Source organism: Colossoma macropomum, unplaced genomic scaffold (assembly GCF_904425465.1).
Source record: "Colossoma macropomum unplaced genomic scaffold, Colossoma_macropomum, whole genome shotgun sequence".
Classification (NCBI taxonomy): Eukaryota; Metazoa; Chordata; class Actinopteri; order Characiformes; family Serrasalmidae; genus Colossoma; species Colossoma macropomum.
The window spans coordinates 12429023-12570443 of NW_023494799.1; the positions used below are offsets into that span (position 1 = coordinate 12429023).

Sequence of the window (141421 nt, forward strand, 5' to 3'; positions counted from 1 at the left end):
CAAATTATGTCAAAAACTGCAAAACGACAAAAATGGAGATACGAGGTCCTCTTCCGACCGCAGCAATATACAGTCATATTGTAACTGCAATGTTATCCATTGACACTCCAAACCATTTCTCCAAACCACTGTTCACAGACCTGCCCGCAGATCTCAATTTTGCTTTGATTTCTATTTATATAGGCTTTTATAAGGCTTAGGATGTAGACGTCCTTGAAGTTGAAAGGAATACCCCAGTAGTTTCCAACCTAATCTCTATCTGTATCTGTACCATATTGTCAGTCTCCATAGACGATAATTTCTCTGTGCTTAGAAAAGAACAGAAAACCTGTTTACTCAAACTACACTTATAATAGAAGCCAATGGGCAGGTGCTCCATCATCTTCCTATTGGCTTCTGGTTCGTTTACTAAGCAGAGGGAATGGTGTCCAAATTTATTGTCTTTGTATATCAACCATACAATACAGAAAAAGCAGATAGAACTGAAGCTGAAAAACGCTAGAATATTCCTTTGCGAGGTTAAAGAACAGAGCCATGTTTGTATGAAGGTGTGCTGGCCTCACAGTTATTTTCCCTTTGGCCTTTGTCCGCCACCAGTGGTTCAGAAAGCCTGAGCATCTGTCCTCTGTAGTTGGGATTGGGAAAGGAACTGGCGAAATGGTCATCTCCTTCATCCTCTTCGTCCTCCTCTTCATAGACGCTGAGCTGGCAGTCTTGCAGTATAGTGCTTTGTTCCATGCTTGCTTTGTTTTGTTTATCCAGATCATCACGGTACAGAAGAATCACCTCATGTACCTCTTCCGTTGCTGCACTCAAATTCTACAAGAGAGATCGGACGTTAGCACGGGCATTCACCAATTTATGCCCACAAGCACATACTCACCCACTCACAAAGATACACATAACCACAACATGCTGAATACGCATGCAGCTTTTTGAAGTTCAGCATTTGTGAAACCTTTATGCTGCACTCTGTATTTGTGCAGTTTGCTGACTCTATATAAATTCTTTCATTTTTTACCTGACCACATGGGGAAACCCTTATTCAGGTCACAAAATAAACAGGACATTGCACTTCCTGCTTATGATGTCAAAAGCGTAAACCCCAACCAGAAACACACAGCAATGCCATGTAACCCCTTTAACTGCAGCCGCATTATTCTGTTTTTAGACTTCATATTTAGCAAGTCTTATTAATTATACAGTACCTATTGTAAATTATTGTTTAACTACTATGAATTATTCATTTCCTGCTGTGAATTTATAATACAGTCAGATGCAAAAGTTTAAATAGCCCTGGTCAAATTGCATGTTTTGCTGATTTCTAAGTTTCTACCTTAGAACCTTACCTAGGGAGCAAACTTCAGCATTTTTCTGCAATTTTTTGCTGAGTTTAACCTACTGGGGGAAAAAACATGTGCCATAACTTTTACGTGCCCAAAATAATTATGTGCCCTTTTGCACACACCACATTTTATATATTTTTTGTGTGTTAAATTCAGCAAATAAACAGTAATTGTGCATTAAAATGTGCAGATGTGTGTTCTCTGTAGAGGATGTGTTCACTTACTTTTCACCTAGAAAATCAATAAAATGTGTAATTTGACCAAGGGCACCTATTGTGTATGATTGTAAGTTTTAAAAATGTATTCAATAACTGCTATGAATTCATTCTGCAACAACTGCTATAAATGATTCAGTAACTCCTACAAACAATTAATTAGCTACCAGGAATTATTAATTAACCACTATGAATTATTAATTAACTACTATGAATCATTCATTAACTACTATAAATTATGTAGTAAATACTATGAATTATTCAGCAACTACTGTGAATTATTTAGTAAATGCTGTTAATTATTCAACAATCACTATGATTATTTAGTAATTACTATGAATTATTCAGTAACTACAATGAATTTTACAGTAGCTACTAAGAATTATTCTGCAACTATTATGGATTATTTTGTCACTACTATGAATTATTCAATACCTACTGTATATTATTTGGCAACTACTATAAATTATTCAATAACTACTGTATATTATTTGGCAGCGACTATGAATTATTCTGTAAATATTATTAATTATTCTGTTATGACTATGTATTTTTCTGTTCTGACTTTAATTCAATCAAAAACTATTTGGCAACTACTACAAATTTTTCAATAACTACTTTATATTATTTGGCAATTACTTTGAATTATTCTGTAACTACTTAGGACCTAATATATGTGTACTTATTTGAGAAGGGGTTAATGGTCCTTTAAAAGCATGAGTGGTTCCAACCTGGTGATGTAGACCTTCGGAAGCTGTAGCAGTAATCACAGGGCTTGGGACCATGGGTAAGATCTTCCTCTTTAACCTGGAATGTGAGTCACACACATAAATACATCACACCAAAGATTGCATTGGTGATCATTTTACAGTATTTACAGAACAAACTACTGAAACGAAAAAGTAGGCCTATCATGTTGAATATGAGCATGATGCTGTAATAAACTAGATTCATGAAGCAGATAATACTTCTGAATACTTCAGCATTTTTCAACCTAATCTCTTTATCAATATGACACAGCGAGTAACCACAGACTATAGTTTTAACACAGTTCACTGTGTTAAAACAGACACCTACTCAGTCAAAATACACTTATAATAGAAGCCAGCAAGCAATTGCTTCAGTAGCAGATTTCCCTGTCATATTTTGCACAGGGAAATGCATGAAAATTATTGTTAATGAAAAGTAACCTTTTTGATATGCTACAGATGCTGGAGTGCACCTTAACAGATGTTCCCCTCCTTACCTTCTGAGAGCAATGGAGAAGAAAACTGAGAGCACAAGCACAACTCCGCCGACGCTTAGGATAACCTTTGATAACACTGATGAAAGAAAGAAACGTTGCTGATGAGCTGCATAGACTGGTTATGTGAACATACACAGATCATACTCATAAAAGAACATTCGTAATGACTGAAAAATTTACCATTACTGGGTGCAGCAAATGATGTCGGGATCAAGAAGTTTGCAGTGGCTTTAGGCCCCTCTCCTACTTTAGTCCGCCCAGCGATATAGACAGTGTAAGAGGACCCTGTAGTGAGGTTTCTGAGATGGAAACTAGTTTGATGCTCTGGCACCTCATGGTAATCTGTGAAATTGAGAGATGAAGAGTGAGAGTTGTTTTCAAAATAAGGCTGTCATTATAATAAGAATGAAATTATTGCAAGAGTAACAGTCATTAATGTTGTTGTAGAAAAAGCGCCGTGGCCTCTCCAAAACTAGTTCTGACTTACCGAACTAAGAGCAAGCACACTTAATGTAAATTGCATTGCTGTTTCGTAGGCTGCCTTTGTATAGTGAAACTTTCATGCAACTAATTGCATGTTGTGAGTTGGCTGCAACATAATTTCAGTGCAACTTGACGGTTACATGAAGCAATTAAAAAACAAAGTTGCATGCAACGCATTTGGATTACTCCACTACTCATATTTCTGATGCCCTATACAAGAAAAAATTTAGAAAAGATCGAAGACGAACATCGATTTGAGGATGAATGGACTTTTATTACCGCTCCAAGTGGTTTCCTTATATGAATAATCTGCAACAAAAAACTGTCAAACACAAAGTCACAAAGCTGAAGTCATCTTGTTCGAATTCTCCCGTTCCACCTTAAATCATTTAGCAGTTACATTTTGGCACCTCAGGCACCATTTAAGGTGGAACAGAAAAATTCTAACAAGAAGCTGGTGAATGAGAATCTGACTTCAGTCTCTTAAAAAGTCAAACGTTGAGTGACATTTTACGAGAAACTATTCTACTTTTGCGGAAAAGTTTCCTGCCGGAGAGCTAAAACTTAAAGTAGAGCAAAATAAGTCTGCATTTTCTATTTTATATTTTTTAGCCCATACTAGTACATTAGCATATACTGAGACATATGTACAGCCAAAATAGTAAAATGGACATGAAATGTTGCGGCTCCCAAGGTGGTTTGATTTTTGTTGAAAGAACAAATTGGCTCTTCTTAACATTTGGGTTACCGACCCCTGGCCTATACTATTCTCTCTATGAAGTCATCTTTTGAGCGTTATTTTACATATTTGCAGCATATTTGGCAGCATATTGTCTTCGTATCATTTTTCCAGCTGTCACTGCCATTTTTCCTATATCTATATATCTGTCTTTTATCTATCTGCCTTTCTTTATATTTTTAAGCTGATCTGGGTATGTAAAGCCTTCGAAAATTGCTCAACAAACCATCTTCTGTTTTAGTATCGACTAATGCTGTGAAATGAATTGTTTGAAATTGTCATCAACATGATCATTTGATGCGCATCTTCATTGCTTTACTTCATGAAACTTGATTCACTAAGTTGAGATGCTTGCTCAACTGTTGCAGTTGAGTTTCAAATGAGTTGCATGAAGGTTTACATTATGCAACTCAAGTGCAATTTAGTTTAACGTAGGTTTCCAGCAACTAAAGTTGTACGTCAGTTTTACTGTGTAAAATTGCAGTAATTTTAGACCGGCGCTTTAAGGAAAACATGCAAATATTCCCAATGACATATATTCATATTGTTTCACTGCTTTAGACTGAAAATCCTTCAGTGTAGCAAAATACCTCACCTGTTTCACCATCTTGTCTCAAGACCCAGATTGCGTAGTGCAAAAGGAACCCGTGCTGGTCCTGGACTGGAATCGGTCTCCACAACAGCAAAGCGGAATCATGAGTCACATTTACTGTGACATTCTGTGGACTTGCAACAGGTGCTGTCAAAAAAATAATTATTTTCTGTTATTACTTTATTTTATAATCTTATTTGAAGTATTTCTATTTTTTTCCCTCAGCAGTAACAGGTACATTAAGCATGTTAATACTTATTCTGAACTTACCTCCTTCTGAGGAATAAATGGGACACATGATTTTGGTGTGCCATTGTTGTTTGCTTTTTTTGACGTGAACAAAGTAGTAATAACGGGCAAATTTCTCCATATCTGAAATCATAAAAGTCATATGTGAAGGCAAATGTGATATGTAACCATGTTGTTGTGGTCAGATCACAACCTTGTAAAACTGGAATTTTTAAAGTGGTCCAAAATTATTTGAAATAAAATCTTCTCCTGAAAAAGAGATATAAGGTATCTCAGATATATACAGATATACACAGTGCCATGCAACAGTTACCACAAAATATTGTGACACATTTATTTCATTGACCACATTTATTTCATTTCCAGTCATAACAGCCATTAAGTACAAGTTATTCCTTTCTCATGGTAACAGAAAAAACAGAAAACATGTATTATATAGCAAGTGTTATATCATATATTTCAGTATTTAGAGTGTCCACCATTTGTCCTTTTGGGAAACTTTTCAAAGAAATCTGCTGTAATATTTTTCCTGGCAAAGTTCAGTTTTAGAAGTTGGTTGCATTTCCAGCTTCTTACTATCCTGATAATTTTATTGTAATAAAGTATTTTGTGATAAATTACATTATGGTATGTCACAATATGCTTTTCTGAGTATATCATTGTTGCCAGCAACACTTCCCAACTGCATGTTTCATTCAAAAGACAGCAGGAATTATTCCATTTATTGCATTCAGTGCAGCTTAGCACGTGAAATGCTGAACACAAATCACTGCATTCATAGTTTATGATGGTATTTTTAAATGAAGCACTACTTTGTGTTTTCCAACTTATCAGATGTCAAAAAAAATATATCATGACAAATTGTGTATCATGAAAACCTCTTGAAGTATCATGATATTGAAATATTGTAATATTGCCAAGCGCTACTTTAAGTACTGTTTTTCTGATGGTGACAGTTTTGGTGGTCTGCCAGGTCTTGCACAGATGTTAGGAGCGCCATGTATGGTCACTTTGACTGGAGGGTGGTCTCTGAAACTGTATATAGCATATTTCTTTTATTATGACTCATGGTTCTTACCTTTCTTAATGGACTCGACTGTAGCGTTGCTCGCGGTGTTTACATGTATCGGCCGGGTTTCACCATCTAAGAGCTTATACCACTCCAAGCAGAAGCGCTTCTTCTGTGGCAGTGTTCCTGAATCTGTGCGGCAGTCTTTGAGAGACACAAACAGAAGTACAACTGGCAGATGAGACCTCATATTTGCTTTCAGTTACTGTCACTCTCTGTCACATTCATTTCCAAAATAACACTTACTTTTTAAATGTTGGACGTGCGGTATGGTAATCTCTCGAGAGGCTGACTCCGACACATTGTTAATAGCTATGATAGAAACTCTGGCTTCAGAATTAGTTACATTCATGTTATAAGATGTTTTCTTAGTGGTTTTGGTTTTAGTTTCACAAGGTAGCCTCAGAGTCAGGTTGTAAGTGACACCTCCACAGGAGGCTTCAGGAGGTGGCGCCTGAAAAAAATAACCAAAACAGAAGTGTAAAATTCAGACATGTTGAGACAAGTAATGCTTTAGACTAACCTGATTCTACAATGTACATCATTTCTATGTGAAAAAAAATGTACAACAAAATTAATGTGGAAATGATGTACACTACACACTCTCTCTTTGTATTTGACCAGAAACTTACATCCCAATTGAGCACAACTCTCCTCATCCTTTTAGTCTTTTCTTCTTTCCAGTGGACAACAGGCATTTGAATTTCTACAAAACAACCAGTGACGTTCAATTATTAATTACATTTTCATGTTACATACGATTTACAGTCTGAGGTCAATATTTAATTAGATTTTTGCATTAAAATGTCTTGATTCTACACAGACCTAATCATATACTACACAGACTGAAAAATTAGGAAAAATATTTTTTATTATAGAAAATCCCAAAAGATTGCAAAGTAGTATATCCTTGTGGAGAATAGTGATTTTATTAAAAAAAAAAAACTAAAACTGAGCCATAAACAATACAGGAACCTAAACTATCTAAAATAAAATTCTCATAGCATGTCTCCACTTTCATTTTTCATTTATCCATAATATAAACCCCCTCCCTTTTTGTTTTGATCACTGGTTTACAAACCAAACAAGTGCTATCCTGTGCTGGACTTGACCCTTGCTCTCCTGGACAATAACTGTTAGCGTTGCTCAATTTATGCACCTATTCTCAAAGCTGTACTATGTAAGACTTGAGGATTTGGAGGCCTCTCTGGTGGAAATGTGTAATTGCATGTAATGTACAAAAGAGCACTGTGTAATGTGGGTTGTGCTTCAGACTCCTTCCCTCAGTGGATGAATCTGATGACTGCGAGCGCGTTAAAAGAGCATACAAAGAGAACACAGTCAAAACTTGGTGAAGGATGTGTCTTCTGAGGATGTGTATATATTATCTACTATTATCATCATACCTTCATCAGTATAATGTTGATTTTGCATTTGAGACATAAACATCGAGCCAGACCTTCTTTTTGAGCCTTTGAGTGTGAATATGTAAAGACATATAGCGTGACTAAAAAACTGACATCCGACCCACCATATTTTAGCACATTTTCTTTTCTCAGTAATGATACCTCTTTCGATTTTAATAGAAAAATCTTATAGTGCTGCTGAAACTGCGTGTAGCAATAATGGCTACTGTCACAGCAAACCTGCATCACCATAATGAGCATTTAAATTAAAAATATTTTTATAGGCCTACACATAGAACAAACTGTACAGGTAATGCTGACATCTTTTCTAACACACTTCCAATCCACAAAACGTGCCTTCTGATGTAAGTAGTTATAAGTATTTCAGAGAACTACTCAGTCAGAGAACAATATTTTAATCATAGGTTTTTAATGTGATATCCAACTGTTTTATTTAACACTGTATTTTCTGCCCGTATTGTGCAGACCTAATAGCAAATGAGAGATGGAAGAGGCAGAGTGGCATATCAGTAATAAAGTCTTAAACTTTGTTCTCCTGACTCAGACTGTGTCTCGATTCTCTTACTAGTTATGTGTGTAGTTAATCAGTACATAGTAAATATGAATTCAGGCACTGGCTGTGTGACACGGGTGCGAAAAACAGTGTGCAACGACAAAATACCAGTAATGTTGAGTGGGAAGCTCATCCGCTGTGCTTAGCCAAACTGTCATTTTTAGGAATGTTCCAGTCATTTCATGAACGCTCTCATTTTGTTTTCTTTGAAACCCAGAAACAACAGTGTCAAAGTCACACGCCTTTCTTCAGGCAATTAACACTGCTAGCATAACTCTAATTTCCATTAGCATCACTTTCGTCAAGCTAACCTAATTCACCTAAACAATTCATAGCACTTGTAGCTAAAACTCAGTCAACTGATGACTGAATAGAAATGAAATGTGATCCTTTCAGTAAAGATTTAAATTTGAAGTCTGTAGCTGAATACTTCTGAAGGGGCTTATTAGCCTGTTAGCAGGTCAGGCTACTTAATGTCATGCTTTCATAAAATGAATGACTAAAATGCAATACTTGTGAAAATATAGCATGTTCTATTGTGTTATTATGCTAAATACATTATGTAATATTATTTTGAAGGTAGTTAGTGGCAAACATTAACATTAAAGGGGATACGTAAAGTGAAATAAGGGACAAATGCAACTGGTTAGCTAATTAGCTAACAGGTTGCTATGAACATTCTGATAATGAATGATAAACTGCAACAAAGAGTTTTGCTACACCAAAACCCTCATTACTGATACACAGTTTTGTTCAAAAGTGTGAAAATACACATTTAATACTTTGTTTCCAGGTGAAGAGGTAAGTGAGATACAGCTTTCATTTCATTTTAATATTTTTTGAAAGTTGAGATGGAGATGTGATGTTAGTTCCAGTCAGGGAGCATAACAAACAGTTGATGCTCTATGGTATTTACAGTGCATTGTGGGAGCTTTTCAGGGAACGAATGTTTCAACACAGGAATTATTCGTACAATCAGACAGCTTAGAAAATGGCTGATTTCCTGGGCAGAACCCTGACTACAGACACGCCGTCGGACTTTATGGGATTTGGGTTGAAAGATTCGGTCACGTTGGCCAACTCCGCACTCACCAACAGGAACACCAACGATACGGCTCCAGTCACTCCAGAGATTGTATCCAATGGCCCTGCGTCTAACTTGGACCTGGTACACTAAATGGTTCTCCAAGTGCAGAGTGGTGGAGTCCCAGTCAGCTGCAGAATATGGAAAAACATTAAGTTCTACAAAAGTCTCATGGACTCCAGACTCATTCTCTAAGTTTTGTTGATAAAACACAAATTATTTGTAATTTATATCTCATACTATTAGCATATCTGCAACTTCAACAGTGCTGTATGATGTGTGCCTTATTGATTTCTGGCCTTGCTATTTCTGTGAGATTGTAAAGCAGCTCTATTATCTTACAAGCAGGTCAGCACAGTTACTATGTACAGAATACCTTAATGTATAATATACTCCAGACTGTTGATTTTGCTGTACTTTGCTCTCGATGCAAAAGTTTGTGGGCTCTTAGTCAACATGTTCTGTTTAACCTCTTAGTGAAAATCAATACACATCATCTACAAAGAACACATTTTTTATTCATATTAATGTTTATTTGGTGAATTTTACATTTTAAGGAAAAAAAAGTGCTCTGAGGAAAAGGTATTGCTTTATATTGTATTTATTTACCAATATGTAAAACTCTTGTAATATGTAAAATTGCACTACAATAACAATTTGCATAAAATACCATGTTTTAGTGTGTTCCCTGTGCAGAATGTGTTAACTTTTTTCATATCAAAAATAAACAAAATGTAATTTGACCAAAGGTTCCTTTCATAACCTTCAATGGCTTCTTTCTGCTGACTTCAAAGGTGCTCCTCAAGAGCTGATGGGGTCATTTCATGCTCAAGGATGACCCACCAAACACTTATTATTACTATTATTATTATTATCAATTATTTTAGATCAACATTCAAGTCAACCATGCACTTGTAAAATGAATAGAGGAAGAGAAAGCTTTTCCCCAAATACCAATACATTTTTACTTTCTTATCCTAATATCTTTGGAAGAAACTGACCATCTGTTTACAGATATCAAACTGGCTGGCGAATATTTAAATTCTGGTCAAAATAATATGAAGAGAAACAAACCTTTGTCTTCTTTGTCCTTAGTCCGAAAAAGTGTCCTGTGATTTGATAATACATCAGATTAATAAATCACTACAAACTTTAGAAGGTCAGTAAATGATCTGATGGCATGAGACACACACACACACACACACACACACACATATATATATATATATATATATATATATATACACATAGAGAGAGAGAGAAAAGAGAGAGAGAAATAGAGAGAGAGAGAGATAAAAACATGCACTTACATTCTGCCATGAACCATAAAGGTCCTTCCATCTGATCTCGTGAAAAGCGCCTTTATTATCCTTCGGTCCAGGCCAGCTTAGCGTGAAAATTCCAGCTGACCTCACGTTTTTCTGTATATTAGGGGCACTGTATTTGACTGTTGACAACATAAGAAAAATGCAAGTAAAAAAGCTACCACACTACAAGCTTGAAATGTTCACAGTCAGCAAAAGCAAAACTACTGTCAGAACTTCTGACAGCATTTTCTTTTTGAAAAAAAGAAAGCTGATGTAACAGCAGCTTGACAAATCCTCAGAAATGGTAATTTTAAGCAAAAAGGTAGGGATGTATGATAATAAGCATGAAATAAGCATAAAATAAGCATGTCGGCATCCATGGCCAGATCAACCATATGGGCAACATAGGCAACTGCCTGAGGATACCCAGGTGGCCCTGGGCCCTACACGCATAGTTACACACAGTGTCCAAAAACTCCAAACCTTTGTTTTTAATGAAGGTGCACTCATATGTGCTTGCTGCACTCCATCAGGTATATTGCGCCACCCTTGACAACAACAGTATACTGATTTGTTTGAATTTGTCTCTTAGAGTGAAGACAGGAGAGTCCTACCTAAATGATTAAGAATCACAGAGGTATTGGATGAGATGCAAGTCATGTTCTCTGTTTGCTTCTGTACCCATATGTCTGACTGAACTGTAGTAAGCACAGATTCCAGAGGCACCTGTACGCACTGTTTATTGCCAGTTTGGAAATCAGCAGGGTATGGAGAACCAGCAGAGGATGGGCTCCTGAACACACAAATGAGAATTATTCAGGGGCAGAAAGTTTATACATTTACTGCACATTTCCTATAATTTTCATTGATTCTCAAAGTTCTTGACAGCACCACTAAAGCAGCACCATTCACAACAGTTTGCGGGAATCATAGATGCTTAGTAACCAGGCCAGACAGTATCGTAACTAGGATCTTATAGTTTGTGTTTACATTAGACTATAAAAATCAGTCGTATTTTGCTGTATGACAAGGGTTTTGCTGTATGACGGGTCTTGGCAACTGGCCAAATGAGAATAAATACAGAGATCTCTTGCTGTGCAACATACATATTTCGATAAAACAAATATTTTGGTATATATTTTTTTAATGGAATCATTACGATCTTTTAAGATTTTAAAATGACAAATAATGAACGCATCAGTTTGTGAAAGATCTGTTTGTTACCACAGATGTGATGTATTGAAAGATGTAATAAGTGATGTCAGTAACTGGGGAGGAATGTTGTTAAGAAATTGAATCTCTCTGTGAGTCATGGATGTATTATGTCAGAATCTATATGAGGGGCCCAGTAAAGATTTTAGTCACTGCAACCCCCCTTTCAAGGCCCCAGTGCAATTCCCTGCCCCCCAAAAATCGTAACAGTAAAATCGTAGATCATCAGTATGAGCTGGTATTTGTGCAGTCATAGGAGAAGGCAAAATTTTAAATGACGAAGGTCTACTTACTGTATATAAAGGGTGTAAACAGCATTCTGAGACCTGTCTGGGTCCTCCCATTCACAATAGAAATCTTCGTCACTTTGAGTACTTTCCTTATAACACCGTGGACTCGGGAATGGGCAAGTTGAACCTGTTGGAGCATAAATTTAGCTCACACCTGCATTTGCAATTAAAGAGGGGTAGAAAGTAGCAGAACACTTCTACTGTTATCCTGGCCTACAACTCAGTCATTGTATTAGAGGGGTATTACTACTTTAAGCCCTCAAACTCTAAGGTTTGTTACATTCTAAGGATTTTTAGTCAGTAATTACATAGAGAACAGTTGAAACAATGGGGAAAACAATGGAGTTTTTCTGATGTTACAAGTCTGGAATCATTGGTAGTTCCATGGCGTTTTAGAGATTAGCTTTAAAGATGTTTAATTAATTATATAATAGATATTATTTTACCTTACTGAGCAGAAAGTATGGCAGACATGTTCATTTGTAACTGGGTAATTCTCCTTTAAAGGCCAGTTCCTGCCGATTGGCCTAGAATTTTACTACACACTTCTATAACCTAAGAATAACTGAATAATAAGTCTTAGCATGTTATAGCCCTGGGATTTTAATGGGCTAAATGGCTTCAGTACTTCTTCCACCACTATGAAGGCTATTTGATGCATAAAAAAATAATGCTTGGAATTTACATGATTCAGATGTTAATGAGTTGAACATCAACACAACTGCTATCTTTCAGTTCACTTCTTTTGGCAAGAATTGACGTTATTCATGTGGAACCAGTTGCCACATCTGAATCACTCGAAGCACCAATATATTTTAAAGTGGACAGCCAATGTATTCAACTGTGTTATGCAGAAAATACTTCTGAAAAAAAAAAAATTGTGAGTGAATATGCTAAACATGCTAAAATACCAAACATGTTCTTGAGACTAACATAGTTCACCAAGCGATTCTATACATTTTCACATTGTTTACTATGTGGTGTCATTTCACAGATAGAATCTTTATCTATGTCCAGATCTTTATTTCTACTTCCGTACTGCAGAGAACATATCAGTAACATCTGCCTTTTGTGGTGTTGATACTGATCAGCATGAGCTTCTAAAGATCGGGAGTGAGAGACAGACATACCTTCAGCACCGAACGCGGTAAAAAGAAGCAAAAGCCCAACAGTCTCCATTGCCTCCGGCATTTGGGCAGGTTCCTACGAGAAGCACCTCAAGCATCTGTGACAGTCAGCCGTGAGCCTCTACCTGCCATGGTAAGCAGAAGCAAGGCACTTTAGAGTTCAGTGGCATCTGTCTTTTTGTCTCAAACTGAAACCGTAGGGGACTCGTGTCAGCATGTTGAAGCTTTTTCTTGTGTACAGACAGCTACACTGCATGACCACAAACCACAAAAGATGTCGGGGAGGGGACTTTTGTGATGGCTCAGAGGTGAACTGTCAAAGGTGTCACGGTAGTAAACGTCTAGCTGCTCGCATGTTTCGGCAAAGGAAGGACACATGCATGTCAGAAAGTGAAGACTGAAACTGCCTTATTAGTGCAAAGCCTATTGTCAAACCTTTTCATTGAATTGACTGGATTAAATGGGAATTCTGTCTTTTTTCCAAAAACTCAATTATTAAGATCTAAACAAAGTCATTCAGAGTGGTATGATGTGAAATGCTCCATTCTGAAGAAATCTACAGTCAAATCTAAAGTGGTAGTGATAGGAACCAGACATCTGAAGACTCTGAAAGCTCCCTCACAGTTAGTTATTACCAACAGGGCAACAGGCATTTTCAAATAACATCAAAAACTGAAGAACTGACAAAAATAGAGATACAAGGTTTTATTCTGACAGCAGCGATATGAAAACTCAGAAGACACATGTGGGTTCACTAACCATTAGTAAAAAAATGGTTATATTTGCATTGTAGATATCACAGCACCTGGTTCCTGTAAAGAAACTCAGGTCTGTAAGTTTCTTGACACTGAACTGTTTCACACCAAACCACTCTGAATTACACTGTTTACAATGACTATGTGAACTAAGCAGAAAAATTCCTCTTTAACTGTGCATCATTTGCACATAATAAAATATTACATGAACACAGTTTTGCCTTTGGGTCTTTTGGTAAGATAGATGTATATGTTACATATTTTCTTAAAAATAAAGGTGCTCAATATATTCTTTGAAGTGATGACATAGAATAAAACACTTTTGGATCCTTCAAGAATCTTTACAGAAGAATTTTGTGAAGTTGTGTGAAGAACCTGTAAAGTTTAAAGAATCTCCACATAATGTAAAAGTTCTATATAAATTAAAGCTTTTTCCTTCCTTCCAAGCCAAGACCCATTTAAGAATCATTATATTTTTAAGCATACACATTTAAATCAAGTCAGTTCAATGTATCTCCTTTTTCATTACAGTAAAGGCTATGGGCAGATGCTGGTAAATCAGGACTTCAGAATAAATAGGATTTGACTCCTGAAACCACTGTTTTTACATCCTCATTCTATTCTAAATCCTCTTCCGTTTCCCTAAAAGCCACAATCTCTTCAGTACAACCAACAGTCTTGGTAAAACCCAGTGTACTCCACCCACAACAGAATGCTGGCTCTAAAACAAAGTTAGCTCAATCAAAATCAGTGCAAACAGGTGGCTGTGAAATAAATTGCAGGAAATAAAGTGTACTCATTCCCAGACCACGTAAAAATAAAGAGTAAAATCTATTCCCTGATGAAGCACATACTCTCCATCCTGCTATGGTATCCAATCAATGGCATGATTGCATTGTTAGTTAAAGAAAGAATATGAAAGCTCTGAACGCTGTGCTATTCAGATTTGAACCAGCAAAACAAGCATTAAAACACAAAATCCAACCTATCCACACCACCAGCAAACCTGGCATAGCGTCATTGCTAAATCAAAACCTCAACATTTGTTTCAGTTTTCATTTGCTGTACAGCTGAACATTTCCTCATAAAGGGAACAATAAAACAGTCCAAAAAGTTCTTAAAATTAAACTGTATTATTTTAAATTTTGTTCCTTTTCCTACAAAGTTAGTATTAACAAACCATTTAGTAAGGTTTGGCAAGATTCTTTTGAATGTCATGCCATCTGAGCTGTTTTAACCCCATTTTCAGCCCAAATGCTTACCAACGGAAACTCATCTGCAGAATACAGTCTTTCAGTGTGTCTCACTGAAGCATACTGACAGTCTTTGGCCTGTGCTCTAAAAAAGGTTTCAACAGGTTTCTTATTAACCTATGTTCTTCCATTCTAATTAATAAAGGGACAGTAAAGGGGAATTCCACTGATTGCTCGAAATTTCTGTATCTATTATTACGAAATAAATAAAGTCATTCAGAGCAGTTTGATATGATGCAATCCATTCAAGACAAGCTAACCAAGTCAGAAAACTCTCCTCTGAAGTGTTTAACACTTCCAAAATCTACCTCACAGAAAGTCATGATATGAAATAGTTACAAATAGATTGTTAGAATAGTTTGGAGATCCAGTAGGGGTCAGCAATATGACAATATTTTATAGTTATCATGATAAATTGTCACAATATACAGTACAATACACTTTTCTGAGCATATCATTGATATCGTCAGCACTTAAAGAACTCTGTCCACCTGCGTGTTTCAGTACAAGGTGAGCATAATTAGGTCTGTTGAACTGGATTTAGTGCAGCACAGTTTGTAAAACACTGAATAAAAATCATTGTAGTTTGTTATTATTATAGCATTTTTATATGTGGCACTACATGTTCTGGTTTGTCTGTTCAAACTTATTAAATCTTAAAAAAAACTAAATATAGTGATGCATATTGTGCATCATGAAAATGCCTTGAAGTATCATGATATAATTTGGCCTAAAATGCATTTTTCTAGCATACTGGAGAGGAAAATGCTGGGCACTATAAGGCAAAATAATCCACAAAGAAAATGCTCAACAAACACTCAACATTACATATAAAAACTTGACACGTGTAGAGTCACTGGTCATTTTGGATAGTAAATTGATGGCTATATTTTCATTTATGACATTGTGACCCCTAGTTCTTATCATCACCACTGTATAGAAATCTCTGTAGTTTCTCTACAATGCATCATTTCACGTCAAATTACACTGAGTGAGTTTGCTTATAGCTCAACAAATTGAATAATGAAGAAATTGGTTGAACTCCTCTTTAAAAGGTTAGTAGTGTTTCTGTCCAGAAATATTTAGGCAACACCTTATTTGGAGTGGTCCTTTGTGGACGATTAATAAACTCTTAACAGATTATCAGTAACACAAAAACATATTAGTGAAGTAGCAGTAATGAAGCATCTCAATACATGTGCTGTTAATATTTTACTTCCATTACGCAAAACCTAACCTTACACAACCTTATCCAAACCCTAACCCTAACCTTGGCGCTAATCCTAACATTAACCTTAACCTCAAGCCAGTACCTGATCCTAACCCTCATATGTTACTGAGTCTGTTGAGTGTTTGTTTCATATAAAAGGACCACTCAAAATAAAGTGTCACCAAAAGGACTTTACCTGGCTCAGGTCATCTGGATAGGCAGCTTGGAGGAAACAGAGTGGGAGTCCAAGGTAGGTGCACTTTACAAACCGGATATTCAGCCTGTGTAAGCTATGTATACGTATGTGCACAGATGATGAATGACTTCAATGTAAACATTATATGGCATGATTCCCATGTAAAATATCAGTGACTGAATCTGGCCCACTAACTTCTAAAACAGCTCTCTACCTTCACTTTCTGTTATAGCCACGCCTTTCCATTTCTTTGAAATCACACATGGACCACAGTCCCCTCCCCGTGTTAAGGTCTTCTCTGTGCTTTGGTGTGTTTCTCTGCATTCTAACAGGGAGATTTCATCATATCAAACAAGCTTTACATGTAACGGCTCACACTGCAGTGTCGCTCTTTCAAACACCATTAATAAATCAGAACTGTCTTCCATTAGAGGCAAGAAATGTCCTTAACCCCTTAAATGGCCACGGCCCACCTGCAGGCCTGAAGTTTTATCACACACTTCTATAACCTAAGAACAGCTCAGCCAGTTTGCACTGAAGCCCCTGAATTACTGAATAATAGTCTTAGTACATAATAAGCCTGAGATTTTAAGGGGTCCGAACACTGATGGCCCAGTGTTGCACATAATACACTCCTTTGCACACATGTTGTCTTGTGATTGACTGGCCACGATCAAGGCTCATCTAAGTCTCAATTCCTGTGGTTGTGGGTGAGATGATAAGGAAAAATATGCTAACCGCGTGGCTGTGGTTGAAAATACGCTTCAATGTGTTATAGTCTCTAAATTAGTGCAGAGGAAATAGCCTTCTAAAATCATTTAACACAGTCTAAACACTTCTTCAAACATCCTAAACAAAGCAGCTCATTTTGATAACAGCCAATAACTCCTAAAATGAGAAGTATTCCATTTTTTTCCATGTATGACACCAGATAAAGGGGTGAGGATTCATTTAACAAAACATTTCATTTCGTAAAGGTTTTAATGTGAGAAAAAAGTCACATGAAACAACCTCTAACATCTGCTTTTTTGATGTGTGAAATGTTCGAAAGTGGGTCAGCATAGGTTACTGGAAGTGGTTTCTGACTTTAATGTAAACAAAGACTTTCCTACGTGTAAAAATCCCTTTAAGTTACAAAAGTAGTCAAAAATTTTGTATTTTTAGTCAACCTCAAAGGGATCATGACATAAACAGCAGTTTTGACTCATTTCATGACATCTCATGGTTCAGAGCTGAGCTTTAATGTTCACAGTATTCTCAGATGGGAGTCGCTAAAACCATACGCAAGTGAAAGTGTTGCTTCAGTGAGATCATGACTAAAGCAGCCTAGCAAGAAACTCAGGTAAAAAAGCATCAGGCTCTTCAAGCACTGATTAGAAAAAGAGTAATGTGTCGTGTCTGAAATGGTCCCCTAATCACTATACCCTGCATTACACTATGCACTATCTAGAACAGTATTATAGGAACCAGAATTTGTGATGTAGTAAACAATTTTGGACACTAATGTTAAATGGGTTTGCTCATTATAATCTAGTGTATTATGGGTATATCCTATCCGCTAGGGTACATTGATTGTACACTACTTATTGGGGTGCGCTGTGGGACTATTTGAGTGCACTGGATCTTCTGCACTGTTATCTGACCCCACGATAAAATGGCAGAGCCCCTAAACTACTGCACTATATGGTGAATATGCACAGTTTCGGACACTGCTATGGACTTTTTACATGCGGCGTCCCATATATGTGCGCTCTACTGTTGCTTAGCAACTGGCCAGTAATCTCTCCAAAGTGGGGCACATGATGCAAATTTCCAATTATTTTGACGCCATTTCCTTTTTAACATAGTGTAAATCACAAACGGCTCCCTACTCCCTAGATAGTGCACTGCACAGGTCACAAAACTATGGCTTCTGCACAGAAGTGCTCTAAGTGTTAGATAGGGAGTCATGCAGCTAATGGCTAAATATTTATGGTTTTGACATATAATGCATATTTTGGTGCAGAAGCTATTATTTTATTACCTACATAGTGCACTACATAAGGAATAGGATGCCATTTGAGATTGAGCCATGGAGTCCCTTTCAGTTTGTGCACATGAGCAGAAATAATTCAAAGTAAAAAAAACAATTAATGAGCAAAAATCCAGGCCCCTTCATCAGATTTACTGACATCTGCTGGGAAATTCACATGGTCACTTGAATAATCTGATAACTGCCAACATGATTGAATGATTGGTGTGCATGTAAACATATTCAAACAACATGTGCAATTCACTTGAATCAGCTGATCTCTGCAGTGATTCTAATATGGCAACTGGTGAACTCTAGTCACGTTCACTGAAAGAACCACACAAAATGAATTAAGTTTAAATATTTGTTATAAGATGCTCCTTTCCAGAAGAATGAGTTCCAAATGGGAGAGGAACCTAAGGTTCCTGATGAAGCACAAACACAGTTATTTGTTAAGAAGATTTTAAACATGCTTACATCAGGATATTTCTGTGGTTGAAAAAAACACCTTTCTGTGTTTCCCCGGGGGAAGAATCAGATTGTTGTTGTGTAAAGTTGAGGCTAGATAAAACCAACTTGTTGTGATTCATATCTTACAACATGGCCACCTTGTTGACATTTATGGCTAGAACTTGCAGTGGTGTTATTGTGCTACGTGCAAGCTTAAGGGAGTAAAAGCAAAAGAAATAAATGAATAAAGGTATGTATAGGTTTCAAATTTAATTTGAAGTCCATGTAAATATATACATTCAGAAAACCTGTATAGAGAAATATATAAATTTGGAAATAGAACCAACTTTATCTGTGTAAAAATATGTAGAAATTTGAAAATAAAACCTACTTTATCTGGGTAGGAAGATGTAGGAATTTGAAAATACAGCCTACTTTAGCTGTATAGACAACTGTAAATATGTTTATTCCCACCCACATAAAACGAATTACTTAATAAATAAATAAAAGATTAAGAAACTGCTTGGCAGATATGAAAAGGGCGCCATCTTGTGTTTTACTGTTATTTTTTCTCTCTCTAATGGTTAAATCATCATTACCCTGATAGCTTCTTGTGGCAGCTTGTAATTTTTTTTCACTTTTTGACATAATTTGAAAATGTCCGTTGCTCTTTACATTTCATGATGAAGGGACCAAAAAAAACGACCCAAAATTACTTGGAAAACTTTCTGGTTCCATTGACTTACATTAAAAGTAAAGTTTGTTTTTTCCTTCGTCTGTAAAGTTACCATTTTGGAGATAGGAGGTTTTGTTCTGACAGCAGCAATATGCAGAATCCCACTGGTATGGGTTCATGCAGGGGTTTCGCTTATTGTGATGGACACAATACTACTTGAGTGCTAATAGCTGTGGAGAATCTGAATTATTGTGGAGAAAATTAGATTTGTATATTTCAGTTAAAATGACAATTTTGTCCACTTACTGGGATTCATAATTCTTAGAAGTATTATTATGTAGTTTTAAATGTGGTGCTACAATATTTTAATTTGTGCTATAACACTTTCACCCTCCCCAGCACCAGCACTACATGCTCAAAACGTCAACATACAGCCCTGTTATGTAATACAAATAGATTTTAGCTGGCATAGACGTCTGTCACGTTGGCCTCATAGCTTCAGAAGTGAGCTGCAGACACCAAACATGTCTTGGCTGATTGACAACATGGAGGATAAGAAGGGAAATTAGACTTTTTGTTGAACTGCTCCTTTAAGAGGAACACATTCTTCTTAAGGTATACTAGACTGTGTTACTCATGGTCAGAAAAGTGTTATTTAGTGTGCTTTATAATCCAGTTAAGCTATGTGACCTTAACATTTGATCCGACCATAAAATTTGTCAGGTCACTTTCTTGTTACCTTTGACTGCCACATGATGCCTGATTGAGTCACAAACCATCCACGTGTTTAATGCGTGGAGGTGTGCGTGTGTGTGTGTATGTGTGTGTGGGGGATAGCTTGTTGTGTGTATGGATGTGTGTGGGTGTGTATATAACCTTAATGTTGGGCATCACATTCTTTCTTCTCCCTCAAGGCAACAGTGAACACAGATAGTCGTGGTATAGGTAATCCTCATCACCATGGTAACTGCAAGAACCTCATCCTTCCTCTCCTCTTCCTCTCTTTCTCTCTGTCTATTATTTTGCAGCTCTAAGCATTTTGCTGTTGTTGAGATAAAGAGAGAGGAAAGCCCCAAAATAGTTAGGAGCCGTGTTTTGTTTTGCACAGCGCTTCATTGTGATGCTACCCTTTATCTGCCTATTGTGCTGGAATCTATAAACACACTAATCATAGGCTATCGTGTTCGAGCTTCCTTCTACACAAAAAGTGAAATGACAGCTTCTGCAGGATACTGCGCATTGTGTTTCTCAGCCTATACTAGCATTTATCAATCCTGGCCTGGACTTACTCTGCACCGCTCAGTGCATTGAACTAATCAGTTAATTAATAAACACTTCCTGAGTTAGACTGGGTGTGTTAGAGCAGGGCAAACAATAAAATATGCAGGGCAGGGGTCAACAGTGCAGCTAGGATCTTATGGTTAAGAGCCCCAGTGCAATAAATATTAATTGCCCCACCATACAAAAATTACCATAAAAATAACTGACAATTAATTTGCTTGTCTACTCACTATTGATGTTGTTTACTTGCTATGAGTTGGCGTGGCTTTTGCATTATGATATGATGATATCTTACATCTTTCTTGAATTTTATTTTTCCCCTGCTTTTAAGACTAATATATCGCTGTTGTCTGAACAAAACATTGTATCTCCAAAATGGTAACTTTATAGGAGAAGGAAAAAACAAACTTTATGTTTAATGTAAGTCAATGGAACCAGACTTTTTTCAAGTAATTTCGGTTCATTCATCATGAAATTCACACACAATGTAAAGGGAAACAGGCATTTCCAAGTTACGTCAAAAACTGAAAAATTACAAAAATGGAGATGCGAGGTTTTGTTCCAACAGCAGCGATATGTAAATTAAATCTCTTCTGATTGGCCCTGTATTGTGCCTCACTCAAAAAGCAATCTAGGCTGGAACACTCCTTATAACTTCAGTGTGAAAGGGTGGAGCTAAACGGCTAAGGGCTGCATAGGTTGGTATATTTAAATTGAAAAACTAGGATATAATTTTAGGAGAAAACCCACATCTACTGCTCTGCTAGCGCCCCATAACACACAAGCATTATTTTGGCCGTGGTAGATTAAACAGACATATTTTATCTTGTAGCGCAGGGGTGCACAACTTGGGTCCTGGAGGGCCAGAATCCAGCACAATTTGGTGATTTAACTGCTCAAACACACCTGATTCAACTGATCCATTAATTGTCAGGTTTAATGGGTGTGTTTGACTAGAGAAACTACCAAACTATGTTGGACACTGGCCCTCCAGGACCAGAGTTGTGCACCCCTGTTGTAGCAGTTTCACAGTGACTCAGTAGTGACTTAGTAGAGTCACTGTGAAACTCCATTTCCATTTCCGACAACCCGCTGATTTGGCTGCTGCTTGTGTTTACAGTCAGAGATGCATCTAGAACTTCCAGGAGGCCCAGAGTGACGTTCTTTCTTATGAAATCGGCCCCACACATTTTAAATTAAAATATGATTGGTTGCTTCCTCTGTCGCTTCCTATTTATACTAGTGGTTAATCTAATCCGTTAAGGCTTCTCTTCAGCTCTTGAAGTCCTAACCAATAGGATACCTCACTTGGCTGTGTCCACCTGGATACAACAGAGAAAAACAGTTCCTTCATCTAAACAGGGTTTAAAGTATGATGAAGTATGACAAGCATGATTCTATTGATTAAAATGAACCAAAAATTACAGACACATATTTTTTAGTTACCCAGAAATCACCTGGCCTTCTCTGAGGGCTTAGAAGGCCTTGAGGGTCCCCCTCTGGTTTACATTAAAATATTTTTATTTTGAAAAAAGCAGATTTTCCATGATATGGGCCCTGTAAGTTACACTCATAAGTCAAGGGTAAGTGGCAGTGGGGTCTAATAAGGACATTAAAGGGTCTGGGCCTCACTGCGACTGCCCGACCTGCACTACTTGTAGTTACACTGCTGGCCGGGGCATCACAGGACCAAGACTGAGCAACCTTAACTACAACTCTATCCTGTAGACTAGCAGAACTTAAAAGAGAGCTGAGCTTACAACGACTTGTGGATATGGTTGAGCATGAGCTCACCAACATTATTTCCACAGAACAAAACATGACAAGACGGTGCACGCGCTTAGACTGACCTATGCTGACACCTACAGATTAACTGAACGTGAATTCACACGCGCACTTTCGTATTACTTCAGCTTCTTACTGGTGTCGTTTGCTTCTCCAATATTATAAGCCTTTGAACTGCCTGTCAGCCTCTCATCAACTCCACCCACTTCCCCAAGCCCCTCAGCCAGTCACGGGGGAGATGCGACCGCAACAATTCAATCAGAATAGGTGACGGGCTGTTCGATTCAGTTCACTGAACCGATTCCTTCGAGCTATCCGAGGAATTGAATTCAAGTCAACTTTGTTCTCATCCTTCATAATGACGCTTGATTTAGTGAGTCTGCTGTTCTGGACACTTAACACGTAACAGAACGAGGAAGGCAGATATCTGTAGAGAATAATGTTAAGCAGCCTAGTTCTTAACGTTTTACAGATTTTCACGCTACGACTTCACGAAGTTAAAACTGTGAATTCAAAGCCTCCAGCCTCAAACAAAAGAGTTCGATTCATTTGGAGTCGTGGCTCGATTCTACCGAGTTATTGGAAAGAGCCGGTTCAAACGAACGATTCTTTAATGAGTCGTAACGTTACATCGCTAATCAGAAGCATGTTTAGACTCTGAGAGGTGTGGATCGTTGCCACACGACTCACTTTTTGGTTTATTTGAACTAAACGAATCTGACAAATGGCGTTCATACATTTAGCAATGCAGACAACGAGGCACCAGACCGTCCCCGAGCATCTGTTTCTCGACAATGTGTGAACGGTGGGTCGTTCTCGGCTGCACTTGTTGTGCCTTCCTCGAGGTTTGAGAAAGCTTTCGCGCCGGCTCTTCCTGCTTCTTTCCGTCCGAGGGATGAAGAGGAGAGACAAGCTGAAAATCCCCTCCCTCACTTTGGAGTAAGTTCGCCCTTTTATTCTTCACCATTGATGAATAATTTAGGAGCAGCAACTGGAAGACGCGGGGAAATCCCTCAGTGCTGGTGAGTAGAGGCTACAGAGATGAGGCAAACTGAGAAGCTGCAAGTGTAACATCACATTTTGGGCTTTTATTATATATGTGTGTGTGTATTTCATATATATGAAATCAATAAATACACACACAGACAACATAAATGCATATATATGTATGTATATGTATATGTATATATATATGTATATATATATATTTATATATATATATATATATATATATACATATATATATTATATACATGCATATATATATATATATATATATATATATATATATATATATATATATAATGTTGTGTAAGTGTGTTTCTTGATTTATTGACTTCATACAAACAAAAAAGTAGACTGCACTAACATTCAGGCTGCACATCAGATAAAAGCAGTGATCTTTGAAAGAACAAATTGTAGTTGGAGAGCTCCCCATTTCAGTTAAACTGGAAGAAATGCAGGTCTGCCTGTGTCTTATAGATACAACGGTTCATGCTGAGATGCTGTTAGCAATGCTGAATGTCTTTGCATGGATGTTCTTGCATCCCTTTTATTTCATTCGCAGCATGCATTTTCTGACAGGAGCTGCACTGTAAGACCGATCTGAGGGGGTTTACATATTCTTACATATGAGAATGCAAACTGAGAATAGACCTCCCCTGTTTACTCACTCCTCCTACAGTTAAAAACTGAGTAGGCTATATGATAATCCAGACCTACAGTGGAACACATGGCCTTTAACCTCTTTAATGCTTTTAATCCTTCTTGAATATAGTTGAGAACTCGTATATGAAACCCTTGTGAATTCAGTACTTCTGTGGCCACATTGAATAAACACTGATTTCACAATGGAAAGTCTATATGCTGCAGGGCATTTAAAAGTGAATGCCAGCCTGTTTGCAGAATTGCAGAAGTGGAATTGACTTCTCAAAGCTCATCTTTGTATATGGCCACGCAGCCCTTTCATTCTCAGTGGAAGTTTTGAGCATCACTGCAGACACTTGCCCAAGGCGCGGCCTCCGGTGCATTCATGCGTACCAAAGTGACCGGGCTTTGCTGATTGTAAGTAGGGCTGTGCTGATGTGGGAATTGTGAACTGATGCCAATATCTGATTGTTTGTCTTTCAATGGCAAAACTGGTGCTGAAACATAAACACTCATAAACTTTAGAAACTGGGAGTCAATCCACCAGGATTAGTATTACAGAGAGATGTAAGCTTGTGTAAACGACTAAAACATTTGTAGCATAGCATCACCTAAACATTCTGCTCTTCTGAAGTGTAATAAATATGTCATCAAATATCGCTTTGAAATGTCACTCAACATTAAACATCTGGCAAATATTTGTGCAAGCATATATCTGCTGATACCTATATAATTGTGCATCCCTACTTATAATAATCTTATAATAGTGGTGTAATGCTTCACAAAATTCATAATTGGATTCAATGTGATATAGTGGTGTCTTGAATTTAATACATTTTTGCAATACAGCAAAAATAGAGTGGCTTACTGCTCTAAAACAAGCTAATGTGTTAAGCCCTGTGTTTAAGACACATGCCAACATGCTAGTTATGATACAGCGATATAAAACAGTGCGATACAGTTCGATACAGTACTGTATGTTGTATAGGAACTTGTACTTGTAGTGGAAGATCTATAATGACCTGTATTTTAAACAGACTGTATGAAAAGTGTTGTAAATAATGCTCAAAACTGTACAATGGACAAAATACCGTTTTGTGATATGTCAGCATATTTAGAGTGTAATGCGGATCAGTACTTAATTACTGTTTTGTTTAATCAGAGTAATGATAAAACATCTGATGTGTGAAGTATATTCCTATTCATATGTTTGCTTGTTCAGAAAATTTCTTTTTCGACACAAGCGAAATAAAAATCTTTGAATTTTCAGCCTTGTTAGATCACATTCCTTTAGGGCTGGGCAATATGACAATGTTTATTGTTATTGTGATTAATTACTTTTCTGAGCATATTGTGGATTTTGTCAGAACTGCAAGATTCATTACAAAGAATGAATCTTGCAGTCCTGGTTAACTGGATTTAGTGCAGTGCAGTATGGGAATATCTTCAACATATGTTGAAAAAATGTTGAATCATTTGTACTCATAGGCTTTTCATGTCTGTTCCAACTTATCATATGTCAGAAAAAATATTGTGATATTTCTTGTAGCAGTTATTAAAGTATTTGTTGAAGTGATATAATATTTTTTCCTATGGTCCACCCCTACATTCTTTACATATCAAATAAAAGTAAGCAGTAGGGATGCACCGATATGGGAACTATGGGTTGATGCTGATATCCGATATTTTTTTGTGTACAATATCTTTTTTGTGTACATAATTGAGGCTAAATCCAAATCTGCATTGGCATTGGTAAATATAACATTTATTTGTTACAAACGTAACAAATGTAGTACAACAAATAAAATGCAGATGTTTTTGCATTGTAGCCCCAGTGTAACCTAAGCATTCTTCTCTGCCAAAGTACAATAATACGTCATCAAATACAGTTGAAAATATCAGTCAAAACTAAACATCTGACTGATGTCAGTCAGTTTTTTGAAACAGTTACCTGCCTATACTGATATGTTTTCGATATTATCGTGCATCCCTAAACAACAGCATTGACAAATTACGTTATTAACAGCGGAGAGCAGACAAAACAGCAGATATAGCCACTTTTTTGTGTTGGCCCTAAAGGGTTAATATGAAAGATAGCAAAAATAATGGCCTTCAGCTTGAATTTCCATGCTACATTTTTCCTTATTACCCATAAAGATGTTTGCAGACATGAGGAGTAATACACCAGGCCTGAAATCTGCCTGCATCCACACGTGAGCACATCATGTAATTGGCAGAGCAGAGAACAAAGGCTGACACGCTCTATTCCTCTCACACTCATAAGGAATGTTTGCCTGCCTTAAAAGATAATCCCTGCAGCACTCGCATTCTGTCCTCCCACTCCGAGCACTTAGTAAATATAGCCGCCCTCCTCTGCCCACTAGATGCAGATCTATTATACAGGCTTATATCTGCAGCTTGCCGTCAGTTTGCTCTGTTATTAAGGTATCCGAAATATGTGATCATTGCTACGCCTTTTCTTTTTTTTCTTACTTAAGCAACAGCAAAGCAGCACATGTGTGACAAGATTGTTCATAATTATGATGCATATCTGTTGGGACACTGACAAACCAGCTACTCCTGACAAGCATACCGAATGATTAAGCAAACCAAATGATGGGATCGTGAAAGCACTGAGGGTTGTCTGCACAGTTGGTTCTTCTCCAGTTCTCTCGCATCACTATGACAACACCCTCATCTCACTGCAGCACATGTTGCTATCCATTGCACTCTTAGATGCTACACGCTGCCAGACTGAGGCCTCACCATTTGTACATTTTGTGCAGGCCTAATGTTCAAGCCAGGTTTTTTTGTTTGTTTGTTTTTCATCAAGTCAAAGTCAAGTCAAGTTTAAAATGCATGTTATGAAACCCTTCTGTGGTAATGGAGGGCAGAGGCTGTTACCGTCAGTGTCAAAGTGGGACAGTGCCCTTAGTGACGCACACTAATCAATTGATTCCTCAATCCGTTATCCCCAGTCCCATCGCTTTGATTCACTGTCCTTTGGTTGGACAGTGGACATTAATGAGAGCTAAAACAGTTGTATTGCATTACATTGAACATTATAGGCTGTTACTGTCTATATAATAACCAGAGATGGGCAGAATACTTTGAAAAAGTAGTGATGCCTGAATACTGAATACACTGTCCTAGGGCTGAAAGATGAAACATTTTTACATTGAAATAGCAACTTGACAGAGTGCAGTTTTCAAATCACAAGAGCTACATTTTTTTATTATAGCCTACATTATCAACAGTGTTGTCTTAACAAATGTTAAGTGGGGAAATTACACGTGAATTACATGAGCCTGTGAACCGCCTGTAGATGGTTCCAACCAATCAGAAGCAACCAAACACAATTGACTCATAATTAACTGTCAGTCTGGCATGTTAACTATTCTGGCTATATTTAAGTGCCAAGCCAGAAAATGGGAATACCCTGGTCCTGGACCTGAATTTATTAAAAAATAAGCACAATATTTGTCAGAAAACCTCAAATTAGCCTAGCTGTTTTGCCCAAATCATTCAACCCTGCACAGTCCTAAATGTATTCAGTAGCATATTCAGTTACGGTATATAAAACGGTAATGTACGCTGAGTATGTTTAGAATACATCATGATAAGGCACATAGAAAGAACTTTGCTGTTGTAACTAATCAATAGAACATGAGAGGGAGAGTGATATCGCGAAATAACATCACGGCTGTGATTTGGTCGCCGTAGATCATCATGCGATAACACACAACCTCGAGTGTTCTATTGCTTAGTTACAAAAGTTAAATAAATAAAGTAAGAAATTAATAAACTGGGTCGTGAACGCGGCGTTTAATATGTTTTAATGTTAGCAATTCCTTCCGCCAAGTTATAGTTCCTTAACAAGCAAGTTTGCTGTTCACTAAATGTTTAGCTAGCTAATAGGAGCTATCCAAATCACAAAAACCTTTGTAGCTTGCTGACATGTCCTGTGAAATTTGCCCAACCTACCTGGTTTGGTTGTTTGATGAGCCTGTCTGTCCTCTCCTTATTTAACAATATCAGGAACATAGTGGTACCGTTAGTATCGCTAAGCTAGCTAAGTAAACAGACAATTTAGTTGGCCCGTTAGTTAAGACCTACTACACAAACTGAATATTATTTAGTTTTAGTGTTATTTATTATACAATAATTAAATTAATAATATACAATATTATTTAGTATTTAGTATTATTTATTATTTAGCTATCACTGATATGAATCACATACAATGCTAACTTACTCATTACCTAACTAGCTAATATTAGCAAACAGAAACGTACCAGTGTTCTGACGACTTGTGCAACCTTTTCAAAATGTCCTACCGTAGCACATATTTATAGGTAGAGCTCTACATAAACTGTAGGTAGGATATTTTGATATCCTAAATCACACAAAGCTGAAGTCAGCTCCTTATTTGCCAGCTTGTGGTTCGAATTTTCCCATTCCACCTTAAGTGCTGCAGTTACATTCCAGTGCCTCCGACCACTGCCCACCCAGGCACCATTTAAGGTGGAATGAGAAAATTCGATCAAGAATCTGACGAATAAGAAGCTGACTTCAGCCTTGTCTAAATCACAGTGTTAGAAAATGCTGCCAGTATCAATAAAACACTACATTTGGATATGAATGTAGTGTTTTTGGGACACCAAATCACCTATTTGATGGCCTGGATCCATAATCTCCTGCAGTTTTGGCAAAGGGTTATAGTGCAGTTTACTGCACAGCAACTCCTTGTCATTGTTACTTTATCTTGTGAACAATACTGCATACATTGGAGTAGCAAAACATAGGAATGGCTTGGGACTTGATAGTTCTGCAGAAAATGATTTTGTAGTGACTACTATAGTGAATCTTGTTATGACTGAATGGCTTTTCTGGATATTTGAGAAAATAAAAATAAAATAACATTTATTTATTCGTTTTTAGCAGCACAAGACGCAATAGAAGAAAAGGCGGAGTAGAACCAACAGAAACTGAACAGAAATATTTTTACAATTTTATTTTTAAAAAATTCACGCAAAAAATGATCCTTTTAAACCTTGTGCATCACAAGCAAGTGTCCAAAAATACAAGAATCCATTCATTATTTCCTTCATTCGTCATTCATTCATTATTCATTTATTCACTGAATCAGTCTTTCAGCCTGTCAATAATGAATGCACCCATTGACATCTGACTTTTGAAAGCCCTGACCAAGTGAAAAAAGATGTTGTACAAACATACCATGGAACAGTCTGTGGAATCGCAGATTTGATAGCAGTGCCCAGATTTCACACTGCAAACTGATTTGTACCTAATGTTATTTATAATTCATTCAGTTAATGTAATTGCAAAGTTTAGTGGTTTTCTATTGGCATCTAACAAAAAAATAGACAGTGGGGAAAGACGGAGGCAGATACACTTAGTCAGAGCACTAATGCATGTGAACGTGTCTTGACTTTCAGTTTGTCACCCAACCAGAGCCCAATCACCCCGAGCCCCTGCAGCCCATGCAGTCCTTGCAGCCCTTTACAAACACTTCATCCGTGGAGGTAAGACAGCTGCTTTACATGCTAAAAGAATACATCAGTTAAAATGGGAGTCAAGCTTGGGTCGTGATAATGGCAAGACAGAAGAAATGTTCCCTTTTTTGTCAGAAGATTTTTCTGAGTTATTTAATATGGGGTGCTAAGCTCACACACTCTTAAAAAATATGGTTCTTTAAGGGCTCTTAGTAAAGGGAATGGTTCTATTTAAAACCATGAGTCCTATATAGAACCACCCATACTTAAATGGTTCTTTGCATGGTTAAATGGTTCTTCAGATTGGTGGAAAATGTGTTGTATATGGTTCTGTTTAGAACCTTTTTGAAACTGTTTCTACACCAAAAAGGTTCTTCAAGGGTTCTTTAGAAAAGACAATGGTTCTATATAGAACCATGAACACTCAAAGGACCCTTTGCATGCTTAAAGGGTTTCTTGCATCATGGAACGGTTCTTCAGATTGATGCAGGATGTGCTGTATATGGTTCTATATAGAACCTTTTTGATCATTCTTCTATTTTTACTAGGTTGATATTGTAACAACAGAAGAACCCTTTTGGTGCTATATAGAACCCTTTTCAAAAAGGTTCTGTATAGAACCATGTACAACACATTCTCCATCAATATGAAGAACCATTTCACCGTTCAAAACATGCAAAGGTTCTGTATAAAACTTATGGTTTTGTTTTTAACCATTTACTTTACTAAAGAACCCATGAAGAACATTTTTAAGAGTGCAGATCATGGAAGGGAATGAGTCATATAGCCCAAATTATTACAAAATAACTAATGTCATCACAAAAATTGTAGGCTATAAGTAGTCCGTTATAGTGATATCATAATATGACAATAAAGAGGAAAGCACTTCTCTGACCCTTCAATATTAATACAGCTCTACAGTAATTTGGTTGTGATTACATTACTCACTGCTCTATTCCGACTAGTTACGTTTACACGTGTGGAGCGCTCCGCCGATCGCTACCACTGACCTTGTCGTTAATAGAAGGGAACTTTTCAACATGTATGTGGACACACATAGTCCAAGTAGCAGACCCAAAGTAACAGTGGAGTTTTGTTCAACTGTGGTGGCAATTCAACAACACAAAGAGCCTTTGATAAGAAACGCGGGTCTGGATCATCTGCCGTTTCCCCCTGTTTTTTAGAGAGAGATGGTACGTTCCAACGTCATCGCCCGGCAATCAACACAACAGAGCGCTGCCACCCAGCGCACACAAAAGCAGAAAACAGCAGCGAAGTTTAGGATAGTGTGTACAGTGAGACATTGATGGCTCACATAACGAAGACAGCGCGAGGTCTCTTTTAAAAAACTAAATGATTGACGCTCTGCCTGTGCGAGACGATAATGGATCATGACTCGGATAAGATGAAAAGTTTGAAGTCGGTCTCACTCGCTGTGCCAGTCGTCCAGCTAGCTAGCTCAGGCTAGCTAACGTTAGCCAGTCAGCTAAGTAAAACAAAGCGAGCTAATGAGAGGCGTTTATGTCCACGTACACCTCCTTGGTGCTCTTTAGCAGCTTCTGTGGTTCATATGCAGTTGAGAGCCAAAGTCGAGAGGGGGCCTTGCTCTTCTGAGAGCAACTTCGTTATCTAACACCGAGACGACAAACTTGACTCCAAGACGCTAGCTGGCTCATTAAGTAACCAGCACCATGTCTGACCCAAGTTGCTGGAGTGGAGTAGGGAGCAGCAAATCTCACTTCGTGACTGGTGCGATGCTTAAGCGGTCCAAAAGGTAAGCAATGCAGCTGAAGCCTTGTTGCTAAACATAAGGTCAAGAGGTGTTCGGAATATGTCTAATTTCTCTGTACAAATTGACCCATTTTATGTGAGACTGCTTTATTGTTTTGAGCGCTGTATGTGTGACTTGTGCTGCATGAAGACATGCCAGCATTGCTCACTGTCTTCTTTGACCTTACCTAGACCTTAGCTTAGGAAATCTATTTAATCTCATTAATGACTACAGTTGCTAAATGAGTGATGGAATAAAGGCCCAGGCTCCTTACATCGTAAGCCTTGGTCAAGACATCAATTTTTACAAAATCCTATCCTTGGTTGAACTTACTAGTTACATGATACAAACAGTGATCTAGCATTCAGGACAAGTAATGGCGCAAGTCTTAAGCAGTAATATCTCTTGCACCATGTTGCCAGTGCACTGCCTTTACTTGCTTACTGCGTCAGACTCATCCTATAGTGATGCCAGTAGTTGCATATTCTCCTGCAGAGGTTGAGGTAGTCCTGCACATGTGTGCTTTACTTGCAATGCAGTTTCATTTAATTGTCCTATATTGTTGGTGTCTTTTTGTCACAGTTGCCGCAGCAGTAACAGGAAAAGTCTCGGTGTTGGGACGCCGTCACCAACACGTCCTCTGTCTCCTCTCTCCGTCCACACAGGTGAGAATCACTGTTAAGATGGCTTTTTAGTTTTTGTTCGGAAGTCTTCATGCCACAGACGTTAAGGTCAAGATCTTTTATTTAATGGGCTTTAGAAATTGGAATGTTGGTGGCAGTTTGTAAAGCGTAAGCCCTGGCTGGGCTCCAGTGTTCATGTCCTTGGTGGCTATTTTATCCCTTACATTAGCAAACAGCAATGTAATGTTACTAAGAATTAACTCTGTTGGACAGTCAATGTAGATGCACCTCACTATATGTTATGAGAGAATGAAAAGAATGTTTGAGATCAGTTTTTGACTTAAGGTGCTTTAGAAACCTCTCACCTGTTGTGAGTTCAGTTTAGAACTGTCTCATCTAACATTGATTTCCTGGTCAGGGATTAAGATTTGTCCTTAACTACATTTTCCTTCCAGTGAAGAATTTCCTGTCAGTATGCTGTGTAGCCCAAGACTAGGCTTAATTCCTAGTCCTGAAATTTGACCCATAGAAAAGTAACACAGGGCACAAGTTGTTTAAAAGTCTGAGGGACGCATTGAGTTGAAACACTGGCCAGTTCCTAATGGATACGCTGGTCATCAGCAGACAAATGAGTGCTTCTTTCCTAACCAGATTCCTTTAGCAGTTAATGTCACAGTTACTCATTTTGTTTCATTCATATGTTGAATTGTTTTCTATGCAGCTGCCAGCAGCCCTTTAGACAGCCCAAGAAATGTGTCTGCTATTGCCTCTCTCAACTTCCCTTTTGCCCGCAGGTAAGTAATCATTTAACATCATATTTGTGGACTTGTTTATGTACTAGCTGCCTGACTGTTTCACTGAGTCGATGCGTAGGTCTCCTTGGAAACGTTTTCCATATGGCCGTTTAGTAAGTTTTGTGTGCTGTGCGTCATGTTAAATTCTGATGATGTCTTTCTTCACCTCTCTCTGTGTCCTCTCAGCCACCTGGCTCGAGCTGACAGGTAGCAAATCTCTCCTTCACTCTGTTGTTTTGCATGAGATTTGTGAAAACATTCCATAATGATGTGCTTTCCTCAAAGCCTAGATGTCATGGACATGGGCCTTACCAGACCTAATTCAAACTGTGCAAAGCACCTAAATCTCTCAAGCTATCTCAGTTTTCTTGAGTAGAATTGAATGGTCTCTTAATTACAGTTAATACATTCTCATTCCTATGGGGAACCATTCACTTAATTAGTATGAGAAGCATTTAGTGTACCCTGGGACTTCAAACGTTGGTCATGTGTAACATCATGTTGCAGTATTGTCAGGAGAGTGATACTATTGCACAGGCTTAATATTATTGTACACGATGGTAAAAGTAACACAACACTTTGCTGAAATGCTTTGGCCCTGTCAGTTATGATCATTTTGCATACTGTAATATGTATGTATGCCAATAATATGTGTGCATAATTTTTTTCAGAGCGGAAGGTAGAAGGTGGTCACTGGCCTCTCTTCCATCATCTGGCTATGGCACCAATCCTCCCAGCTCCACTGTCTCTGTAAGTACCACTTCTTTATATTGTGCTTCTTTATATTGTGCTTAATTAATTTCCAGTTGCTCCTTAAAGCTGCATTTTTTTTTTGTTAAAATTAAAAAAGTCAGAGGGGGGGAAATATGATAAAATATGGTGTCCAAGCACTGATTCAAGTCACCCTGTAAAGCGTAAGATATTATTTAAAATGTTAGTCATTAGTCTGACTTCACAAGAGTTTTCACAGGAGTTTTTCTGACAGTGTTTTTCTGCATTAACTGTATTTAGTCAAAATGCTGTCAAACTTCTACAACAAGCAACACACAGACTATAAAAATGCAGAGGTTAAGGAAAGTATATGGCAGACCATAGCTGGATGCCTCGGGAATGACGCTGAGTACATTACACCAGCTGTTTAACATGTTGTTTTAGTTTATCTAGGTGGATCCTGGTCTGTTCATGTGCACGAAGAACCACAAACTGTTAGCTTTCCTCGCTAATGAATGCTCCTCTTTAATGAGAGGAGCATCAAGCAGAAACAGCCTCAAATTCCCCCCGACATACGAAAACACTTTTGGAATCACTCATTAATCAGATTCAGCTCTTGTATGAGGAGGTGACACTCTCCATGTTGTCTTTTCTGTAGAATGGGGTAAAGCCTGTGTGTGCATTCTTTAGTTGCACTCCTTAAAAAAAAGGATTAATTCATCGCTTCCACTCAAAGATTAAATTTCTTCTTCCTCTTTTATCTTCTTTTTGTGTTATCAGGGTGTTTAGACAAAAAAACACTCAGACTTGGTGTGAAAGTCCTGCTACATAAAAAATCACTTCCATACTTTGTGTGAATAGACCTTTATATTGATGAAGATATGGTGACAGTAGTAAATCTTTGACTTACATCTTCAGAAGACAAGTCCTTCACAGAGTTTTGACTAAGTTCTCTTTGAATCTTGCAATCATCATATTCATCCTCTCAGGGAAGGGGTCTGGCGTTGCGACCTGCTTCCCCTCTCTCCCTTTCATACAGTTTGCAGTTTTTCTGGTTAACAAGTAGGACCTGGCCCAAACAGTGTTTTTTGCAGACTTTGAATACTGTTCTTAGTGTTTTAGTCGTCTGTCTGATGGAACAGATATGCTTTCGTTATAAGTAATGTCTACACTAACTGCTCTAGACACGCATCTTGCATCCTTCAAAACGCAAAGCAATTGTTTTTACTCATAGGCAAGTGAAGCATAAAGTTCAGAGACCCAGTCAAATCACATACTTCTGCTTTCAGTTAATGTAATATTGTGATGATGATGTTGTTTTAGTAGTTTCAGAGCAGCTCCGAAGTTGTGCTAAGTGTGTGGAGGAAACGCTTTTCTGATACAGTGGGGGAAAAAACAGACTACTGGTTGTGCTGTCAAGTTTTCAACCCACTGTAATACTGCTTAGTTAGAAAAGAAATGGAGAAAAATCTAAAATTCCCCCTTGAAGCTGTTACATGATGGGTTGAAGGCAGTGCAATGTTTCATCAAACGTGTTGCGTCTCCAGGGTATACCAACGTTTTATCACAAATTGTGCAATTAATCTTTTTGCGTGTACTTAATTATTGTAAAATAATAACTGTAAAGTGTTTCAACATGTGATATCTTGGCCATCTTCACTAACCGTTCTATTTAAAGGCCTTTCTTGATTTATTTTGGGCTACAATTTTTGTGGCTTAAAAAAAGATGAAGCCTCAAAATATTCAATAGATAAACATATTCAAATTATTCAGGCCAATACTATTATTAAGCAACGTGTTTTCGATTAGTCTTGTGAATCTCTGTCTAAGGATATAATGGCTCTTGTTGCAGTCCTCCTCCTCTTCCCAAGAACGCTTGCACCAGCTTCCATACCAGCCAACACAGGATGAGCTCCACTTCCTGTTTAAACACTTCCGTAGCTCTGAGAGCATGACTGATGAGGATGGCCGACCTTCATCGTTCATACGCCCACGGTCCCGTAGTCTTAGGTAATCCCTTTAACCATATACACACACACATTGATTTTACATTCAATGTGTGTCCTCTCTTAGGTAGAGTTTCACGCAGCCTTAGACGTCAGTACTTCTGATGTTTACAAAGGTGTGAATTTGTAAATTCAAGATGTAAATAAGTGCATCAGAATGATGGAGTGAAAGCTTGACATCCACAAAGTACGCTTGGGTTTAAATGCGTGTAGAAGCCCTGCTCGAACACTGGGGTTTTAATTATGGTCTCTTCAACTGGTGCTTTTGTTTTGCTTGTGTTTTAAAAGAGCCTGCAGTAGGTAGAGACTGTTGGCTTGCCTAGCCCACAGTGTAGCCCCACGCTTTTAAGGATTCAGCAGGTCTCTGTAGATTAGATTCTCTCCCACGCACAGCTTACCACACAGATATACACACTCCCAACGCTACCTACAATTAGGTCATTAAAGTGAGTTCTGTTCAGCGTTTATATTAAATGTTTTAATAAACTCTTAAGTGTTCATAGAATATTTACATCAAGCAGTTATAGTTTATCATATGAGATAATATACCACTTCTTCTAAATTTTAGAGAGCTGAAAGGAAAAAGTTGATCAAATAATTTTTTTTTTTTCGTTCTTACAGTCCTGGAAGAACAAGTGGCTCATTTGACAACGAAACTGTGATGATGAACCATGTTTACAAAGAGAGATTTCCTAAGGTATGTTGTTATCAAAGTAGTTCTGACTTTATTACAGACACATTCTATTAAATGTTTTAGTACAAATCCCTTGGTGGTTTTGTCTCCTGAAAATTGTTCTAATATGTTCAATATGTGCCTTAAACATTTCATAAATATGTCTATGCAAGCATGTACTGTTCATTTGAAACAGATTATTATTATTATTATTATTATTATTATTATTATTATGGTAGGCTAGTGATAAGTTCTTGTGTGCAGGCCATCGCTCAGATGGAGGAGCGCTTGTTGGACATCATCACGCATTGCTCTCCAGACAGCACTTTGCCTTTGGGAGATGGAGTGCTGGGCTTCATCCAGCACCAGCTGGTGGAGCTGGCCAGAGACTGCCTGGACAAATCTCAGAAAGGCCTGGTTACCTCCCTCTACTTTCTAGAGCTGCAAGAGAAATTGGAGAAGCTGCTGCACGAGGTGAGACACATTGCTTCCACTGACAATGTGAACTACCTTCTTTTATTTATATGCTTTACTTCTCCTGAGTGAAGCCTGCTTTTTTCCATTTGCCATCTTTTTCCATTTTTTTCAGAAGTTGTTTCTTAAACTACCCGGAGGCCGCCTTTTACGTACATTTTAGATGGACCACCAATATAATTTTAAATTCACTGTTAAAAATAAAGGTGCCAACCTTGCCAAACACTTCTTTCCAGCTGTAGAATAATGTAAATGAGATGTAGGAGTCTAAAGAGCTTTTTTAAAGTTTAAGAATCTCCCCATAACGTAATGGTGCTATTCTATCATTTCAGAAGTTTTATATTTTAATTTTCATTAACTTTATTCTTGAAACAAGAGAGGTGCTACAAAGCGTTCTTTAAGCAGTGCCATAGAAGAACCACTTTTGGTTCCGTGAAAAACCTTGTCTGTAAAAGAGATTTGTTAGTGTGTAGAACTTTTATAAAGGTTTAAAGAATTTTCACAGTATGTAAAAGTACTCTACCAATGTAAGGGTTCTTCTTAGAGCATGTACATTATATGAATGTTCTGTAAACCTTTTTCAAGCTCGCATCTCATTTTGACAAATGCATCTCTAAAGAACCATCTGTTGAAAGTTTTTTTCAAGGAGCCAAAACAGATTTTCCTATGGCATCAAAGAAGCCTTTTTGGCACCTTTTTAAGCATGTGTACGGTTCTTCAAGGGTTCTTTAGTAAAGGCAATTACTATAGGCAATTGTTATATTGAAGGTTCATAGTTAAATGGTTCTTCTCTATGATCGAAAGACTGCTGTATGTGGTTCTTTTAAAGAGCCTTTTAGAAATGATTCAATATTGCACCAGAGTGCCAGACATGGAGGAGAGTTTTAAATGGAGAATCTTTTAGATTTAGGTTTTCTGATTTTATTCTCTGATTTTATTTGATCTGATTAATCTGATTTATCATATCAGCTCATTGTCTTGTTCACTACAAGTTGTTCATTGCTTATTGTGGCACAAGCTGCTTTGACAGTGAGCTGAGGTTCACTGCTGTGCTGTTTGTGGTTGGTTCATGTCAGTACCAGGCGGAAGCAAGCAGAACAAACCCCTGCTGTCACAGAGAGGGGAAGTAACATGGCGCACGTTCTCAGCCACGCTGTGCCTGTCTCCAGCTTGACAAAAGCACAAGTGTCAACTTACCTCATTTTCTTCTCTGATGCTCTACATTAACTGCTTTTTTTCCAGAAAGAGCAACGAGTTCAGTGAACAACAGCTTCTGATAAAGACTTTAATCACTCATAATGAAAACGTTATTTGCAGAGGATCACTGTGGTATTTGGGAGGGAATTTCCCTGTGTGTGTCATCCTAGCCTGTGGCTCTGGGCTTTGGTAGGAAATGCAGAGCTCCTTTTTGGCTGGAGTTTCATCTGTACGACTAGAGAACCTTAGTTTCCATAGCAACCCTTACGCCCACCTCCTGGGTTGTGTGCAGACAACCCCAGGCAGGACTCATCGTTTGCTGTCAGATTGCAGGGCTGGTGTGGACATTATGCACAGAGCTAAGCTTATTAAAGTGTTTCCCACATCCCTGAGTCACTGGCTTCAAGTATGCGGGCACTGGATTTTCTGAACCTCTAATAACTCCTGCCTTTGTACTCTCTCCTACCCCTCCAGCCATACACTGTGTCACCCACTTTGTAAAATAATAGGGTAGTTGTATAAATTCCTATTTGTGTTAGCATGCGATAACATTTGTCCATTAATGAAATTGGCATTTTTTTTTTTCCACACTGATTTGGCATTTTGATTGCAATCAATTGTTTGCCGCACACACAAGTATGAAAAGGAAAACTCTTTTAAGGATGGGGTGTTTCTACAGTGCCCTCTTCAAATGGTGGCTTCCCTTGTACACAAAAGTAAATTGGGTGGTGAAAAACATCCATTATTGCTTATCCTTTTGAACCTAAATTGAAAATATTAACAAAAATATAATCTCTTAAAGTACAGTGATTGAACGAAAAAACCCAAAGCTCATCATGACAAATATTTTTCCTTAAATCGACATGAGCTACAGTTGTTGGCACCCCTAGAAATTTGTGAAATGTGAAGAATATTCCCATCCATCTTTTAAGTTTTAAAGTTCACTGGAGTGTTTTGGAACAATGTCAGCCATGACACTGGGGTATAAATAAGAGGTGACACACAGGCCAAATTCTCTTAGTCATTGTCACTTCTGGATTTGAACCAGAAACCCAATTTAGACTGTATGTGTGAAAATGTACTACATTTCTGCTATCGTTTATGGCTGCTGTCAGATTGCCTGATTTACACAACGCATGCTGACTTGCCTTTGAAGCGCACACACAAATTGGGTTTCTGGTTCAAATCGGGTAGTGACAGTCATCCATCTCTATGAGAAAGACCAGCAATCAGAAGGTGGCTACAAGAAAATAGCTAAGCAGTGGATAATGCCCATTTTCATTATCAGAGCAAGTTAAAAGCACATGGAGATGTTAAGAATCTGCTGAGAAGAGGACGCATGTCTGTACTGGCACAGTGAGAAGGATGGTTTGAGTGGCCAAAGAATCTCCTAAGGATCACAGCTGGGGAATTGCAGACATTACCTAAGGCTTGGGATCAAAATGTCTCCAAAACTGCGTTCAGACATCACCTATGTAAGTTGTTTGGGAAAGTTGCCAGAAGAAAGCCTCAACTTTCAAGGTCCAACAAACTAAGGTGCCTACAGTTTGCCAGACATTACTGCAACTTTCAGTGGGACTGTATTCTGTGTTTAGATGAGACCAAAATAGAGCTTTTTGGCAACGAACACAAGAGGTGGAGTTGGTATACACACAAAGATAGCCATGCAGAAAAGTACCTCATCCCCACTGTGAATTATAGTGAATGATCTGTGATGATGTGAGGCTGTTTTTCTTCCAAAGGCCCTCGGATACATGGTATCAAGTACCAGCAGATATTAATTACAATCTTGGGCCAAGAAACCTTAACTGGGCCATGGTTGGCTCGTCCAGCAAGACAGTGATCCAAAGGCACACCTCAAAATCAACACAAAAATGGTTCACTGACCACAGAAGTCTACAAGTGTGGACCTTGAAATCTAATGGGTCCAGAGAGATTATTTAGGGAGGAATGGTCTCAGATTCATTGCCATGTGTTCTTCAGTCTCATTAAACGTTTTAGGAGAAGACTCAAAGCAGTTATCTTTGCAAAAGGTGTGTGTGCAAAATTTGCAATGAAGGGGTGCCAACAATTGTGGTGTGCACAGATTGAGAAAAATATTTATTTCATGATAGAATTTAATTTTTTTCTTTGTCGTTGTACTTCAGATAAAGGTTAGATTTATGTTAATATTTTGAATGAAAGATGGAAAGGATAAGCAATAAAGAATTTTTTTTTTTACAACCATTTTGCTCATGTTTACCAGGGTTGCCAGTATGTGCAGACGGCACTGTACTTGCTACTAGGAATGATTGAGTTGTTTGTTATATAATCATAGTTGCATATGACGTCATTAATAAGCAACTGTGTGGTGCTCATTGCTTTATATGGAGTCTGTACCTTTCCATTTGTGTAGGACAGATAAAAGGCCAGATATGAATCACCCGTTTAAAAGTGCTTGGAGGAAATTGTTCATTACTTTGATGTAATACTTTCTGTTGATCTTATGTTTTTTTTCCCCCTCAAATCCACATTTTTTGAGCATTCTCCCCATTTGCTCTCTAAGAGATGACAACAGGGGGTAGCTTTTATACTGATTTGATGAGACAGCTCTCTTGCTGCTCTGGACTCACACTGGCCATCTTGCTGTTGCAGTTTAAATGCGATGTGCTTTCTGTTCTTTGCTGTGTCATGTTGTAAGCTTAAATTAAATCAGTCATGGCACAAATGAGAATTTGGCTCCCATATCTCAAAACGTAAGAGAAGCACCACTTAGGACCGCCCACACAGCATAGCAATCACAGCCTCTCCAAAACCTCTCTTACAGAATTGGTTAGGGTTTTTTTATTTATTTTATTTTTTTTTCAAAGTGTGAGACATTTGTAAATTAATCAGTTTTGTACTCTTAGGCACTGGAGCGTTCAGAGAGCGAGGAGGTCACAATAATCACCCAACATGTAAAGAAGATTCTTATCATCATATCCCGCCCCGCAAGGCTATTGGAATGTCTGGTAAGAACTACAAAACAGATGCACTTTCAGGTGAAACCACCTCTTTGACCGCATGGATTGTGAATGTGTTACTGATTCTGATATTTTGAATTGCTCTGCACTGACAGGAGTTTGATCCTGAGGAGTTTTATCATCTGCTGGAGGCAGCAGAGGGTCATGCTAAAGTTGGCCGAGGCATCAAAACGGACATTCCCCGTTACATCATCAGCCAGCTGGGCTTGAATCGAGACCCCTTAGATGGTATAAGATCTTTTATGTAACATGCAGTGATGTCATGCATACCAAACAGCACATGCTATTCTCAGTCATGTTTTTCCTCTTCCTTCTTTTTGCAGAAGTAAATCAGCTAGAGGAACACTTTGATACCGGACCCTCCCTCAATGTGGAAACTGAAGACGCTGAAGTAAGTTATCTTCAGTGGTCCTTTTCCCTGACGCAGAGTGACCTAATCTTGACCTAGTTAGGTAATCATAAATGACAAAATCTCTCTTCCTGCTGCTTTTATTTCCAGCAGAATAAGTCTGTGCTCACCCCACCACGAAGGAAACCACTAGAGAGTGACTTTGAAACCATAAAGCTGATCAGCAATGGAGCTTATGGGTAAGCAGATCAACTCAGAATACCTGGCATGATACTGGCACAGTGGATGCAGCTCATAAGCAAACACTGTTTCCAAACTTACAGTTCATTACACCGATTAGGCTTCACTGTTTGCCACTGTAGCCACAGATGCTGTCTCTTCACCGCATGAGAGAATATATTTTTCACAGATTGTGCATCTGTTAACTTTCAGGGCTGTGTACCTGGTGAGACACAAAGAAACTCGCCAAAGGTTTGCAATGAAAAAAATTAACCGGCAGAACCTGATCCTGAGGAATCAGATCCAGCAGGTGTTTGTTGAGAGAGACATTCTGACATTTGCAGAGAACCCATTCGTTGTCAGTATGTTCTGCTCCTTCGAGACACGCAGACACCTCTGCATGGTCATGGAATATGTGGAAGGTAAAGTTCTAGCAAAAGCAGTAAATTAGAAAATTACATGATCCTAACTTTGTGGAGTTGTATTTAAACACACTACATGGCAGACTGCAGCCCTGGCAGGCCACAGCCCTGCAGACTGCAGCAGTCAGCCTCATTAAACTCTCCTGAGTCAACTCATCAGCTAATAAGCAAGGCCTTCATGAATTGAGTTTTAGATGAATTTTAGAGTTTTAGATGTGGGAAAATCTAAATAGATTTAGACTGGAGGAAACTCAGTTTGTTACACCTGCACCCATTGTTACAAATACTTTTTTTGAGCTGTTTTGTATTTAGTGATGGGTCAGTCACATTTGATATTCAGATTTTTAAGGCATTATTCCAAAAACATTTTAATCAGTGTTCATTAAGTACTGACAATATCCACATATAATATACATATTGTAACATAGTTTTTCACAAAAACGATAAATATTGCCATATTACCCAGCCCTGCAAGCTAGTTAGCATGTCCAAAAGGTAATTTATTATTTGTTTAAAAAAGTGAATGACTATTCAAATGTTTGAACAGTATGACTCATTCATACTTTGTATCTGGTTTGCTGTTGGACTGTAGGAAAATAGTAGTGCTGCAAATTGCACAACTCTAGTTCTTTTTAAGGTATTGAAAATAGCTATTTGGAGTTGCCACTGAATTCCTAATTGTAAAAAGTTTTACATTTTAACAATGTATAATGCTTTTCATTTTGTGACAAACAGGTGGTGACTGTGCCAATCTTCTCAAAAACATGGGCCCACTGCCAGTCGACATGGCCCGAATGTACTTTGCAGAGACTGTTCTGGCTTTGGAGTACCTTCACAGCTATGGCATAGTACACAGAGACCTGAAACCTGACAAGTATGCAAAGAATAATCTTAATTTTGTACATGATTTACTTTGAGATATTAGTTTAATTGACTTAATTAAATGTTTTAATTTAGTGAGGTCTTTTAAAACTGTTTGCAGCCTCTTGATAACCTCAATGGGACACATTAAGCTGACAGACTTTGGCCTGTCCAAGATTGGCCTGATGAATATGACTACTAATCTCTATGAAGGTCATATTGAGAAAGACACCAGGGAGTTCATCGACAAACAGGTTGGAGAGCACTTTTTCCTCTTCTTTGTTTATCTTGCATGAATTATTGGTATTTTCATTGTTGTATTTGAAAATTAGATTCAGAGTCCAAGGCTGGGTTCATTTCTTTATTGCTTCATTCAGTGCTGTGTAATATTTTATTCAGAATGTAGATTCACTCATGCGTTTTTAAGCATATGTCTTTAAGTAGTGTAGGAGTAGATAATCAGTTGGTAAACTATTTAAATAATAACTAATCCCACTGTAGGTGTGTGGCACTCCTGAGTACATTGCACCAGAAGTAATTCTGCGACAGGGTTATGGCAAGCCAGTAGACTGGTGGGCCATGGGAATCATCCTTTATGAGTTTCTGGTGGGCTGTGTACCCTTCTTTGGAGACACACCAGAAGAACTTTTTGGCCAAGTAGTAAGTGGTAAGTCTAGATGCTTGAGTATAAAAGCTTTGTTCATTTTTATAAAGAAAGGTGTTATTTGTATGTGTAAATTGATCTTTGATGTTGGAATTGCAAATACATTTCAGTTACTGAATAACTAAACTGAATGTGCTTGCCTTATCTCCTTTGCAGATGATATTATCTGGCCAGATGGAGATGATGCTTTGCCAGTGGATGCCCAGGACATGATTACACGTTTACTGAGCCAAAGTCCCCTTGAAAGGCTTGGAACAGGTAATGTTGTAATTTGAAGTCTCCACTGATAGGCATTGTGCCCATTTTTTTTCCCTAATAGTCAATGAGTACTTGCACTCTACAAGATCATGCACATTTTGGTGCATTTACGTATTACATTATTTTTTTCTCATATTAATGTTCTGAAATATGTGCAGGAGGAGCAACAGAAGTCAAACACCACACATTTTTTATTGGTCTGGACTGGAATGGGCTGCTGCGCCAAAAAGCCGAATTTATCCCTCAGTTAGAAGGAGAGGATGACACCAGTTATTTTGACAGTGAGTAGCACTGATAGTTTTTCTCTGCATTCACTTTATAGAGATTTGAATTTGTGTTTATTTACTGTAATTTTATAGCACTTTTTAAAATTGTTTTTCATTAACCCAGCTCGATCCGATCGTTACCACCATTTGGGCTCCGATGAAGATGATGAAACCAATGATGATGAGTCTTCCCTTGAAATTCGTCGGTTCTCCTCATGGTCAAATCGTTTCAGCAAGGTCGGTCTTGTTGAGTTGATGGTGTCGTTGAAAATTAAACATGCAAACACTGATTTCAAATCATCCCATGATTACAGAATATAGTTTATGCGCCTCTTATTTTCTTGCATTTCTTTTTTAGGTTTATAGCAGCACAGAATATCTGGCCACACCATCCAACCTGAGTTTCTCCTCAGACCGGAGTCACAGTGAAGAACATGAGGACCGCACAGAAGGCAGAGAGAGCCACTCCCCAGTAGAGATGCGCAGACAGAGCAGCACAGGAGCGCAGGACAACAGGAGACTCACTGGACAGAGAGCATGGTCAGTGGCAGTAGACTCTTTATTATTAAGGATTCCTTATGCTCTGGCAAGAATCTCCTTAAATTTCTTTATGAAGTTCCCCTACTGGTGTAGAGGCATGTTGCACTAATCCCCTCAAATTGCACAGATGTCTTCAGATTTTTTTTTCTTACCTCACTGCAACAATACCATTTGGCGAATGGTATAGAAAGATATAACAAAGATAACCTTACATATACCTACATATGACATATACCTATATATAGTAAAAGGTACATAATCCTTCAAGGGACTATATTTCTATAATGGAAGTTTTCAGATATTTTTGTAACTGTACAATCCAGATGTCTGTTTGTGAAACACCCAAAGAAATTAGGAATTTGCTTTGTAAAGTAATATTGGTTAAAGATCTTTACTATGCTTTTCCTTTTCTTCAAGCATCAGCTCACATTATTTATCTAACCCACTCTAGGCAATCTCAGCCTATTGCTTTCCATTTTGTTATGTAATGTAATTATGAATTTATGTAATTATATATGGAAACTATTTTCTGTGATCCTCAAAGATTCTGTAACATATGTCACTTGGTCATAGCTTACGTCCACGAGCCTCGTCCAGCTCCTCTCAGTCTGACAGATGTGTCAGCCCTCTGGTGGTGAGCAGCACACACAGCCTGGAGGCCATGCCACGCTTTGCGCTGTCCACAGATGATGAAGGTCAGCACTCTATGGCAAATTTTTTTTTGTGCCAGCTATCTTGACAAGATGGCAGTAAAGGGCTTGGGAATGCAGCATAGCATGGGAGAGGTTTTGTTAACAGATTACACTTCATCACTGAATTAAAATAGTTAATGCTATAATTGTGCAAGTTAGTAGTGTCACCTCATACAATGAACTGTAAAACAATTTTTATTCTCATTTGTAGCAGAGGTGGTTGTGTCCAACTTGCGGCGAATCAGACTGCGAAGCAACAGTACAGGAACGAAGCACTCCTCTCCAAGGGAACATGGGAGTCCACGATGCTTTGGCAACCAGCTCGAGACCCCTGACAGGCAGCGTCTCTCTCCAGGGGGCAAAGTGCCGAAATCTGCCTCCATATCAACACTCTCCCTGATTATTACTCCTGGTGCGAAACCACACATACTGTGAATTGAAAATGTAGCTTTAGCCTTGTTATAAATGTGTTAAGTAAGAAGAAAACGAGAGCATTTCCTACAACTGTGAAGTGAAGATTCGTCATTGCTTTTTTCCCTCAGTACTAGTATTAAGCAAAGCAGCAAACTTGATGTTTGAATTTACTGTTAACAATTTTGTATTCCATTTCCTTTTATTTCCAACCTGTCCAGATGATACGAGTGGAGGTCTTCAGCCAAGCCCTATTTCCCCACACTCCATTTCCTCCAATCCTTCCTCCAGAGATTCTTCCCCAAATCGAGACCTGTCCCTTAGCATCAGTTGCCTACGTCCACCCATCTTCATTCACAGCTCAGGCAAAAAGTACGGATTCACTCTTCAGACCATCCGTGTGTACATGGGCAACAGTGACATCTACACCATCCACCACATGGTCTCGGTGAGCAGCTTGTAGCAGTGGTGCAGGGAACTGGCACTTGGCTTGAGTTGAACTCTGCATCACTGAGTACCTGAATCTATGATATTTTTCCATATGATTTCTATATTGATAATGGTTTATACTTACATGCATTTCCTAAAGCCTTATTTTAGATCTGAGTACTGTTTGAACAACAAAGAAACAATTAGCTAATTCTGGTATAACACACAAAAAACTACCTGTAATATTTAAAAGAATATACATTAAATTAGATGGCCAACTAACTCTCATGGCTACTGCCATGCTGGTTTGTACTGTTGTCAGGGACTGGCAACAGTTGTTCTCTCTCTCCCCCATCTAGCAAGTAAAAGGTGTACATCCTTATGCATTACACAATCATAGGGCATTTTTCCACTGTGCATTTGAAAAACAAGTATTGATCCAAATGGGAATCAACAGAATTTGTAGTTCTAGTTTATTTTCCACCTGCTTGAGGCACGACTGGAATGGTTATAGTTATGGCATTAAAAAGGACTGCTAAATGCTAATAATGTTAGCAGTATCTACATAACTAGCTAATGTAACCTAAGCAGCTATTTAAAAAGGTATACTTGTTAAAATAGCAAACATGAATGTAACATTCAAATAAAATGTAAAGAAATTAAATAAAGCCTTTTTAAGTCATGGTTTGCTAATGGAATGGAATCATTTTAAACAGAGTGTGGAGGAAGGCAGCCCTGCTCACGAGGCTGGGCTGAGAGCAGGAGACCTGATTACCCATGTGAATGGAGAGTCAGTGCAGGGCCTGGTGCACACTGAGATGATGGAGCTGCTCCTCAAGGTAAGGCATTGAAACCGTTCAGAATAGCTGGGCTTACACACATACATAAGGCTGATTTTTTTATTTATTTATTTATTTTTTTTTATTCTCCTGGCCCAGTCTGCTCTAAATAAATATTTTAACTGCATAACTTTACTCAGCAAAACATATTGCTTTACAGAGTGGTAACAAAGTGGCCTTGCAGACCACTGCCCTTGAGGATACAACCATAAAGATTGGGCCAGCACGGAAAACAAGTTACAAAGGCAAGATGGCTCGCCGCAGCAAGAAGAGCAAGAGAAAGGACAATCAGGACCGGTAAGAAGAGTTCCATTAAAGTGTTGTTAATCCTAGTTTGGGTTATTAAATAAGTACGAAGATGTATATTTTAGGGACTACTCATGACTAGGTGTATGACATTTGGAGAACTAAGAAAGCTATGGTTTATTGTGCACCTAGACGACGAAGCGTGTTGAAGAAGCTGTCCAAGCAGAGCACTGTGATGCACAGCAGCCGCAGCTTCTCTTCTGGCCTCCATCACTCCGTATCCTCCAGCGAGAGTCTACCTGGCTCCCCCACACATAGCCTGTCCCCAGGCCCCTCCACACCCTGCCGCAGCCCTGTCCCAGACCACTGCTCTGGTAAGCTCCTAACATTACATGCCTTCTTTAATTTGAATTTTTCTTAACTGTTTTTGATTGGATCTCATCTAAAATGAAGACTCCATAACTCCCGTTAAAACATTTGCTGAGAGGAGTATAGTGCCAGGACGCACCACGATGACCTTTAAGATCTAGCGCCAACTGTGTCAACTAACTATGATCGCTTTTCGTCAGCTCACGGTCAACTCATATTGCTCTCGAACAAGACTACAGCTGATGGTCGGCATGCACATACTTATTGCGTTTTAGATCTCTGTAGCAAAAGTTGGCAATAGTATTGGCAATTTTTGTTTATAAAACTGTAAAACTGCAGCGTACAAAGTATATATTGTTTGAATGTATGAGCTTCAAATGTCCATATTTAAGCTAAACCTTGTGTGTGAAAGTAAGAGTAAAGCTCAAACACAGTGTGTTATCTGAGCACCTTCAAAGCTGTCGTGCATCGGTGTTTATTCCTCACCATATTCGTTTTTTTTTTTGTTGAGAATAATCACAATAAGCTCCAGCGCCCCCCCACAACCCAAGAGGATAAGCAGATTAGATGATGACGGAGTGAAAAATCACGTTATTTTTTTAAATATCCGGACATCTGAATAGTATAAACAGTTAAAATGTCCATTTCTAGTGTTACATCTATTTCATTTCTCTCTTCATCGGCCCTCGTTCTCAGCCAGCCACCAAAATCTATTTAACATGCTCAATCAGCCAAAAAGTGCTGATGAGGACCAACTAGAGCCAACTGTGCCATATGCACCATGGGCAACGGTTGGCCACCGACGCTCACCCACTGCTAGAAGCCGGCCAACAGTCAGCTTGGTTTGCCCCAGGCCTAAAAGTGCTTTAGAGGATCAGGGCAGTTACTAGAGGAATTTAACTGCATATGCTATTTTCACATGAAATAAGCTTTTTTTAATCTAAAATGCCCAGAGATTATGCTTTTTTCCTATTTTGATGACTACTATCAGATTCAGAGATTGGAAGTAATTTTTGTTATCTGAATGCTGTTTGTAAATGTGCCCATATAGATGCAAACCTCCCCCAGAGTGCCTCCCCATGCTCCAGCTCTCCAAGTTCCCCAGCTGTCCAGATGCGGCCGAGCTCTCTGCATGGCCTTGGCCCCAAACTGAGCGCACAGCGCTACACTAAAGTGGGCCGGCGGAAGTCCACCAGCAGCATCCCTCCCTCTCCGCTGGCTTGCACGTCTTCACCCCAGGCCCTGTCTCCGCAGCACTCTCCTTCTCAATTGCCCAGCATCACCAAGACCCTTCACTCCTTCCACGGAAAGACACTGTCCCCACCAACCATAGTCCGGCACGGTGTCCGTCCCCGTGGCACCGAGCACCCCGTCTCGCCGCTGCTGAAAAGAGTGCAGTCTGCTGAAAAGCTCTCTGGGGTCTTTCACGGGGAGAAAAAGGCCCATGCCCCACGCAGGCACACTCTGGAGGTCCCTCACTGTGAGGTGGAAGTGGGTGGGGACGTTGGAGAGACGGACATGTCTTACTCGGTTGATCACGGCAGACTGAGTGGACAGAAGCTGCGTGACTGGCCAGGAGAGCGCATGGAGCAGATCGTGGTGATGCGGAAGCTGAATCTGTCGGAGCGCCGTGACTCTTTCAAAAAGCAAGAGGCCGTCCAGGAGGTGAGTTTCGATGAGCCAGACGACCAGAGGGCTGGACAGACCCCTGCCCCGACTGTCATGACTTCCACACCAGCCGCTGGCGCCCGGCCCAAACACAAGGCAGAGTGGGTGGTGGCAGACTCGCAGTCTGGAGAGGAGTGTGTGGTGAAGAGGGTCCCTCTAGTGCCCCAGATTGCTGTGCAAGGGTCAGAGAGTGAAGAGCTGGAGGACTGGCAGCCATGTTCAGATGATGAGGATGAGGGGAAAAGCTCAGAGGTGAATTCAACAGAGGACTCGCAGACAGAGTCCAAAGGAGGGCCAGAAAGTGCATGCTCTTCCAAAAAGGCATCAGACATCTCAGCAGCAGCATCCACAGGCACAGCTCACAGTGCTTATACAGAAGCCTCAAACATGAGTCCAAGGAAGGGGAAACCCAAAGAGAAATGACAAGGCAAAATGTTGATGTCATTTTGAAAACCTTGTCTCTTTTCAGGAGCAGACAAGCAAGTGGTCTGTACTACTTATTGCTCCTGCTGAATGATTTGTCTTCGCAGTGTTCAGAGAGCAGCTGGGTTGGAATGCTAGTTAGCATTTTGTACATTTAATTTGAAAATGAAGCTAGATTTTTACAGGGAATATTTATAACTTTTTTTTTAGTGCGTCTTTGAATTCTAATGATGGTGAAAAAGAAACCTGATGGTAACCAGCCAGTCTTTTAACCTAAAGAGGTAAAGGCTTGACTTTTCTATGAAAATGTATTTTCAGGCAGAATGTTTGTGCTATGAGTGGCTAGCATAGCAAATGATAGCAAACATGGCAACACACCTATTTGATTTGTTAGTTTTCAGCCTAAACTTGTCAGTATTTTTGCTCATATCCAGCTAGTATATGTTCTTATGGCTTAATGCGCCAATTTTACTTAGTTTCAGTGCAGTTCTCACAATATATACTTCATTATGCACCATCTGGCCACACTTTGATTATTTAAGTGTATTTTGGCTCAGGGCTTTTGGCAGTAGGGATTTCACTGTTCACTTGGCATTTGGAAACAATGTTAGACACATTACCAACAGATTTTATGTTATATAGAGTTCCGTTCACTGGATATTGTGGTGCAGCAAGGTAACCTGTAGATGTAGTGACATGTTTTAACCATTTGACCTGAATTAACTCTTGTACATTCATGTGTGTCTTTTGAAAACTATGCCGACTGGAATACTGCAGAGCATTTCCATGGTTGAGCTTGAACACATCCTGTTCCAGGGGTGTCCAAGGTTTTCTGTGTGTCCTGAAGATGAGCTGTTTCATTTTTGCAGTTGTCCGTTCCCTTTAAAGGATTTCAGAAATACTTCATCACAATGCATTTTTATTGTAAACTCCCTTACAATTGCAATTTTTACATGACCTCCCATGTTTTTTTTATGTCACTTGATATGCTTAATTTATGCATGCAATTATAATGTGGTTTCTAAGCCATATTGTCTGCTTTCCATGCGTTATCTAACTACCTTTTGTATAAGGCAATGTTTACATTTTTTTAATCAACTTGAATTTCTATTGTGCAAAAGCTCAGTATGCACCACGTATGTTTAACTTGCCCATACCTACTGAATGTTCAGTATGTGTGAACCACACATAGTGGGAGCAATGCACAAGAAGGAGCCTGAAGTTTACTGTAAAGGTTCGGTGTTGGAAGGAAAGTCGTTCAGCGACACCATCTCACAAACAAGTCTTACCCTAGAACTGGACGTTGCTGTTTGTTTGTCTGTCGGAGAAGTTCTCCAAAGGTTACTAGGTTTATTTTCTGAATTGGGGGAATATGCCTGTTTTTCAAAGAAGAGAAGGGTGTTCTCTTCCACAATTACAAGAAACCCAAAGGATAGTATTTTCATTGCATGGTACTAAAGTTGGTCATTTGATAAAGACGAGAGGAGATGGAACACATGCTATGAAGGGTCAACAGAACAGAACATCTCAACTTTTTTTTGTTGTTTTTGGTTGATATTTCTGATTAAAACCACTTGGGTACTTTGGAGTCTCTGTTGTACTGTTATAGTGCATAACTGCATATTGCTACTATATTTGGTGCTACTTGGATCTGTAATGCATTCCATGTTTGACTGTAGTTAATATCTTTTACACAAGGCTAACTTCGAGACCTTCTGATATTTGCATGCTGCATGTACTTTATAGTGAGCACACAACAAATGCTCGCATGGCATTCTCAGTGCAATATGTGTCTCTTGGTGCGATCTAACTAAGCCTCTGACTTTCCGTAAAACTTGCAGTGGATATAATCGTAAAATCAGTTACATAATCCGACGTGTTTATTTGAATGTTCTTGCTCACTTTATGTTGTGAATATAAAGTGTTTGGTCTTTCCTAACTAGCTGAGTAGCACCTCAACCTCTTTGAAACCACATTCTGAAAAAAGAAATCAGTAGTCCCAGCTTTGTTTTATCCCTTCCATATCTGGTCACAATGAAGTTGAAAGTTATGAAGATGACCAGCAAATCCTGTTTTTGTACCTTTATATGCAACAGTGATGTTCCTCTTCCTCCGTTTCTTGAGAACTATTGGGATTGTTGGTTTGGTCTGTGCTGGTTTGTAAAAAATACTTTTATATATATTTTGTAATGTTGTAATACCTGTTTGCCAGCCTAATCAATGTTTTGTAATAAATCATCATGTGTTGGTTCTAAACACTGAGTACTGTTCTTCCCTAGTTATTAACCAATGTGGGCTAATACATTGGATCTGACCCAACCTGAGACTGATTAAAATGCAAACAAATTGTTGTTTGTGAAATTTATTCTTTCCCAGTGGAGAACTGCTCCAACTGTTTGCTGTTTTCTTCTGCAGCTATTCCATCTGTTCAAGCTGATTTTATAGGGGAGTTCTGAGTCAATGCAGGATTCCTGCATAATTAAATCAGTTAAATCAAGATGTAAACAAAGTCAGTGAGAGTGGTTCCATGTGAAATACTCCATTCTAGAGAAATAGAGTCAGAATTGTTTACAGTGGTGGTGATGGGAACCAGATATCTGGTTTGAAGTGTTTATTGCATCTAAAATCTACTTAATGGAAAGTTGTTACTTGAAATGGTTACAAATATGTTGCCTGGAACATCATTTACGATAGTTAATTTTGAAAAGGTTTTGCCCTTCAAAATCCATGCTACAAAAAGTAGCAGTATAGTACAAAAAAGCAATTTTTCCTGATTTACTAGAATTTTACTATTATAAACCTTACATATAAAAACTCGTGTAGGGTCTCTGGTCTTTTTTGATGGCACAGAGGTCGGCAACATGTGGCTCTTTTACTGCCCTGTTGTGGCTCCACAGCGCAATTAGATTTTTAGGTAAAAATAAAATAATCCTCCTTTATAATAAAATAAAGTTCTGATCGTTCAACACAGTTTTAACAATAAATGTTCTTAAAGGCTGGGGTTAACTTATAACTGCTAATTCAACCTTTAACCCTGAAGGCTGCTGGTAACCACAGCAACATAGACAGCAGTCTCGCCTAGCTAGTAGCTAACGAAAAGGCAAAGATAAAGATTTAACATGAACATCGATAATTTGGGGACGAGTGGAATTATTTGCGTTTATATCAGCTGGTTTCATGATACGTTTCATCTGCAGTGAGAAACTGTCCAACACTGAAAAGTCACAAAGTTAAGGTCAGATTCTCATTTGAAATTTCCCGCCCCACCTTAAATGGTGCAGCACTTATATTCTGACATTCGAACAAGAAGTTTCTCTCCAATGAACCAACAACCATCAAACCATCAAACCGTAAATGACTTTACATCTCAATAAATTTAAATGAAGTGGAATTGGTCATGAAGTTTTCTAGAATTACTCTTGGCAAAAACTTTCATAACGTACTTGAAAGCCGCTTATTTCAGATACATTATTGATGTGCTAGAAGAAAACTACTCAAGCAGTGATTGTACAGAGTTATCAGTTTATTAGGTACATGTGTTTAACAGGGTGCCTTCTGAACTGCATGAGTTTGGCCGTTAATGCAAATTGGGCAGCTGCAGAGTCTTTCTTGTTCTTGTTCTGAGGCATTCTTTTTCTCCGCAGACATCATTGCTCAACTTGGACTTCTTGTTGTAGCCCTCCTCAGACAAAGTGTGTTGTCGTTCTTATCCCTATGTTGTCTGTAGATGCGTGCCAGTGTTAAATTCAGATTTGCCTGGTTGTGGCCTTCTGTCTGCTTGCACAGTTCTCACTATTCTGCCTTGACTCCCCTAAAGCTGTACTCCTTCACGGGTTTTCTGGCCACTGGTAGTTTTTAGCTTTTTGCACCAAACAGAAAAAAAAGTAAAGGACAACAGCTGTTCAGAAGAATGTTTCTCAACCCTGGTCCTGAGGGTCCACTTCCCTGCACATTTTAGTGCTTTCCTTGCTTTAACACACCCACTGTAACTCAATAATGGACTGTTACTGAACTGATTGGTTGGATCAGGGGTGTTGGGAGCAGAAAAAACACTAAAAAGTGCAGGGCAGTGGGCCTCCAGGACCAAGGTTTAGAAAAACTGGTTGAGAAGATCCTAGAAGTATTACACCTAGCACAAACTATCATACCCCAGATAGCAAGAGGATGGGGGGCAACTGTTGGCCCACTGATGGCAAAGCTGGCAGTTCACTGGCTTTTTGCTCAGCATTTCCTGGGAGGTGCACTACTACTACTTTCAAGCACTCATTTTCCACTCACAGTCCAATTTACTTATTTTTCCTTTATATCTTTCATTATAAGAGGCATAGCCAAGGGGTGGGCTGGGGTGGCCAGTGCCACCCTGGGATGAAACATGGCCACAGTCTGACCAGCCTAGTCATGGAAAACAGTCAGCCATCATTTATATACCATCAATTACACTTTATGGTAAAAGACTGCCATCGGGGTAGTTATCAATCAGTCATAACAGTCTGATGGCATTGCAAATAATAATTAGTGCTTTTTGCTGTGATAAGCTAATTTGCTTGGCAAACAGGTGAGTGAATGTGCACTGGGTTTCTTCAGCAGTGCTGGTCTTTGAGCTACATTATGCAGTAGCTATTCGATGGTAAGATGTGTTACCTATCAAAAATTACTCAGCTATAATCATTTATCATTCCCTAATACAGTGGTGAGCTTTCTAATCATAAGACTCATGTATGACCTGTAGAGGGGGCAGTGGCCTATTGCAGTGGCCTTTTAATGCCACTGCAATAAAATTTCTGGGTCTTACCTGGCAACTCCATTCTAAATGTTCTAGCTATTAGCTTAGTGAATAATTTTAACAGCAGTGTCATAAATAACGCAGTTATTCAGCAGTAACCAATCTAGCACAGTGTCAGCAACACAATCATTTTATATTAGGTCTCATTTTTTTTCTTTCAATTGATTATAATATTTGTCTTAGTTTGTTTTCTGAAATAAAGGCTGTGTGCATTTAAAATCAGTTTGAGGAGATTAAAAACTAGGTAGATCTTGTATGCAGGTCATCTGTGATTGAAAGGTGGATATGTTTGCTATCTGGAACCATGAATGAACACTTATTTAAAAGTGCCGGTCAGCCTGATTTATACCACGCGCTTGTTTAATTTAAATGAAGGTGGGGGTGAACCACAAAATAAGCTATCAACTCAATTTACATCAAAAACAGTTGTAGGCAGAGCAGCTGTAGTTAATTTGATCTTTTCCTTTGTTAGAAACCCAAGTGTGGTGGGTTTGGAAAGGACGAAAAATATTTCAAAAGCACCTGTTTCTGTTTCTGTGCATGGACAGGAAAGAGGGGGACATATCATACTGCTGGAAAGCAGTATGATATAGCTAACCTTGATCTAAAGACAATATAAATTATAGTGCGGAGTGTTTATAGTTGAATTTAACCTTACTTCAGTGGTGAACCATGACTTTGTATTAGTTTGGGCCAAAAATGTCAAAACTCTGTGGAAAAAAGAGGCAAAAACACCTTGATAATGCCATTTTCTGCAAGCACCCAAGAAATCTAGTACTACTTTTTGCCATAAGCTAACAGTGACAGGCCCTGCAGGCCCCACTGTCCAGAACATTTTAATGGTTCCCCTGTTCTGAAACAACCCATTGCAACACAGAACAGGCTTGGTAATTAGCCTCAGGTTTGTTGGGAGCGTGGAAAAAACCGCTGGTCTGGATGAAAAATACATCATTCAATAACTCACACAATGGTCAGCTAAGTTAATTTAGCTTGCATTAGCTCTCCAGATTTTCTTGCTAACGTCAAATATGAATTATAAACACTATTTTTGCCAGGTGTTCTTCTCTGTGTTTTTAGAATCAAATAATTGCGTGGAATCTCTCTTGGAATCAACTCCACCGATTCACTTTGAATCGGATTCGACTCCAACACTTCTGGAATCAAAAAGCCCTGCTGGTCAGGCTACCACTTATATTTGCAGTCAGTGACATATCTAGGACTTCAAAAAACTTAGAGTGGTGTTGTTTGTCAAACACCTGGTCCCACCTATTGAAAATCAAAATGTGATTAGTTGAAATATGTCAGTGGTTGGGCTGACATGTTACTCGCTTGATTGTATTTACCAAGATACTACAAGAATAAAATCCTGATAGGATATTCTCCATTGGCCATTTCAAGGATTTAACCTTTTTGGTTCCAAGTTTAAACACAGCAAGCACGATGACTCTCTGAAATAACAATGAGTTGATTAGCTGTGACTAGATATGGAACACCTACTTTTGGTCAAGGGACATGGCCTCTCAACAGGCCTTCAACCCAGCGAACAGATTTAGGCCTATAGATCATTTCCTGTTTTCTCAGGTTACTGACCACTGGTTCTTGCATCAAGAATTCCAATAATTTGACGCCAGTAACATCCAGCTGTCTCATTTGGCCTTGTAGGAAATCAAGCAACCATGTCACCCCTTTGATGCACTAAAATCAGTGTTCCTTTGGTAAGAGTTAATATTTAACTTGCACTTTGTGCTCACTGTTTGATTTTCGGTGGGCTGAACCATGTACTTTGACACACTGCATGCAAACTGGAGCTGTGTCCATTCTGCTCTTTTAAAACCTCTGGTTTCAACTGTACAGAAGATCTTGTCACAGGTGCCTTAAATGGTTTGCACACTGCTGAAACAATAAGGGAGGCAACATCCTAAGCATGGGAAACAATGCTTGTAGTCCATCTCCTGAAACAATAGATAGTATTTTCTGGGCTGGCCAGGCCGGTGGAATCATTCCTGATATCACCCTTGACAGGACACTGTCTAATTACCTCTCTCTGAACTCAAGCTTTGCCCTCAACCTCCAGCATGCTGCCATCCAAAGGCACCTCTCAGGGGACCAGGTTGCTTTGATAAATAACAACCTGACCTCCATTTTTGGACAGAGCACCAAGGTGTCATATGGAGGCGTAGGGGTTGTTGCTCTTGCTCTGTCTTTCCTCTTGGAGACTCTCGTTGCTAGCGTAGTTGGTCAAACCAGCGGTAATCCCCCCGACCCATACCAGAGGATTTTCGGACCTGATAACTCTTCCGAGATCCCTAGTATTGCCCGTGAGTATCTGAGACTAGTACCTTGGACGGTGCATGACAGCGATGGGATGGCGGAAATGACGGAAATCTACGACCAGAAGCTCAAACTTGCACTTATTGAACTTTTTGAGAATATGACCATTGACCATCAGTTGAACACAGCTGCCATCAAGCAATGGATCAATGGGGCAGCCATTCACCTACACATGAGGATCCATGGCATCCGTTTAAAGTCAGTTCCCAAAGGTTCTGCTGAATCTCTGCGCCTCTCCTACAGAACTGGACTAGGACGAATCATCCAGCTTTACACTGGGTACTTACGCCGCAACGTGAAGGAGAGGAGCACCACCCAGAGCCCTCCAGTAAAGGCAGGGTTCTTAATAACAGAGCCCAACAAAAAGGTTAGGCACCGAGTGGTCCACAACCCCTGCCAGTCGCAGGGCATCATCAGTGCAATCATAGCGAGGATCCTAGCTGCCCAGAACATCAGAGCAACTGAAACGTTTTTTGAGGAAGCAGGTAGAAAGATAGACAAGCTAATCCGTCAGCGGGAGCATTTTGAGCTGCCCACAGGAAACATCAGTTATCATAGTTAAGTACAACTGGAATGGGACTAATCTGTATCGTACATAAGCTACTGACCAGTGACACCAGTAATCAGTGATGTAGCTGTGAGTAAAAGGTACTTAAGACAGTTAAAAGTATCTGTGACTACAAATTCAACAGCTAAAATTTAGCTGGAGGTTCTCCAGAGATGTATTCATTTTTATTCCTTTTAAAATGCTTTTTTGTTTCAGTAATAATTGCATGTTTTGTCCTTGTTGTATGTTTATTTCTCCCAGCATGCTTTATTATTTTTCCTTTTTTATTCTTTTGCTCTACATTTTTCTTTTTTGAATTACACAAACATCTGCTGCATTTGAAGGTGCTTGTATACCATGTCATTTTTAAAATAAAAAAGCTAAATTTTAATATCTTTTCTTTGATAAGATACACTAGATTATGGTTGATGCCATAAACTGCTGTTTTAATTTACTAATTTTTTGGATGGATTGCAGTTCAACCTGCTTGTGAATTTAAGTTTATACATGTGCTAACATTTGTTTTTAAAATGCAAATAACAGTAAGATCATAAAACCTTATAAAAGATTATACATTAGTGCCAACCCATCCTCCTGTTTATAGCACGTATGATTTTGTTATATATCTATGTAACATTCCCCGAAACTGTGCTGGTGTCTTTTAAAACTGTTATCCAAATAAAGTATTTTCTTGAATAATTTGTCTTATTTGTCAACCTGCAACCATTCATTCAGATTTCATGCTGTATTTCTTCATGTATTATTATCTTAGCCTCCCTAAGCAGTAATGCCCCTGATCCTTTTTCCTCTAGTAATTTATAAGATATACACTTATATTTGTTGTATGCAAAAGTTTGGGCACTTCTTCTTCTGCACATTTTAATGCACAATTACTATTTATTTGCTATAACAGAAAATGCAGCCTGTGCAAAAATGTATGCTTTGTTTTATTTTTTTCTAAGATGTTAAACTCAAATAAATAAATAAATAAATAAATAAATAAATAAATAGAAATTCTGCACTACAATTTGCAAAAAAAAATGCTCCATGTAAAGGATGTATACTTATTTGCACTTTAAAAAATGAACAAAATATAGTGTTTATATATATATATGCAAAATAGTATCAAGTAACCAGAATTTATTTTAAAAAATGATTGATATTTTAAGGTAGTTTGGTTCCAAATTTCTCCTGAACATTGCATTTGTTAAATTCTATCACCAGCCCACCCGAGTTAACATAATGAAGTATTGATTAGCCAAAGCAGGTACAACTACAGTCAGCAGTGATTGTTTTCCTGTTTAAATATTAAAACTACTTATCATTCCATTAATTATTACTAAGAATATATTAAAACTAACCTGATGAAAACCAAAGTGAAGATATCATTGATTAGTATATGAGCCTCAACATGTATTTTTAGCTGAAATTAAATTAGAAAATTAGAATGTAAAATAAATAAACAGTCCAACTAGAGTTAAAGCAGTTTATGAAAAGTAATAGCAGTTTATGAAAAGTAATAGCAGTTTATGAAGAGTAATAGCAGTTTATTGAACAGTGATAGCAGTTTATGTAACTGTAATAGCAGTTAATCAAGATTTTCAGATGTTTATGAACAGTAATAGCAGTTTATGAAGGGTAATAGCAGTTTATTGAACAGTGATAGCAGTTTATGTAACTGTAATACCAGTTAATCAAGACTTACTGAAGTTTATGAAAAGTAATAGCAGTTTATGAAGGGTAACAGCAGTTTATTGAACAGTTATAGAAGTTTTTAGAACAGTATTTTTTTTAATATTCAACAAAATAAGCATATGTAACAGTGTCACCGCATTAAAGTTTAACTATTTGTAGACACATTTATATTGTTTTACAGTCATATGCAAAAGTATGAACTTGCATGTTTATCTGATTTTCTAAGTAAAATGATCTTGACACATATGGCACCAAACTAAATGTGGCATGCACATTTTAATGCACAGTTCATCAATTTAATTAATGTATTACTTAAATTGAATTTAACATATTAGAAAAAACACAAAATTAAAATGTGTGATGATATGTCCTGTGTAAATAACTTTTACACAGGCCACATCATTTAATTTTTTCCCCAACATGTTAAATTCAGCAAATAAACAGTATAAATAAACAGTGTGTTCTATGTAGAGGATGTGTTAACGTAATTTCACTCAAAAAAAAAACAAAGCATGTAATTTGATTGAGGTGCCCAAACATTTGCATACAACCGTATGTTTAAAACCATACAGATTACTTTACAAGACAGAGAGGGTATACATGTTAAATTAAAAACTAGAACAGCAGACTGTACAATGTGTTATCAAAAACAGCTTTAAGTGAATAATAATTAAGTGAATTTCTAACAGAATTTATACGTTCATTTGCATTAGTATCAGGCAGGTTTTAAGACCAGACATTAGTTTCCTCAATGTTCCAATTTATAATTTACATAAACCATTTGGGTCTCATTAGACACTGGCTGGTTCAGTAGCACTCAGTTAACTGATTGGTGCTCCAGTCGTGACCAGCTTGTAATAAGCTCCCTTCAAAGACATGAGCTGATCGTGTGTGCCTTTCTCTATCACATAACCTCGTGACATCACCGCTATGGTGTCAGAGTTCTGGATGGTGGAGAGGCGGTGGGCGATGACGATGCAGGTTCGGCCTTCCCTCGCTTTATCCAAAGCTTCCTGTACAGTCTGTTCCACAAGAGGCAAAAAAAGACAGAAACACAAAGTGTGAGTTTGTACATTTAGCATATGGTCGTCCTATTTAACTCTCTCTGTTTTGCTCTTCTCTTACTTTCTCACTCTCTGTGTCCAGTGCAGACGTAGCCTCGTCGAGCAGGAGGATTTTGGGGTCCCGTATGATGGCCCTGGCGATAGCGATACGCTGCTTTTGACCACGAGACAGCTGTGAACCTTGGGAGCCCACGTTAGTGTCATACTTCTGCAAGGACAGAAACAATAAGAAAAGAGTGGTCATGCATATTATACTCAGAAAAAGACTACTTATGTTATTATCTTCTAAATATCCACTATTTTTTTTCTACCTTTCAGAACAAGGACCTTCATGAAGGACATACCCACAAAGTCATTTTGGAGATAAATGTGGGATAATTCACACTTTGGCACATGAAAACATAAATGTGGTCAGTATACTTAATATTTCTCATTATGAGATTGTTGTAGGAATATTTCAATATTATTTGACTTATTTCTCAAGTTTTTTTTCGCTTGCTGTAATTAATTTTATCTAGACAAGTCGTCGTATTCTGGTCGAATGTGTGATGAACTTGCTGCTACAGCACTAGAAAACTAATAATATATAGTGTCCACTGTGCTGGACGTTTGGAATAAGAAGGTTAAGACTGGCTGCACCCATAGAACAATTATTAATGTATTATACATTATGTGAGGTTAGTTAATGTGTCTACTGTTACCTGGAAGTGAAATTTAGTTCACTTTTACAGTTAGTTACAACCACAAGTTTTGACTGGTTGAAAAGCACTCCACCTGTATTGTTATGTCTGACAATAGTGCCTGTTTTCATGATACTACATCATTCCTTTGTCACTTGTTGCTTAGCAACGGTAGCTTTACTTTAACTTACTGGAACTACTTTTTTGGGGATGAAAATGCAATGTTAAAAAAAAATGTTAAGGGCTTCTTTTATTTTAATGTGCCAGTTGAAGCTAGAGGGCTTTTAAATTGTCTCTGGCCTGCTCTGTTCGCAATGACAGATAAGGTCAGCATTTCTGATGCCCATGTTCCCTTGAAAGCCCATTGGGCCTTTTTTGGTATAATTATGTACCAGTTTATAAAAGTAAGCCTTGTCACTTTAATAATCCTTTTGTATTGCTTGTATTTAAAATACTTTTAATGTAATCAAATCAAATATTTCAAATACAATTAATAAAAATAATCTTAATGTTGTCGTAAGTGTGAACAAAGTTGTCAAGGCTTGACCAAGGCTTGACCTTGATTAGTCAGTCATTCTATTATAAACAGAAAATGCTTTGCTCGGGCAGATTTGACAAAGAAAAGCTTGCTTGTAAGCTTAACAATAATAAAGACTTTTGTAAAATATTTGCATAGCAAGTGGCTTGCTATGTGCTAAAGGGATATTCCAGCCAAAATAAACAAATATAACAATTACTATATCTATCGTAAACATGTCTACTCACATCCTACAGTGGTTCAGCAGTAGTTTCTAGAGAGAAATTTTCTGTTATTTTCTGGTTTAAACCCCCTTCTGATGATGTGCCTTGAATGTGGGAGGAATAACAACAGGGTGGATTTTTAGGGGCAGGTTGTTTTGATCTTTTTTTTTCGTTGGCTGGTGAATGCAGAGGGAAGCCAGATAGTTCACATAACTGTGAGGAAGCCAAATATTTTAAAGCAGCTATATAACTGTAGAAAATGTCTTTAATTATCACCATTATAATAGATTACTCAAACGACAGATATGTGTTGTCAGATGAAGATGACAACAAGCTGGCTAACAAAGTTTGCTTCTTTTCTTAATAGTAAGATGACCGAGGTAACAGCTTGGTTGTATTTAGCCTATAGATCAGTGGCTAGGCTAGCAGTCAGATTTGGTTGACCCCGCAGGGATCATATGATGTACTTGCCACAATGCATTCTGGGCATTTTAGACAGAGAACATTGATGAATAAGAGCATGAAAACAAAGCACAATCATGAATTCTGCCAAACCGGTGAGGCCGAGGGATACAATGCTGTGCAACAGAATACTGGATAGCACAACAGATTACACAATAAACTCTGGATTTAGGCCAGAATGGCCCTTAAGATTCGACATTGGGAAACGCTTCCAACAGTTAACCTGCGGTACTTTTGAGAAATTAATCCCAGGTGTAGCTCATCAAATAAAATGAGTATTACCTCAGGAAGGGACATGACAAAGTCATGGAGTTGAGCCTTCTTGGCTGCAGAGATGATATCATTCATGCTGAGCTCCCTTTGGTTGTCTCCATAGCGGATGTTCTCAGCGATGCTGCAATCAAAAAGAATTGGCTCTTGGGAAACAATCCCAATCTTGGAGCGCAGGAATGGAACATTGATGCGAGTGGATTCACGTCCATCAATTCGCTAAATAACAACGAAAAAACACAGTATAGTCATTTTTTAATCATATAAAGAGCAAAAGAAGAAATGCACGCACACACACACACACACACACACACACACACACACACACATTGTCTAAACTGGGCAGAAATGCAATAATGCAATAAATAAGTTACATATAATTTAATATATGTGTGTTTGTAGTAGTGTTAATGTTTTCTTACCACTTTTCCAGAATCTGGATCATAAAATCTCTCGAGTAGCTGGACGCTAGTACTCTTGCCACAGCCGCTGCTGCCCACAAAGGCGAGGGTCTGACCAGGCTTCACACTCACAGAAAGCCCATTTAATACCTGGATATCTGGCCGGCTTGGGTAGGTGAACTTGCAGTCCATAAACTCAATATTGCCTTTAAAATCAGGCTAGAAGTATAGATTGATATCAGTATTAGAGCACTGAATATACAGAATACACTTTTTTCCTTTTCAATATATTGTTCTTATGACACATTTTCTGGTTAAGGCTGCTGAGTTTGCTTGTAAAAGTTTGTAATTTAATTCACCCATTTGTCTCCTTTGTCACTGTAGACACAGATTTTAGGAACCCGGTCGAGCAACTGGAAGAACCGAGCTGCAGAGATCTTTGCTTTGGCGTAGTCTGGTGTGTATGAGGAGGCTCTTCCCAGGGCTGTTCCACTGGTCACAATGGCAGAAATGACCCTACCATGAGAGAAAGAGAGCTTTCTACACCTCTGCTAATATAACCCATGTTCAAGAACATGCCTAACCACTAAATACACCACAGGCCTAAAGTTTGGAAGCAACGCACAAACCTGCAGCAATAGTGTACAACTAATTGACTGTTAATTTGTTTTTCTCCAGATGATCGCAATTTTTATCGCAATCATAATCATATGCACCTGATTCTCACATTCAGATGCTCCAGAAGGCGTGATTCACCTCTATTAGGTGTGTTAAATTAGACTTTGTAAATAATTAAAACTGTATAACTGTAAAAGTGAACGGTAAAATGTAAGAGACAGTTAAAATTAAATAACATCACTGCAAACCAAGGGAATATTTAGAAAATATTCATTTAGTTAAACTTGCAGAGATCAATGAAAGTATTGTATTGGTTGTTGCCAGATTGATTAATTGGAAAACAACTGAAACTTAAAGCATCTCTGTTTTCTTCCATACTTTTGGCCTATTGCCTAACTGTTGTCAACGCAACAAGATGCAATAACATTATTGAGCTGATTTTGTAGCCATCCTGAGTAAGATTAATTTGTTTAACCAGTTTTAGATTTGTTTGTACATCCAATGTTAGGCTTCCAATAATTTATTTTATCAGGGGGAATTTCGCCTACATTACATTTATAGAAAACACTCTTATTTTGAGTGACCTACAGTCTTATCAGAGTTAACATAGCATTAGGAGTCTTGCCCAAGGACTCCACTTCAAAATTCAAGTGGAGAATAAAACTCCAGTGCCCCACCAGTTATCTACATCATTTGCTATAGATCAGTGTGCAGCACTGTGCTGTGGCGAGTGTATAATTATCTGACATAATATGTTCACTTTTGTATTTTTACTGTTTATGGCAGGCAAGCTAGCCAGTTTGCTAACGGCTAATGGCAGTCGTGAACTATGCCGGTTATGTGAATTTTAACAAGCTTTCCTGAGCTCAGGAACACTCCAACTCACCTGAAAACCAAACTGAAATGGAGACCCTCATGCTGAACCAAGTATCCACCAAACCGGTAGGATGCAGAGTTTGCCATGAAGACCACACACTGAGCAAACCCATAGCAGGCGCCGTATACATTTGCCTTCTTCATTGCAGCATGATATGGTGCCTCCAGCTGAGCCTCATACATCTCCACAAACCTGCGCTCCTTACCCAGCCCAGCGATAGTGCGAATGTTGCTCAGCGCCTCACCGGAAATCTGCAAGAGAGATATGAAGAGTGACTTAAAATCAATTAGAGAACACATTTGATACCCATCAGTGGAGCTATAAGTCATGCAAACTGCATGACATTCTACAGAATTAGCTCAAACTGCAGTCCCACAGTAAAATTACCATTTAAAAGAACAATCAAGTATTCAGACCTTAGATATTTACAAGGTTTATGTTATGAGCTATTTTAACCCAAGGCATTAACTGAGCTAAATATACACAAATCATCATTTATAGGGTACTTTCTGTTAGGAGGTGTCTGTCTCAAACCCTAGCCCCTAAATTTCAACTTGTGAAAATAATACTTTCGAATTAAAAAAAAAAAATTATTTAATTTCTTTTAAAGTGAAGTTTAACAATTTGACAGGTAATCTCAAACAGATGTGGTTATGTGGTTTCTGATGCTGTACATACTGATACCTATAAAAATGGACAAAAGTACAGACAAAAATTCAGTCTTTAACATGGCTGCTGTTTTAAATTCAGTTTATCCCTTACTTGTTAGCTACATTAGCCTCATAGCTTCAGTGCAAAACTAAAGAAGCAACGCTAATGTTGTCTTGACCGGCGACTGCTGCTTCATCAGACTGTACCTGTCCAGCTGCTTCCATGGCTTGTTTGTCCTGCTTTGCAAAGCCTGTTAGCATCTTGGCCTGGAAGCCCCCGGAAAGAGCGAGGAAGGGCAGGAAGCATATGATGACAAGCGTGAGCTTCCAGCTGAAGTAGAAGGAGATGATGATGGCCACGCCAATGTTAGTCAGAGAGTTCACAATCATTCCGATCTGCGATCCTGTGGCCTGTAAAGAAAAACAGGAAGCCAGTTAGCTCTGGTGAGAGATCCAGTTAATCGTAGTGGGAGATCCAGTTTTGATTAAACTTACTCCCTGGACTTGTGAAGCATCTGTGGCCAGTCTTGTGGCCAGAGCTCCAGGGCTGTTCCTGTGGTCATCAAACCAGCCAACCTCCTGGCCTAACATTGACTGGAAACCTAGGCGCCTCAGTCTACGGGTCAGCAACTCCCCAGACTTAGAAAACGAATAACCCTGAAGAATGTAGAGACAGAGTTAGGAACGTGATGAGTGATTTAATATCAACAGAGAAAGGATAGAGAATAGGAGGGAAAAATACAATAGAATCAGCCTACTGCAGTGCAGCTGGGCTTTTGGAAACTGTACAGCTGGATGCCAGTGGGTGGATTCTCTCTTTTATAAAACATATTCACATGGCCCTGAGTGGCTCATCCATCTGAGCTACTACAGCATCGAGCGCTACTGCTAAAATCCAACACTGAGTCATATATGCTTATCAAACAGTTTGAGTGTACACTACAGGCTAAATGTACAGAACTGCTGGTCAATGCGGTATGATTGGTAGTATGAAAAAACTGGTGGCACGTGCACTAGCGGTTGAGGCTGTGTGGTAACCTTCACCCACTCAGACTGGAGTGGCTGTTACATGATAGAGGAGAGACTGACACAGTGGGAACCGGCAACCACAAAACTGGATGGAAACTGATAAAAACTTAGTGAACTAAGTAGAAATGTTCATAGGTCATTCTCTCAAAACATATCCATAAATATTCAATACCAATTGGAGCTCTATGTGGTACATTACAAAGTTTATAAAGTTTATTTTACTACTTTTACAAGTTGGCATTTTTTACCTAATATTCTTAATTACTACACAGTAAGAAGAAAAACTTTGATGGCTGTCAATGGGTTGTGGTAATGAGATAAAATTGTAAAATACTTTATTTTGCTATATGTAGTGCAAATATATATAGAAAAATAAAGTATTAAATAGTAAAATAGTAATTTTAGTAGATAGTAAATAGTAAATAGTAACAAAATAGTAACTTTACAGAAGTAAGAAAAAACATGTTTTACTTTTAATATTAGTCAATGGAACCAGACTTTTTTCCACAACATTTTGGGCTATTTCTTTTGCTCCATTCATCATGAAATGTACACACAATGTAAAGGATAACAGGGCATTTTATATATATTTAGGTAATTAGTGTATATATATGCTTAGTCCAAGAACAGTATACAAATAGTGAAAAGTAAAAGAAAATGTCATTCAAGTTCATTTTTAATTACTTAAATTATTCCACCAGGCATCATTGTTTCTATTTAAATAAAAAAAGGTTTCAGGTTGGGTCCCAGTATTTGTCATGTTTGTGAGAATAACCCTCGCATTATGGTAATACAACCAAAGCTGTAGGCCACTTGAAGACTCTGTATTAGTGCTTACCTGAAGCATTTGTGTGAAAAAGGTGATCAATCCAACAATGACAAAGAACATGCAAATTCCATTGATCTCTCTTCTCTGGGCAACAGGGTCAGACATGGAGAACGTCTACATGTAGGAAAGAGAGTGAAAATGTTCAAATTCTAACAGCAAAAGGTGCACATTGAAAAGATCTCCTTCACATTTCTGTCTACACACAAGCAGTCTCCCTCACCGCCAGGATCTGGCTGAAAAGTAACGAGTACACCGGATTGACTCCACCGTTCACAGCTGCTCCAATAGAACCGAAAAACATGTAGGGCCATTCGGGAGCGTTGTACTTGAGAATACGAGCGACAGGAGCCGGTTCCACCACTTCTTCCTCTTCTTCAGGAAACTCACTCTACAGATCACATACATTAGCAAACTGCATCACTGGAACTGGGGTGAAAAGGCCTTGCTAGAAATGTTGCTGAGTAATAGTGTTGTTATTAGGGGTGCACAGTATATCAGCGGCTGATGTATTTCCACCAACGACTGTGAAAATTGAATTATTATTATCAGACTGATGACGGAAATACAGCCGATAATTACAATCAATAATTAAGCATCCTATTTTTAGCTTGTGCATGCAGCGACACAAGTGTAGTCACAAGTGGTGGGATTTAAAGTTCTGTTGCTCAGGTAAGGCAGTGTTACTTTCACCTGCTGTTGTGAATGGCTCAGGTAAGAGTGTTTGCTAAATAAAGTAAAATAATTTTAGTAAAAGCACAATTATTGTCATGTCTGATTTAGCTGTGCCATGGCTATGTAAAATTAATAAAAGATCTACCTTTAGTGTTTTACAACTGTCAACAATGTTTTGCTAATTATTCTGTATGTATTTTGACAGTAAAATATGAGCCAGAGAGATGATTCTGGTCATTTCTGACCTTTCCCTTGGTCTCCTGGGAAACGTAGGATTCAGAATATGACCTGGGACCCAGTTCTCCTGCTATTGGTACCGAGGACTCTGGGATAACATTGGACAATTGTGATCGAGATCTTTGACGAATGGAGGCCCTGCAAAGAGACATAGAGGAACACAGAATTTACAGCCCAAAACCACTGTATTCCAGCTAAAGGTAAAAAACGATAAACCCTATTGAACATTTTATTTAGTTTGGCCCGTTTTGAAAGGTGTAAACACTCTACCAAGTCCATACCAAAGAACTAAACCGTGGTTTGCCAAAAAAGGAAGGGTATCTGTTCAAGCAAACCCTGGTTCAGATCGCTGCTGGTGGGAACGCATTTTTACAATAGCCCCCGCAAAGTGAGAGAATTCAACATCAGAGTATATTTTCTCAGTGCACGTCTGCATAATGTGCCTGTTTTGACATTTGACTCTTTACAGACACCAGTCTCGTTCAGGCAGCAGGAGCTTCTGCTAATAATGGCAGATGAGCAAAGGCAAAGCTTTTGATTTTGTCACATGAACCATGGAACATTTTTGAAAGACTGGGCCAGATATTGGCAACCTGGGCCCAGTTTCCAAAACACATCTCAGTGTTAAGATTCTTTTAACTGGTAGAGGGACTTTTAAAGGTTTTATATATATATATATATATATATATGTTTGGGTGACTACTGACTTCCAGTGTTTGTTAGCACCATTAGCCTCACTGCTCCAGTCCTAAAGAAGCAAAATTTGGACACAAAACACGTCCTGGCTGATCGACTGCATTTGGGGTAAGTGGCAAATTATGTAAATTTGCTTTTTTGGAGAACTATTCCTTTAATGTATTTAATGTCAGAGTGTTGCATTCAAAAGACATAATTTATTGTAATCTGCACTGGCTGGAGATGCATGCCTTTGCATAGTTTGAATTTTCTAACCTGAGGCTTGCCCGATAGCTTCCTGCTCGTGAAAGATTCTTCTCTGCGTCAGGATCTCCATCAGCATTCTCTGCCACTAATTACAAACACAAATGGTAATTATTACATGTTAAACATAACTGCATGACCAAAAGTATGTGTGCGCATGGCCTACTCTGTTGGGCTTTCTGGTTGAGGGCTTTGTCCCCCTGGCTCTGCAGGGTCACTAAGGTGAAGTAAACGCCCTTTCTGTCCAGCAGCTCGTCGTGTTTGCCTCTCTCCACGGCTCGGCCGTGCTCAAATCCCACAATAATGTCAGCATTCTTTATCGTGGACAAACGGTGGGCAATGGAAATGGTGGTGCGACCCATTCGGACCTTTAACAGATACACACAATTATATAGTAAGTATTAAATTTTAAGTGTGCCCTTAAATTGCACTCAGTTTCTCACTCTCATCTCATGACACATATATTTGTTTATAGCATTTACTAAATAATTTATAGTAGCTACTGAACAAGTCATACAATTAATAACTGAATTGTAAGTAATTACACTGTTGATGGCCACAGTTGCATGTGCTTGTGTGCATCTCTGACCTTGTCCAGGGCCTCCTGTACAACAGCTTCACTCTCATTGTCCAGTGCAGAGGTAGCCATGTCCAGCAAAAGGATCCTTGGATTCCTCACCAATGCTCGTGCAATTGCAATTCGCTGCTTCTGGCCACCACTCATCTGCCCACCACCCTCACCAACCAGTGTGTCAAATTTCTGAAACACAGAAGAAGAGACATTACGAAAGACAATCTGTTAATCTCCTCATAAAGTACTAACATTTTTTCCTGACACTGAGGATGCACATGACATAAGTGAAGTGTGGGAGGAGGTAAGAGAGATTTGCGGTATAGTACGGCCTACCTGTGGTAAATCCATGATAAAATTGTAGGCGTTTGCCTCTTTGGCAGCTTTGACGATGTCTTCATGAGACACCCCAGGACGTCCGTAGCGAATATTCTCAGCAATGGTGGTGGCGAATAGAACTGGCTCCTGCTCTACAATGCCGATGAGTGAACGGAGCCACTGAATATTCAGACCTCGGATATCATGACCATCCAGAGTGACCTGAAATAAGAGCAGAGAAAGAGCAATGGAATTTTACATTTTATAAATGTTTATGTATCTGCATCGTCATCAGCAGATGATACATGAAAAATATTTGATTTTTTTGCATCAGCCCACAGTTCTCATATCAGTGCAGCCCTAATGTAGTCTACTGTAAACAATATTTTACTCAAAGCTCAATGAAACAAGCATAAAATTTCTGTTGAAAGTGCAGATTATGAAATTTCAATCACTATCACATTTCAAGTTTCCTGTCTTTGCCATATTTTTTTCACTTTTGACCCTAAAGCAAAGTGCTGACTCAATATGCACTGAATGTAAACATAATTTATGTAACTATGTAATTCATTATGTAATGATGTAATTAAATATTATAAAACAGTGGTTGTGTATTGCTATGTGATATGCAGCACTATTGTTTTCTGAGTAATATTCTTCTTTTTATGAAGAAAAAGCAGAAGGAACACTGCAGTAACCACCTAAAACTGCCTAGCACCCACCAAAGGTACCCTACCAACAATCAAAATACACCCTACCAATCATCAGATACCATAGCAACCACTTGGAACATAGCTACTGCCTAGCAACCACCAGGTATACCATAGCAACCACCTAACAACATCCTAGCAATGATCTAAGATACCACAGCAACTGGCAAGCAACCACCAACAATACCATAGCAACCAATTTGCAACACACTAGCAACGGTCTAGGATACCATAACAACCACCTAGCAACCACCTTCAATACTATACCACAGCATCTGCTTAGCAACAACCTAGGAATTACCCAAAATACTACAGAAACCAGCTAGCAACAGCCTTGAACCACCATATCAACAAAATGAGCAACAGCTCAGCAAGATGCACAATCACATCGCACTGTCTACAGTAAATGCATTTTTCTAGTGATGTAATATAAATAGTTTATATATTCTCAGACATGTAAAGATCTATGCTTCTTACCATGCCCTCTTTGGGGTCATAGAAGCGCTGGATAAGCTGTATGGCCGTGCTTTTCCCTGCTCCGCTCGGCCCCACAAACGCTGTGGTCTCCCCAGGCTTCACCTGCAGGCTCAGCTGATCCAGGATCTGTGAGAGAGAATATAACTCAGCTTTAGTAAACTTCATTGTGGGTGAAGGACCACTGGAAATCCAGGCTTTCTTAAATTATTGATCTTAATATTTATTATTTTGCAACTACTCTGATTTATTTGCAACTACTATTACGTTACTCTGTAGTTATTATTCGAGTATCTGAAAGATTTAAGGGTTAATGCAGAACACTGGGTGACAGCCGGGATCTCGCAGTGGCGGAGCTGCTATTACCTTGACTTCAGGTCTCGAAGGGTAGTAGAAGGTCACGTTGTGAAATTCCAAATCGCCCTTCACTCTGTCCAGCTTGTAGCCAGCCTCAGACAGGCAGTCTATCTCAGGCTCCTGGAAATGAACACATCTCTTAATGCTTTCCCATTAGAAATCAGAAAAATCATATCATCCAGTAATTGGCTTTTTAGTGTTTTAAAGTAGTGGCATATTAAATGACTCTTGCAAAGTTTTTTAATGATAGAGGTATACTGCATGGTCCATCATTAATTGGATAGCAGCACAATTATTGTTGTTATGGCTCTGAACTCACACAGACTGGACTCAATCAAAAATCAAAAAATGTAGATGCAACATATTTCCAAGTAAAACACAGTATTTGGAAGGGTCTTTGAGCTAGCTGAGTGTTTTTGTGTGATGACTGATGGAGGTGATGACAGGAGAGACATGACATTATTGGTTAATATTATTTTTACCTGCCTCTTGGTGCATGCTAACATACACTACTGTGCAAACCTCTGAGACCACCTATCACTTATTTACTTTCTAGTCAAAATGGTCATTAGGTACAAGCTATTCACTTTTCTGCAAATCAGTCAGAGAAGCTGTTTTCAGAACAATGGACTGGCCACCCCAGAGTCCAGACCTCAGCATTACAGAATATGTTTAGGATTACTTGGATCATGAGAAGCATTAAATGCAACCAACTTCTAAGACTGAACTTTGGAGTTGTGGAAAAATATTCCTGATTGAAAGCTATCACATTAATTTTGCACTTTGATTTCATAGTCAGTGTTTTTATTTCAGCACAGGCTCATATTCCCCAGTACTCCCTGTTGCTGGCATACTGACCACAACAATCCACAAACATCTGTTCTAACTTTGCCTGCTTTCCCTTTCACCCCTGTTCATTTATGTATTCTCAGGAATCTTGGAAGAGCCGAAATGAGAAATGATGAAGAGCTGAAATGAGAAATGATTTCTAAGCTTTATCAGCTGCCTGTGTACTGATTTTGCCTGTCTCATCTTTTTGTCTTGTCTTTTCGTAGAAGTCTTCTGTCTTGTTTGTTTATTTGTACATTTTTATACAGTTAAGCTCTCCTGCACAGACATTCAGTCTCACACAGACTGATAATACTGACAGACTGCTCTGTATCTATGAAAGAGTTCTCACACGGTCAATGGTCTCAAAGATGGTGGTGGCTGCACCTCGGCCTGCGGCGAAGGCCTCCAGACAGGGGGATGCCTGCCCCAGGTTCAAAGCTGCAATAAGCACTCCAAAAAACACCTGTGAAAACATACACAACAGTAGTGAGAATGTCTGTGTGTACACGAGTTTGTAGGGAAACTTGTTGAAAGTATGTGTGTGTACCTGAAGCAGCGTTCCAGGACTGTACTCCTCCGTGTCTATCACTAAACTGGAGCCATACCAAAAGGCCAGTGCATAACAAAGGAATATGATGAACCACAAGTAGCCGGTGAAGAATCCCATGATCAGACCTTTCCTAATGCCCCAGCGCTGAGCAGAGATCAGATTACGGTCATACCTTCAAAAAGAAAAGCGAAAGAGAAAATGTAACACAAGAAATGCAAAATTTTTTGATGGAATTCAACTGATGTCTGAAAATGTCTGCATAACCCAGTTGTTAAGACGTCAACAAAATCATCCAGAGTGTTTTGAGAATTCTGAGTCAGGATTGCTCACAGTGGTGGTGATAGGAACCAGACATCTGAAGAGTTTAAAGCTGGCTCACAGAGAGCTATGACATGAAATTGTGAAGAATACATTGCCTGATGCCTGAGACATTGTTTTACATTAGTTTTGAGATAAGAATTCAGCCTAAAACATACTTTTTTATATCCACTCATGGCGGAGAGGTACATGCAGGTGTTGTAAGGCAAAGAACCCAAGGAATTTTTTTTTCCTGATTTGCCACAATTTTACCATCATGAACATTACATATCGCTGTTGTCAGAACAAAACCTTGCATCTCCAAAATGCAAACTTTACAGGAGAAGGAGAAACCCTACTTTACTTCTAATGTAAGTCAATGGAACCAGACTTTTTTCCAAGTAATTTTGGGTCATTTCTAAAGAGGGCTCATCTCACCTCTCCACTTCTTTTTTCTCTCCTCCGAAAGCTGCCACAGTTCGGATGGAGGACAGGACCTCATCTGCTACAGCACCTGCTTTAGCGTACGCCTGCAGCTCCCGGCCCGTCAGCTTAGCCACAAACTGCAATGCAGGAAAAGCAACAGACAAACTTTTTTATACTGATATTCGATCAGCATACATAATTCAGAAGTGTAGAACCACTGTTCAAAAGTTTGGAATCGATGTTTTTAAATGAAATAAAAACAATTTGGTTCATGTAAATGTATAAAACAATTTTATATGATAGTGCTGTGAAACTTCACAGGTCACATAATTAGTTGGAAGGCAGGAAGCTATAAATAATTAGATGTGTCCAGAATAATAAATGGAGTGGTAATAGATTCTAAAACAATTAAGAATTATGAGAATTGGTCAAATCTTAAGGCAGATAACCTGATAATAATATTGCAAATGGATAATTACAGTATATTACAATTTATGGACTATATGTTGGTCCCAAAATATCTGAAATAAAGAATACAATATATAAATAAATAAACAAATTACAGATGAGTATTTTTTGATATTTTAGAATTCTGTGCAGAAGTCAGAAGCCACTAAAACCAGTTTCATTTATTCAATGTCAAGTCAAAATGGATACTAAGTACAGGTTCTTTTCTTTAGGGTCAGAAAAAACTGTATAATATTACATCTATTAGTATTTCATTTTTCCTGTCTTTGCTTTTGTGCACCCTACGGCCACCTTAACTCTTACATCTTTCCAGTCTTAAAACCCAGTCCTCTCAACCATCCCAACAGAGTCACTGACATTATGTTCCTTTTCAAAGAGACACAATCATTGACAGAAGTAACTACCCAAATACACCTTAGCTACCTTACAGATTTCATTGTCATGTGCATCTAAAATTATATTTCTGAGGAAATTAGATGTGAGATCCACTTGCTTGAGCAAGGGAAAAGTCAAAGGAAAATAAGTGAAAAACAGGAGCTGTTTAGAGAAAATGGGACTCCTAACAACCATGTAAAACCTGGCAGACCACCAAAACCATCACCATCAGATAAACAGTTCTTAAAACTTTAATCTTTGAGAGAGAGGAGAAAATCAAGCTCCACTCTTGCTTCAGAGCTGAAAAAAATCTACAGATGTTTCTGTCCATCCTTCCACCTTCAGAAGACTCAGCATTGTGGATTTAAAAGGAAAAGGTAATAGATAAAAAAGCATACAATTTGCACTACAGCACTGAAACTGGACACAGTTCAGATTTTAACATCGTTCAAAGTGTCTGGGATTACTTGGATTGTGGGAAGCAGAAAATGCAACCAACATCTAAAACTGAACTTCTTAGACTTTCCTGAGGTGTGGAAAAATATCCCTGCAGATTTCTTTGAAAATCTGAAAAGTCTCAAGTTAATGGATGCTGTAATAAAGGCAAAGAGTGGACAAAATAAATATTGAAAAAAAATTATTGTATTTAAATGTTGAGGTTTCTGTGTAATTTTCCGTTAAATTCCGTTAAATAGATTTTATTCAATTCTGTGAACTTAAAATGGAGAAAATGATAAATAATATACTAAAATTATAGACATGAATATATTGTCAAATTATCCACCCTGAGATTTGATCTTTTGATATATGCTGTGTTCTGGGTATTCCTCTTATTTTAACTTTATTTTCCTGATGCTGTGCAGCTTTTACGGGTATTTAATAATATTTTACATCAAAAATTTCCCATTTTGTTATTTACAGCTTTTTGATTATGGTAATATTTATGATATATTATAATATATAATATAATATTAGTATATTTTCATCACACACTGACATACTCTCCAAACAAAATTGTTTTTGTTTTTTAAAACACTGACTACAAAATTTTGAGCACCAATTCCAAACTTTCTGAATGCTAGTGTAAATATAATATTCAGAAAAGCTTTTGGTGTCTAGTTTGTAGTGTTTAAAACTACACTGTATAAGTTATTATTGCCTGTACGCTAACACAATTTATTAATATGGCAAGTGATTTCACACTTCTTAACCCTCCTATTAACTTGAGGGTCAGTTTGACCCCATTAAGTGTTTAACGTCTCTTAATAAAAGATTCACTACGTTTTTTTTGCTTCATATTTTATGACTTTTGTCTATTTTAACAGTGAAAACTGGGTAAACATCAAATTAATCCAGTGTCCTGTACACATTTTCTGCTCATCTGTGTTCAGCACTGTTTAAACATCAGAAATATCAACATTTTACACATATTTGTTTTGGTTGTGTTGAAAGATATTGAGCTCCCTATAACATGCAATTTTATAATCTTCAAAAAAAAAGTCCCTCTGCTTTAGGGCACTGACTTATAATCATACCTGTAGTAGTGCGAGGACCACTGACAGTTCACAAGACATGAAGGAGGGAAACATAACTCCCACCAAAACTTTGATATTTCCCAGAGGTTTAAATTACTGGGATCAAATTGTCCCCAGAGATAAAAGATGTTAGTAAATTTGAGGTTAACAGGAGGGTGAATAGTAGTGGATCTCCTGCTCAGTGGACTACTGGCCTAAAAGAGCTTATATTCAGCATGGGAGATGACTTGCTAGCGTCTCTGATGTTGACTAGTGTAACATTTCTCATGTTTGTATATTCAAAAAATAAAATCTCACCAAAGCCATAAGAGCAGCTCCCACTCCAATGAGTGGAGACACAGAGATGATGACCAGCGTCAGCTTCCAGCCCCTCGCAAAGCCCATGAGGAAGCCACAGAGGAAGGTGGTGAAGCGCTGAATGAAGATGCTGACCTGGTCGGCTATTGCGTCATTGATCTTGTTGATGTCACTGTGGTGCGGATCATTCAGACGTATAACAGAGCAGTTTAACACTGATGTGTGTTAGTAGTGAAGATAATATGTTTTGATGTGTGTATCTGTATATGTGGACACAGAAGCTCGTCTTACTCAGACATGCGTGTGTTGAGCTCTCCCACAGAATTGCAGTCGAACCAGCCGATCTCCATCCTCATGACTTTGCTGAAGTACAGCTTGCGGATGATCTGAATTTGTCGAGCAGCGCTCGTCACCCACATGGAGATCTGACAAGAAGACCACAAATCACACTCTTTTGATGGTGTCTTAAATTAAAGGATCATTCCACTCCAACTCACCCAGGACCTCGGTTTTGATGAAAACAAATCAAACAAAAATCTTCTGTGTAATTCAAGAAACCATGCAAAACTTCAAACTTAGCTGTTTACAGAATGACTGAACTGAGCTCAAATAGGAACTGGGTATATATAACAATAAGAATAATGCTTCACTTTAAATCAACTGGTTTTATGCCTAAATCAGGTTAATTCTATTTAGGATGCATTGTGTTATGTCCAATGAGGTCACACTTTACATTAAAGGTAGCAAATTAATTGATAATCATATGCTACTAAGTAATTAAAAACATATTAGGTATTTAATTACTCATTATCATATAATTATTAAGTAATTAAATAATAATTTATAAGTTAACTGCTGTAACTAATGAAGTGCTTAGTAATTAGTAATTGAGTACACTTCACTGATAGTTTAGTTTATCATTAGTTCATAACTTATTTACTCATTAACTGTGTACTAGCTTCTGCTTATTACACTGTTAATGAACTAATGTGTGTTTATAAATGAGTAACAGTTAGTCCCACTAATCATCTCTTAATTAATTTACTGATTATGATTATTAGTTAATTACTACTTTGTGCTCTTCCGAGTAAAGTTTTATGGATCTATATAGAACCTTTTTAAAAGTGGTTCTATATAGCACAAAAAAGGGTTCTTCTGTCATTATAAGCTTGACATCATAACAATAGCAGAACCCTTTTTGGTGCTATACAGAACAATTTTCAAAAATGGTTATACAAAACATACTCAATCAATCTGAAGAACGTTTCACCATGCCAGGAGCCTTTTCAGCATGCAAATGGTCCTTTGAGTGTTTCATGGTTCTATACAGAACCATTGTCTTTACAAAAGAACCCTTGAAGAACTTTTTTAAGAGTGAAATAATAAACTAAGCTATCAGTTAATAGTGTAATCAAGTACTAATTTCTAATAATGTAATCAATAAATAAATACTAACTAATGCTGAATTAACACTTCATTAATACATATATAATAGTAGTTAATTACTTATTCACAGGAAAAGTAATCTTTAATTTGCAATGCTTAATGTAAAATGTTACAGAAGATTGTAATAATAGTTTCTCAACAACAAGAAGTATACAAGAACCTATTACCTCTCAAAGGAGGTACATAACAAAGGTATGTTTCCATTGTTCTATGTACAGTTTTACTGCTTGCTTGTGTTGTGCTTCTTAGGCAAATATCTAATTGTTAAACTTTTTAAAATTCTTAACTTATTCTCTAATTGGAGCACAGCTTTGAATTTCCGCATGGTTGCTTGAATTAAAGGTAAAGAATTTGCAGTTCAATGAGGTGAGCTGGCATGGAATGGCCCCGAATAACATAGCATAACTTTGGTACAGAAGAAAATATAATAATATTTATTTAATATATCTTATATTAAATATATCTTAAATATAACTGGAGAATTAAAAATAGAGTTAAAAACTGGAGCTCAACAAAACTGGATTGTCAGTGAAGTTCATGCATAACACAGTCATACAACATTCTCAAACAGTGCACTGACTCACTTGTAAGTATCCTAGGATGAAGACAGCACTTCCAATGCCAACATAGTAGTAAGCAAAATTGGTCATCTCATATTCTATATCTAAAAACCTAAAGGAGATGGAAATATAGAAATAAAAATGAACTGAAGACAGCAATTAAGAGGTGCCAAAATCACAATATTTAAATGTAAATGTATGAATAAACAAGGAAAATTGTGTTAATATGTATTCTCTGGGTAACAAACTATTTAAAAAAAATAGAGTGGCATTGTGCACTACTGAGTAACAAATAAGACACAGAAGCACACCACTGTACTTTCTGCTATGATGGGAAATTTACTGAACCGATTCTCTTGAACAGTTTGTCTAAATGAATGGGACGACTGAGTGAATGATTGGTTTTTGGGTTCCCAGTGGCCAATCAAGTCAATTTTGTTGTAAAAACTACTTGTAGCCAGCTACAATCTACAGAAATCAAAATAAAGGCGAAGCAAATCCATACAGCTTGTTAATAATCTATACTACAGTATGGCATTTTATTAGGTTAAATTGTGAAAGATTACCATTTCAGTTTCATGAGTTTCCTGAGTTCTTAAGGCTATAATACAGACAGGCATAAACACTGCTTACATGCTACAAAAACAGAATTAATAAATTGATTAATAAGTCATAAATCTAGAATGGTCTTACTTTAGAGGCAAGAAATGTCCTTAAGATTCATTTAGACTCATAAATCGATTCAGCCTATTAATTGACAAGAACCGGTTCATTAGATTTGTTCCTGAGTTGCTACTTGTTGCCTAGAAAACACAACCAGGCTGGTTTAAAATGTTCTACCTTACATTCAAGAGAGTTTACAATGGAAATTGCTGTGACCCTTTACATTCTTGACAGTGATTTGTTTAGTTACCCGCACAGTCTGGTCATGTTAAGCTCCAGGTTCTGCTCAGCAGTGAGGTTCCGCCATTGGATGGTGTTGTTGAAGCAATGTTTCTCCGGGTCTCTGAGCTCATTCAGTTCAATGTCGTACTCAATAAATGTGTCCGTCAGCATCCCGAACACAAGCAGCATCAGCGGCTGAGCTGAACCATGCAGCATGGCACACACACAGCCGAAGATCATCATACACACCTCCCTCCAGGTAGCAAACCGAAACTAGTCAAGGATAAATGTGAATATTTGCATTAGCGCCAGGAATAACTGTTTGTATACCATTACAATACAATACGTATTCAGAATATATTTAAAAAAACATATGGTTAAGGCCAATGGGAAAAACTCTACTGTTGTCTTTTTATTTAAAGATGCAGTGTGTAATATTTAATTTTATGGCATCCAGCGGTGAGGCTGCACATTGTAACCAACTGAATACCCCTCCCTCATCACATACAGTGGCCAGCAGAAAACAGGCAACATCATCTGGGAAAGGCCACACCAGTGTTTATCCTTGTTTTCTGCTGTCGCCTGTCCCGATTTCATTTTGCTTTTTCATGTTTTCACTTCTTTGACGACGGGAATCCACCCTCTCTTGGCTTTTCTTGTGCTAAATAATAAGTGTGATCCTCATTTGTGAAAATTTGGGTTCTCGCAACACAAAATGGTTAGCCAGCACCAGCAGCAACCACTGATTCTTCTTCTTTCTATGTCTTCCAATCAGCGCTATAGTGCCACCAAAGTCAAGTTACCGCTTCAAGGCACTCTCTAGAGCCAGTGTTTCGTTCGTCCATTCTGAGCAACTGAAACTAGATACATGGTGGTCTCTACTGGAAGAAGACTCACTCCCCGTGTAGATATAAAAGGTGCATTCTAAGTTAATGAAGGCAGTTATTCAAAGTTAAAGGTCATTATACATTGCTGAAAACATGGTTTTGTATACAATGTTCCATTTCTGCTAATATATGCCCCTTAATCGTACACACTGCAGCTTGCTGTGACTGGTTGGCAGTTTTTTTGTCATTCTTCTGTTGATACGTTTCATGAAAAATTCACTTTAATTCCTTCACAATTTAAATGAACTCACAACATTCTCGTTCATTATTTTAGCTCTCATTGCCTACAGTCAACTGTTGCTGCCAAAATCCCATTGTCATGTCATAAACTAAGCAAACAATTCATTATATTTCAATAACAAAATCTTGCAAATTTGGCCATAAAGAGGGAAGTTTCAGTTAATGACGTGTAATGAAATGTATGCACAAGTCCAGCACAACACCAATTCAAAGTTTAACACTCATGAACATTAAGCTCCATTAACGAGGAGACTGTTTAGTTTTATCATCCTCAAAATACTACAGTAACACTGAGTTTAATACTGGACTCAACTTTATGTTTTAGAAATTTAGAGGGTAAGTATTCTAAAAGCATTCTCCTAAAAACATACAAGGTGACTCTATCCTGCACACTGCCTTTACAAAATGCTCCAAATGTAGTTGATTGGCGAAGACAAAGTTAGTGACTTAAGTTTGCTTTTTTTAGTCTTGCTTTAGAACTACAAGGCCAATGTAGCTGACAGGTAATAAACGTTTATGTCACTAAAATTATTTCTGGAAGACTTTTATTATATTGCAAAAATGAAAAACAAGTGTTCAGATACTAAGCTTGTCTTGGCCAGTCGAGTACATTTGGGGTAAAGGGAAAATTGTGTAAATTGGATTATTCTATAAACTATTCCTTTAGCTTCATAAGTGTCTCACTGTGCAAAGGAGAACTGCTATAGGCTAGACATAACCATGAACCATACTAACTACAGCAAACCAACAACTTAAGTAAAAAAAAATTAAGTAAAAAGTCCATAGGACAGAAAAATCAAAGGAGAGAGATCTCCTTAATATCTCTGTAGTTTCTCCTCGACAACAATGAGATTGGATTGAGAAATAAAGGAGATTGTTGCTTAAGTCTCTCCTGAGCAAAAGAGCTCAGTAATCTCACATCTCTCCTCTTGAGTTTCAGAGGTCGCAGTAAATACACACTGGGCTTAGGTTTGCCGAGATAATCATGCTCAAGTTTGTCTGCCACTAAACTCTCATCTCTCTGTTATCTCCCCTGTATCTCATGTCTCCACTCCACTCCACTTGCAATTAACAGGCCCTGAAAATGTATTCTTTCTAAGCTTTTCCACTATTCATTTAGTTCTATTTCACATCTTCAAATGACAACCTTACCAGCTGAAAGAACCCAACCCGGATAGCAGCTTCCTCCTTCTTCTTGTCTGTTTTGGACCTGACAAAAAGAGGGAGAGAGAGTTCAGGTCAACCTGACACACTGTCAATTTGTTGGTCAAAGTGGGATTAAGTGTTAACTTACTTCTTATCGTTTTTAGAAGATGCAACTGTCCTGTGGTGAGATATACAAATATTATAACTCAAAATGAGTGAGTAAGTGTAGTTCAGATCACATAACATATAGCTTATAATATATTAATACTAGCACACTTAATCACTTATCATATTAAATTGATATGTGCCTACTGATGGGACTACCACTTTTACCAAAACAATAGAGAATCCAAATTTGATTGTGAACAAATTCATGAAAATTGCATATAGTTAAAAAACAAACAAAGGAAAAATTTGTTTGATACTACTGTTAGATGGTCATCCAAGTCATATACAAACTTTCACCATTTTAAACCAATCAGACCAATCATGTTGTGCAGCATTTTCCTTACCACGCTGAAAGTAACTGCACATTATTATGGTTAAAACACTTTTTTTGGGCACGTGAATCAAATTGTGACGTGAAGTTAAGCAAGTCTACTTACATGTAATCTGCATTTTGCTCTGCAATTAGAATAAAAATGTTAATGACATCACAGTGTAGCTTCACTACATCAACATGTAGACTCAATCAAGTGTTTTTATATTACTACATACTGAAGACATAAATAACCTCAAATCAGACTCACCTTCATTTGAAAACTCATAGGCATCATTCTCATGTCCAAACTTTTTGACGCTGCGTAGCTTCACGGACCCTGGCATGGTGGTTCCTCCTCCTGATCAGTATAAACTCTCAGAAAATATCGTCAAATATCAAATATCCAACTCTGCAGTAATGTGTCTTCCTAATATGCACACTGATCAGTCATTTCTTTTTAGTGTCGGCAAGATCAGCACTGAGGTGGCAGAGCAAAGCAGAGCTGACCAGCATGGAGTTTGCGTAAATATGCGAGTGTTGCTGGACCATGTGGTTGGTCTGGCTTTGCGAGGTAAGTGTCCGTCAGGTTTGTGCTGGAAATAAGGTGAATGACCAACCTAAGTAAACACTGCTGAGATAATCGTCCAGAAATCAATTACACAATAAGCATGAGTATTCAGAAACAATGAAAATGATTATAACGTCATCATCAGCTGTGTTGATTCAGTGTTGATTCAGTGGTCATGCGTTAAAAACCACACAGTGCTTAATTTCACTTGAATTTCACTACAGTGTTTTCCTTTGTGTCCAGCTGAACTCTGCAGGCCATAATTGCACATAGAGGATTTTGGTGTGTACCCTTTCAGTTACTATGTGTTTGTTTTTATCACTGATCTACATCTGTACACTTAGACTGTAATTTAATTAAGGGGTTGTAATAGAAAAATTGGTATATTTCCACAAGAACATGTTAATTACATAGTAACACACTTGATGTTTCTGTTGATATTCTGTTGAAATTCAGAGACCTCTTTCCCTGAAAGACTGAACTCTAGTGCGAGGTAACTGTTCGGCAGGTCATTGCACCCCTGTGTTTCTGTCCAGCCAGTGCATACCTTGGGTCAGCTTCACAAACAGCATGGTTTTAGTATCTGAATACATGTGAGTGGCTCTCTGATAACAGGACAGTGTGTACGCTGATCAGCCGTTACAATAAAACCATTTCCTCGTTTTTACACTCATTGCCGATTTTATCAATTACACTTTATTAGCCCCCTTTCACACTGTTCTTTAATGGTCAGGACCATCACAGAGCAGGTATTATTTGGGTGGTGGATCATTCTCAGCACTGCAGTGACACTGTGACACGGTGGTGGCATGGTAATGTGTGTTGCACAGGTGTGAGTGGATCAGACACAGCAGTGCTGCTGGAGTTTTTAAACACTGTGTCCACTCACTGTCCACTCCTACCTGGTCAGTCCACCTTGTAGATGTAAAGTCGAGACGATAGCTCATCTGCTGCTGCACAGTTGTGTTGGTCATCCTCTAGTCCTTCATCAGTGGTCACAGGACGCTGCCCACAGGACGCTGCTGGCTGGATATTTTTGGTTCGTGGACTATCTTCAGTCCAGCAATGACACTGAGGTGTTTAAAAACGTCAGCAGCACTGCTGTGCCTGATCCACTCATACCAGCGTAACACACACTAACAGGTGGTTCTATGGGCATTACCATTGAAGAATAGGGTGAAAGGGGGGTAACAGAGTATGTGGAGAAACAGATGGACTACAGTCTGTAATTGCAGAACTACAAAGTGCACCTATATGGTAAGTGGAGCTGATAAAATGGACAATGAGTGTAGAAACAAGGATCAGTGATCAATGTAAAAGCAAATAGTGAGTCTGTTACTGAGAGGCCTGCTCTGCCATAGAACATGTTAGGATCCATAACATTCTAAAATAAAGAGAAGTTTTAAGTTTTGTAATTACATTCACAAATATGGCAAGATATGAAATATTTCTATTTATGAAATACACTCACCAAACACTTTCTTAGCAGCACCTGTATTCACCTACTTATTCATGCAATTATGTAATCAGCCAATCGAGTGGCAGCAGTGCAGCACATAAAACTATACAGATGCATGCCAGCAGCTTCACATCGTTTTTACATTATCCACCAGAATGGGGAAAAAACGTGATCTTAGTGATCTTGACTGTGGCGTCATTGCTGGTGTCAGACGGGCTGGTTTGAGTATTTCTATAACTGTTTCCTGGGATTTTCTCATACAACAGTATGGAGTTGATTTTGTGGCAAAAGTTTTAAATGGCAATACTACTCTCAGTACAAAGTGCTCCGCCATGTTCGAGGCAGATCATGGCTCACCGAGTGGACGTGGCCATGTGTTCAGAAGACCTGTCGCTCCAAATCAGTTGACAAATACAGAGTGCAAGTGCAGAGTGCAGAATAGTGCAATCAAGAAAAAACATCCATTGAGTGCAGACAGAAATGCCTTATCAATAAGAGAGGTCAACTGAGAATGACCATCTCAGAATCTCAGAATGCACAATACATTGAAGCTTGAGGCAGATGAGCCGCAACAACAGAAGACCACACCAGCCTCCACTACTGTCAGCCAAGAGCAGAAAGCTGAGGCTGCAGTGGGCACAGGCTCACCGAAACTGGCACCAGTTTTGGGTGCTAAATGAACTTAAACATGAAATACTGGCTCTGGAATGTCGGTGTGATATACAAACAGTGATAAAATAATTATACAATTATAATAATACCTGTAAGTTATATCTAATTTGACTTAATCAACAATTACAGGTAATGTTGGCATCCCTCTAATAATTTATGAGCACATAAATAGGTATTATATTGTACTAGCTTGAAAAATAAACAGTACAGTACAGCTTTACAATGATTGGCTATGATTGCAACACCCATGATAAAATCACTATAACAGTCTCCAGTGGCTTATTCATTCATTCTCTGGAAATACAAGGAACAATTTCACATATAACACACACATCTGATTAGAAATGAGAACAACCACAGTAGAACATAAATACACTAACCTCACTGATGTATTTTTCAGGGTTTAGTATTATATGAGGAAAAAAGATATGATTTAGCTATATTTATTTAGCAAGTCAGGGATGGTCTTTCCCAATTCCAGTCCTGTAGTCCACCTACACTGCGCAACTTCTTAGTTTCTTACTAACACCGCTGATTCAGCTCAAGTAGGACTTAAAAGAGTACTCTAAAATACTGCTGTGGACTAGGCTTTGGTGGAAAGAGGAGACATTTTCACTATTGTTACTGTCCACAGACATTTATTAACAAAAACACACTCAAGAAGCATCTACAAATGCACTCCTTAGAAACATCGTCAGGTTCACTACCACATTCCACAATTCAACTTTGTTTATAGTCTGATGAATTCAGTTGTTTTCAAATAATGACTGTGGATTGTTCAAGCTCATATCTGTAGACGTTAATCTGCGAGGTCACTGAACAACAGCTGTTATTGACACGCTGCTGACACCATTCTGTAAATGGATCTTAACTGGATTAGGTTTTGGTTAAGGTTAGAGTTAGGATTAGTGCCAGGGTTAGGTGTTGGGTAAGGTTGGGTAATCAAAGTATCATATATGGTCTACTTCATGTAACATATCAACAATACATCTACTTAGTGTAAGTAATATATCCACAATACATCTATAAGATATATATTCATATCAATATATCCAGATGCTGCACTACTGCTACTTCACTGAAGTGTTACTGATACTCTGTTAAAAGCTTATTAATCATCTACAAAAAAAAAACACTCAATGTTATACCACAAAAATACATAAATAAACAAAAATATCTATTTCTTCTTGTGTGCCCACATATCAGCCTTTCAGTGCATTAAAATGTGCTTGTAGTTCTGACATAAGCAGCTGTTAGTAGTTTTATGTCCTTTTATTTTGCACATTAGTGAGTGGGGCTTTTATATTTTTGTATTTTGCTATTTGCTTAAAGGAGACGTCAGATTTCTGTTTACATGTACTTGCGTCACATCAGGCCAGGCACACTAACAAGTGTGATTGATCCTGATAACAGGAGACACTTGCGTTAACGTCACAATGCACATCTGACATTTTGTAGAAAAGCTTGTCTTTTTAGTATTAATCAAGGTTTAACAAAAATGTTATATTTCCCCCACAGGCTCACATATCAGCTGGCATGGTGTGGACCATATTGCAGAAGACGGCACAGGTTTCATATCCAAATGCTAGACGAAAAAGGTTCTTCTAATGTTATGATGTCAAGCTTGCAACATTAGAAGAACCATTTTGAGGTTATACAGAACCAAACTGGTGTATATCAAAGTAAACAAAGCATTTTCGGCTGATCAGTGTGTTTTAGTTAATATGTAATTCTGTTGTTGATGTTGTACATGATTGTTTCCTGCTATGGATTTTACCTGATGTCTTTAGATGATGTATATGGGGGATAATCTTTCAGATCATGAAGGGAATTGTACTTCTTCAGTTCTCTAAGAGGCCCTGAGCTTAGTGATGCCTCATAAACAAAATGTTTAAATGATATATAGAGATTTATTTAGCTTCCATGTGCCAAGTTCTTTGTTTTATTTTTGTCTCCTGGCTTTGCTTTCAACAAATTGTCTGTTATGATACCAGGTAAACATCATTCAAAATGTACTGCCAAAAGAAAATGTCTATTTAATGAGTGTTTTTTTGTTTGTTTGTTTATTTTGTTGTTTTTTTTGTTTAGCTGAGAACAGAGCCAAGTATGCATCTTAGTGCGGGACTGCTCTATTCCCTGTCTTTTTTATGTTATGTTCCTTACTTAAACAGGTTCCTTATTTAAAAGTTTGGGGTAATTACTGTTTAAAATATTATAATAAAATCTTATAAATCTTATAATCTTACAATTTTTCCTTACAGTGTGTGACAAGTAATGCAATATTATTAATCCATTAAATGGCCAGGGCCCACTGATGGGCCCAAAGTTTTATTACACAATTCTATAACCAAAGAATAGCTCAGCCAGTTTGCACTGAAGTCCCTGTAGTTACTGAATAATAAGGCTTAGTATGGAATAAGCCTGGAATTTTTAAGTGTTAAAGGGAAACTCCGCCCTGAAACTTGTGAGTTACATTGTGTTTCAGTGGAAAATTAGACATGTTCTCCCTTTCCTGACATCAGTCACAAACTGATAAGTATCAACAGAAGAGTACTGTAAATGTTGAAGGAGGTGAGGAGGCAAGTGTGAGTCTGAGTATGATGAAATGAAACAAATAACAAAAAACAAATACACAACTGAGAACAAGACTAAGAAAAACAGGGCAGAGAAAAAGACCAAAGCAACCGCAAAAGCACATGAAAACAGACTAGACCAGGGTAGAAGCAGACCAGGAGAAAGCTGAACTGGGAATCCCTGACAAAAACTAGAGTGTGGATTTTTTCTTTAACACTTTAGGCTTTGTAAATAATGTGAACTGTTTCTTTGCCAAATTACATTGCATACGACAGAGACTTTATGCAGAAGATATGTCCAGGTCTATGGACTGAGTTTACATCGGAAAATCTCAAGGTACACTTTAGTTGGATTGATGTATTTATTTGATTTGCTTGTTTTTTAACCCTGTAGCATACATTAATTATCTTGCAATAATTTGGGTATTCTGAGACAAGAGATGTCCTTTAATTGTGGAGTCTTCATACTCATGGTAAGAGCAATTGCTCCAAACTTTTACATGTTTTTGTGTGTTTTATATGCATCATTTCTTAGGATAGTCATGACATATAATAATGCTGGTAAATATTATGTGTTGGTGACTTTTACAGTATGCTCTCTACATCATTTTTGGGTAGCAGTTTTGACTTGTGGGTGGGTAATCAAATAATATTGAGACATAAAAGCTAAATCTGACAGGTTTGCATTTAAGAGCCTGCTAAATGCTGCTTTTCTCAACACGCAGGCAGACATGACTGTGATAAGATAATGGGCTGTCCAGCTATTGGAAATTTTTGCCCCCCAGGGTAAGGAACTGTTTTCTTGGGCCTACTGTCAGAAGTTTGACTTTTTTGCTAAATGTCACATTTTTGACAAATAGAATATTGCATTGGATCACTGCAATATTATTTTAACATTTTCAATTTAGGAAAGTAAGTTTAAACCTTATGTCCAGTTAAGTAATTTGTCGGATGGTGACTTAGTTAAATAAAAATTCTTCTGAACTTCTGCCTCCATCGCAACCCATAATGGAACGGGTATCAACTGGTTGCAGGAATGTACTTGTACATGTTTTACAATCCCTACATTCCCCAAAAACTGTAGACATACAAAGAGGCAGTTGAGTGTTTTGCAGTGATTTTGTCTGAATATGACTCACTTATATATCACTTTGGTTCAGCAAATATTCATCTTGATATATGAAATGTGTTCTTATTTTGGCCTTATCTTGAACAGTAGTGATCCATGTTATCTTTATGATTCCGGTCTGTAACTGAAATGAGATAGAATTGATATTAAATCTGAATCAGGTTGTTTATAAAAGTGGAAAGGGAATAAAATGTGAAGTCAAGTCAAGTCAAAGTTAATGTATATAGCACTTTTTACAACAGGTGTTGTCATAATGCAGCTATACAGAAAAATCCATGTCCGAGCCCCCGTGAGCAAGCCAATGGCGAGAGTGGCAAGGAAAAACTCCCTTGAGAAGAACCCTTGAGAGGAACCAAGACTCAAAATGGGGAACCCATCCTCCTGTGGTCGACACCGGATAGCAAACAGCATTAGTATAACTATTCGAATACAGAAACGGGGAAAAACAGGTGAAGCAATGGTTATAACGACTCTTTCCAACTGTAGTTCTGACACTCTTTCATATTTTTATACCCCTTGCATGAGCCTCCACATCACTGTGCAATGGATATGCAGTAACCAGGAGCTGTTCTGAGGACAGGTGACCAAACCCAGTGTGTTCCAAACAAGTGAGAAGAAACAGCAGGAGGCCATCAGGGAGGCCCTATAAAGCGAGTACCCTTTCTGTCTGTGTTTCAATGTAGGGAGGACATGCACATATTTCTGGACAGATCTGTAGATTATGTGCATGTTTTTTTTTAAATTATTTAGCATTTTCACCTGAAAGACCCAAAGTTAGGAAAATTAGGCAGTGGGAAAACTGCTGCTTTATGCAAGCATTAACTGCTGTGTGTGCTCCTGAGTCTACATGAGTTAAGTCTGAACTATTTGGGGAAAATATCTAATTGTGATTGTTCTGACCAAAATTGCAATTGTGATTAAATTGAAATTATTTTCTGTAAATCGAACTCCATGCCTTTTTTGTCCTCAAGAAGAGCAGCACATTTGTTTTTCAGGCTGGAGGTGTAAATGCTGAACGTAGTGTGGCAGACAGCCAGTTCATGAGCTCTGCATTATTAGGTTAAACTTCCCCACTTACAACTTAGTTAAGGCAACATTGAATAATGTAGGATATAATTAACCGACCCCGGCGGTAGGCTGCGTTTTGTGCTCAGAAAATGCATCTTTTCTCGGATATTAAGGCGGTGGAGCTCAGTTGACGCCCCCTGCTGCCACCACCGGAGCCTACTGTCTGTGGGCATCTAGATTTGAAGATTGGCAGTGGAGGCTATCAACGGTTAATATGAAAATGACGGAAAAAGGGAGGTAGTGCTGGTCTTCTGCAAATATCTTCCGTAAAATACAGAAAACATGCAGAGACTCTTTCAGTTATTATGATTCTAAACTGTGGAACTCAATTTCTTCTTTAATTAGATAGTCAAACTCAATGCACACTTTTAAGAAACATTTGAAAATGTATCTCTATAAATTAACTCATTAATTAAAATCTCTTTGGTATTTATCTTCTTAATGTGATCTGTGTCATTGTCTTATATGATTTTAAATTAATACTCATAGTTTCTTCTACTACTGTTCAGCTTTATCACCTGTCTGTAAAGCACTTTGAGCTGCCACCGGAGTGAAAAAGTGCTCTATAAATAAAGTTATTACTTAACTTTTGGGTATCCCTGTTAGAAAAAAACAGCATAGCCCAGCATGGCTGGGCACCAACAAAACCAGCATATGTTGTGTTCTGATGCTGGTATTCTGGCCAGCAGCAATGGAACATGATATGCTGGTCACCACCAAAACCAGCATATGTTATGTTTGGATGCTGGTATGCTGGTCAGTAGCAATGGAAGTTGATATGCTGGTCACCACCAAAACCAGAGCATGGTGTGTTTTGATGCTGGTCAGCAGCAATGGAAGTTCATATGCTGGTCACCACCAAATCCAGCATATGTTGTGTTTGAATGCTGGTATGCTGGTCAGCAGCAATGGAAGTTGATATGATTGTCACCACCAAATCCAGCATATGTTGTGTTTTGGATGCTGGTATTCTAGTCAACCAGCTTGACCATGTTGGGTGACCAGCTAAACCAGAACCAGACCTGCACTAGACCAGCATAGACCAGCATGAAATGCTTGCTGGTCTGTGCTGCTTTTCTCAGCAGGGGTACAAGACCAACCTACATGCAGATTTATTAGACATGATTTCTGGTGGCATATTTTACTTTAGAATCACGTATATAATAATTAAAAAAGATATCATGAAACAATGTGCTATCTTGAAAATTTTGATTTGTAAGATAACGCTGGAAACAAACAGTTCCTTATAAACTACTAACATGATTTATGATTTAATATGTTGAATATAAGAAACTGGAGTATCAAACTGAATACGCAGTTCTGTTACAGCAGTAGTGGTTTGATGGCGCCCCCTGTGGCTGTTTTAGAAATGTTTCAGAGTCTCTAGATAAGAATCAACTGCGCGAGACAGCACAGCGCGGATTGGCCGGACGCTGCGCTTTGTGACGCAGGACAGTATAGAAACTCAGCTTAGCCTGAAATCACAGTGCGAGACTTTCCCTGCAGCACGAAGACATCACAGGTACAGCAGACTAAACTTTTTCACGGTCTTTAGACTAAAACTGCTGTAATGCAGCAGCCACGAAGCTGCTGCTGCTCTATTTTGCCACATATATTTAGTGTGGCAGTGCGCAGTGTTGATCACAGCCAAACTATTCCTCGCCTAACTTAGACACAGAATATGAGAAGTGAGAAAATGACTTAGGAGTCATATCTGTAAATAATCTTTGTAATGCAGGCTGTGTCAGCATCATGAGATGATAAGCAGGGCTCATTTTCTCTTGGTGACAGCTTTTCAGCTGTCTTTAATTCTCTCATTCCATAGTTTGCAGGAACCTCTTGGTTATGATACAAATCTTGTGACTTCATTCCAAAACTATGGGATGAACCTACAAGTTAGAACACTCCTCCTCCTGTGAGTTCAGCCCTGGCTAAAACAAAAAGGGCATATGCTTAAAAGATGACATAAAGGGGAACTTCACTCATTTTTCAAAAGTTCTGTATAATTAAAAGGTCAATATGTCAATAAAATCATGCAGAGTGCTTTGATGTGAAATGTTCCCTTCTAAAGAAACTTACAGAGTCAGAATTGTTCAGAGTGGAGGTGATAGGAACCAGACGTCTGAGGAGTTTAACACCTGTAAAAGTTCCCTCTCAGAAAGTTACTATATGAAATGGTTATGAAAACGCTGCTTAATGTCTGAGTCATTGTTTTATATTAGTTTTGTGATTAAGTTTTGGTCTAAAACGTATTTTAATCAATTTATTTTACATTATTATACATGAAGGGTTGTTCTAAGGCAAAATAGTTCCCAAAGAAAACTTATTTTGTCAGATTGATCATCATTTTACCATCATTGTTGCATAAAAACTCATGAAGGTCCATTAATGGTTTTGGATAGTAAGTAAAATGACTATATTTGCATTGTAGACATCTGGACTCCTGGTTCCTATCACCACCACTGTATAGAAATCTGAGTCTGTAAGTTTCTCTGCAAATAAAGCTTTTCACATCAAACCACTCTGAATGACTTTGTTTACATCTCAACCACTGGATTATACAGGAACTTTGAGAAATCGGTGAAATAACCCTTTAATCTGACCTACACAATACTTGAGTGTGTTCAAAACACTGAGTATGAGAAAGAATATATCCAGCATGTATCAGCATAGGAATTGAAGTTTGCTAGGTGATGTTTTTCCTCTTTTGGGACCATTTTGATCTGAAACAAAAAGTTAAAGGCTAAAATGTAAAAGGGTCTGAGCAACAGCAAAGCAGTCCATGTGCTGAACTAATAGAACTGAAAGAAATTAAGCACAATAGAGGAATTAGGAACTAGAGATTGGAAATTGGTGGGGTGTCAAGAGAATATTTGTAGAGGGAAAGAAATGATGAATCTGATGTAGAGGTGGTTGATATGGCAAAAAATATTATATAGCAATACTTCAAGAAGTTTTCAGGACACAGCATATGTCACAAGATTTATTTTCTCAGACATCTGATCAGTTGGAACAGAAAAAAAAGAACCAGTAGTGCTACATTTTAAAAAATACCTTCAATAACTATGAATACAGTGGTTTGTATTCAATGTTTTGCATACTGTGTTGCTCTAAAGCCTATTGTATTGTATTGTGACATAATTCATAATGATCACAATATATATAATTATATTGCCCAGCCATAATCTGATCCAATGTAACAAACCTAGCCTGAAATGCCACATAACGTCATGTGCAAAAGTTTAGGCACCCCTGAAAGGAGCCTTCTAAATGAATGTAAGTTAACATCCTCTACAGAGACACACTCTCACGCATTGTAATGCAGTTACTGTTTATTTGCTGAATTTAACGTTAAACATAAATATGTGGCCTGTGCACAGCACATTTTATTTTTTACTTTTTCCCAACATATTAAACTCAGCAAATAAATAGAAAATGTGCTCATATATCTGCATAAAAATGCCTTCTCCAAGTTTGTTCCCTTTAGAGAATGTGATAACTTATTTTCACTTACAAAATCGACAAAACATGGAATTTGCCAGGGGGTGTGTAAACTAGCTGTTTATTTCTTCCTATGGGGGAGTAGAGTGTCTGAGCAGTTTAAGGATGATAGCCTCCTTTCAGATGCTCATCTAAAGTGAAAAGCTTCAATAACGAATAGCTCGTTTTAAAGCTTGCTATATTTTAAAGAAAAATATCAGATCTCTATTGGCCACCAGTCTCAAGGTTTCAATATCAATATCAGAAAAGAAAATGTGGTATCCTGCTATTTCTCTTAAGAACTAAATGTGAGGGACTAAAATATAATGAGTAAAAACTAGATACATATACTTGACCACATACTCTGAAAAGAACAAGACCATTGGAATGTTCCTGTTCAGTACAGGAAACTGACTAAATAGAACTCTTTTCATTTGGTGGCAAACCTAAAGCAAAGTTTTGTGCTGTTACATGCTAATATAATTTTGTACAGTACTGTTGGTCACTGAACAGAAATGACCCCACATTCGGGTTGTTTGAGTGCAATGGACTTCTTGTGATTGCAGTGCCTTACCAAGGTTAGACCTGCAACACAGAACCCACTAGAATGAACCTACTCACCAAAGAGTTCAACGTATTTTCACAACATACCATTAACTCTCCAATCCATATGGTCAATATATGGAAATTAAGCTGCAAAAACAGACCATTTTAAAGTCAAAGTTTTTGTGATGTCACAATAACCAACACATTTACCTATCCACCTATTCAGCCTGCAGCAGTTTGCCCTCTCCCATTATCAAAAAGGTTTTTTAGCATGGAATGCTTTTTAAAGTGAGGCACAATACAAGGCAGCCAATCAGAACATAGATCATATACAAAACATTTACACAGGCCACATTATATGTTTGAATTTTTTCCAAATATGTTGAATTCAGCAAATAAACAGTAATGTTGCATTCAAATTAAATGTTCTCTGTAGAGGATGTGTTAACTTTTATTCTCACTTTGAAAATCAATAAAATGTGTAATTTGACCAGTGGTCAACCTTTGCATGCAACTGTAGGCCTCTCAGTCATGAGAATGTTTAATTCTAAAGGATAAAAAAAGAAAGTTGGAAAATGGTCATAGAAAATGATTCACAACTTTCGATGTTTTGTGTGGTTTTGGTTAAAAAAAAACACAAAACATCAGAAGTAGATCTCAGAGAACTACATATAATACAAAAAATTGGGGCCCATATTTCACTTTTAGTCATTTCTAAATTCAAATTCTTAGAATGCATTTATGATGTGCTACAAGCCTCATGGATGCAAATCTTTAAACTGAATCCTAAAAGACTTCATGCTAAAATGTGGTTGCACTGCAATATTACAAAACTGATTTATAGTGACACACTTTTGCAACTGCTCTCTACGTAGCAACCATGTGGATGTACATAGCGGCTCTGGTCGTCCTGTACTATGTGGTGCGTTGGTACCGTGAGCTGGAGAGAGTTCCAGACAGAGGCAGCAAGTATGTGTACATCACTGGCTGCGACTCCGGCTTTGGAAACCTTCTAGCGCGCCATCTGGACAAGTGTGGCTTTTGTGTTGTGGCAGCGTGCTTCACGGAGAAGGGTGAAGAGGAGCTGAAAAAATCCTGCTCTAACAGACTATCAACGGTCCATCTGGACGTCACAAAGACTGAAAGTGTTGACAAGGCTGTGGCCTTCATCAAGAATCTGGTGGGGCAGAAAGGTGAAGAAATTACACTGAAAACATTCAGAAATGACATTAAGTTGGCTTAACAAAGTGCGCTTGTGCTATTGGGACCAATCGCACATATGGTTTTCATACAGTGTTTGTTCAAACACTATTTTTTTCCCCTTAGGAAAGGAATGGGGGAATGTTGGTAATGTTCTAATTTAACTGCCACAAATGTCACAAAGACTCTCACACTGACTCTCACAGACATTCCATAGCATTTCCTAGCAACATCTTAGCAATGACCTGGTATAACATAGCAACCACCTGGGATTCCATAGCATTTCCTAGCAACATCTTAGCAATGGCCTGGGATAACATGGCAACCACCTGGGATTGCATAGCATTTCTTAGCAACATTTTAGCAATGACCTGGGATAACATAGCAACCACCTGGGATTCCATAGCAATGTCCTAACAACACCTTAGCAACCACCTGGGATACCATAGCAATGTCCTAACAACATCTTAGCAACCACCTGGGATTCCATAGCATTTCCTAGCAACATCTTAGCAATGACCTGGAATACCATAGCAACCACCTGGGATTCCATAGCATTTCCTAGCAACATTTTAGCAATGACCTGGGATACCATAGCAACCACCTGGGATTCCATAGCATTTCCAAGCGACATCTCAGCATTGACCTGGGATACCATAGCAACCACCTGGGATTTCATAGCATTTCCTAGCGACATCTTAGCTATGACCTGGGATACCATAGCAACCACCTGGGATTTTATAGCATTTACTAGCAACATGTTAGCAATGACCTGGGATAACATAGCAACCACCTGGGATTTCATAGCCATGGCTTTAATGAACTTTTCCTTTCTACATTATAAGTTATTTTGTCGTTTGATGACTCCTGAAGTTCATCCAACATAAAATGAACCTTTTCACCCGAACTCTGCATCATTAACAACGGGTGATAGAAACTGCACTGTGTTCAGGGTCTGATAAGAGAAGTGAGAGATAATGAATCAGTCTTTAGTGGGTCCACTGAATGTAGACGATCATTCTTCAAACACATTGAAAATGATTGCCAGAAAGGTGTATTTTGTTATCAGCAATGATTCCCTTTACCAATGAAGAGTTCCTTTAAACTTATGACTTATTCTGCAATAAATTTTTAAGTTACTCATTAACTACTACAAAAGTTGGTTAAGTGGCCATAATAGACATGGAATTAATGTGTGGCCTACATACTGGCTCTTGCAGTGTAACAGTGCTTACTACTGCAATAGTGCAATGTCAAAGTGATCATTAAAAAGGGGCAAATAAGGACAATATTATATTATATTCTGTTAGTGCTAAACTGCGACACTCTAACCACTCTCCAAACTGGCAGGTCTGTGGGCCGTGGTCAACAATGCGGGTGTATCTGTGCCGGCGGGTTGCTGCGATTGGATGACACTGCAGGACTACAAGTCCATGATGGAAGTCAACCTGGACGGTGTCATCGGAGTGACCCTGAGCGTCCTCCCGCTCATCAAAAAGGCAAGGGGTCGTGTGGTGAACGTGGCCAGTGTATTCGGAAGGATCAGTCCAGTCGGGGGACCATACTGTGTGTCCAAATATGGTGTGGAAGCATTCACTGACAGCTTGAGGTAAGGAGCATGAACCTGATTAGCATTTCCTTTAACCTGTGCACATACACCAATCAGGCATAACATTATGACCACCTCCTTGTTTCTACACTCATTGTCCATTTTATCAGCTCCACTTATTTTATAGGTGCACTTTGTAGATCTACAGTAACAGACTGTAGTCCATCTGTTTCTCTGCATACTTTGTTAGCCCCCTTTTACCCTGTTCTTCAGTGGTCAGGACCCCCATGGACCCTCAGAGAGCAGGTACTATTTGGGTGGTGGATTATTCTCAGCACTGCAGTGACACTGACATGGTGGTGGTGTGTTAGTGTGTGTTGCGCTGGTACGAGTTGATCAGACACAGCAGTGCTGCTGGAGTTTTTAAACACTGTGTCCACTCACTGTCCACTCTATTAGACACTCCTACCTGGTCAGTCCACCTTGTAGATGTAAAGTCAGAGACGATAGCTGCTGCACAGTTTGTGTTGGTGATCCTCTAGTCCTTCATCAGTGGTCACAGGCCGCTGCCCACAGGACGCTGTTGGCTGGATATTTTTGGTTTGTGGACTATTCTCAGTCCACTGAGGTGTTTAAAAACTCCAGCAGCACTGCTGTGTCTGATCAATTCAGACCAGCGCAACACACACTAACACACCACCACCACGTCAGTGTTACTGCAGTGCTGAGAATGATCCACCACCCAAATAGTACCTGCTCTCTGAGGGTCCATGGGGGTCCTGACCACTGAAGAACAGGGTAAAAGGGGGCTAACAAAGTATGCAGAGAAACAGATGGACTACAGTCTGTAATTGTAGAACTACAAAGTGCTCCTATATAGTAAGTGGAGCTGATAAAATGGACAATGAGCATAGAAACAAGGAGGTGATCATAATGTTATGCCTGATTGGTGTATGTCCATGTAAAACTATGCAGGGAGGGGTCTGTTCAACAGACACATTCTCCTTAACTAAGACACCTTGGCCACCTCTCTGTGAGAAAATACACGTTTTGTTCTGTGTTTCAGGAGGGGCTTGCACCCCTTTGGAGTCAAAGTCCTGTGTATTGAACCAGGATTCTTCAAGACCAGTGTGACAGATACAAACCTTCTAATCAGCAACGTTAAAAAGCTTTGGGAGAAGTTACCAAAAGAAACCAAGGAGGAGTACGGAGATGATTACATAAGCAAAGGTACATATGAGTTATTCTAACAAACATGACTAATCCTGGGAGACAAGTTGAAAAAAATTAGAAGACGAAATTTAATGTTTTTCTTTGTTGGCTATACAAACAGTGATGCCTGAATAATTAAAAATAAACCTGAAAGAGTGAATTTATTTAAAATTTCCAAACTCTCATTACCTCAACACATTAAGATTGGAAGATAAATCTGTAAATAATGTTTTTTTTCTCTCTTTATAATCTGTATACTGTTGTCAAACAAAGTATTATGAAGGTAATTATATTATATATAAAAAATATTTTGTTGTTTTTGGCTCACTCCCGTATGGTCTAGAGGCAAAACACTGAAGTTCAGGAATTCAACAGTTACTAGTTCAATAACAGTTTAATAAATTCAACTTAAAAAGTTGCTGTAATAAGAATTAATGAAAAAAAATGCCTTTAAATTAAGGAAATGAATAAAATAATTTAATGTTGTGCTGCACCATACAGAGCTTCAGCTGATCTGCTAAATTATATGAATATTTTTCTCTGCGTAATGTTTTTGACTCAAATATGTAGGAACATGGTTTGAGGGTGTTTCATACAAATGATGTATATCATGCTTCGGGCATGATATGCATCATGTGTTGGACATTGAGGTTATTTTACATTCCAAATGCAAAATGTGTGCTGAAAATGTCTTTGTGTGTTTTACTGTGTGTACCAGTGGAGAAGGTGATGGAGGAGAGGTTCTCTAAGATGCCGGACAGCGACTTGATGAAAGTCGTGAGCTGTATGGAGCATGCCGTGTCAGCTGTGCACCCCCGCACCCGTTATTCTCCAGGCTGGGATGCTAAATTCTTCTGGCTGCCACTCTCCTATGCCCCCACCTGGTTCTCCGACTACCTGCTGCTCAAAGATAACGTCAAACCTGCCAAAAGCGTCATCTAGGTGCCACTTGATTGGCTGCCTTCGTGGAGTAAGGGATTTATACAGTGCAGTTTGTAAATAAACACAGTTTCTTGTTGTTTGACTCTGTTGTGAACCACAAGTGGCTGCGTTTCTAGGAATCATTGTAAGAAAAGGCAGAACAAATTAAATCTGACGGTCTGCACTTTAACTTTAGTTACCACTTATATTCAAATCCAAAGAACTAAAACAGTTACTCGTGAACATAATTATGCATAATAATGGTTTTTTTATAACCTTTTATAAAAATACATTATATTTCATATGCAGAACTACAGATAGGCTGTTTGAGTGCTATGGGTACCTCAGAAAATGTCTATACTTTAATGTCACTTGATACCTATAATGCATAAGTTTACACAGTAATACAAAAACATGTGCACAGTTACAACAAAACATCCAGAAAATATCAAAATTACACACTCTGACTATCTTTAAACCAAAGAAGCTCTACATGCTGTTATGTCATCTTTCTGTACATAATCTTCCCACGATATGCATTCAGCCTTTTGAATGTGAACAGAGGGCCAAGTTCACCTGTTGGAGGAGGTCTTGACATTTTAGTGAGATAAAGGACCAACCTTGACCTGCTGATATGAACACATAGCAAGGCCAAAGAGTCTTTGTTGCACAAGCAACTAAGCTTGTGTTTTGGCTTGTGTTAAGGTGTCAGAAGGTGTAATTAGTGCACTACCACAGTAGAAGTTTACTTTTATTCAATTTTCATTGTATTTTTAACAAGACACTGTACAGGAGAAAGACATGAGCTGCTTTAGAAAGACGTTTTGCAACTATAGTCAGCAACTTCTATGTAAAGACTAACCAGTTCCACAACAGTTGCTCTAAATCAGGGCTGTCTAAACCTTTTGTCATGGAGGACACAGTTTCTGGAATGCCAAGGGCCAAAAAGACAAAGAAATATAAGGATGTTTCCAATTAAGTTTTAAAAGAGCAGGAAATTGTTAAAAGGAAAATAAAACATGCGTAGCATAAAAATTTTTGCTCTGTCATTGGGTGAAGGGGTAAGGCCAAATTCCTGGCAGGCCAAATCAAACAACCCACGGGTCAACTTTGGACAGGCCTGCTCTAAATGGAAACAAAGGTAACTCGAATCAGCTAGTAATTTGCCAAGCATGTACTTTCATAAGTTCTTCCAAAGTCAGGCTTTATTATACACCCTCCTGCCTACCTCATACACTGCTATAAATTAGCTGAAAACCACCATGCCCAACATAGTGTACCTAGCCTCACCTTGATGCTACCACAGGACTCTGAGTCATTAAAAGGGAATTCCACCAATTTTTCAAAATTTCTGTATAATTCAGTCAAGATGTAAACAAAGTAATTCAGAGTGTTTTAATATGAAATGGTTCACTGTAGTGAAACCTACTGATCCAGATTTGTTTACAGTGGTGGTGATAGAAACCAGGGGTCATTTAATCTACAACACAAATTTAGCCATTTTTTACTATCCAAAACCACAAGTGAACCTACGCATCTTCTGAGTTTTTATTTGTAATGTTGCTAATGGTGAAACACTGGTAAAACCAAAAGAAGTTTTCTTTGGGAACTATTCTGCCTTATAACGCCCCACATATATCCCTCCACCATGAATGAATGAAAAAAATAAGCTTGAGGCTAAAAGCTTATCTTAAAAAAATCATAAGGCAGGCATCAGGCAGTGTATTCATATCCATTTCATGTAATAACTTCCTGTAATGTAGCTTTAGGAGATAATAAACTCTTTGGACATCTGGTTCCTATCACCACCACTGTGAACTATTCAGACTGTGAGATTCTCTAGAACAAAGCATTTCACACCAAACCACACTGAATGTCTTTGTTTCCATCTTAAACACTTAATTGTGGAGAAATTCCGAAAAATTGTTAGGATCCCCCTTTAATCGAGTTTACCCACTGGAACAGCAACACAGCTCCTGTTGGTGTAGCTTATGTAAGAGCGCCACCCTGTGGACAAAATGCTTTCTACTTCTTGTACACATACTTAAACTCCAAAAGAGGAAAGTGAAACATCCTTGCAAAACACTACAGTGCTTCAGTAAGCTGCAGGTTTACTGCACCGACCATTTCTGAAATTTTCTTATGCCTCACTTAGTCTAGAGTTTTCTACAGTTCAGTGAAGTGCCGTACGTTTTAACAGGGCTCTGAAGTTTTGCCAGTATAATTCATTCATTGAGATGTACCAGTCATTCAGCGTGGTGTGATGTGAAATGATTCACTGTGGAGAAACTTGCCAACTTAGATTTCTTTACAATGGTGGAAATCCTTGCTGGCATTGGTGGTGACAGGAACCAGGAGTCATAATGTACACAACGAAAAATATCTATTTTACTATTCAAAACCATCAGAAAACTCACACTTGGCTTCTAATAGTTTTACATTGTTGATGGTAACATAGCGGTAAATCTTGAAAAATCATTTTTGGGAGACTATTTTGCCTCACAATGCCATGCGTGTACCCCTCCGCCATCAAGGCTTGTGTTTTTGGCCAAATCCTTACCTCACAACTTAGTAGGAACACTGACGCATTAAAGTGGAACCCTACCGATTTTTCAAAATTTCTGCATAGTCAAATGGTTGTACAGCACTGTTTGTTCTAGAGATACTAAGTGAGTATTGTTAGTCTATATTGTTAGTATAGACATCTAAGGAGTTTAACATCACTAAAAGCTCCTTTCTAGAAAGTTAATGCATGAAATAGATATGAACACGCTGCCAGACGTCCGAAACGTTTACTGTAGTTGTGTGATAGTTTAGGTGATAGTATCGATTCATTTTTATCCATTATTCATTCAGGGTGGAAGGACACATGAAGGGTGTGCTAAGGCAAAATAGACCCCATAGAATGTTCAGTTTTACCATTATCTTACCATCAATGTTACATGAAGACTCAGAAACGTATAGGCTCACTGAGGAGTTTGATAGTAAATACAGTTCTTCATTATGCTTTGTGTGAGCAGGAGCAAAGGAAAAATACACTATATTGCCAAAAGTATTCGCTCGTCTGCCTTCACACGCATATGAACTTGAGTAACATCCCATTCTTAATCCATAGGGTTTAATATGATGTCGGCCCACCCTTTGCAGCTATAACAGCTTCAACTCTTCTGGGAAGGCTTTCCACAAGGTTTAGGAGTGTGTTTATGGGAATTTTTGACCGTTCTTCCAGAAGCGCATTTGTGAGGTCAGACACTGATGTTGTACGAGAAGGCCTGGCTCGCAGTCTCTGCTCTAATTCATCCCAAAGGTGTTCTGTCGGGTTGAGGTCAGGACTCTGTGCAGGCCAGTCAAGTTCTTCCACACCAAACTCGCTCATCCATGTCTTCATGAACCTTGGATGCAGCTGCTCGGTCATGGAAACCCATTTCATGAAGCTCTCTACGCTGTTCTTGAGCTAATCAGAAGGCCACATGAAGTTTGGAGGTCTGTAGCGATTGACTCTCTGCGCACTATGCGCTTCAGCATCCGCTGACCCCTCTCTGTCATTTTGTGTGGCCTACCACTTTGTGGCTGAGTTGCTGTTGTTCCCAATCACTTCCACTTTGTTATAATACCACTGACAGTTGACTGTGGAATATTTAGTAGCGAGGAAATTTCACGACTGGACTTGTTGCACAGTGGCATCCTATCACGGTACCATGCTGGAATTCACTGAGCTCCTGAGAGCAACCCATTCTTTCACAATTGTTCGTAGAAGCAGTCTGCATGCCTAGGTGCTTGGTTTTATACACCTGTGGCCATGAAGTGATTGGAACACCTGAATTCAATGATTTGGATGGGTGAGAATACTTTTGGCAAAACAAATAAAAAAGTGTACAAACATTGTATTTGTACTTTTCATTACATTTATTTTATTTACACTTTGGTACTTAATATATTGGTGATGAATTTAATTTTTTATTTGAATGTTTTGGCCAAACTTAGCTCCATATTCAGGCCTATAGCTGCAGGCCATATTATGCTGAGTGCTGCGTGACCGCCGACATTCACCATAGAACAGTGGTTAATATATATAATGATGTCACAATGACAGTCTGTGACGTCATCGAGGAGAGTTTATAAATATAGGCTGCAGAAGCTCCAACTTCCATTATTACAGCGGCGTACTTGTGTAACTGTTGTGAGATGCAGAGCTATAGGTTTGATGAACTACATGGAGAACTGGAGGAGGCCCGGGAGAAACTGACACAGCTTAAAGAACAAGAAAAGAAGCTTTTGGACAGCACAGAAGGAAAAAGTTCAGAAGCTGGAAAGTACCTTGCAGACCTGCTGGGAGAAATACCTAAATTTAAGGATTGTGGAATTGGAAACAGACGTTAAAAAGAAGAACAAGGAGCTGGAAATGCTCAGAAAGAACACAGTGGAGAAGAAAGAGAAGGAACAGAGGAGAGGGAAAGAAGAGAAAGCAGATAGAACAGAAAAGACAGAAAGAACAAAAATGAGAGAAAGAACAGGAAAGAGAGAAAGAAGCAAGGAGGAGACAAAGAAGGAAGAGGCAGATGGAAAATGCCGGAAAACGGCAAAACGTCGTCAGATGGGAAAGATGAGAAAATCTGTCACTGAAAAAGGAGTGTGAGGTTGATGGGAGAACAGCAAGGGGGGATGAAGAAATCTGGGGAATGGAGAACCTGGTGCAAGTACTGAACAACATTGACTCCAGAACTGCTAAAGTGATGGTGGGGGAACATGTACAGATGAGAGGAGACATGACAGGACTGGGTTGTACAGATGGAATGCCGGGAGAAGCGGCACACGACCAGGACGGAGAGAGACAAGAAGGTCCAATCATAGTGGTCACCATTTCCCTGTCCACTTTGAAGCTGAATAAAGTGTGTCAGTGCCCGAGTGACAGCATGCTGACCAGGAAGGAAAAGAAAGAATAGAAAAAGCTGACTGAAAAACTCAAAAAGCAGAAAAAGGAGCAGGAGAAAAAGAAAAAGGAAGAGAAGAAAAAAAACGACACAAGAAAAGAACACAGGAGAGAAAAGCATCTGGAGAAAATTTCTGTGCTGCTTTAAAAGACTCAAATGAAAGAACAAGAATGTGTTTCCCGTTTTTGAAACATCAATAAATGTTAACAAACCCTCAATTTGTCTCTTTGGTGTTTGTTCCATAATTAAATAAGTTTACAGTAGAAACAGAGTCATTAACCAACTGAACTGCGTTTTACAGCAGCTTATGCTACAACTGCTAACTACTAAATACTTCAACACGGTTAAAAAAGATGGTACTTCAAGGGTTCTTTAGTAAAGACAATGGTTCTACATAGAACCATGAACACTCTAAGAACCTTATGTATGATGAAAGGGTTCTTCAGATTGATGGAGAATGTACTGTAGATGGTTTTATATAGAACTTTTTTGAAAAGGGTTCTTCTATTGAGAAGAGAAAAGAGAAAAAGCTGAAGGAGAACAATAGTAGAGCTGATTAAAAAAAATTGGAAATAAAAGGGTAAAATGTTTATTTTTGGATTATGGAGTTTGTGTCTACTGAAAATAATGTATTTAATAATCTGGATGTCATACACTACTCTTACACTAACATTGTAAAGTTTATAGGTGAAACAGCTTTTTAATCTAGCAGTAGAAGTGTGGGAGTAAAAACAGTTCCTTCTTTTCAGCTGATTCTAGAGGTTCTACATATATTTTATACCACTGTATGGAAGCTATAGCTACAGAAGAGTAAAGAGGACACAGTGTGAAGTGTGTCTATCAGAAAGCAGGTTACAGTGCATAGTGCTTTAAAGAGGCTCAGGAGTCCTGTTAGCAGGGCTTTTTCCATACATGCTACTTAAGAAAGTGAACTGTAAAAGTCACACAGTGTAGACTTTCTCAGACGCACTTACCTTACTGGTGTAAATTTAGAGACTGCAGTCCACTTGCTGAAACACAATTAGTGGTAGACATTCTGTTGCTCTTAACCCCTGGACAGTTTGTTTGTTTGTTTGTTTGTGTGTGTGTGTGTGTGTGTGTGTGTGTGTGTGTGTGTGTGTGTGTGTGTATATATAAAATGTATGCATCTCCAAAAGTCTGAGACCACTGGTAAAATGCTTCTATTTTGCATTGTCTAATTTAATACAAAATTTGACATCAAACAATATCAGCATATTTTTAGTGGAACGTATAATATTTGAATGTTTTCAGTGTTTGGTGCATCCCCCTTTTGCTAATGACCGCACGCAAGAGGCTGGCACAGAAACCATAATCTTAAGCAAAAGCGTCCGAGTCATCCGAACAAATTTCACTGGAAGGAACGGCTATTTTTAACAGTCATAAATTTTTCATTTTTTCAAGATCAAGACTTTATTTGCAGGTTTCAATAAAATAAGCCATGATGAAGCTAGCTGCCTGTGTTGGTCTCACTGGGTGCTTAGCACCCCTAAAGCTCTGATCTTAGAATCTCTCTGGTTAATAAAATGGCTATTTGTACTATAGGCATCAGGACCCCTGGTTCCAATCACTGCCACTGTAAAGAAGTCAGTCCAACTTTCTCTGCAAATGAACCATTTCCACATCAAAACAAATCTGAATGACCCAACCACTGAATTATACAGAAAAACTGGAACTTCCCTTTAGACCATTGCATTTTTCATTCTACGCAGTTGGATGAATAACTTTGGGTCGCTCATGGACTTGCGAATATCAATTAATCAAAATGCACAACACCAGTCACATTACAAAAAAGCCACAATTCAAAGTAACTATCCCCATATCACTGTCCATACAGCAGTTTGGTCATGTTTTCTTTCTAAATAATAAAAAACCCCTGTAACATCTGTCTGGTCTAGTGGTTTTGTATTCAAGACTTAAATTTGAAAGACAAACTTCAGAAAAATTCATACAAATTAAGGACCCCCAGGCACCCTGTAAAAGTCAACATCAACAATTCTACTAGTTTCTCGAAACAACCTGATGCAAAAATAAACAAGACAGTTCATGGTAAATGACAGATTTATTTCCATCTTAACTGGAAACATTAAATACAACTTCAGAATGACTGACAACACAGGTATAATTGTTTCTGAATGCGACTTTACAAACCAAGTGCTCCTCCCGTTCCATCCTTGTCCAACCCTGCCCAGATATTTGTATGACAAATTTTTTTTTTTACGAGTGCTCCTCAGCCAGTTTCTCAGCCTTCTGGACGACCTCCTCGATGGGACCCACCATGTAGAACGCCTGCTCGGGCAGTGCATCATACTCACCTGTTTAATGAACACAAATTTCAGTACATTGACTGACAGGAATCCAAACAAGGCCCTTTAATCTAAAACATCTATAGTTACCTACATACGGCCTAAACTAAGAATTGAAAATAAAAAGCATAAAGTTATAAAATGACTGTCAAACCTCCTAGAATGCTCTTGAAGCCTTTGATAGTATCCTTAAGGGGCACCAGCTTGCCCAAGTGCCCAGTGAAGACCTCAGCAACCTGGAAGGGCTGGGACAGGAACCTCTGGATTTTACGGGCACGAGCTACAGTCAGCTTATCCTCCTCAGATAACTCATCCATACCCAGGATAGCAATGATATCCTGCAGAGACTTGTAGTCCTGTGAAGAAAAGTAGGGGATCGCATAAGCATCACTAATGCAGAAGGCAGGTGGTCAAACCCCTTGCCCGCAGCTTTATAAGGACTTACACACCATCCACCTGAGACTCTCAGGAACTTTTAGGGTCCTACACATCCACAGGTATAGAATTTAAAAAAAAGGAGTGGATCGGAAGTCAGTACTGTAAACTAATGTCTGAGGTTTAGAACAGGCAAAGGGTTTAAGTCATCAAAGTGGCATTCTGGCACTAAGTGACCTGACAATGCTTCACACACCTGAAGGATCTTCTGGACACCACGGGCCACTTCATAATGCTCAGTTCCGACAATATTGGGGTCCATGATACGAGAGGTAGAGTCCAGGGGATCTACAGCAGGGTAGATACCCAGCTCAGCAATGGCACGGGACAACACTGTGGTGGCATCCAAGTGGGCAAAGGTGGTAGCTGGGGCAGGATCGGTCAAGTCATCAGCAGGCACATAGATAGCCTAAAACACAAGTCAGGTCAAATCAATACTTAATATGGAAAACTGATCAGTTGATGGTTTGCTAAGAGAATGGTACAAACCTGTACAGATGTGATGGAGCCTTTCTTAGTGGTGGTGATTCTCTCCTGCATGGTACCCATATCAGTGGCCAGGGTTGGCTGATAACCCACAGCAGAGGGGATGCGACCCAGCAAGGCAGACACCTGAAAGAGAATTAGGTTGCAAATTTAGCTACTAAACAAGTGGATAACTAAAAAGGTCACAATGAGCCTTGGTAAGTGATTACCTCTGATCCAGCCTGGGTGAAGCGGAAGATGTTGTCGATGAACAGCAGCACATCCTGCCCCTCCTGGTCACGGAAATATTCTGCAACGGTAAGTCCAGTCAGAGCCACACGGGCACGGGCGCCTGGGGGCTCATTCATCTGTCCGTACACCAGGGCGACCTTTAAGAGCAGAGAATGCCTCGTTAGTGCACCAAAAGCATATTTAACAAATTTTCTATGTCTACTTGTTTTCAATTTTGTAGGACAGCTGCCACACCCCAATAAAGTTATCCCAAATTACCTTGGATGTGGTGTCCTTCAGGTTGATGACACCAGACTCAATCATCTCATGGTACAGATCATTTCCCTCACGGGTCCTCTCCCCTACTCCAGCAAACACTGAGTAACCACCATGGGCTTTAGCCACATTGTTGATCAGCTCCATGATCAACACAGTCTTTCCTACACCAGCACCACCAAACAGACCTGCACAAAAGTTGGGAGAGAAACAAAAACATGATCTTATTAAAAACACCTTTAGAAGGAAACTATACTACCTTCTGAAAATCCTAGTTAAATTCAGTGGGAATTGAAGGTCAGTAACTCATACCAATTTTTCCACCCTTGGCATAGGGGGCCAGGAGGTCGACCACCTTGATTCCTGTAACCAGAATCTCCTGTTCCACGCTCATGTCCGTGAACTCAGGGGCCTCAGCATGGATGGCAGCAGTCCTAAAGACAAAAGGACAGACATTACTGTGCAGTCACATCAACGTAAAGTTCAGTCAAAAATCACAGCACCAATGTCTGCACTTACGTTTTTGTTGTGATTGGTCCTCGCTCGTCAATGGGCTCACCAATGACATTCATGATTCTGCCCAGCGTCTCTGGTCCCACAGGGATTCTGATTGGGGCACCAGTGTCCAAAACTTTCTGGCCACGCACCAGACCCTCCGTACCATCCATAGCAATGGTGCGGACGGTGTTCTCCCCTGAAGAAAAAGCGCAGGCATAATCAGTTCCAAGTACACGAGGAAGTCAACTCTAACTCAAGCCTTGTTTACATGACTGATTTACTACACCGTATTCATTTACTGAACAAAAGTAAACGTATGTAACGTTTACTCGATACTCTATGAGCTTTACAAGCATACTTACCAAGGTGCTGAGCCACCTCCAGGACTAGCCTGGTGTCGCGACCGGCCACTTCCAGGGCATTCAGAATTGGGGGCAGGCCCTCGTCGAACTGGACATCGACTACGGCACCGATGACCGCAACGATCTTTCCGCTGGCGGTGGCAGCAGCAGCGGCGGGAGCGACATAATCCCTGCCTGCAACATGGAGGAGACTCGGTCTGTCAACCTGCACTGTCATCCACCTTGACCCACTATATCCAAACATTTCAATGACAATACAAGTTGAAAACCAACGCTGTGAAATACATCTGAGAAGCTCAAATGTAACTCAAACAGTTCACGAAAACGTCTGTTCGGTGACCTCGGGTCAAAACATTAGCCACATTAGCTTCATAACGTTTTGCAAAAGCGTTTGGTTCCGGTTATCCCGGCACCCCTATGGCTGATCAGTTAAGCGGTCTATGGAGACTCCAAATGTGTTTTTTCCAGAAATTACGATCAAAGCTACATATTCTGAAATAAAGGGAGCATAAAACCTAGTTTTGTTACCACAGCCGTGTTTAAGAAGAAGTAGGAGCGCTGCAGTTAGCTAGCTAAGCTAACAGTTAGCTACCGTCCTAGCCGTCTCCCCATGACACATAAAGGTCATTCCAGTTTTAACTGACAACTACCACTCGCTGCCACTATTACACTGCCTTCGCTTTCAAAGTAACTGTTTTACTTGTCAAGTTTACACGCAAGTCCAGGTTAAATAAAAATGCATTCATAAAACCTTCGCTGTTTAAAGTTTGAGGCCTGTATTCGCTCGCAGCCAGCATGCTGCCATTTGGCCGGCCGCGCCACGACCGCGCCATTGATTCCAAGAAGCCCGTGCAAGAACGCTATTTTCCGACAAAAACGATAAACAACTGCATAGCTTACGAGAAAAGAGCGCTGCTGGAGCTCCGGTGAAGGCCTTCAGGGGGGTAACCCCGGGCTTAAGAGCGTGCAGAGCCCCGGTGCAGCAGCGTCCCACAGCTCCTAACATGGTTAAAATGGCTGAAGGTGGAACGGGACAGCAGCACTCCGCGTTTTATATAGAGGCCGCTTCAGCCCTTGCACTGCGCATGCGGCCAACACGATGGCGTCTCCAACACGCATGCGCAGCGAGGATTCAGTTCAACCGATTCTTTTGAATCGTCCGTTTGAATTAATTGAACGTCCGATTGAACCATTCATTTTGGTTCTTGGTAACTTTATTTTTCTTCATATACACTGACGTTTTTTTCATTGAGTGAGATATCCGTTATTTTTATTCATGAATGGAGTGAGATTCCGAAATTACAAAGAACGAACACTCAACAGAAAGCAGAAGCCGGTCAGCTACATTATATATGAAGTTAGTATCAGCGAATCCAGAGTTCTTAATTCTGTGTGACGTTTATGTAATCATTTTATATAGATACATTGCCAAACATTATTATTCGACTTTTATTAGAAATAAGTATAACAGAAGTAAACATTATGCAGATAAATGCGGATAAGTTAGAAAAAATCGGTTCTGTTAGGCGTGTGAATTCGTTATTTATGGAAAAGAACCGATTCAAAAGAATGATTCATACAAGAGTCGGACGTCGGTGTTCTGAAGGACAACTCTGGCAGAGATCAGTCAGTGGAGAGCACGAATTCTCGTGTTTTCTATTTTAATCCGGACGCTTTGGCTTCAGTTTAGCTCATTTATTTTAAATGCTCAGAATACTGTGACAGGTTTTGGCATAAATTCGCTCTCAGTTCGAGCTATCATCATTGAATCAACGGGGGGATTTTTTGGCATAAAGTCAAAGAATTTAAATTATCTTTCTGAACAGGGATAGCTTAAACTACAAATAAACGGCGCTCCATGTTTGATTTCTTGTGTCTATAAAGGTGGGGTGCTGTGGCTGTGGTTTCCACGTATGTTATCAACAGTCGACTTGAAGCATTTTGACCTCTAGATGGAGCTGTTTTACCTAATGTGTATGTAAAAGGCTCAGGAAAAAAGAAGTGAGGTTGAGCACAATAAGCCACGATGACATGCTACATTAAAAAAAAATAGTTTAGCCCTATTAATAAGGTTAACACACCCTATTCCTTTACTCTGACAACACGACTAACATGGGTTCAGGTCTGTAATGTAACTAAAATAAGACTGAAAATAGAGTAGACACACCCAGGTTTCATAGAAACCTTTAAAGGTTTTTGTTGGTTCCTGGTCATTTCTCATTAGAAAGCAAAACCATCAGCTTTCAGTCCTAATGGTTCTAATGGTCTTTTTTCAGCAAGGTATACTGAATACAAAAGATTATGAATGCTAATGATTATTCAGGGTTCCCACATATGCTGGAAAGTCCAGACATTTACAGACTAGTTTTCCAGGGATGGTGAACACCTAGAAAAGAGGAAAACTGATCAAATGTCTAACGTGTGATGCTCTTGAGCAGGACCTGTATATAGGAATTTTCCTGGAAAAGTCCTAAAAATGATTTCCTAAAACGGGTGTGAAGCTCGTTATTGTAAATAAACCTGATGTTCTCTGAAAGAATTTGTCCCTCCTTTCTTCCATCCATCCACTTGTCCATCTTTTAATCCATCCATCCAATTCTCAAGGACACTGATCAAATGAAAATAGGCCTAAAATCAGAACATAAATTATTGAATTATATAAGAAGGAAAGTGTCTACATTTGTACTTTTTAAAGAAGCATTGACTAAAAGTGGCAAATGTGTTAACCAGTGTTACTCTTCTAATTATTATAAGTTTAAAACTTAGATTACTCAGTGTCCTCAGAGTCTTCCACTACACTTACCTCTTTCAACAATAGAGGTTCTTTATCATTCATTATGCTAAAATGCTAAATGTATAAACAATTATTTATGACATACAATTTGTTATTTTTAGATTACCTGTCTGGAGAGTATTTAGTTTTAATAGAATTCTGCTAGATTTTGTTGAACTTACTTGTAATGTACAATGTTATTATTGTTTTATATAATAACAATAAAAATGTAATGTTAAAGTAATAATAAAAAGACTACAATGCACTTTAAAATTATTGGGACCCTTGGTTACATTGAAGAAAAAGCTTGATCTTGTGCTAAAAAAACAGATTTCATAGGGTCCTATGTAAGTCTACCTGTAATTCTTAAATGCCCTGTTAATTATTGCCATGATTTCACATGTTGCACTATTTTTTCACAGTAAATTACTGTATTTATTACTTTGTTGTGAAATCAACTAATCTAAAGACATTTTCTGTAATAATACAGCAAATTACTCTGAGGTTAATGTTGAGATGCACCACCCAGCATTATATGACAGTTAAAAAGGCATCAACATTTTACTTTTTTAAAGACTCATTTTTTGTTTTATATTGTTAAAATGCTGGAACATTGACATGCTGACAAAAATGACACTGTTTATTGGTATTGCCAGTTTTTGGTATATTTGTGCAAAATAAAGCTAAAATATGTTAAAAGTGCTGGTAAAAAAGTGTATATGCATTTGAAAAATGCACATTTTAGATATTCTATGCATATACAGTGCAAAACATAATAATGGCTAATATGGTACAGTAAATTACTGTGAAAGTAATCCACTAATTTACTACCATTTTTTAGGCCTACAGTGTGCGCTTCTTGTGAGTGCTCGTCGGCTTGTTTACTGCTCGTACTTGTATGCCTTCTGAACTAGCACTGATGAGCTGACTGCTTTGTTCAATTCTACAGGTGCTGACATTGTAGATTTAATTGCTCCACTTAAATTTAGGAAATTCTAAATAAAATCTCAGCCGTGGATAATAACAATTCTAGTGCACTTAGGCAGGAATGAAGGAAGGCAGAAAGGAAATAGAAAGAAGATAAGCTTAAAGTCCCCAAATTTTCAAAGAATGTCTAACTAACTATCAGTGTGTAGTTAAAACTGCTGGAGCAAAATACTTCACCAAAATAATCCTTCAAACCCACAGTCATAAAGTACTTTTTAATACAATTAATACAATACTGCATTCTGCCATTACATCGAGCCCCTGAGGAAACTGCTGAAATGTGTGAAGATTTGATGAGATTTTTTATCTGCAAAATTGACAACATAAGAGCTCATGTTTTATCTCCGGCCCACGACCATGCTCATTTACCTACACGTTCTGTTTTCCTTAATCAGTTAGAGCCTGTGTCAGTGTCTTATCTAACCTATCCAATTATGCACGAGGCCTACCACTTGCTCCCTCGATGCATTTCCCACACTGTTTCTCAAAGATATGCTGCCATGTGTTGGTCCGAGTATTATGTCCATAATAAATAGCAGTCTCATCATTCTTGTTTTAAACATGCAGTCATTCAGCCTCTTTTTAAAAAGCCAGGGCTCGATCTATCGGTCCTCAACAAATTTAGACAAATTTCTAGGTTACCATTCTCAAGGTTTTGGAGAAGGCTATCTTTTTTCACCCTTCTACATTTTTAAACACAGTACTGAGTCTGCTTTTCTGAAGATATCTAATGACTTACTTTTAGCTGTTGATTCTGGAAAATGTGCTGTTTTAGTTCTTTTAGACCTCAGCGCAGCCTTTGACACTGACAATCACACTATCTTGTTGGATCACCTGAAGTGCTATGATGGCTTCCTGGGAATTGCGCTGAAGTGGTTAGCCTTTTACATGGAAACTTTTTTCTGTCAAGATGGGTCACTTTTTCTCCTCGTCAGCACCTATTACTTGTGGGGTACCTCAGGGCTTTATCTTGGGTCCTATTTTGTTCTCTTTGTACATGCTCCCTTTGGGTCCATCTTTCAGATGTACAAAATCCCCTATCACAGATGACAGATGACAGACACAGCTCTATCTCCCAGGTGAAAATGGCTCCATGTGCCTCATTTCTGATTGTTTAAGAGACATAAGTGAGTGCTGGATGTCTAAGAACTATCTTAAATTAAACCAAGACAAAACAGACATTAGTATTATTGAAAATCCTGATTTAGCCAGAGCTGTAGCTAATGTTCTGGGGCCATTATAGTCTAACATACATAACCATGTAAAAAATCTTGGTGTTATCTTTGATTCTGCTCTTAAGTTTGAGAAGCAAATAAACACTGCTGTGAGAGGTAGCTTCTTTCAACTCAGAAGTATAGCAAAACTTGAAAGCATATTGTCTTTTAAGGACCTGGAACAGTAGTTGATGCTTTTATTTACTCTCGTATTGATTATTGCTACATGCTGTACTTGGGAATCTGTCAGTTGAGTTTGTGACTCTTACAGCTGGTCTAAAATGCAGCTGCGAGGCTCCTGAGTGGTACTTAGAAAACAGAGAGCAATACCTCTGTACTTGCATTGCTGTATGTTTACCAGCAAAATACAGAGCTGAACATTGCATGGCTTGGCTCCAAGCTACATTATATGGCCAAAAGTATGTGGACAGGATCAGGGTTTGGCAGATACCAGGGATGCATAGTGCCTTCAGTAAAGTTTGGTGGAAGGGGGATAATGGTCTGAGTCTGTTTTTCAGGGTTTGGCTCTAAGTTCAAGTGAAGGATAATGTTAATGCTACAACACGCAAAGACATTTCAGTCAATTATATGTTTCCAACTTTGTGGCAGCAGTTTGGAGAAGGCCCTTTCCTGTTCCAGCATATCTCTGCCCCTGTGCACAAGGTGAGCTCCATAAAGATATGGTTTGACGAGTTTGGCATTGGAGGAACTCCAGTGACCTGCACAGAGCCCTGACCTCAACCCCACTGAACACCTTTGAAAATGAACTGGAATACTGATTGCGAGCCAGATCTTCTCATCCAACATCAGTGTCTGACCTCGCAAATGCTCTTTTGACTGAACGGGCACAAAATCCTGTAGACACACCCCAAAATGTTGTGGAAAACATTCCCAGAAGAGTTATAGCCAGAAAGGGGAGGGGAGGGGACTCCATATTAATCCTCATGGTTTTGGAATGGGCTATCAAACAAGCTCATATAGGTGCGATGTAAAGTGTGTCCACATATTTATGGCCATATAGTGTATATCTCTGACCTTGTCTACTTCCACTCTACTCCAGCCCTACAATCTTCCATCCAGTTGCCACTTAGCCATTCCATGCTTTCAGGTGAGGTTCAGATGTAACTAGGCCTATTCTGTAGCTGACCCCGAGACATTGGAAAAGTCTTAAGCTTTTCATAAAGGAATTATCCTCAATAGATATTTTCAGGTTAAATTTAAACACCTATCAAAGTTCTTTTAAAGACTATGTGTTCACTCAGTCATCTGTTCTGTCTTGGTTGATCCTGTCTTGCCATCAGTAGCTCTTCTACTTTGTTTTATTGTTTTTTCATTTGAATTGTTTTTATATGACTACTGTTGTCCTTGTTGAAGTTCTTGTGCGGTTTTGATTAGTTATTTGTGGTTACTTTTAGTTGATTTTATTGTGCAGCATAAAAATAAAGGTGACTTGACTTGATTTGATCCAGTATGAATCAAATGAATGTTTTCCAGTGCTGAGCATGTAATGGTTGTTTAATGGTCTAGAATGGTTCCTTGACTAAGTTCAGTGAAATCCAGCCTCTCTGCCTTTTAGAGAGCATTTTAATATAAATGCACATACAAGAAATCACACTTCAGTTCTATGAAAATTCAAAAAATGTTGCAAAACATTTCCATTCCATTACACCACAATTTCAAATACACTTTTGTAAAAGTGTTCTCTAGATGTAAAAGCTCAAAATACAGTATTGTAGTCTGTTTGTCCTTAACTTCTCTTTTTTCCTTGCTGGCCCTGTTGTATCGTGTTTTTCAGCCTGTTCCCAGACATTGCTGGTTCTGTAGCGCAGCTGCTTTGTGGCCGTTGTGATGGAGCAATGTGCACAGATGGTGCAGCTGCGCTTCTGTGCAAACACGGCTACACAATTAACAACATTTACCGCAACATTAGAATGTTTGTCCTGGATGCACAGGCACCTGCACGATAAGACAAGATTATGGCATTTTGTATAACAGGGGTAGTAAATCATGTGTTTTACAATACAGTATGCTGATCAGGCTACATAGTTTATATGGTGTTGTGAGGAGACTTTGGACGTTCTTCTCCCCTGCTAATGATTTATCCTGTAATTCACTTAAAATCCTCACCAACATTAGCTTCACAGAGGAAAGCAAATTTTCAGACAGGTCTCATTTTTCACAAAGAGACAAAAACAGACAAACCGAAGACTTTACAGAGCTGAGTGAACAAAAAAATAGATGAGCAGTGTTTTAAGGAAAACAACCTCATTATCAGCAAATGAGAGCTGTTTTTCAGTTTCCAACCATCTAAATCTCAACAACAGATAACGTCTTTTGAGACTTTCTCTCAAATTGAACACAAACTGTATCACTTTATTTACAATTGTTTTGGATAAATAAGACAGGATTTACACATCTTAGAACATTCAGCATCAACAGTAGTGAATACTCCATCCAGTCAATCCATAATGACTAAAATACCAATGACTCACTGTAACAAAGGTAAACATCGATTTCACACTTTATATATCCTTTATATACCCTTTATATAATACCCTATATATACCACCGTTTCGTTGGTTAATTTCCAGTTAAAACAGACATAAAGTACAAGTTACATTTTCCATGGTCCGAAAAAAGCAGCACACATTTAGTCATATGCAAAAGTCTAGGCACCCCAGGTCAAATCGTAAAAGATCTAAAGATATAAAATGGGACTCCAAACAACCGTGCAAGACCTGGTAGACCACCAAAACTGTCACCATCAGATAAACAGAGTACTTAGAGCTTTCATCTTTAAGAGAGAGGAGAAAATCAAGCTCCCACTCCACAGCTCTCTCTGTCCATCCTTCCACTGTGAGAAGACAACTCAACACTGCAGGTCTGAAAGGGTGTGTAGCTGTCAAGATGCCCTTAATGAGAAAAGGAAATAGACAAAAAAGAAACCAAAACTCTGAGATGTGGAGGCTTTACGGACTGATGAGTATCAGTCTGTTTTTAGGATTACATGAATCATCAAAGCAGGATATTCAACAATTCAACATCTAAGACTTTGTAAATGTGGAAAAATATCTCTGGAGATTTCCAGTCTCCCAAAAAGAACGGACACTGTAGTAGACAAAAAGACCGGACACACTAAATACTTTTTTCTGATGCTGAAAAATGGCTGATGCGTACTTAATTATGGCTGTTTTGACTTTAAATTAAATAAGTGAAAGGGTGGTCATAATAAATTAAATAAATTAACTAAAATAAAAAATAAATCAATTATATCTATATGTTTTTACATATATCTTTATAAATTTAAAGTACCATACACACTGAAAATTCACAGCAGTTAGTAATGAGTGAACACAATCAAATAGCCCAAATGACCTTTATGCAGGTCATTAATACTAATTGCTGTCTACTGATTCTCAAACAGAGTTAGCATTATTGTTGGACCAGTTCTCTAATTTCAAATAGAACTCTTTCTGTTCAAAATATATTCGTCTTTTAAACAGGCTGCAGGTACACAAATTTAAATGCACTCAGTGAAGGTAAAGCTAACTGACTGTAATGATCAGTGAGAGTGAAGGATGTGAAAGATGTCCTTAAATGAATGTAACACTTTTTGATTGAAAGCTTCAGCTCACAGTCTGTCACAGTGAGTCAGCAGGATGAGGTAGAAGTCTTTTCTCCTGTTCTATGGTCTCATAGGTGTGAGATGAGGACATTGTGATGAGCTTTTCTCACCCCGGCAGTGTCTGCAGGCAGACTGATCTGATGTGCCTAATGGAACTACAAAGAATAAACCAGTGATATTTTCAAAGCAAGCACCTGTCCGTGTGTGGCAGTTCTGAAAATTCGTTTATGTCTCTCTTAAGATGTTTGAGATATGCTGCAGTAAAAAGTCTGGTGGAATAAAAGTCTGAAAACTGCAGTGTCTGTGATTTAAAACTTCATACACTGAGTTGCTAGTTTATTAGGTACCTTTAAATGCACCTACTATAAACGGTTTACAGTTACTAACAGTAGCCCAGCTGCTGCTACACAGTGAATCAACTTCCCACTGTCCCATTCATCAATGAAAACGGACTACCATAGGACCACCTCTGACTAGATTTTATTTGGGTGGCGGACCATTCTCAGCACAGCAGAGACACCAACATGGCAGTGTGTGCTGGGATTTTCAAATATCTTAATGTCGCTGCAGGGTTGAGAGTGGTCTACCACCCATAAAAATCCAGCTAACAGTGGTCATGTGGTCAAAACTGACAGCAGATGAAGTAGTAAAATAAGACCAAAACAGCTGGACATGTAAAGACAACCAGAGACCACCTTTTTATTTACAACCGCTTGGACACGCTAAAATGATATTATATTTAGTTGTTGAGACTTCGGTTTAATTTTCTATTAAACAGACACTTTCTATATTTGTCCTGATGCTGAAAATTAAACATCTTGTACTTTGTGGCTGTTTTGAGTGGAAATGAAATAAATGAAAGGATGGTCTCTGACTTAGAATCAGTTTAGAATGATCAAAACTAACAGTGGTCCAGTGGTCAGAAACTGTCCATGGATGGAGGACTAGAAGATTATTAAAACGTGCTGTACATGGAAAAAGGCGGCCAATGAGTGTAGGTACAATCTAAGTGTATCTAATAAACTAGTAACTCAGTGCACGAGTCCAGGCTATGTATCTGTCGCATCATGTGAGGGGCTAAGTGGACTGGTATCATCTCCTATTGAAGATGCCTCACAGGATAAATGACTGTCATTTGGTAAGTTGTTGGTCTCTGATGGGTGGAGCACAATTGTGGGTGAGTGGGTGGGGCTAGAGCGGTGGGAGGAGCATGGAGAGTTTGTTGGGCTGAGCTGAATGGCAGTGGTGTCCTGCAGCGTGTGCTCACTGGCCTCCATCTCGAACGCAGTGCCGGCCACTCTCATTAACCCCCAGTGGTTCTGCCCAGCAACTTTGCGGGAAGAGTGGATGGTCGGCTGGCGACTGCACACACAGCATGCCCCAAAAAACGACAGTGCCACCAGCAAGAGGAGAGGTCCAATGATAATGGGAGGGTTGTTTAATGGCAACATCTTGGCAAAGCCGAAAGCCCCCACCAGAGTAATGTTAATGCCCGCCAGCAGTATGCAAAGTCCACAAGCGCAGCACAGAGCTGGGGATGGGTGGCCCTGCGCACGCAGGAATCTCCTCTGTCCAGATTTCTTCACTGGGGTCAGATGTGGGTCTTTATCAGAGCAGATCATCCTTGCAGTGGGACCTCCTTACCTTCTCAGCTTACACTTCTCAATGTATCTAAGGAGACATAGAGAGAAAGATAGATAGACAGCAAGTAGTATTGAGTAATGCATCATCAGTATACTGGCATTGGTGTCACATAACAATACTCATTTTTTTTACGTTAACAGTATTGATAAATAGCAAAACTTGAATTTTTGATCAGACTGCTTTGAACCATTTAAAATCCATGAAAAATAAAAAATAATGAGGTTCCTTTTTGGAAATCAGTTCCTGGATGCTTTTAATTTGTAGTTTATTGGAAATTTTAACTTATTTGAAAATATGTATAAGTTTTACTTTTTTGGCAAAAAAGCAAAAGATATATTTAACAGAAAATTACACAGAAGCCTCAACAACTAAATATCTTTTTTCCCCTATATTTAGTGTCCACTCTGCCTTTATAACAGCTTCTATTCTTTTCAAGAGGCTTGCTTTCAGTTTTTCAAAGAAATCTGAAGGAACATTTTTCCACGGCTCCAAAGTTTAGTCTTAGAAGTTGGTAATCAAACTTTTAGATGCATCTAAAAAAGAAATTTGCAAGCCAGCTAAGGTGTGTTTGGGTAGTTGTAACTGTGTAAATGTAAGTGTCTCTTTTAAGGAGAACAGCTGGTGATGGTGACACCTTTGGCAACAGTTTTTAACATGTTAAACTTATTTTCACTTAGAAAATCAACAAAATAATCATTTGACCAAAGACACCCAAACTTTTGCATATGACTAAATGTATTCTGCTTTCTTCTGAAAAACATACCATGTACTTTATGTCTGTCTTAACTGGAAATTTATTCAAAGAATTGGTGGTGGTCTACCATATCTTGCACAGTTGTTAGGAGTCACATTTTATCTACATCCTTTAATAATTTTATGGACTCCAGTTTTGGAAAGTTCTGTTTTTTCCCCCACTTATTATCCCCTTCCTTATGCAAGTGGATTATCTTATATCTAAGCTCTTCAGAAATATATCCTGTCTTGTACTTAATGGCTGTTTTGACTGGAAATTTAAAAAATGAAGGGTGGTCTCTGTTTAGTTACTATTTACTATGCATAGCTGCAGCACTGTGCATACGCTCCCTAAAAAACAAACTAAACAGAAACAAATACTTAGAAGCTGGTTCAAGAAATCAACAGGGAGTGGCTTCGCTTATCAGGTCTGAGTTTTTTTTATTATTTTCTTTGACTTTTCCTCATGCAAGTGCATCTCCTCAGAACTGTCTCCTAAAAAATAATTAACTTGTACTTAATGGCTGTTTTGACTGGAAATGAAATAAATGAGGGTGCTCTTTGACTTTTGCACAGCGCTGTAGTGTCCAAACAAACTAAAATGTCTGAATCTGTGATGCTGTTTGGAAAAACATGGTGATAATGAGCTTTATAAAAACCTCCTTGCACTAACAGTGAGTAAAAAGAGAATCAGAGAGCAGAATTAATGAATGGAGCAAAGCTGTGGAACAACATTCGCTGCTTCTAATATCCGTCCGGTTGTTTGTTGTGTCATTTCAGCAGTAGCTCATGGGAGGGGCAATTCAATTAGTGCAGCCAGGTCCAGATGACCGCAGTGATGAGAAGCTCTGGAAGGGGACAAATTTACTGTGTCATATAACTTTATTACTTGTTATGTCTGTGGACAGATACAGATCCTTTGGACACATTTTTGTGGCTGCAATGAGGAATTCAACAGGGATATGCTAGCAATTTCATTATAGACAGAACGATTTCACTGTGCACACACTGATTAACAAGAAGGAAAAGGAAAAATCAGGACCACCAGCTGCTAAAAAAACAGGGTTGGATGTGAAAAACACAGAAGCAAATTGAGGATTAAAGCATGAATTATCTGTGTATGTGTGATGAAAATCGACCTATATAAAAAAAGACAACCAGATGAAATTCAGAAGCAACTATAGTCTGTGGGGTTTTAACAGTGAAAACTGTGGAAAACGTAGTCATCATGATAGAAGATGATAATACCATCATGACTGCCTGTTCTCATAGTCTCGTATTATTAGGCTGAGCTTCATAATCAGAAAAGTTAAACTAATTTACAATGGCCTCATTCAGCTAGGCATCTTATAACTTTAACACAGCTCCCCATCAGTTACAAAGTTATAACATCTTCTAAACGTATCCCAAAAGTAAAGACTACAGTCTCGCGTTTAAAAACTCATCTACCCACTAGGCTCAAAAACGATTCATACGACCTCATTCACTGTCCATTACAAAAGAAGATGCGTCGAGAACAGAAGATTTCCACTCACCAGACAAGTTGGCAAAAATGTTGATTATTCCAGCTTTAGAAAATCGATGAAGAAATCGCTGAGGAAACTGAGCCCACCTAGAGTGGTCGTATAAGTAGAGAACGCTTCAGGTCCCAGAGAGTCACACCATGTTGCGGCTTCGTTCAACACGTTGTTTTCTTCCACCCGTTTTCGGACAGAGTCCGCCTTCCTGGTCTAGGATTGGCTGGTATTCTCCCGCCACCTGTGATAGGATTGGCTGGTAATTCATACACACGCGCAGAAGGCGGGGCCTGCCGCAATACAGGTGAGGAGAAACAGCGCAAGCTTGCTATAGCTAGTCTGAAGCCAACACAATGATTCTCTCCCAACAGAGTGAGTTTTTAACATTTTGTGGCGTTCTCAATCTCAATTAAAATCGGTTAGCCGAGGGGTTCTTAACGGTTCTTAACCTGGCGTCGCAAGGGGGTGCCAAGGGATGAGAATGGTGCTAAAAGGGGCGAGAATAGTGCTACAAGACTTATTGTCGTGCGTGATTCCAGCATTAAAACTACAAAGCTGAAGTCAGCTTCGCCAGCTTCTTGTTCGAATTTTACCATTCCATCTTAAATGGTGCAGCAGTTATTATTATAATGCCTCAGGCCCCAGAATGTAACTGCTCCTTCATTTAAAGTGTAACGGGAAAATGTGAACTCGAAGCTGGCAAATGTCCTTATCAGAAAATGTCGCCAGCATTAAAGGAACAATTAGGGTTGATAAATCAGCTTATGAAGGGATAAGTTGTAATATTAAGCTAAGAACACAATGAAACGTTTAAAACACAGAGCTACTAAGCTGTGCTAATGATATACACATGCTTGGTAGGACCACTCTATGGTGGTCGTATCATTTTGTATTTTGTCAGTCTTTTTCAAGGATGACCAGTAGAGTATTAAAAGAGGTGACTGTGTCATTTACACTGCCTAAGAAGCTGGCGAACAAGAAAAGTAGCGTCTGTTCCTAAACAGGATTATCTGGGGCCCCTCATCTTGTTAGCTGATGGTGATTGCCAGTCTAATTACATAAATTCAGTGCGTAGCATCATTAGCACACATGTAGCAGTATTCATATTTCGACTCTTTAACCACGTAATTCAGAGGATTCGGTGATATTCAAGAGAAAAATGCTCATAGGACAAAATGTTCCATCAGCTTTGGAACATTCTGAGTACCACAGGATGTGACAGAGGCAATTTTCGAAAACTCCATTCATTTTTTCACATAGAGAAATTCCTTTTAGACCCAGAGTTCCCTATATGGCGCTGACTACAGAATGACGACACAGCTTCACTGGTCTATGGCTCCACGTACAGGCCATGGAAGACAGGCTAATGTCGATTATGTAGTTCTATTGGGTGAGATTGTGAGGGAGGGTCTTGACTGGCCAGTAAACTTGAAGCCTTTTTTTTCAGCAGCAGGCTGAGGATTTGTATTGTGCTTGTCGATATGTCCTACCACATCACATATTTATAGGTAGCGTTCTACGTAAAACTGCAAGTAGGATATGTTCATAGCCTAAATCACCTTATCAAAAATATCTAAATCACCCTATCAGAAAACGTTACCACCAAAAGATTAATTAGGATATTTTGATAGCCTGAATCACCTTAAGTAGTAAGTAGTAATATTAAGCTGTGTCTATACTGAATTAACATTAAAATCACAATAAAACATTTGAAACATTAAGTTACCACATAATACTAATGATTTGCGCAGTAGGACCGCTTGATCACTCTCAGAAAAAAAGGTCCTAAACTGTCACTGGGCTGGAACGCTCATAGGTGCATCTTTAGTACCTTTAGTTAGGTAACATAATTGTCCTTTAAAACATTGCAGTTCAAGTTATATTGACTCTACACACCCTGTCTTGTCTCCAGCCTTTTTATTTTATTGTTCTGTTTTAGAACAAGGTTATGAAAAGCTATGTGCCTTTGACCTGGGAAAAACTTACTGAAGGATCGAAATTAGACCTTAAAACCATTGTTGTACATTTAAAGATACATTTACATTGTTGAATGAAAAATGTACCTGTACAGCCCTTTCGTACTCTTGAAAAAGATTCAAGGGTTCTTTAGTAAAGAAAATGGTTCTATATGGAACCATGAACACTCAAAGAACCCTTTGCATGGTGAAATGGTTCTTCAGACTGATTGAGAATGTGTTGTATATGACCTTTAGTGCAGCCCTGTCCCATTCGGCGCACTTGTTGTCCTGTGGTCCTCAATTGCATGTGCCTGCAGGGCTGGATCTAGCCTTTTGGGGGCCCTAAGCAGAATTATTTGGGGCCTCCTCATCTTGTTAGCTGATGTACTCTAGAATTAAAGGCTGACATAACAATGACTGCCACAAGCTGTCTAAATTATATAAATGTATGACTGGTTTAATTTGTATATTGCTAATGATTGGGTGCTTGTCTGGGCTTCTAATAATTTCCACTAATAATTACTGATAACTTTTTCAGCATTCTGCAACCAGGGGTCTGTCTTACAACGCCGTATTTTCTTGCTTACTCAGCCAAGTTTAAGCTTACGCATCAAGGGTTCCATAGTAAAGACAGTGGTTCTATATAGAACCATGAACACCCCAAGAACAATCTGCATGCTTGAAGGGTTCTTTGCATGGTGACATTGTTCTTTAGATTGATGGAGAATCTATTGTATATTGTTCTACATGGAACTTTTTTGAAAAGGTTGACATCATTACAAAAGCAGAACCCTTTTTGTTGCCATAGGGAACCATTGTCTTTACTAAAGAATCCTTTAAGTATCATCTTTTTAAAGAGTGTAGTTGATCTATCCTTGGTGGTGGTGGTGAAAACATTGCTTCACCATTATAAATGCTTTACTTTCTACATATTTAGGTAGTATGATTTGGTGACTCCTTATGTTTCATGCGACTGCATGCGTGTCATAAACATCACCCTCTCACGTGCACACACATAAGGATTAATCACTAGTTTCATTCAGTAGAGATAATTCAGTGGGGGCGGTCGTGGGCTGGAGGTTAACCAGGGTCTAATACCTCTGTGTGCAAACACAGTTGGCTAGTGGTTCTAATGGTTTTGAATGAAGGCCCTGTCACTTTGTACTTATGGGAAGTCCAATTCAAGCAAAAAATTCATAGCCAATTTTACAATAAACCTCAGGATAACAACTATGAAACATTGTGGATTTTTACATTTTCTTTTTCAGTGTCTTCTTATTTGTCCTTACTTCTTAAGAGGTTTTCTTGCAAATGAACATATGAAATAAAAACTTTTATTTTGTTTATAGCACAAGTCCCATATAGGAACTCTATAAATGCATCCCAGGCACTATGGAGTTTCCTTTATGATACCCCTTGGGAACACTAGTGTCATATATATCAGTTGTCTTGTTGATCCCTCTTGTTGATGTTCACCACTGGCATGATGGTTGCTTGGGAATACAGCTTTCGTGTAGAAATCTTAAAATCATACTTCCCTGATTAGTTCTCTCTCCTCAGGTGAGGTGTCCAGTGTTGCACCTCTCCATGGTGATCCACGGGCACTGTGAGTTTTCTAAGCACACCCTCAGTGAGGTGGGTGACAGACCTCAGCCTCTGGAAACCTGGTACCTGTGTCCATTTCTGCTTCTCTTCTCTAAAATTCCAAATTTGCACTTGTTCCTGCTCAGTTGGCTTGTTTTTAAACTATGAGTTTCAGAGAATGGTTCCAAAGGAGTCTAGCCTGTTACTGTATTATTGGTACTCTGGTACATATGCAGAACTTGGCTAAGACATAAGATAATGCTTAGACCAAGAGAGAAGACTTTCTTCCATCCTCCAGAACATTTTTCACAAGTGATCATTTGAGTGTTTGAACAGACCTTTCTGTGATCCCTTTTGAAGCTGGATGGTACTAGAGTGCACCTAATTTTATTCTTAAAACTGCATGTAGACCATAGAGTACATCAATCCAGGGACATCATGTGCAATACTTCAAACCACTTGGAATGCCTGTCAATGGGCACTAAAAAGTACAAAAAGTCTGCACTTGGAGATTGACTTTCCTGAGAAGTCCAGGTTGAATTCAGACAAAAAGAAGAAAAATTGCAAATCAAACAAAGAAGCTGCTGGAGTTCTCAGAATAATGGACCGACTATCCCAGAGCCAAAACCTCAACATCAGTGAATGTGTTTGGAATTTCTTGGATTGTGAGAGGCAGAAAATGCAACCAACCTCTACGACTAAACTTTGGATGTGAGGAAAAATATCCTTGCAGATTTCTTTGAAAACTAAGAGCAAGAATCCCAATAAAGGCAAAGGGTGAGCAAACAAAATTTGGAAAAATGTAAGATTATAAATAGTTGAGGCTTCTGTGTAATTTTCGGTTAACCCCTAAAATTCCAGGCTTAATGCATACTAAGGCCTATTATTCAGTAACTACAAGGACTTTAATGCAAACTGGTTACTCAGTTATTTATAGGTTATAAAAGTTTGTAATCAAACTTTGGGAACACTGGCAGGCCCTGGTCATGTAAAGGGTGAAGTATGTTTTCTATTTTTTTATTCAAGCTGAAGAAGGACTTAGTGGCTGTTCTGATTGGAAATTAAATAAATGAAGGGTGGTCTCTGACTTTTGCACAGTACTGCATGTCAGATTGACAGTTTAGTCAAATAATGATACATGCCTTGTCTAAACAAAGGCATAGAAAACAGGTTAGTTTATCTTTTTCATTCACTTGTACTTGAAAAACTGTTTGACTCCCTTAAAGAGACTTTCAGAAATCAAACATCATTATTTTTTAGGCTCAGGCACCAAAGTTAATAATCTAGCAGTAAACTGTCACACTGACAAATTGATAAAATAATGCTATTATAAGTGAAAACAGCTGTACCTGCGAGTCTCTGTTCTGTCCAACAGCTTTTGTCCACAGCCATTTTAATGTATGGCCCCACACTTGTATTAATCATTGCAGCTGACGTATAGTTTTCTCCAGCAGCTTTCAAAAACAGACATGTATGTATGCAGGCATGTCTGTAATATATTGAGTCTCCATAACAGGCATGTCAAACTGGGGACCTTCCAGGCCAAAGTGCTGCAGATATTAGCGATTACCCTCATCTAACACTCAGTTCATTCAGTTCATAAAGGCCTTGCTAATTAGCCGATGAGCTGAATCAGGTGTGTTTAATGAGGCAGGCATGCTAAAGTCTGCAGTGTTTTGACCTGCAAGGACTGGAGCTTACCACATGTGCTCTTTACACATCCCTAATATACAGATCTATGACTTTAAAGTGGCCTACTTCTCGCAAAGAGAGAAACAAAGTGGTTGTGTCACCTTGCCATCTGGATTATGAGGAAAAACTTCTAGTGATTGTTGGATGTTCTGGCTACCAAAGAAAGGCCTGCTTAGTTGCTATGGGGATGAGGTATCTATGGCAACTGGGAAAAGCAATACATTAGTGAACAATGTCTGAGATATAATGGGGTGAGGAAATAAGCTGTCTTCAAATTAGTGTCATAACATGGCAGAAAAACAAGAACAGCATTGGCCAAAAAGAAATATAGTAAATAGCATATGTTAATATTAAGCCCAGTGTAAACTGATTACTTAGCTAGGGTTAAATACAACAAGTTGAAAAACAAGCACTCACACGTACGTGTCATGCTCTGATGTTTAGCAACTGTTTTTGATGTGTTTACCCTGTCTGTTCACTTAACGGAAGAAAACCACAACAATAATGGATATGCCAGCAACACAATCCAACCTACGCAACGCTGTTAAACACCACACTGTCAAACAGAACTGCTCAAAGGTTGTTTTCGGGATAATAAAAAAGTAGGAAATACACACTAACATATAGTGTTTATCATTTTGTAGGTCCTCTAGTCCAGGGGGCACAACTCCATTCCTGGAGGGCCGATGTCCAGCACAGTTTAGTGACTTCCCTGCTAAACACACTCAACACATCCAACTCATTTTTAAATCACCAGGTTTAGTGTGAGTGTTTGAGGAGATAACTACCAAACAGGGCTGTGCACCCATGCTCTAGTCTTAAAGACAGCCTCACACTGATTTGCCATACTTTTTATAAAAAAAAAAAATGAAAGGATCTGCTTTTCACACATTTACAATTAAGACATTTGCCAGACCTTTACTCTTATCCAGAGTAAAGAGATGTAGATCATGTAGATCTTTTTAATATATTTTCTTAGGAATATATTTCTTACAGCTAGTTCTTTGGGTTTTGTGGCTCTGTGAGGCTTAAGACATGCTCCTTGAGAATGATACTGTGACATGAAACAAAACCCATCTCCAATCTATCCTACCAGACATGGAGGCAGTCTACGGTACAGGAGTTGGAACAGTATTTCCATAATCGCTTATCTGGATGAAAGTTGACCATTTGGGAAACTTCAAGGCCTTGGGCCTGACTGAGAGTGACTCTCGCTGATGTCATTAAGATGTGCATGAGGGACACTGTCTTTATGGACTGAATCTTACCAATGGCACTGTGTTCAGTTTGTTTCAGAACCAATCCAAGTCTGCATTATAATACTTTTGATTTGTAATGAATGAGCAATTGTATGAGTAGAATGTGCATTTTACATATAAAACTATAACTGCTTTGACCAAGTCTGTGTGACACCTGCTGGTGCTTTCTGATTTTCTTTTAAGCTTTTGTCTTAGTTAAGCCTTTACATGTGAGTTTATGTGAATGTGGTGACCAGTGGAGACTGTTTATCTTAATTTTTTTTTCCATTCTTTTAATTATGTTTCCTTTTTCATGTTCCTGTAATCCTGAAAAATATTTTTCTTATTCAATTTTGTAATCTATTTTACTTTTGAAATTCAATGTGTGGTCTTTTCTTTTTAGTGTTTAGGATATATTGCATCACAGAAATTATGAATAGATGTTTTTCATGCATTTATTTCAACCATGCTGTGGTAAATTACCCAACAACTTACAATTCGATTATTTTACAGAGGTAGAGGAAGGTAGTGTTAGGATATGTATGTGCTGCTTCAACAGAAGCGCTTTAGAATCGAGCTCAAAGCAATACTCTTTCATATAATTTCAGAGCAAATGCCTGGTTTATTTATCATGGTATTTTACTCAGTATTTTTTTCTCAATTAAAAATGTAAAACACCCTCTTTTACATTTACAACCAAATTTAAACAACTCATCAACCCATCCATCCAGTTTCTCCAGAGACATAATAAAGAAGGAGACCGGTCACTGGTTGAAATACGAATAGGACAGCCCGTTTGGTGTCTCATGAACTGTGAACACAAGAGAATAAAATGCAAGAAGACATGGTGCCCTCTAGTGACACCACTGGCAAAAGGCAGGACAGCTCAGCACTTTAGGGCTTTCAGTCAGCCAAATTTGAAGCATTAATTTTTAAACTGATATTATCCTCTTGTAAACTTAACACTCCTCTTGCCTGAGTGACTTATTAATAATGAATGTAGACTCATTACTGAGTGTTAAGGATACACTGTATTTATATGAATGGAACAGAGATCCTATTAGTTTGTGATAGGGAAAAAGAGCATGTTCCAGTGCTCCCATGGCAAAACCACTTCAGCAGTTACGTACAGTACTATGCAAAAGTCAAAGAATTGCACAGAAGCTTCAATATCAAAATATTCAGTGTCAAATTTAGTGTGCCACCCGTTGCAGTGACTACAGCTTCCATTCATTTTAGAAGACTCGCTTTCAGCTTTTCTACAGGAATATTTTTCCACTTCTACAAAGTTCAGTCATAGAACTTGGTTGCATTTTCTGATTTTCAAGATCCAAGTAATCCCAACACATTCAGTGATGCTGAGGTCTGGGATTTCCTACTCCACATCTCAGCTGTCAAGTGCCTTTTTCTTGTTTGTCAGTTTCCTTTTCCCAGTAATTGCTTCTTGACTGTGTTGTCTTCTCACAGTGAAAGGATAGACAGAAACACATGGATTTTTTTAGATTTGAAGCAAGAGTGGAGCTTAATTTTCTCCTGTCTCTGAAAGATGACAGCTTTGAGTACAGTTTATCTGACGGGACAGTTTTGGTGGTCTACCAGGTCTTACATGGTAGTTAGAAATCCCATTTAATCATTTTTTTAGAACTTGAAAACGTCTGTTTTTTTCCCCCACTTACTTTCTTTTGACTCTGCCCTTCCTTATGCCACTGGATTATCTTATATTCAGTCTCCTCAGAAATGTCTCCTGAAAAATGAATAACTTGTACTGTACTGTTTTGACAGTTTTGACTGGAAATGAAATATATGAAGGGTGACTTCTGACTTTTTCACAGTACTGCAGCTTAGCAGCAGAAGGATTTAACTCCCCCATTTTTTTCAGGACACAATAATGAGTTTGTTTTGTTCATGAGATGAATTCTCTATTGAAGACCATTAAAAAAATACAGACTAAAATTAAAAACTCTATAAACAGTGAAAAAATAGATGTGCAGAACACAATTCATAGAAGAAGAAAAAAAATAAAAACATACAACTGTGCAACGCGAACTGACCTTTACAAGTGAATAATTAACTTTTAGTTCTCAAACTTTGACAAGCAGTATTGTACAAAAAGCATGTTACTTGCTGGTAGAACACTGCAGAGACCCCTGCTTGCAGTAAAAATGTGCAAAAACAATGTGCAAACTGTATTTGAGGTAAGACATAATTAATATGGATATGAAGGCCCAGTAACCACTTTTTCCCATTGTATGTTAATGCAATAAGGCAGTATGGTGTCATGCATTAAGTCTCAAATGTCATTACAATGTTGTTCACATTGGCTGTTAAGAATTACTGGGCAGAATCGTAGTCCTAACCTGAAACATTGTTTAAACCACAAAACAAAACACCACAAAATGGGAAAAGCAATCAAACGTGCAACAAAAAGACAGTGCTTTATAAAACATTTTCTAAAAGGGCCGACATTTTAAAATGGTAAATCTAAAAAAAACAAAAAAACAAAAACAAAGACAAAGTAAACCAAGAACCATTTTAGTAGCTATATTAAAATCAAGATAAGTCTTTTCCCTTTCTATTGAAGCACCTCTGTAGTTGGCTAAAATAAACTTTCAGCCACAAATATTTGGTAATAAATACTTAAATATACGGAAATCAGCTTCAATCATGTATGGTACATCTCGGCTGTACATGACTTACAAAGCCTACCTGAAGAAGCATGTTCAGGTTATATTACTTTTTCAATTTATCCTCTACATCTATGCTAAATGGTGAATTGCAGAACTGCATTAACCCTTAGCCAGTGTGGAAAATACTGAAGTAGGTATAGTAGGTATTTACTTTTTGGGTTAACGTAACCTCCACTGCCATCTGCTCACAGCTGGTACTGAGCACATTGTGTGTAGGCTGCGCAAATGTGTGTTTGTGTGTGTATTTATATGTAATCATCACGTCACTCAAGCCCAAATGCAGCAAGTACTCAACAATGCTGGCTTTTGAGTGGGCACTTGAGCTGAAAAAAGGTGTTAAGCATACAACATGTGTTTATATAGTGTATGGGCTTACTCCGGCACCTGCGCAGTGGCTAGGTACTGGCTAGTGCTGCGGAGCGCGAGGGACTGTGCTCTGCGTCGGGCCAGCCTGGAGTTGGAGGGCGGCGAGAGTCTCATGGAGCACATGATGGCCCCACTGTCATCCTGCTGTTCATCCTGCTGCGACAGCTGCCTGTTAAAGGCCATGGCCTCTGCCGCGAACTGAGTCAGGTCCTTAGTGCTCAACTTCCTAGCAATCAGACGGAAACAACCAGTTACAAATCAGAGATATTTAAAATGAAGTGTGATGGCAACCAGGAGTGGGCGATATGCGGTATTTACATCACTTTTCGGAGCATATTGTGAATATTGTCAGTACAGAACAGAACGTAAATAACCTCTAAGCAATGCTTCATTGCAATGAGAACAAAATTAGGCCTGTCTGATTAAATTTAGTTCTGTGCAGCATGCAAAACATTGAATCAAAATCATTGTGTTTATAGTTTTGGATAGTATTTTTAAAAGTACCACCACTCAACAACCTTTGTATCATGAAAATGTATCATAATGTTGTTTCTGACATATCACCAACCCCTAGAACCAACCCAGACAATCAGACCTACTCAATTTAAGATAACCATTAAAAATAAATAATATAAATACCTTTGTAAGACATGTGGAGTTGGAAGACTTCTTTCTGGAGCATTCTATAAGGAAAGAAAATGCACAAAACAACATAAATGATCTCAAATAATATGGCTAATGGAGGCACGATCATTATAATTATGCATGATGCACTGTGCTAAATAAATCGTCTATTTTTCACTACTGTCTAAATTAATACAAAGTTTTTCATTACAAATTATATTATCACCAAAATAATTTAAGTGAAAAGTAGAATCTTTGAATGTTTACATGAATTTGAGCATTTCTTAGTATTTGGTATGTCCCCCTTGGACTTTAATGACAACATGCACGCAAGCTGGCATGGACTCCAAATGTTTGCACAAAAGCCTCTGATCAGTAGATCAAATCCAGAGTTATCTGAACATGTGTGTCTATAGAAGGAATAAGGCTTAAAAAATAAATGAATCTTTTTTGGACAAAGGCCTTAAAATCATTTCAAAATTAATTTCATAAATATGCTTCAGTTTGAATAATCACCTAGAAAAAGTGCAGAATTTGGAATATTTTTTCTTAATTGTGTCATGACTTGTCTTTGTTTCAAATTTTTCAAGATTCTAAAACTCACCAGAGTTTTGGAAACGCACCACACTTTTAATGTTGTCTCCACTGTAAATTTAATATACATACACACTCATTCATATTTTAACTTTCTGTAATGTGTATGTACATTGTACTATACACACTGCTACTCTAGAACAACTGCATTTTCCACCTGAGGATCAATAAAGTTTCTTATCTTTTATTAACAGGTTGATACAGTAAACTGAGTAAGTGAAGGAGCAGCAGCCTCACCCCCTGCACCCATGGGTGCTGCAGGACTTGTGCTGCACTTAGCCTCAGCATGGCGTCTCGCACCAGCAGCCGGGAGATCAGGTCTTTGGCACTGTCTGAGATATGGGCCCAGTCCCGATCACCAAATTCATACTTTCCCTCCTGGATCCGCTCAAACAGGTTGTTCTGCGCATAGGACAAACGACTGCTTTAAATTTCACATGGACAAGCAGTTCCTCACTGAACCTCACTGAAGTTCGGACTATACAAGAACTGAGCCGAAGGCAAGGCATCTTTTGTATATGCCACATATGTACATGCAGTTGAATGATTTATGCAGTGCATAGATACGCACAGACATGGCATCTCACCTGGCAGGCACGGCAGGTTTCCCCTCGCTCCCAGCCACAGTCAGTGCCACAGTGTCCAGTGAAAGGCGGACTGCCACTAAGCAGGATGTAGAGGATGACCCCCAGGCTCCAGAGATCACATCGTTTGTCATAGAATGAGGCCTCGTCTGTAAAAACCTCCACCACCTCTGGAGCCATGTACTCAGCTGAACCACACTACGGTGAGATGGCCCAGTTGTTTCAAACATCTCAAATCACTCATATCACTTTCACTTTAAAGGTTAATTAAGGATTAAAGATTTTACCAATTAACTGGATTTAATTCTGACATAGGACCAGCTCCTCCTACTCTTACTTTAAAGGGGAGAGACACCAAAAATAGTTATCTAAGCCTTTGGTGGCAACAGAACAAGATAAGCAAGACCTTAAAAAAAAATTCTAATTTTTTTCGTATTTTATTTTATTCTCTGAGGTTCCATTATAATATTTGTCTGGTTTATTTTCCAAAAAACAGCCATAAATTAATTTTACATGATCATTCTCTCTTTATCCCTTTAAGTCTGACATATGTAGATAAGCCCTGCTCTGATTGGCTGTTCTGTATTACAGCTTATTCAAAAAGTAGTCCAGGCTGAAACACTCCTTACAATTTCAGCGTGAATGAGCGGGACTGCTGTAGGCTGAATAGATGGATTTATTAAAATATGTTTTGTGACATCACAAAAACTATCAATTCGAAACAGGTTGTTTCTGCAGTTTAGTTTTCACAAATGGACTGTATGGACCAAACAGTACAGAAAATTTTGACAATGTTTACATACTAGGGATGGGGGGAAAAAAATCGATTCATAGAAGCATCGCGATGCGGACGTGGACGATTGTTAATCGATTCACAAATGCCAAAAATCGATTTTCTAAATTTTAATTAATAACGTAATGTTGACGGAACGCAAAAGGTGGAATTCGGAAGTGTGGAATGAGTGTGAAATCTCTGCATTAAAAGCTACGTTAGGTCAGGAGTAGACAACCCAAATTTTAAGAAGACCCATTTTGTCCTTTCAACAAAAATCAAACTACCTTGGGAGCCGCAACATTTAATGTCCAGTATGTCTCAGTATGTGTTAATATCCTAGTAAAGGCTAAACAATATAAACAAAAACGCAGACTGACTTCGCTCTGCTTTAAGCTTTAATAGCCACTTTCCTCCCATCTCTGCCAGAACACGTTTCCTCAAAAATAGAACAGTTTCTTGTAAAATGTCTCTCAACGTTCAACTGTTTTACGTGGCTGAAGTCGCTTCTCATTCTCCAGCTTCTTGTTCGAATTTTTCCATTCCACCTTAAATTCTTCCTGAGGTGCCATAATGTAAATGCGGCACCATTTAAGGTGGAACGGGGAAATTCAAAAGAGAAGCTGACTTAATCTTCGCAGCTTTTTAGAGTTTGACAGTCTCTCATTGCAGGTTTAACGTTCCAGGAAACCAACTGCGCTGCTTATAAATGCGAATAAGTCCATTCGTCTCCAAATGTTCATCTTAAATCTCTCTTCTCACCTTTTCATTAGCTACTAGCCAGTCGAGACTGCTTGTTATGTGACCTGCAATCTGCACGCCAGTTCTCAGTCAGGCTTTCACGCTATGTTGCACACTTTGGAGCCGAGATACAGCGTCCCGTCTCAGAGATATTTTACTGACACAGCGATCCCCGACGAGACCAAAACTGAAGTTAAAAAATCAAAAAAATATAAAAGCAAACGGGTAGGACGGCTGTAATGTGCTGCATGGACACCAACTGCCACTGGATCTCATGTCACCGTAACAGTGCAATTTATCAGATGAGTGGCAGCAGCGTCTCATGCGCTCCAAAAAAGAGCAGTGAATGAGAGCCTTCTAGTTCACTTGCCACATCACTTCTATTTGTTTTATTAATTAAAGATACTGGAAGTAAATTCGTTATGGATCATTACAAATACTTTGTTTTGAAAGTACCAAGTCCTCACACAGTGAGAAAAAAGAAATCCTGTACAGAAAAAAAAGATGCATCAAGATGCATCGATAATCGTTTTATAATCGCATCACAGCCCTCTCAATCGTAATCAAATCAAATCGTGAGGTGCCTAGAGATTCCCACCCCTGTTACACACTACATCAAACATCAAACCTAATTTCAAAAAGTTAGGAAATATGGGCCCTTTAAGAATGTTTTTCCTAATTATGTTTCAATTTCAAAGAAAGATGATCTCAAATCTCATTAATATGATTTAATGATTACAAACATTAAAGTAACGTTAAACTCTATCACACTTACTAAATTAGAGTTAAGAAGACTTTCTATTGCTATACAAAATCTGTGTTCTTGAAACAGCTGTTCTACAGATACAATTTAAAATAAGTAGTTCACATGCATCTGTTTACATTTGTGCTATTTTTGCCTTAATCAATCTTTTAAAGACCAAGGGTATAATTTTAGGCATTAATTACCAAGCTGTGTTCCTACTCTTTTGGTGAACCCCCCTTTTAATCAGTGAATAAGAAATGACAAACCTCAGTTCATCTTTTAAAACATATAATCAAATAAAGCTTCCTGGCAACTTCAACAAATGTGATAAAGTACACTGAAAAGTACACCCATCTGCATAGAGGTTTTATATTCCTGCAAGGACAGATTGAAGTGTGTTATTGTGTTCTTTTTGGTAATGGATGTTCATTTCCTTCAGCTATCCTTTTAAAAAGCCAGCAATGAAATATGCCCTTCCTATGTTTTCGAAAACCTCATTTATTATACATCAAGTTAAATATGAGTTTAGTTGCCAAAATGTAGTCTTTTAATAATGGTTTCACACATGCTTGTCTAATCCCTAGAGTAATAAATAACCTGAACATTCTTGCTTTAGCCTCTCATGTATGTAACTAAAAAAATTCAACAATTTCAAGACCGTGGCAAGCCTAAAATAGTTCCAGTCTCAAGTGTCAGGGTCAGCAAATGTGTGTATGCGTATGTACCGGTGTGGTAAGTTCCGGCGTGGTTATGGGAGTACAGGCACTGCTCAACTTCACTCCACTGCCCAGGTCAAAATCACAGATCTTCACAGGAGACACCTACACACAAACGTGAGATAAGTACTGTCAGCCTGTCGCCCTTAATGTTTTGACGATACTTGAAGATCCTACAAATACTGACATGTTTGTAATGAAGTTGATGTATGTACATATTCACTTGTATTGAATTAGACAGTTTTGTTTTATTTGCAACTGTTAAAAAAGAGATATTTAAAATGTTTTTCTCTTCCTCAATCCAGCTCTGCTATGTTATTTGTGTTTGTCTTTGTTGTAAGAAGCATGTGGATGAAATGTCACACAACACTAAACGTATTTGTAAAAACGTTCTTTTTCTCAAAGACAAAACAAAACAAAACAAAAAAACACGTTTCCAAAGTAGACTTTCGCAACATATCTAGTACTGATAAATATTTTTTTCTGTAAAATTGATCGAAAAAGTCTTGTTGACTTTCATAAAATATTACAGACAACTTCCATTGACATCAACAAACTTTTTAAAGTGTTACTTCATTTTTCGTCAAAAAACCTTTTTGATGCAAATGTAACTATTGCTAGAGCTGTAACAACTTGTGTTTGATCTATCACAGTAAACAGACCTGCAGTTTGTGCTGTCACATTTGAAACCTTCAGTAAAACTGTTTAATTGGAAAAGAAAGAGGAAAAAGAAATGATATTCTCGTCTGAAGGGATTACAAGACGGAGTCAGACGCAGTGTGGAATGGACAGATAGCAGTACTTGGATAAGGATCACTATACTTGAATATTTGAGATCACTCAGATATATGTGGTGCCTCCATGGTATACAAACCTCTTATTGCTAATTTTGTACTGAACAGTTTATTATTGTACGATGCGATTTAAAATGCACCTACACACAATTTCTTTTTGAGGCATCTTTGCTCTTTCAGCTTCAATGGCAGCATGGAAAGAGGTGCAGTTTGTTGTGCTTTGAATTAATAATGCATTCAACTAAACCAGCTATAATTTATTTCTTTTTAACACTCCATATATTAGCAAACACTGTTCTATCTAAAAGCCTCTGTTGATGAAATTTATAACAGTTTTTGTGGCTTAAAAAAGACAAAGTTTCCAAATACGAACAGATATTTCAACTAATTATTGAGGCAAGCCCTATTGACATCTTGATATTAAATATACATATTGTAACCCCTGTTAGGCCATTTTAGTGCAACAAAACTGTACCTTGTCAGCATCTACACACAGGATGTTTTCAGGTTTCAGATCCCGGTGAGCAATTCCTATAGGACAGAATAGGTATATTACTGACTAAACACATTCCTTTTTCAGCCATTCTTAAAAGATGAGCAGAAAGTGGAAACAGTACCTTTGGTGTGCAGGAAGTCAAGAGCTTGAGCTATGTCCCTGACAACGCGACTGGCTTCCCTTTCATCAAAGTGCTTCCTCCTTTGAATGTGTGTTAGAATGGAGCCTGAGGAAGTGAGCAAGTAGAAATAAAGGAGAGAAACAGAAACAGAAAGAAACTGCAGCTTACAGAAAATCTGGACTGATCAATGTTACAGAAATGTGTACCTCCATTCAGCTTCTCAAACACCAAATAGAAGCGGCTATCGTCTTCGAAGAACTGAATGAGTTCCAGAATATTTCTGTAGTGAAACACAGAGGGGTCTTGCTAAGTGAGCCTGTCCATTAAAGGGGAATTCCACTGATTTTTCATAATTATCTCTGCAGAATCAAATCAAGATGTAAAGTAATTCAGTGTTTTGATAGGAAATTAACCATTATGAACGTCTGAAATGAAATGGGCCCTTATGAATGTTGCCTGATGATTGAAACATTGTTTTATGATAGTTTAGAGACAATGTTTTGGCGTAGAATTTATTTTTAAAACACATTCAAGGTGGAGAAGTACATGTAATAGCATATTGAAAGAAAAAAATGGGTATTTATCACTATTCTACCATTATCAAAACTACACAAAGACAAAGAGAACTTAAGTTATTTTACAGTTCATTATGAATAATAAATAAAATGGCTATATCTGTGTGGCAGACATCACAACCCCTGGTTCCCATCACCATCACTGTAAGCATGCTCCTTTTTAGAGAAGCCTACAGACTCTTGTTTACAGTGGTGGTGATAGGAATCAGATACTGGACACTGTTAGACACAGAAACCTTATTTTTTGCTGATTTACCACTATTTCACCATTACTAATATTACAAAAAAACACTAATGATTTTGGACAGTAAAATGACTATATTTGCTTGCAGACATGACATATCCTCCTGTTCCTATTAGTACCACTGTAAAGACATTGATCAGTCGATAAGTTTCTTTAGTATACCATTTCTCAACCAAACCACTCTGAATTCATTTGTTTACATCTCAACAACTGAATTATGTGGCAATTTTGAAAGTTTTGTGAAATTTCCCTTCAAGCCCATCCTACAATGTTAAATTAGTAGAGCTATTTTATAAGCATAAGAGAAGGATGTTAGAAAAAAGATCTTACTTATTTCCTTGGCACTGATATAACGTCTCCACCTCTCTAAACACCCTGCTCCGACTGTGGCCAGCAATCTTCTCAATGATCTTTTGAGCCCAAACACAGTGATACATTACTGAAAAATCCTGACACTGCAAGTATTACTTCATCTTCAGCACTACTCGGACATGTTAATAGATTTTAGGACACTAGTGTGATGTCTCACCTTTACAGCATACTCACTGCCATTCTGTAGGCTCACACAGCACTGGACTTTAGCATAGGCCCCTTGCCCTAGCACCTCGTCAGTGAGTCTGTACAGATCTAAAATATGACAAACAATTCAGTCACACAGTTAGTCTAACCTCACTATTCTGAAACAGGAAATGTGATAAAATGTTGGGCAAGAGCATCCTGTCAACGGTCAGTTTTAGCAGGAAGATGAGAGGCACTATAGTAAACACCCTTTTCTCATCCACATATGTTTGGAAAACTGTAAGTGATATGAAACTGACCACATATTACCATACAAAAGGTGCTATTATAAATTGGAGCCGTGAAAAGGTTGAGAAGTTCAGAAATCAATCTCATGTAGCAGGGTCTGGAGGCACTGTTTCTAGGCGAAACAATGCTTGGACCCTGATGATTGCCATTTGCTATATAATTCATAGACAGTTGCTAAGCGCTCATAGCAGTTTTGGCAGTTCATAGAAATTAATGTGTTCTGCATCGGTTCCAGATGAAAACTAAATTTGAAAGCTGATTGTTTTGGATGCTAAAAACGATCATTTACACATATTAACCTTTTTGCCCACCATTCAAAAGCTACTGAAGAAAAAAACTGAAGATGAACTTCACAGCTTACGATTTGTGGCCCTTGTTTCATCTTCCGGTACCGTTATCTTAGTTCTGACTGGCCTATTAAAACTGAATAGTATATCTGTGGTTTGGCTGAATAATGACTCTCAAAGACTACTGTGCTATATTTGGAGGAAAGAAGAGATTATCTCTTAGAATTCTCTGCTGGCAGGAGATACCCTCCTCCTAAAATGAAAAATTCTTTAAATCTACATAATTCACGAGAAAGGCATGTTGATCATTCCAATTTTTTTGCCAAAAGATTGCCAAAAGTTTTGCATGTATGTCTTAGGCCAGGGTTATACTGCAAGACTCCCCGCACCCCCCAATTTCAGCCTCAAATCAAATTTCCAATGAAAACTGAGAGCATGAAAGAAGACAATATAGCATGTAAAAAAAAGAAAAAAGGCAAAAAGACACTTACATGTGGCCTAGCTTTTTAAGGAAACTGGGTTTAAGGCATGAGCACAATCGAATGACACAAACATGATGAAACACAGACCCCTAAAAACTATTCAACTAATGACTTCTTTATTTCAATGACCCTCACTTAACTATGTTTAACTGTTGCTTCTTTACTGTGTCAGCAAAAATGGCTGTGAAAACAGCAGCAGCAGTACGCTGCGCCATGTTTATTAATTTGTGTCTCCTAGTAACAGAACATGTGTGTTCGCGCAAGTTTAGTGAGTTCAATTTGGAAGTCGTGTAACGCATGATCCTCAATATTTCAGTTGCCCAAAAAAATCTGCAGAATCCAGCTGGATATTGTGAGATACCCAGACCTTTTATAATCTGTTAGGACTTTAACAGTTGTGTAGTGTACATATTAGTGACACATATGGACAAAACAGTACAATTTAACAACTTTTTGATCTAATTTACAGCTTTCAGTACTGTTAAATGGCATGGAACAGAATGTTTGGGAGAAATACCACTGAATGTGTCTGTGGAGCTGTCCGCTGCTCGGGTCCTGCGCTTCTTCTTCCTGCGTATTCCTGAGTCTGTAATGTTCACTGGCTGACTGCTCTCCATCACCGCTACAAGAAGACAAAAAGAAACCCTAGTGCAGTGAAACCAAAGATTCCATGTCATTATCATAGCAATTAGTCCGTTCTAGAGCAGGATCTTTCTGAGCCTTGACAGTCCACTATATAGCAGAATTCAATTTCAGTTCAGATTAACATAAGAGGATCTGTATCAAGAATTTAAATGAATTTTAATACCTGTGCCTGCAGAGGTCTGGGAGGCACAGCGGGAGGCAGGAGGTAGACGGGGGAGGCCTGCATCGCTGTCTGAAGGACCAGAATCTCTGGTCACCTGATGGATACAACAAATCACACATAAAACCATGTGGGAAGTCTTTTACATTCCAGTGGCTCTGGAGACCTAGAAGTAAACTAAAGCTAAGCCCTGGATAAATACAGAGAAATACTTGTGTAATTACAGGGTTTGATTTCTGTGAGGTTCCCTGAAGGCAGCATGCCAGGTAGGTTAAAAGAGTCCAGCTGGTGAATGACATTTACAGGAAAGCCATACTTTGACCTGTATTGACTGCGGCTTCCTTGTTGCCTTACTATGTCCAAAAAATAGTATGACATCTTTGGACAGTCATGACACTTCAGCAAGTGACACTGAGATATATAGATATATATATATATATATATATATATATATATATATATATATATATATATATATATATATATATAACTACTGAAAGTTCTAACTTCAGGCATTACCTCTTATCGGAAAAAGAGGAAGTGAAAGAGCGCTGAGTCACGACATCATTCAGTGTGAGTAAGCTTAGGAGAACAGACAGCACTATCCAGCATTAGGCTATCAGATTTCACTCTGTGATGAAGGCCCAACTACGCAAATTAACAAACAAATTACACTGTATGCATTTGTCAATACCAGGGTGAAAATTCTTCATTGTGTTGTCATTATCACCCTAACAACTAATATACAGGGGTGGAACTAAGGTCCTCATAATACAGCATTTAATTCTCAGGTAACTCTTAGTTCATTGCCATTATTACTGTAACGATTAATATAAAGAGATGGCACTAAAGTCCTTTTGAATCAAAATTCAAATGCTGAGTTGAACTTGATTAATTTTATACAGAGAAATGTTCTTTTTTTATGCCAGTCCAATCCACAGACAGTCCTTACCTGACGCGTGCAGTGGAGCTGGCTCTCCCTCACCATCCCTGCAAGCTGTGAAAACACAGTGTTCCAAAGTTTTTGACTGGCAGTTTGGCCAAACACTCAAGGGTAAGATCGCCCAGTATTATTTTAACTACCTGGCTCTTATGAACAAACACGGTAAGTGACTATTGCTATCAACTGGTCAATCAACCTTTATGTAATCTTGATAAAGGGGAAATTCACAAAGGGGAAAAACACAACGGATGACTGTAACCAACTTACATGGAAGATGACTCTATGCTCTTTAACAATAGTCTATGGGTTCTTTAGAACCATGAGTTCTATATAGAACCATTTCATGCTTAAATGGTTCTTTGCATGGTGAAATCGTTCTTCAGATTGATGGAGAATGTGTTGTATATGGTTCTATACAGAACCTTTTTAAAAATAGTTCTATGCAGCACCAAAAAGGGTTCTTCTATCGTTATAAGCTTTCTGGTGATATATAGGACCATTTTCAAAAAGGTTCTAATTTATACAGAACCATATACAACACATTCTCCATCAATCTGAATAAACTTTTCACCATGCAAAGAACCATTTAAGCATGAAAAAGGTTCTATACAGCAGTCATGGTTTTAAATAGAACAAATAACCCCCGAAGAAGTGCCATTTCTAAGAATGTAACCTAGCTAACTAACATTCAATGACTTTGCTTGCTAGCATGGGAAGTTCATGCTATCAAAAAGCTCAAAAAGGAAATATAACCTAGTTCACGAGTAAGACTGTAAAGGCTTCAGCTAATTATGTAGCTTATATCCAACTACAAGCTATATATGTTTAGTCCTCTGGCGAGCCTTAAGGTAGGTAGTTAGGTTAAACACTACTCAGCCAGCTAAAGAGCGTAGGTTAGCTGTCCTGAGCGGTTAACAGAAATCGATTCTATTTAAACCGTCTCTTTTTGACAGGATGACTAACCAGTCTATACAGCAGCGTTGTCAGTCAGATAGCCACAACTTCTGGATGATTCACTACGACCCAACACATCGTAAGCTAACTAGCTAGATATGCAGCAACACATCCAACCACAACACATCATACAAATACTATTCGCTAAATAAATGACAGAAATACGGATTATCTACCGTCTCTTGGCTTTTCGTCACAGACAGTCAGCAATGGTGTTTTTGCACGTAGCCTGCTAACGTTAGTGAACTGTATCGTTAGCTAGCTAACGCTAATACAGCAGCATTGTAACGTTAAAGTAAAAAATGTATAACCATTTTTGCTACCGATACAGTTAATTTACTCCGTGTCAGACAGTTTAAACAGAACATTTCGCCTGTTAAACAGAAGAATCAAACCTGTAAAGTGCGCCGTGCCCGCCTCTGCCAGTCTCTCTGCTAGTGGCGCGCAGGGAGGGAAAGTGAGGCGAAAGCACAACAGTGGCAAAAGTCCCGCCCACCTCCACTTCTCTGAGCTCCCATTGGCTGTGCGAGAGCGCGCGAGTGTTGACGCTCCAGCTCTTACAAATTTCGCAATCATTTCTTTGGTATCCATCTGCGGAGCCGCAGCACCGCAGCTTCAGCCCCCACACCTCCAGCTCCCTGCGTCTCTGTTCAGGACCTGTCCCACTTTTAGCTCTCATGAGTGCAGGAGCGAACGCTGGGTTGAACATCTACTACAATACTCTTATTAGATGAAAGAATCCGTTTTTAGCAGAGGAACTATTTGTTTTTTATTGTAACATTACTGTTTTTACTAAGCTTTCCAACGTAAATTTGGGTGTTGTGGGATGCCGCCACAGATATACATATCTAGATGCCGCGTTGCCTGTTCTCTATGTGAGGCGATACGTCTGCGCGTCCGCCATGTTGGAGCGGTC

The 141421-nt window shown here is 38.5% G+C and overlaps 7 protein-coding genes across 14 annotated transcripts; 2 read left to right on the plus strand and 5 right to left on the minus strand.

Annotated features, from left to right (window-relative positions):
• Positions 1-519: 519 nt before the first annotated feature.
• On the minus strand, positions 520-16558 carry il12rb1 (interleukin 12 receptor subunit beta 1). Its single transcript, XM_036587016.1, has 16 exons — positions 16354-16558; positions 12943-13064; positions 11816-11939; positions 10925-11103; positions 10314-10450; positions 10078-10105; positions 9012-9134; positions 6572-6645; positions 6186-6393; positions 5949-6083; positions 4892-4993; positions 4625-4768; positions 2988-3149; positions 2808-2883; positions 2293-2368; positions 520-819 (listed from the first exon to the last, which is right to left on the minus strand). The coding sequence occupies exons 2-16, from the start codon at positions 13001-13003 to the stop codon at positions 520-522; spliced, it is 1929 nt and encodes a 642-aa protein (XP_036442909.1). The 5' UTR covers positions 13004-13064; positions 16354-16558.
• Positions 16559-23182: 6624 nt separating this feature from the next.
• mast3b (microtubule associated serine/threonine kinase 3b) lies at positions 23183-51973 on the plus strand. 8 transcript variants are annotated; one of them, XM_036587294.1, is made up of 28 exons: positions 23452-23495; positions 29663-29749; positions 32073-32155; positions 32835-32907; positions 33094-33114; positions 33579-33657; positions 35471-35628; positions 36246-36321; positions 36562-36771; positions 40857-40958; positions 41066-41198; positions 41294-41361; positions 41470-41558; positions 41752-41960; positions 42696-42834; positions 42943-43075; positions 43323-43488; positions 43642-43743; positions 43902-44024; positions 44134-44246; positions 44368-44549; positions 45123-45244; positions 45453-45653; positions 45874-46100; positions 46798-46920; positions 47081-47217; positions 47359-47540; positions 48587-51973. In XM_036587294.1, the coding sequence occupies exons 1-28, from the start codon at positions 23452-23454 to the stop codon at positions 49624-49626; spliced, it is 4422 nt and encodes a 1473-aa protein (XP_036443187.1). In that variant the 3' UTR covers positions 49627-51973. The 8 variants fall into 8 exon arrangements, with proteins under 8 accessions (XP_036443191.1, XP_036443187.1, XP_036443189.1 ...); XM_036587296.1 differs by having other exon boundaries at positions 45456-45653; XM_036587297.1 differs by having other exon boundaries at positions 41473-41558; positions 48587-49626.
• Positions 51974-58813: 6840 nt separating this feature from the next.
• On the minus strand, positions 58814-81881 carry abcb11b (ATP-binding cassette, sub-family B (MDR/TAP), member 11b). The gene is made up of 28 exons (XM_036587303.1): positions 81574-81881; positions 81430-81448; positions 80973-81002; positions 80831-80888; positions 78580-78824; positions 77691-77778; positions 75952-76085; positions 75661-75832; positions 72998-73122; positions 72260-72434; positions 72062-72175; positions 70891-71001; positions 70528-70653; positions 69359-69562; positions 69041-69211; positions 68618-68819; positions 68464-68539; positions 67521-67650; positions 66824-66991; positions 66613-66717; positions 65241-65402; positions 64953-65156; positions 64105-64346; positions 62960-63116; positions 62622-62819; positions 62212-62418; positions 60108-60254; positions 58814-60004 (listed from the first exon to the last, which is right to left on the minus strand). Exons 1-28 carry the CDS (start codon positions 81647-81649, stop codon positions 59804-59806), a joined length of 4047 nt encoding a protein of 1348 aa, XP_036443196.1. The 5' UTR covers positions 81650-81881; the 3' UTR covers positions 58814-59803.
• Positions 81882-90181: 8300 nt separating this feature from the next.
• Positions 90182-98139, plus strand: LOC118819483 (retinol dehydrogenase 7-like). The gene is made up of 5 exons (XM_036587304.1): positions 90182-90296; positions 93676-93993; positions 95351-95609; positions 96616-96779; positions 97480-98139. The coding sequence occupies exons 2-5, from the start codon at positions 93681-93683 to the stop codon at positions 97701-97703; spliced, it is 960 nt and encodes a 319-aa protein (XP_036443197.1). The 5' UTR covers positions 90182-90296; positions 93676-93680; the 3' UTR covers positions 97704-98139.
• A 6535-nt stretch (positions 98140-104674) lies between these two features.
• atp5f1b (ATP synthase F1 subunit beta) lies at positions 104675-108210 on the minus strand. The gene is made up of 10 exons (XM_036586354.1): positions 108105-108210; positions 107205-107378; positions 106864-107038; positions 106657-106778; positions 106348-106532; positions 106068-106226; positions 105862-105984; positions 105569-105781; positions 105092-105293; positions 104675-104946 (listed from the first exon to the last, which is right to left on the minus strand). Exons 1-10 carry the CDS (start codon positions 108208-108210, stop codon positions 104849-104851), a joined length of 1557 nt encoding a protein of 518 aa, XP_036442247.1. The 3' UTR covers positions 104675-104848.
• Positions 108211-115041: 6831 nt separating this feature from the next.
• Positions 115042-119863, minus strand: LOC118818986 (transmembrane protein 275-like). The gene is made up of 2 exons (XM_036586568.1): positions 119715-119863; positions 115042-117474 (listed from the first exon to the last, which is right to left on the minus strand). Exon 2 carries the CDS (start codon positions 117423-117425, stop codon positions 116853-116855), a length of 573 nt encoding a protein of 190 aa, XP_036442461.1. The 5' UTR covers positions 117426-117474; positions 119715-119863; the 3' UTR covers positions 115042-116852.
• A 6746-nt stretch (positions 119864-126609) lies between these two features.
• On the minus strand, positions 126610-140973 carry mknk1 (MAPK interacting serine/threonine kinase 1). Its single transcript, XM_036586078.1, has 14 exons — positions 140901-140973; positions 139561-139605; positions 138612-138705; positions 138321-138425; positions 136757-136854; positions 136558-136637; positions 135615-135688; positions 135409-135513; positions 135267-135322; positions 134007-134102; positions 131027-131221; positions 130677-130841; positions 129861-129904; positions 126610-129447 (listed from the first exon to the last, which is right to left on the minus strand). The coding sequence occupies exons 2-14, from the start codon at positions 139594-139596 to the stop codon at positions 129228-129230; spliced, it is 1368 nt and encodes a 455-aa protein (XP_036441971.1). The 5' UTR covers positions 139597-139605; positions 140901-140973; the 3' UTR covers positions 126610-129227.
• Positions 140974-141421: the final 448 nt, after the last annotated feature.

What these genes read in the sequence shown, in the direction of transcription:
- mast3b (XM_036587294.1), top strand. Translation starts at nt 23,452, where the DNA reads ATGAAGAGGAGAGACAAGCTGAAAATCCCCTCCCTCACTTTGGA. An exon ending in AGAGACCTGAAACCTGACAA is followed by an intron (nt 42,835 to 42,942) that starts GTATGCAAAGAA and finishes AACTGTTTGCAG; the next exon opens with CCTCTTGATAACCTCAATGG. An exon ending in GGTCAAATCGTTTCAGCAAG is followed by an intron (nt 44,247 to 44,367) that starts GTCGGTCTTGTT and finishes TTTCTTTTTTAG; the next exon opens with GTTTATAGCAGCACAGAATA.
- LOC118819483 (XM_036587304.1), top strand. Translation starts at nt 93,681, where the DNA reads ATGTGGATGTACATAGCGGCTCTGGTCGTCCTGTACTATGTGGTGCGT. An exon ending in GAATCTGGTGGGGCAGAAAG is followed by an intron (nt 93,994 to 95,350) that starts GTGAAGAAATTA and finishes CCAAACTGGCAG; the next exon opens with GTCTGTGGGCCGTGGTCAAC. An exon ending in AGATGATTACATAAGCAAAG is followed by an intron (nt 96,780 to 97,479) that starts GTACATATGAGT and finishes TGTGTGTACCAG; the next exon opens with TGGAGAAGGTGATGGAGGAG.
- mknk1 (XM_036586078.1), bottom strand. Translation starts at nt 139,596, where the DNA reads ATGGTGAGGGAGAGCCAGCTCCACTGCACGCGTCAG. An exon ending in CTCCACAGACACATTCAGTG is followed by an intron (nt 136,855 to 138,320) that starts GTATTTCTCCCA and finishes GTCATATTTTAG; the next exon opens with ATCTGTACAGACTCACTGAC. An exon ending in AAACCTGCCGTGCCTGCCAG is followed by an intron (nt 130,842 to 131,026) that starts GTGAGATGCCAT and finishes TCCTATGCGCAG; the next exon opens with AACAACCTGTTTGAGCGGAT.
- atp5f1b (XM_036586354.1), bottom strand. Translation starts at nt 108,210, where the DNA reads ATGTTAGGAGCTGTGGGACGCTGCTGCACCGGGGCTCTGCACGCTCTT. An exon ending in TGCCAAGGGTGGAAAAATTG is followed by an intron (nt 106,533 to 106,656) that starts GTATGAGTTACT and finishes ACTTTTGTGCAG; the next exon opens with GTCTGTTTGGTGGTGCTGGT. An exon ending in CTTCAAGAGCATTCTAGGAG is followed by an intron (nt 104,947 to 105,091) that starts GTTTGACAGTCA and finishes TTCATTAAACAG; the next exon opens with GTGAGTATGATGCACTGCCC.
- abcb11b (XM_036587303.1), bottom strand. Translation starts at nt 81,649, where the DNA reads ATGCCAGGGTCCGTGAAGCTACGCAGCGTCAAAAAGTTTGGACATGAG. An exon ending in TACAGGAGGCCCTGGACAAG is followed by an intron (nt 68,820 to 69,040) that starts GTCAGAGATGCA and finishes TATCTGTTAAAG; the next exon opens with GTCCGAATGGGTCGCACCAC. An exon ending in TTTTCACACAAATGCTTCAG is followed by an intron (nt 65,403 to 66,612) that starts GTAAGCACTAAT and finishes TACATTCTTCAG; the next exon opens with GGTTATTCGTTTTCTAAGTC.
- il12rb1 (XM_036587016.1), bottom strand. Translation starts at nt 13,003, where the DNA reads ATGCCGGAGGCAATGGAGACTGTTGGGCTTTTGCTTCTTTTTACCGCG. An exon ending in TATCGTTGGTGTTCCTGTTG is followed by an intron (nt 6,646 to 9,011) that starts GTGAGTGCGGAG and finishes GTTGTTTTGTAG; the next exon opens with AAATTCAAATGCCTGTTGTC. An exon ending in TTCTCCATTGCTCTCAGAAG is followed by an intron (nt 2,369 to 2,807) that starts GTAAGGAGGGGA and finishes CTCACATTCCAG; the next exon opens with GTTAAAGAGGAAGATCTTAC.
- LOC118818986 (XM_036586568.1), bottom strand. Translation starts at nt 117,425, where the DNA reads ATGATCTGCTCTGATAAAGACCCACATCTGACCCCAGTGAAGAAATCT.